This window comes from Drosophila subobscura, chromosome A, assembly GCF_008121235.1.
Source record: "Drosophila subobscura isolate 14011-0131.10 chromosome A, UCBerk_Dsub_1.0, whole genome shotgun sequence".
NCBI lineage: Eukaryota > Metazoa > Arthropoda > Insecta > Diptera > Drosophilidae > Drosophila > Drosophila subobscura.
Window position 1 is genome coordinate 6,191,544 of NC_048530.1, and position 136,867 is coordinate 6,328,410.

Sequence of the window (136,867 nt, forward strand, 5' to 3'; positions counted from 1 at the left end):
CACGGGCAAAAGAAAGTTGTCTAAAAGCCAAGCGACCGACCAGCAACAAGGACAATGAAATGCCAGCGCCAATAAATAGTGAAAAGCAACAACAACAACAACAAGCAGCAAGCAGAGCAAGTGCAGAGGCAACAACAAGTAGGAGTTGTGCTCGGGATATGCGACTGCAAGATACCCGCTGGAGAGAGCTTCATGGCAGGCTGTATCCTTGGTCCTGCTATAAGCTGTGGCCAGCAAAAAGGATCCCCGACTGGACATTGTGTTGCCTGTTTGCCCCTCAGCCCAATATACCCGGAAACATCAATGCATGTGGCATTCCATGGGTGTGTGGAGAGCATCGACATTTCTTTTGACTCTGTTTGGCTTGCTTTATCGCAACAATTCGCAATTGGATTTGCTTTTGTCGGCAATGGGGCCATGGGGCGTATGCGTAATGTATTTTGTATCTCCTGTCCCCCTGTTCACTCTTCCCCTGCCCCACGGCACACTCACTGATTCATTCTAATGCCCCTCCCAGCCACCAGACCCGCGCCAGTCGCGACAATCGCAATTTAGTGGAGCTTTTATTGGAGGCACAATTGCCACACACACACCATGGCGCCCTCTGTTTAGGTGTGTTGGTCCTTGCTGGTCCGTGTGCTGGGCATAATGGAAATTACTTGATTATCGTTTACACGTCGCCAATCGCTCAGCGCATCTGAAATGAATGAGCAAGCGGCGGCGGCAGCGGCAGCTAATAGACCACCACTCGCCGCACAAAGGACAATAAGGAAACAAACAACCGGCTGGGACAGTCGTGAATCTTATTCAGTTGCTAACCCAAAGCAAAGTCCATTGAATAGAGTCTTTGATATCCTACAGAATGCACACAAAAAGTGTGCAGTTGTTGGAGAATTTCTAAAACGAAGCAGAAATTAGTTCCCTTTTCGCTGACACACAGAGATGAGCCGTGTCCCGCCTTTCCAGGGTATCATTATCGCATTCGATTTGGTCTTTATGCGCCATTTAGTGGTTCCCCCTTTTGCTCCATTGGATCCGGCGTGTGTGCGTGTGGCGGAATGAGGTGAGGAATGGGATTTTGGAATGGGCAGCGACATTCAACTTTATTTCGAAAGACAGGGACAGGGATCATTAACTGCTGCTCGTTAATTTCAACGTGTGTGTGTGTCCAGAGTGTCCCACACCCCTCGCCCACACCCGTTTACGCTTAAGCAATTTAGGACCTTTTGGCCAGGCCGTAATTAAATTTCTCAGCCAGGCTAAACCAAATGAAAAGGCACTCAAATGTGGATGGCGGAAAGGGAAAGGGAGAGCTGTTACACATTTTCCTAAGGACTCGATCGAGGCTCGAAGTGCCGAAATTGCCGAAAGTGAAGCTCTAAATGAAAGCAACCAGATTAAATCATGCCACAGCACTCGTATAAATATGAATGAAATTGTCTCGACTCTCCGGGCAATTGTTGCTCGTCCACGTCCACGTCCTCGTCTTGGTCAGTGGCCCAGTGGCCCAGTGTCCAGTGGCGCACAGCTTGTTCAACTCATTTGGAAAATTCATGAAGGAAATTGAGGGAAATGGGTAAACGAGGCAACTGGGACTTGGGTTCGAGCTGCCAAAATGCATTCCCGCCGCTGCCACAGTGTGGAGTCGAAGAGGAAGACGGCAGTCGGGGGGATTCCATGTGTGTGCGACAGGTCGAAAGTAGGTGAAAATGTCAATGGGTTGGCATTGTCGTCATCGTCATCGTCCTACGCATACAACTCCTGCTCGTTGCTGTCGTCGTTGTCGTCGTGAATGCCGCCGCCGCCGCCGCCGCCGCCGCTTCGTAGCCGGACAGCAGGCAGCTGAGGTGAGTTTGCGTTCTGCTGACTCTCTTAGCGTGGTGAATACTCACAGGGAAAACGCTTTAAGAGAGCGCTTCAGCCGTAAGAGCGGAGTCCACGGCCGTGCTTGGCGGCATTCATCGGTTATTATGCTTAGACACGGAAGGGATATGCTTCGACAGAATGTCCAGAATGGCCACAAACACTCCGCCCAGACAACGATCATGCGGCGACCCCAGCCTTGCTTTTGCTATCTTTTGTTCTTCCTTTTTTTAGCTGCTGTTGGCAGCGACTCGTTCGCCAGTCGTCCAGCGACCGACTGACTGACTGGCACACAGACACACTCAGCAGAAGAGCTTGAATGGGGGCTGGGACTGGGACTGGGGCTGGGGCTGTAACTCGGGCTGGCATGGAGGCCAACACACGCACTTGGGCGCGACTCGAAGTATGCTCTGACAACTTTGAAGTGCTCTTTGCGGCCGTCGCAGTAGTCGCGATGTCGCGATGTCGCGTCGCTTTGACTTGTCAAACAAAAATAATGCCATTTGCCAGTTGCAAGAGTACTCAGTCGCTGCCACCAGCCGCTTCAGGAGCAACAGCAGCAACATCACTACCAGCATCAAGAGCAAGAGCAGCTGTTCCCACACAGCAACAACTGCAACACGAATCTGTTTTGATGAAGGCCTCGTCCTCGTCGTCGTCGTCGGTGCCAGCCAGCATCCTGCTGGCAAAAAGTTGCCACAGCAAAGTTGGCAGACAGTTTAAGTGGAAGGCCAACACTTAATATCGGCTAAAGCCAAATTACAGACCTAATTGCAAATCAAATTTTGAGCAAGTAAAGCACAGAAAAATACGGACACTCAAGATAATGCTTTCCACGTAGGCTGGAGAACAACTTCTACGATCCGTTGCCAAGGGGATCATAGAGTACATGCATTTGAGTCCTGGGACCACGCCTCTGCCTGACTTGAAAATCGATTTTAAAGAAAATAATAATAAACTTTTGAATGTCATTGAAATGTCATCTATTGGATTGACAGTCGCTGTTGCTGTTGCTGTTGCTGTAGCTTTTGTTTCGATGTGTTTTGTGCTAGTTTTGGTAGCTGCTTAAATCCAAAAGTACCCGCCACACGACGCCCAACCTTTTGACACGCGTCACCAGCCGCTGGCACTCTTGCAACAGCAACAGCGACAGCAGCAGCAAGCAGCAAGAACATCACAGGACTTTCAATTGGGGCAATGAGGGAGATTAGATGCCCTAACGGGAAGTCCGAGTGGGAGAACTTCGAAGGGAATTTCTAGCTGTGGAGGTTCAAAAAAATCTTCCATGGATCGAACTCTCTATGCTGGGGAAATCCAACAATATATTTACCCCTCTATGTTGTGTGTGGTTGCCCCTAATAATGTTACAGGGTAACCACCCATTGGATGGAAGTCGATTTTCATTTTCATTCAGTGTTTTCCATTGATATTGTTGTTGTTGCTGTTGTTGCTGCTGTTGCTGCTGTTGTTGTTGCTGTTGCTGTTGCTGTTGTTGTGGTGACTCTGGGGGTGGCGGCGGCTGCATTCAGCTCGCTTCATTTGCTCGCTCTCATATTTCTTGATTTTATTTGTGTAAGCAGAGGTATTTTTGCATGACGGCGCGGGGGAGGAGGAGGCCAGATCATGCCTCATTGGATTCCAGGCAACGAGCCAAACAGCCAACCAGCCGACTCTGCAACCGACTCTGCCTCTGTCTCTGTCTCTGTCCTCTGTTGCTGTCAAAGGCAAAAATAGCGCACAAGTTTGGACTTCATTTTGCACAATCCACAAGAACTTCATTTGCGAGTGCCAGGCATCAGCTTCAGTGCATTAATGTCAGAGCAGAGCGCACACACACACACACAGCTCAGCCATTCCCACCCATGTACATACATATGTATACATATATGTACTTATGTATGTACCTATGTATGGCATAACTACATGCATACATAGATGGGCTGACAGCTCGTTTGGCCAAAAGGATGGCAGGATGCACGGTGCCTGCCAGAGCGAAATGCTCTCCGCAGATGCTGGCTTTAATCATAAAATTAATAAAATTAAAAGGTAAATATCAAATGCGAATGCGAATGCGAACGCAACTGCAACTGGCACTGGGTCTATGGGCCATTCCTTTGCCTAACATGTCAAAGGCTCACGCAAATGGCAAAGAGTCAGTTATGCAGTTTTATTTGCCGTTTCCCCGGTAAGAGGCACAGGCCCAGACCCTGGCCATCAGGCAACGTGCATCCAATAATCTGCCACTGCCGTGGACAGTCAGTCACATTTTATATTTACATTTTATTGGGCCAGTGTTCTTCTTTACAAGTTGTGACGATTTTTAATATGTTTCAAATGTAAATACTAAAAGTTTAACCGTTTCGCCAGTGCTCGTACTTATTGCTCGCAAACTGCTCCAGCCTGCCTGCCTGCCTGCATGATTTTTGGACATCAATCAAACAGCAGAATTAAACAAAATGAAACATTCAATTAACTGATTTGCTGGCTGCATGCCGAGAGTAGAGCCTTTGATGGAATGCTGCTCAGGCATTGTGTAGCTTTGGGGCTATGCAGCGCCACAAACAGACAGACAGAGGCCCAAGTTTGGGGGCCCTAATTCGAGACAGTTGGCTTAATTGAATTCGTGAAATACTTTGCGCATCGCAGGCGGAGACTACGCACTCGAAATTGAGTAATTCAAACGTGTCATTAAGCACTTAAAGGCACTTCAAGTGGCACAACTGAGAGGCAGAGAGGCAGCGAGGCAGGGAGGCAGCGAGGCAGCGAGACAGAGGCCTGCCGTGGTGTGGGATTGCGGAAAGTGTGGGCTTAGCGGTTGGCGGTCTACTGCCACAGCCACAGCACAAACTTTCAATCATGAGCATCGAACATGGGGAATGCCCCAGCGAAAACAATTAAGCATGATTACAGCAAAAGCAACATCGAATGCCAGCAGCAGCCGAGGAGCAGCAGCAATGGCAACCAGCAATTAGATGTTTATGTAAATTATATACAAGAGCCGACTCAGAGCCTCAGAGTGGCACAGGAAGTGGGGTAAAGGAAGTGCCAGGAGACAGAGAGACAGAGAGAGAGGAGCTGACAAATTTGCATAAGTCGAGCACAATGCTGTGGGAAGAGATGGTGGGGGATGGGCATCCATCGGCAATCGCTATGCCAGTAATTAGTAGCAATTACAACAACAGGCGGGCATGGGCCAGATGTGGGCATGGAAAATGCTATCAACCAGTTGATACTCCTTAAGTGAGGAGGAGAAAGGAGAAGGGAAGTGCAAGGAGTGGGAGAAGCATTCAACAATTAAGCCTAAAGCAAAGCTTGTGCAAACCACAAGGATGTGTGGTCCCTCCTCTTCGCTCTCACTCACACGAAATTCTTTCAAAATACAAACACTTTGAGCAAACGTTGCCTTTCTTTTATTTCTATTGTGCTAGCACCAAGGCGAATCAATGGATTTTGTTGGGAATAATCAAAGCTTTGCCACGAACATCTCATTTAAATTTGCTGCTTGAGACTCTGTCACAAATGATCCCCCCCAAAGGGCATGCCCTGTAATTTGGTGTGGCTGCGGCCAATGCTCATCAAATAGAAGAGCGCAAATGGCAATAAATTTAACACCACAGCATTGGGACATTAACTAATTAATTGTGTTAAGCAAGCCGCAAAAATAACAGAAACTGAAACAGAAACAGAAAACAATGAAACGAGCGAGGCGGGTGAGGAGAGTGGAGAAACGAATGCGAAATAATTGGGAGAGCAGCAGCACTGGCCTGGAGTGACGGCCGATGGACAGTTGGACAGCACTGGAACGGCTGGGATGTGGACGCAACCACACAATATCCATCCGCCAATAGATTTTGGAAATTAGAATTTGTCACAGTCCAAAACTGACATAACCAAAAGCCAAACTCCAACTCGTCGCCGCCCCTATTTTGGTCAATCAACAATTGCTGATTTGTGCCAAGTAGAGGCTGATGGCAGAATGATGGCATTTCGCATCAAAGGGATAATTAATTTCATAGTTGATTAATTTGCACTTCATTTTAGACCTCGATCCAGCCCCTACACAACACTCAAAGTTGTGCCCTCCTTCGGCCAAAGATGATGGGCCAAAAGGCATTTGGCATTCATTCTATCATTCATTCAGTCAGTCAGTCGGTTAGTCAGTCAGTTGTTGGACTTTCTACTGCCTCCCCCAACATTCTGCTATCTCAGATGCAATATTTCTGCTTAAAACTTTGAACTTTCAGCTGCTTCGAAGTTCCAAGCAAGTTTTTAGGCCACCAAAAAAAAAGGAAAACAAAATACAAAAATAGTTTGTGTATGGCTGAGGCAAGTAAACAAAATGAACGATAAATTGTTGTTGAAGGTTAATGATAAAACTCATTGAATTAGCAAACAACTCAGGAAAGGAATCCGACATAATCGAAGCAACAAAAGCCACAAAAGATTCAAACACAACTCCCACAATTCGCATGAAATAAAAGCCAAAGAAATGCTGGAAAATATATTGAAACGAAGTATAATCGATTGGCACATTGACATTCATTGACAATCAATAAGTTAGTCTGCAAATATCCTTATTGATTTGCGTATTTAAATGCATCTCGCACGCATTTAACTTTTGCCCAAAATTGATTTCTTTGTGCCTCAAGCAATAACTTGGACAGGTCATTGAACAGGTAATAAAAATGTCAAAAAAATGCATTTCATATAGCTTGTTGTTGCCGAAGAGCAAGCAAGCAGGCCAGAAGCAATTAGGATGTGAGACAGAGATGTGGTGTCCATGGCTCTGGGGGGAATGGCTGAAGGAGGAGCTGCCACCAGTCTGCCTGTCGATTGTATATGGCTATGGGCCTGGGGTTTGTTCACTGCCTTACGTGCTCTGCTTTGTGTTTGCTGCTGCTTTTTGCATGCTTTTTGTCTGCTTTTTGCTGCTGCTGCAAGGCACAGACCAGACAATAAGTGCAGCAAGAGGATTTTTCCAATTTTAATTTGTTCAAAGTGCACACACACACACAACAAGATTCATAAACAAGAGAGAACATGCTGGACATGCTTCAACAGAGACAAACACATAGGAGACACACACAACTCCACTCTGGCTGTGGCACTGCCTCTTGCCGTGAGCAAACAATTTTTTAGCCTAATTGTTGGCATTATGCTGCTCCAGCCATCATTTTCATTCTCCATTTGTATGTTTAAGTGCCACATGGATAGATAGCAAGAGAGAGGGAGGGAGAGAGTCGGAGAGTGAGTGCCTGGGGTGTAGATATAAACTTTAATGACGAATGCCTAATGTGCGAGAGCCATAAAAAGTGTCGCGTCTGCAGCGCCCATCAAAATGTCGAAATGCGAAGCAAGAAAGCGACTCCTCGTTTCGTTTCAAAAGGGTTTCTACATGTACGGGCATAGAAGAGTGGCACAAAGTGGTGCCACTCCGCTGCCGCAAGAGTAAGAGTTTTGAGTGGCAAAACTTTTGGCAATTAAGTGGCAAACCTCCTGCCACAGGGACTTCTCCTCTGCTAATATGATTGATGAGTGTGGGAGCGTCAAATCGATTTTTAGCCTCGATTTGGCAGCAGGAATAGTCAACGCAAATTAGCTGATTTCTCTCAACTCTTAATGCGTCTGACGAAGAACAACGAGGGACAGATGCATTTGTGGAAGGCGCGCCTGGACGAGCGGATTGCCAACCAGCAACGACTTCAGATTCTGCTCCAGGAAGTTGAGTTGGAGCGTGGGATGTCCATTGAAATACGAACTAAAATGGAAGCAGATTTAGGATGAGAGCGTCAGCAAAAGCGACGCAAGCGCAAGAAGAAGTCCAAGCGAGTGCAGCCATGCCATCATTCTGCGAGGATTACCAGGCAACCTTTGATGGCCTGTTGGACAGCGAGCTCTGCCGTGCCCTCAAGGCAGCCATTGCCATAGAGGGCCATTCGCCGGTGACCTTTGCCCCAGACGATCCCATCTACAAGGCGGCCCAATACATACTCAACTATGTACATACTGAAGGGCTTCACAGAAGATCTCAGCGAGGATGAATCTTCTGCGACTCCAAGAAATACGTCAACTATGTAAATTGTTACGGGCTTTCCACGCAGACTTTCCGTGTAATGAAATCTCCTTTTTTCTTGCAGAAAGCATCTCTGATCATTAACTTTGGCAGGGATCATATGGGCATGGACCTGGGCCCCAAGGTGGCCAAGCCCTGCATTCCGCAAAATAACTCCCTTCAGCGGTGTGGCCAGCACCATTGGCGTCTGCTGCAAGGGCGGCCAGGACAAGACGGTCTTTGCGGCCGTTCAGTGTCACTTTGAGAATCGCTTGATGGACGTGAGGGAGGAGCTGCTCGAGCTGACCGCGAGTATCCGTTCCAACAAATGTTTCAGCTATGCGGCCAGTCCGCTCAACTATCAGTCGATAATCAAACTGGCTGCTGGCGTGATGTCCCGTGAGGTCCGACGGATGGATCTGCAACAGACCATGCTCAAGCCAGGCGCCAATCCCCGCGGCCTCAACCATCCTTGCAGCTGCGGCACAGAGCGGGAGCGTGAGCAAATTGCCCTTTGCCGCAATGTCCAACGTTCTATGTTTTTGGTAAAACTTTTCTGTATAAATTGTCCGTGTATAGTTAATAGGGACAGACTCACATGAAACCGCGTGAAACGACCCACGACGAACCCAGGGTACAATTGCACAAATAGCATGTGATATATTACAGGAAACACTGCCCTCAACTTAACCAATAAGTATGACAGTTGGAATCTAATAAAAATATTGTGCACTACACAAAAAATAAAAACTATCAACACATGCAACAGCTGGTCAGTAGGTCTCCCCTCCCAGACATCGATAGCGCCATCGATACCATCGATGGTTGGAAAAAGCCGACCATCGACTGTTTCGGTTCACTATCGATGGTATGGACTTTCAATATTGTTTAAAAGACAAAATTTCCTCTGTTTTTATTAATGAATATTCAAATTATGTTTTCCAAATAATGACTTTATCTTAGACTGACATGTTTTTAGCTTTTCGATCTATTGATCTATCTATAATCTGCAAAATTACGTTGAGATCTCCAACAGAGATTGACATTGCTTTTGCTTTGACTGGAGCCTGAGATTTTCAACAGATTTCTTATCGCTATGGTGGAGCATTTTGGAACAGGTATATGTAGATGAATTTCAGATATAGTTGGATCAGTGCTTTTATTTTTGAAGATTTTTACAGCACGGCGGCGGGAATATCCCCCAAAATCATATATACAACAGATCAAAAAACTAATTCCAACTATTCTAACTTTTCTTATTGTTTAGGAAAGCTAAAGGGAAAGCCACATGGATACATCATGGAGCTGTAAGGTGCGCTCGCAGTCATCATGGGAAATGGTAACGCTTGTGGTGGTAAATTTGTGGCAGCCTGCGGATTTGTCTGCTTTGTATTCCGCTTTCGCTTTTGCTTTTGCTTCGAGACGGGTGCTGCTTCATCACTGGATGGTTCAGAATCTTCGCCATCGCCGTCGCCTGCCTTCTCATCGTCGTCGCCTGCCTCCTCATCGTCGTGCTTCATTTTCTTCTGTGGCGTTTTCTTGGTCTTCTTGGGAGTCTTTTTCTCCTTCTTCGACTTGCCAGGAGCGGACGAGAGTGTGGCGGTTGACAGTGCTGGCACGGCAAAACGTTGCTGCTCCACATTGAACATGGCCATCTGCTGCATGGCCATTTGCTGCATGGCCATCTGCTGCATGGCCATCTGCTCGAAATATGACTGCGGAGCAACGTTCATGTTCGGTGGCTTTGGACAGTCCTTGAGGCTATGATACTGGGCCGAGCAGTTAATGCAGATCATCTGCCACTCGAAGGATGTGTGGGAAATAAAAACGCAAGCAAAATGAGATTAGTTTATGTAACTAAAGCAGGAGGAAGTTCTTACCTTCTTGTCGCAAATTCCACAGCGATTGTCGGGTTTTTTCTTGGTTTTACTTTTGCTGGATTTCTGCTGCTCATCCTCGTCCTCGCCCGCCTCGCTGCTCTCCTCATCGGTATCGGTTATGGTGTAGTGTCGCTTCAGAGTGCCCAAGCAAATGACATCCTCCTGGGATAGGCTTTTCTTCAATTTCTTAGATGTCTTGCCACTCGCTTCCTTCTCTTTTGTTGCTGTTTTGTTTTTAGCTGGCGGTGGGCTATCATCACTGTCAGTGTCAGACCTCTCGGAAGATGAGGAAGACGAAGAGGAAGCTTGTGCCTTGGCCGCTGGTGGCTTAGCTGCTGGTGCCTTAGCTGCTGGTGCCTTAGCTGCTGGTGCCTTAGCTGCTGGTGGCTTGGCAGCTGGTGGCTTGGCAGCTGGTGGCTTGGCAGATGGTGGCTTGGCAGATAGTGGCTTGGCAGCTGGTGGCTCCACCTTCGTTTTCACGACTTGCGCTGTGACCACTTCACCAGGCTCTAAGCTCCAGTCTGAGCTACTGGAAGAGCTCTCATCGCTGCTCTCATCGCTGCTCTCCGCTGGCTTTTCGACAGGCTTCGGTCCAGGCTTCACAGCTGGAGCGTCTTTCTTCTCCTTATTGATGTTAACGCCAACAAATGGCACTGCCGGTTTCGGTTCAATGACAAGCGGCTCTGCTGCTAACGGAAGGGACTTCATGGTGATCTCAGGTAGCAGTGGTACCTCCAAGCCCCCGCCCATCACTGGTGGTTGTGGTACGATAGGATCGTAGTAGAAAACAGCATTAGGCATGGGCTCCTGTGGGGCGGGAGCCCAGCTCCTGTTACGACAGCTTTGGTCTGGCTGCTGATGTGGGTCACGCCCACGGCCGCGGCCACGGCCACGGCCACGTCCACGTCCACGTCCACGTCCACGTCCTTGATTCATATTGTAGTGGTGTCCATTTCCGCCGTTCTGCGTGTTGAAATGATCGCCACGGCCTCCACGGCTGCGCATGTCTGGGTCTTGTGGGGTACCGGAGAAGAAATTATACTTGTCCTGGACTTTGTGGTTCGAGTTGGAATGTCCTTGTCCGTTTTGCATCCTCTTAAAGTGCCAGAATGAAAATATTCGTCTACCATATGTCACCGGCGAACGTTTTGTGCTGCTTGGAGATGGTCGATGCCAACAAACTATCTATAGACTTTGCTATTGAAATATCGAGTGAAAAGTTTTTCTATCCCCAGCCCCTTTCCAATTGTCACTAACCATACAGCATACTAGATTCTTCTCATGAAGCAACTCATGAAGCAACTATAAAGGTATAAAGGTAAAGGAAACGTAACAATGCTGTCAATAAGTGCGAGTGAAAGGGCACTGCGCTGTAAGTGTGACTGAAACGACAATGGAGTGTGCTGATTAACCCCTTGAATGCTATGTGAAAAACACGAGTTTTTTTGTTTTATAATTTAATTTTTAATAATTTTCTACAAGAGAGTAGTCTTTGTTTTTGTTTTTGTATGTTAATTTTCTAACTAGATATAATTCTAAAATAAATTATAATTTTGAAAAAAGTTTGTGGCTTCATGGAAGCAACTATAAACTAGGACCCGTCGTCGGCAGCGTTCCTCGGGTTTTTTCCCCCTAAGCACAGTGCTTGTTTGCTTGTCGACGCGGAAGGTTTACACGAACCAATTTTTTTTCAAGTTTAACCCTATGTGCGCCAAAGAATAAAGTGGTGCGGGTTACGCCGCAAATTTTTTTGAAAATTAGAATTTATTTTAGAATTAAATCTTCTAATAAGAAACTTAACGTACAAAAACAAAAACAAAGACTACTCTCTTGTAGAAAATTATTAAAAATTAAATTATAAAACAAAAAAACTCGTGTTTTTCACATAGCATTCAAGGGGTTAATCAGCACACTCCATTGTCGTTTCAGTCACACTTACAGCGCAGTGCCCTTTCACTCGCACTTATTGACAGCATTGTTACGTTTCCTTTACCTTTATACCTTTATAGTTGCTTCATGAGTTGCTTCATGAGAAGAATCTAGTATGCTGTATGGTTAGTGACAATTGGAAAGGGGCTGGGGATAGAAAAACTTTTCACTCGATATTTCAATAGCAAAGTCTATAGATAGTTTGTTGGCATCGACCATCTCCAAGCAGCACAAAACGTTCGCCGGTGACATATGGTAGACGAATATTTTCATTCTGGCACTTTAAGAGGATGCAAAACGGACAAGGACATTCCAACTCGAACCACAAAGTCCAGGACAAGTATAATTTCTTCTCCGGTACCCCACAAGACCCAGACATGCGCAGCCGTGGAGGCCGTGGCGATCATTTCAACACGCAGAACGGCGGAAATGGACACCACTACAATATGAATCAAGGACGTGGACGTGGACGTGGACGTGGCCGTGGCCGCGGCCGTGGCCGCGGCCGTGGGCGTGACCCACATCAGCAGCCAGACCAAAGCTGTCGTAACAGGAGCTGGGCTCCCGCCCCACAGGAGCCCATGCCTAATGCTGTTTTCTACTACGATCCTATCGTACCACAACCACCAGTGATGGGCGGGGGCTTGGAGGTACCACTGCTACCTGAGATCACCATGAAGTCCCTTCCGTTAGCAGCAGAGCCGCTTGTCATTGAACCGAAACCGGCAGTGCCATTTGTTGGCGTTAACATCAATAAGGAGAAGAAAGACGCTCCAGCTGTGAAGCCTGGACCGAAGCCTGTCGAAAAGCCAGCGGAGAGCAGCGATGAGAGCTCTTCCAGTAGCTCAGACTGGAGCTTAGAGCCTGGTGAAGTGGTCACAGCGCAAGTCGTGAAAACGAAGGTGGAGCCACCAGCTGCCAAGCCACTATCTGCCAAGCCACCATCTGCCAAGCCACCAGCTGCCAAGCCACCAGCTGCCAGCCACCAGCAGCTAAGGCACCAGCAGCTAAGGCACCAGCAGCTAAGGCACCAGCAGCTAAGCCACCAGCGGCCAAGGAACAAGCTTCCTCTTCGTCTTCCTCATCTTCCGAGAGGTCTGACACTGACAGTGATGATAGCCCACCGCCAGCTAAAAACAAAACAGCAACAAAAGAGAAGGAAGCGAGTGGCAAGACATCTAAGAAATTGAAGAAAAGCCTATCCCAGGAGGATGTCATTTGCTTGGGCACTCTGAAGCGACACTACACCATAACCGATACCGATGAGGAGAGCAGCGAGGCGGGCGAGGACGAGGATGAGCAGCAGAAATCCAGCAAAAGTAAAACCAAGAAAAAACCCGACAATCGCTGTGGAATTTGCGACAAGAAGGTAAGAACTTCCTCCTGCTTTAGTTACATAAACTAATCTCATTTTGCTTGCGTTTTTATTTCCCACACATCCTTCGAGTGGCAGATGATCTGCATTAACTGCTCGGCCCAGTATCATAGCCTCAAGGACTGTCCAAAGCCACCGAACATGAACGTTGCTCCGCAGTCATATTTCGAGCAGATGGCCATGCAGCAGATGGCCATGCAGCAAATGGCCATGCAGCAGATGGCCATGTTCAATGTGGAGCAGCAACGTTTTGCCGTGCCAGCACTGTCAACCGCCACACTCTCGTCCGCTCCTGGCAAGTCGAAGAAGGAGAAAAGACTCCCAAGAAGACCAAGAAAACGCCACAGAAGAAAATGAAGCACGACGATGAGGAGGCAGGCGACGACGATGAGAAGGCAGGCGACGGCGATGGCGAAGATTCTGAACCATCCAGTGATGAAGCAGCACCCGTCTCGAAGCAAAAGCAAAAGCGAAAGCGGAATACAAAGCAGACAAATCCGCAGGCTGCCACAAATTTACCACCACAAGCGTTACCATTTCCCATGATGACTGCGAGCGCACCTTACAGCTCCATGATGTATCCATGTGGCTTTCCCTTTAGCTTTCCTAAACAATAAGAAAAGTTAGAATAGTTGGAATTAGTTTTTTGATCGGTTGTATATATGATTTTGGGGGATATTCCCGCCGCCGTGCTGTAAAAATCTTCAAAAATAAAAGCACTGATCCAACTATATCTGAAATTCATCTACATATACCTGTTCCAAAATGCTCCACCATAGCGATAAGAAATCTGTTGAAAATCTCAGGCTCCAGTCAAAGCAAAAGCAATGTCAATCTCTGTTGGAGATCTCAACGTAATTTTGCAGATTATAGATAGATCAATAGATCGAAAAGCTAAAAACATGTCAGTCTAAGATAAAGTCATTATTTGGAAAACATAATTTGAATATTCATTAATAAAAACAGAGGAAATTTTGTCTTTTAAACAATATTGAAAGTCCATACCATCGATAGTGAACCGAAACAGTCGATGGTCGGCTTTTTCCAACCATCGATGGTATCGATGGCGCTATCGATGTCTGGGAGGGGAGACCTACTGACCAGCTGTTGCATGTGTTGATAGTTTTTATTTTTTGTGTAGTGCACAATATTTTTATTAGATTCCAACTGTCATACTTATTGGTTAAGTTGAGGGCAGTGTTTCCTGTAATATATCACATGCTATTTGTGCAATTGTACCCTGGGTTCGTCGTGGGTCGTTGGTCGTTTCACGCGGTTTCATGTGAGTCTGTCCCTATTAACTATTAACTAGTTTTACCAAAAACATAGAACGTTGGACATTGCGGCAAAGGGCAAATTGCTCACGCTCCCGCTCTGTGCCGCAGCTACAAGGATGGTTGAGGCCGCGGGGATTGACGCCTGGCTTGAGCATGGTCTGTTGCAGATCCGTGATGGATGGACCTCACGGGACATCACGGGACACAAATTATAAAACAAACAAAACTCGTCTTTTATCACATAGCATTCAATTGGTTAATCAGCACACTCCATTGTCGTTTCAGTCACACTTACAGCGCAGTGCCCTTTCACTCGCACTTATTGACAGCATTGTTACGTTTCCCTCAAAAAAGCCGACGGGACTCCCAGGCCTCTGCTGAGGCCCCAGCTACAAGTGTATTAGTGCCTGTAGAACACGCAGACAATGAGGCACATGTATTGCTTGTTATTTTTTAGCGCTCGAAACCGGTTTTGTCTTTATTCACACGGACACTGCAAGTAATGCATGTGTTGGTGCGTTGACTTGCTGAACTGCGATGGAACGAAAATTCCTTTTGATGATTATTCTCGGTACTCGAAGAGTAAATAGGGTATATTGTATTCGTGGGACCCCACAAAGTATATACATATATTCTTAATCAGCATCAAAAGCCGAGTCGATTTAGCCATGTCTGTCTGTCCGTCCGTGTGTCCGTCCGTCTTGTTGAGCGCCTGGTTCTCAGATACAACAAAAGCTTGAGCCACCAAACTTTGCATCCAGACTTCTTATGCTCTCACTGCTACAAGTGTGTTTCAAAAATAAGCCCCGCCCCTTTCCGTCCCGCAAAAGGGCGAAAACCTTCCAAGGCTACAATTTTGAAGATAAAAAAAAACTAAAAACGCCATTCCATAGGGAATGACCATATCTATCAGATCGCCAAATTGGGATTAAGAAATTAGAAATTAATTTGCAGTGGCTAAACCCACCCCGTCCCGCAGCTTTTATTGGTTTTTTGCTCATTCTCTCATTCACACTCTGCTTCGCGCAGTGTGCGGCCTCTGCCTCTGCCTCGGCCTCTGCCGTTCATTTGCAGTGTGTGGCTCTAAGGAAGGGGGGCGAGCTAAAAGAGTGTGTTGGCGTGAGAAGTGTTGTAGATGTTGATGACAGATGAAGAAAAAATGTAAAATTTTACAACCGCTTAGGTACAGATTTAGTGCTGAGTACCGGGTATAAAAGTTGTGACGCGTAAGAAGCGTCTCACGCGTCCCTTCTCGGCCAGCTAGCTCTCGTCGTTGGATACGGTCGAGTCATTGGCATTCGATACAATCGCTCCGATCGGCTCAGTGGCGAGGGCGGAGGCAGATTTATCCGATTCGGCCAGCAGCATTAACAGAATCTTCTCCTTGGCAGCAAACAGCAGGACCTCATCCTCTCATATGTGGCATGGTCCGCTCAGGTGACGCTCAGACGGTTAGTCATTCAATCATCTGTGCTCGAACACTTTGTGCACTTATTCGCACAAGAAAGTCAGCAAAACACAGCCAGAGACACAGAGATACATAGATACAGCTGCACAAATACACATTTACGGTGTAGTGGAGGGGATAGAGTGTCGCTTTGTATCATTAGCAGGAGCCAAGGACTACAGACCAAGCACGAAGTGCGAGCTAAAAGGTCAATTTTCCTGCTGATTTCTCTTGGCCTGGCAAAAATTTATGACACACACAGATAGAGGACAAGGCACAGAGACACAGACAGAGAGAGGGAACACAGACAGACAGAAAGAGAGAGAGGGAGAGACAGCGGCACTCAGGACGTGGGCAGGACAACAAAGCGCCATTATTTTTGCGTTCGATCAAACAAAAGTCCCCAAGATTTATGCCAGCTACAGAGGGTAGAATAGGGCTGGGCTGGGCTGTGCTGGGTCCGTCCTCAGCAGAGACCAGAACGGGGCACATTCATTCATTCATTTGATGCTGCTGTCGTCGTCGTTGTCGTCGTCGTGACAATGAATTTATGCACATGTATGCAGCCCCCCAGCCACCCTCCTCTGTCTAAGTGTGTGTGTTGTAAATTTCCTTGTTTTTCACACACCAGAGAGAGCTAGAGTGAGAGAGAGGCGGCAGGACAAGACAGAGAGAAATCAAAAGAACGTTGGCCACAGGCCCATGGCCGTTGCCTTTTGCTCTCCCCCGTCCAGGACACATTTTGTGCGATAATTATCGATGTCCTGCCGTCACAGACAAGCACAAAATGAAACCAAAAATGATGACACCCCAATTTCCATTGCCCCATTCCTCAATCCGTGCACATCCTGGCCACAGGAGGAGTGTACAAAGCACCGCACCGAAAGCGAAACTCGACATCCAGAGACACAGTCAGAGACAGAGCCACAGCCAGAGCCCAGATTGCCAGTTGCATGGTCGCTGGAGGCGGGACGTACACCTGTTCATGTCCTTTTTTTGCGCCACGATGACTCCATTCTGAGGCTTCATTGTCGGACAGCGAGCAGATATTGAGTTAAGCTTCCCGATTGCCGATGCCACCAAGAGTATGATTTCACCCACAAAGAAGCAGCACACAACAAGAGAGTTCATTTTTCCTTGCCCCCAAGACGGCACTTAAGGCGCAAAAGTTGCCTCAAAGCGAAAAACAAAAAGACCAAACAGCTAGACTGAGAATTTTATTTATCAAAAGTGGTGCATGGATATTTCTGTCAAAGATCTCTGGAAAATTAGCTGCGAAAGGAAAGTGGAACGGTAAGAGCATCAATGTTCGGAGTGGATTCAGCGATAACTCACTGGATTATTGCCTTAATGACACAAAGAGCTGTGAGTCCCATTGCCGCTGGTATCAATTTATTGCGAAGGGTAGTCAATAGTGTAGCTTCTTGCTCCTCTTGCGGCTGCTCCTGTAGGTGCTCATTGTCTTCTCCCTCAGGCTGCTCCTGAGGCTCCTTCTGTGGCTCCTCCTCTGGCGTTTGCTGAGGCTGCTCTTCGTCTTTCTCCTGAGGCTTCTCCTGTGGCTTCTCCTGTGGCTTCTCCTGTGGCATCTCCTGAGACTTCTGCTGAGACTTGTCTTGAGGCTGCTCTTCGTCTTTCTCTTGAGGCTCCTCCTGCGGCTTCGCCTGTGGCTCCTGAGGCTGCTGCTCTTCGTCTTTTTCCTGCGGCTTCTCCTGTTTCTTCTCCTGAGGCACTATCCGCTTCAGCGGCTCGTGCAACTTCCATCGCTGTCGCTTGCCATCTTCTTTTTTCTGCTGCTCAGCAACGGCCATGAATCTCAACTTGATCAGATGATAGACCAGCCAGTACTTAAACACGATGGTGGAGTGATCTCCTCGCTCTTCTTCCAACATTTTGATTTTGTTTTGTGTTTTTTTTGCTCAGGAAAATGCAAAAGATGTTGAATAAAAACTGGAAGTGTTGTGGACGGTGTGACGACTAAAACATGAATGAAAATGAACTACAAATGGATGTAGAAGTAGACAGAAAATGTTACTAGACCCAAGTCAATGTTGGCAGAGACTTCTAGAGCTGCTCGTAGATATCGAAATATCGGGTGAGAAAGCAGGCTGCCACAAGGCTGAATATAGGCTCCTTGTAGGACTCTCTCTCTCTCTCTCTCGACTGCTTCGTTCTCCTTGCTTATTTAAATGTTGACTAAAATGTAAGTAATGCCAGTTCCAGTTGCAATACAATTAAATTATCATTTCACAGTCGCATATTGCGTATACGCACTGATGCATTGCCAGGGCATATGCCTCGAATCTGCTTGGCTCTGCTCTGCTCTCTGGTTACCCAACTGGCAGTCAGCCACGTTTTTGCCAATCGTAATTGCCTTGTGTAGATCAAATTACCAACAAATTTGGCAATGGCTGAAAATTACAGGCGCTGCACACCACCCACCCACCCGACAAGCAACACCAACAAAAAGAGCAAGAGAAAAGGCTGAAAGCTGGAAAATTGAGAACCAGCAAAAATTGAAAATGGTGCAAATAAAAGTTTGCCAAAAAATAGATAAATGTACAACGCGCTCTGCCTCTGAGTGAGTGTGTGTGTGTGTGTGTATCGTATATCCATCTGTTCAGTGTCTTATTGACAGTTGATTTGCACTCTGATTGCACAAAAGGAAACCCAAAATCCGTACATTAATTAAACACTGCACTCTTCCCGTCTCGCTCTCTGCCTCGCTCTCTCTTTTTCTGTCCATGTGTCTGCCACTGTAACTACCCACACTCTCACTCCTCGGTGCTGGTCAAACAAGGACTTGCAATTGCTGGTTGTGTAGGTGTTGGGGGATGGGGAGGGGGGCTTCAAGCCAAGCATTCTGCTACCGGAAGCCATTTTGAGGGTTGCTGCTGTATGCCAAGCTGCCGCTCGCTGCCGCTGCTTGCTCCTTGCTGCTACTATTGATTCAGATTTCACTCGTTGCAGTTTGCCTTTAAAGGCTTGAGCAGTGCTCTAGTCAATCATATCCCCCCGCTTCAACTCCCACTCTGTCTCTCCCTCTCTCTCCCTCTCTGCACTGCCTGCAACTCTTGCTGCCAGCTTGAGGTGTTTGCCACCTAAAACCTTTTTGCTGTTTTGCCCCACCCACACGCCCCCCATCCTGTTTTATGAATATCTGCCATAAATGTGAAATAAGCAAATAAGAACGTTTCTCATCGGGCTTTACATCGCCTGCAACTCGACTGCTCTGCTCTGCTCTGCTCTACTCACAAATTCAGAGCTCAGAGAACTTTAAATTTAACTGACAGACAGCAGATGCTGCCGTCTGCTCCTCCTTCTCCTCCCCTTCACTGCTGCCTCCTACCGTTTTTGGGCAACATTTTAGAGCCATTTATCAAACTGTTTTTGCCTGCAGAAGCGGCGCGAGTGGCAAGTGTCGTTAATTATCCATGTACGTAGCTGTTGCTCTGTGGCACACTCGCATGTACGTTGCATGCATTCCTCCTGCCTCTGCCCACTGCCTGTTTCCGCATATTAATGCATGTTTATTTGCCGCGCAGCGCCCTCGATTCATATTTATGATTATTAATGGCGCCAGGCCTTATTATAATTCATTTAGCTGCGGATAGTGGGCTCCCAGGCCACGTCAAGTTTTAGCACGCTGCTCCTGCCTCCCTTTTTTTTATTCATTAATTAAGTGGCGCTCTTTAATGGCTAATTAAAATTGAAAGTGCAGGAACAAGTGGGAGTTCATCGGCTTAGCCTATTTGTGTTTGCCTCTGGCTGGCCACTTCCTTGATTTAAAGAGAAGATAAAATATATGTAAGCCTGCACCCTCGAAGATCTGCTTCTGGCTATTGCTTGTCTGTTGGCATTGTGCAAGTGCAACCAATCAAAATTCCTGTAATAAAATCAAATTTTCATTGCTTTTGGCTGTGTAAGCGTTTTCCTTTAACATTTCATTCATTTTGGGCACTTTTTGGTTACTCCTCCAGCACTGTCCCTGTCCCTGCCCTTGTCCCTGACCCTCTCCCTGGCATCCGTTTTGTCCTATGTTTCCTGTGCTTTTTTTTCTTTTTTGGTTGTGTGTTTTGGCTGCGTGGCAGTTCCGTTTCCGTGTTCTGATTCTGGTTTTAGACTGTCTAAGCGGGGGAATATTTGGGGTGGAGGCTTCGATGGGTTAACTGTGTGACTGGGCCACAAAGGGCAGCAATTTTCAGAACAGAGCAGACCCGAACAGAGCAGAGTAGTTGTTCCATGTTGCGTTTGTTTTACCATTCACATTCACAACACACACTCAAATATACATACATACATATGTACATATGTATGTCCATATGTATGCACAAGCTGGGCTATTTTTTACGCCTCACCTCAAAGAGTTTTTGGCCTGGCCTTGTGCTAGAATTTGCCAATTTTTTTCACTCTTTGAGACTGTTTCTGGTTCTATTTGTTTCTCTTTTTTTTGGTAGTTGTTGAAAGGCAGATGGATGGCGTAAAAAATGCCAAAAAATTGCAACTAAAATGATTTGGTTTGTAGCGTTTGAAATGATCTATCAATGAAGCACAGAGTATAGGGAGAGAGGGGATGATTGCCCTGCACAAAAACTGCCATTAGGCGTGCCAAAATATTTAAGGCAGAACACTCGTCGCAGCAGACATAATTTCATGTCGCAAAAATCATAGAAAAGCCAAGCAAATTCGACAATTAAGAGCCAAAAAAGGTAGTCTTAAAAGAGATTTATCTACTTGAATTTCAGATAATCTGCAGGGTATTCCATGCATTCAAACCCCTACCAAAAATGCAACAAACTTCGTGCACTTTGCGTTTGAAAACCATTTTTAAAAAAAAAAAACTTTATTCTCCACCTTCCTCGTCCATGTGTTCCCCACGTAGTACCCTTGTTCCAAGTGTTCCTTGTTGCTGCAAATTGATGGCGCTATTTCCAGGCTGGTTAGGTTTTATTCGTTGCTGCTTTTCACATTTCCTCTGTCTTTTTTTTGTTGTATGGTGTTCTGGAAGATGATTTTTAGCCCGAACTCCAATAGAAAGTGCAAAAATTTGAAACAATAACTTTCACGCACGTCAGTGTAAGCTCCCATGGAAAATTTGCATTCCACCGACACACACAGAGACACAGAGAAGAGAGAATGCCGCAGCTTGGATAGTGAATCGTTTTGATACCCTTGCGACTTGTGTTTATTTTAGCTTAAGATCCAAAGGGGATATTGATCGTGGCTCCACATGACTCCACTCCCCATTGGGAGTCTCTGGAAGTGTCTGATTGATGCTCTTTTGACTGATCAGAAATACGTTTGCATTTGGCCAACACATCTGATCAGAACCCCGTCAAGTGTGCAACAACAAAGAGCAAGTGACTGTGGCAGCGGCAGCCGCAGTGTCAGCGGCTGGCAATGGGTGGCCCAGGCAGAACTCTCAAAGCAAAGTGAAAATGTGTTTGAGTTTGTTGTAACGAAAGAACAGAAACGCGATGCACGGACACCGACAAAAAAAGCAGTCGGAATATGTATGAAAGTTGTATTGTTGCCGTTTGTTTTGTTTTGTTTTTTTCACCCTTTCATTTTTTTTCCTTTTTTTGGCTTTGGCTTTTGTTGCTCTGCTTTTGCTGCCTTCATTTTTGTTTAGCATTTTTATTAAAGCAATTTGGCTTTGTGTAATTTGCACTTCATTAGAGAGAAAGACAGAGACAGACGCAGAGAGAGCGAGAGAATGGAAATTGGCCAAATGAAATTAAAGTTTTTGGCTCTATTAAAAAAAAAACGAAAAATAATAAAAGGAAACATAACAGAGCATAGAAGAAACAGCAGTCGAAGAATAGTTGTAAAAGAGCAAAACTGTTTGTCCAAAACGAATGCGGAAATGGGAAAGGGAGGAAAATGCGAAAAATGCTGATGCGCATAAAAGTAGGCAACACTTTCGATCTCCCCATTGATGTCGCTTATTTTGGCAAAGCAAAAGCTAAAGCTTGCTGCGTGCCCCACCCAAGTTGAGTGGAATTTATGTGGCATGCACTTAAAGTGACTTTGCGGTTTCATTTATGAGCTGCTGCGGTTTTAATGCGCCCAAAACTAAAGGGGCGATGGAGTTGGGGGTGGAGTGGGGTGGGGTGCGGTAGGGTGTTGTGGCATGCCACACGGTGGCCAGCTGCACACGCAGTGACCATACAAAAGTCAGTTGCTGTTGCCGTTGATAATTTATAAACGGAGGAGCTACGAGGAGACCCAAAGCGCAGGCCAAAGCGCAGACCAAAGCCCAGCGAAGCGAACTCAATGGAATGCAGTCTATTAGAAGCGCGTTAGTCGTCACACAGATGCACACACACACACACACACACCAGCCCACGCACACAGCTACAAATACAGGTGTGCTGGTGCAGTCAATAAAAGTCCAAAGTTCGAAAGGGAATGCGAATGGGTTGTGCGGTTGAAACAAGTTGATGATTAATGCAGACTTTGCTTTCAACTGCAAAACTAAAGACCAAAGACTAACCGAAATAAAGTTGAGTAAAGTTTTACTTTACCAAAGAGAGAGACAGAAAGAGCGTGTGTCCACAGTCAGACAGTCCTGAATATAATCTCTTGGATAAGGCGAAACTCATCAGCTGATGGGAAAAGCATTTGGGCAAAGTGCAGAACAGAAAACTCTCAGATACCCTTGCCAGTCCCCCAGCTATCATCTTCCAGCAAACGCAAAGCCAAAGCGAAAGCTTATGCTCCTCGCTCTTCGATAGTTTGCTGGCAGGACACTCCACATTCGTTGCTTTAATGCAGCTTTTTCCGCAGACGCATAATCAAATCCATTGCCGTCTCATTGCTCTCTGTGGGAAGCAGCAAAGTTGTCTCCAAGTATGGCTTCTCATCGTCCTCAGGCACCCGAGACCACCCGAGCTTCCCCTTCGAGTCAGGGAAGACAGGAGAGAGCCGGAGCCCTTTTGCGAAAAATGATTAATGCGATTTGAACTTTAAATTTACATTGTGTTCATGATATTTAGTTGAATTTATGAGCGCTGTTTGAGTTTGTAAATGAGTTGCTCATTTAATGTTTTAACAGGCGCCCCGCCGACCCTCGGCCAGCCGCATGAAAGGAAACCCAACTACACAAGTTGCAGCCTGGCCACAGAGGACAAGAGGACAGAGGCCCAAGGAGCGACACCGACACCGACACTGACACCGAGGCCGAGACCAAGAGTCCTGGAGTCCTGGAGTTCTCTGGTCTGCGATGCTGTGAAGGGTTGAAGGCTTAGCTGGACTTTTGCCACTGGCAGAACGGAATTAATGATTGTATTTCATTTCATGTTGAAGCAACAGGAGCATGGACATGAAACAGGACAGCCATACACAAGGCCTTAGGCACTTATCAGTTGCTTAAATGGCTTCCTCACTCGCTCAGTCTCTCCCCAATAATAATCTTACGCCATTCAAGATCTTTTACACCAGCCACTAATATGGAATAGCCAGCTGCAAGACAGAGTCTTTGGCGTAGAATCTGAGCCATAAATGCGATTTCCATTCAAACGAGAACTTGATTGATGACTGTCCCAGGATGTGCAGCAAATTACCAGCCATGTGTGAGAGTTATGCATTGTTCAATAATTCACTTCGCTATGCAGTTTAATATTTTCTATTATTATTGCTATTTACTCAACTGCTTCTGCTTTGGTCTATTTGTGGCTGAAGATTTGCACTTATTTGCCACACCAATTCAGAGCAGAGCAGCAGCAGGAAGAGTGTCCTGCAGCGGCTGTCGCGGCGCATTGTCTGACAAGGTTAAGTGTCTTTGGAGGCAGCTTTGGCGACAAGCACAGACAAAACGCCTGCCACAGTGTGTCTCTTTTGTTGTCAGCTCCGAGCACAGACAAGCTGCAGCCGCAAAGATGGCGACCACACACACAAACACACACACACAGACACAGCAGCAGCAGCAGCAGCAGCAGCTACAGTCACACTCATGGCGGACGCTAAACTGTCGGCGCTTTGAAGTTGTTTTCCTGCTGTCGCGGACGCTGTCGCTGTTGCCTGTCCCTCTAGCTAGTTTCTCCCTCTTTTGTATACCCTTGGCAGCAGGATATTATTATTATGTCCTTGAGCCAACAGTTGACAGCTCAAAGCAGACACAAAAAATAACTGGCAATCGTTAGATTTGGCATATGGAAATTCTGGATACCAAAAGAGTATCAATTGCAGCGGCTTGCTCATTGCTTTTTTATGTGTTTATTTTGTTTGTTTTTCTTTCTTTCATTTTTTCTTTATTTGTTGCCTGTTGCGCTTCTCGCCGCTGTCCCTGCCACTGCCCACATTACTGTTGTCTTTGTCCACTTGCCGCAATCCTCGATCCACCAAGAAAAAACAAAACAAAAAAGCACACACAAACCAGACAAATACGAATAACAAGAAATAATAACAAAAACAAAAACCATTTGCCAGAGCCTTAATTAAAAAGTTAAATTTTGTACCGTGTACTGTGCTCCCCCCAGCCACCACGGGAATGAGAGACTTGCCACAAGTTTGTCGTCCAACAGGAGGTGGCAGTGGCAGTGGCAGTGTTAGTGGCAGGGGCTGTGGTGCGGGGCCATCGTTGTTGGCCTGTTTAAACATGGCCAGAATGTCGCCCCAGCTTCGCTCGTTTGATGTCCCAAACAGCTGAGACTGGGACTGAGTCTGAGACTGAGTCTGAGACGGAGGCTGTTGGCTTCCAGCTGCGACGCGCATTTGGGGCTAAATGAAACCATTCGCTGAATCATTTTCTGCATTGACTCCCCCTGCATACACTCCCCCCACATTTGTGGCTTTCGCGGGTGGGGGGAGGACGCGCTACGACATGACAGGACATCATTAGCCTGCCATTTGGTAATGTCGAAAATGTGTAATTAATTTAAAGTTTAATTTAAAGTGTGCCTCATATGTATGTCCGTTACTGCAGCTGCCTTCTGTCAATCATTTGGTTGGGATTTTCCCATTGGACTTCCCCCCCAGCCATGGGGGCCAATAGGGAAATGTTTTGCGGCCATTTGTGCACATTTCCACAGATCACAGACTATGGGTTTTCCACACACACACAGACAGACAGGCAGACAGGAACACGCACAGAAAAACATGTCCATTTTGCCCACTAATTGGCATTAGTCGGAAGTTTTTTCCTTTTGCCACTCGACTTTCATCAGAGAGCCACAGCGACAGATTCTGTCCCTGTCTCTGTCTCTGTGTGTGTGATTTTTTTTAAATAAAATTAACACTGAAATTATTTTAGTGCGTCGAACTCGTAAGCGGCTTAGGCCGCCACTCCATCCCATGCCATCCCTCCGTCAGCTATCAACTTCTTTGCAACATTGCAGCACAGCACAGCACTGGCCAAAGCCATTAACCTGCCCTCCACCCCACTGCCCCTGCCCCAACCTGAACATGACTAAAACAATTTTCAACTTTTACCCTGAACTGGCATGGAAATGTTCCGACCTACGGATGGGGAATATTGCAGCGGCATTACTTGGGCTATTTCTCTGCTGCTGAGCATTTTATTTATATTCTCAGCGCATTGATGATCGCTTGTTGCGTTCGAAAGTTGTGCCTAAATTTAAAACAATATTTTATATTTTCATTTTAATGGATTAAAAAAGAGCAGCCCCAAATGGGACCGCTGCTCCGTGCTCCTTCCATTTGGGGGCTTACGAAGGAGTCCTCCGAGTGGAGTAGTTTATTGTTTGAGTGGGTCTGGGTCTGAGTGCTACATATGTCTGCTGGGTGGTGTCTGCTGGGCTGGTTCTTTGCGTGTGTGTGATGAAATTCAAGGCCTTGTGCAAATTAAACGCTTAACTAACCATTAAGCAAAGTTTTACTTGTAGCTCTGCGGTTGTTGTTCTCCACTCCACTCCACTCCAGTTGCGGGGGAGGGATGGTCGGTTGTCGGTTGTCGCTTTTTGGCCTATGTGTGTGTGTAGGTATTATTCCTGGAGGGTGTTTTGGGGGTAGACAGCAGTGTATTGTTTCTGCTGCCTGCCTTTTCTTGTTATTTTAATTAAGCAAATTTTGGGTGCAAAAAATAAACACCAAAAATAAAAGGCAAAAATATAAAAGGCTTAAAGTCGGTGCTTGTCAGTCTTTGTCTGTGTGTGTGGGTGTGCATATGTGTGTGTGCATTAGGGTAAAGGGTAACAAGGGATAAACAGACTAGGTTATGCCCTTTTGGCCCTCAACAGATGGTTAATGGAAAATACTTAATGCCATTTCTTCGCAGGCACAAATTACAATGGAAAAGGCGGTAGAGAAAATGCGGAAAATGTAGAAAAGAATGTTAAGAAAATTAGCCACACACACATGCGGCGGGGGGGAGAAAACCTCTGGCAAATAGCACTCTAACATGCAAAGCAAATATCGAGAGAAACTTCAATGATTAAATGGTTTGTTCAAGGCGTGAGGCTGCAGGGATTATCCAGCTCTATGTTGCTCTCTCTCTCTCTCCCTCTCTGTCTATTTGCCACTCTCTGGTTCTCTGTCTCTTGCTCCTTCTCTGTCTGATTGTGTGCACTTTGTTTTTCCAGTTGTACATTTATTTGGCTTACTTCCCAGAAGCCACAAAATGATTTCTACCGCTTAACCCTCGAATTTTGTTTTATTTAAATTCGTTTTTGTTTTTGCAACTACCGCTCCAGGCCCCCCACATGGTTCTCTTTTATTTGTTCTTTCTCCAGTTTCAACTCAGTTTGAGAGCTCCCAGTCGCATTTGCTCTCAGTCTCCGACTAGCCGAGAGGCAACCCCAGCATTTGCCCATATGAATCGATGTACTTGCAGCGCTGCAACTTTTATTTTCACTCCCTTTAAGGTATCAGTGGCAGTGGCAGTTGCAGCAGCAACAGCTTGGTTCCTGTTTAATGAGTTGAGGCCATGGCAGGGGCACACTTGATGACAAATTCTAAATGCTGTCGCTGCGGCGCCGTCAAATTATGCAGCGCGCTCTGCCGCGCCACTTGTTCATATTTCACACGGCTAAAGGGTAACGGGAACAGCAGAAACAAGAGGCAGCAACAACAGCAGCAGCAGCAGAAGGAGCAACAGCAACAGCAGGCGGCAGCTGCAACGGCGACGTTATAAAATTTAATTAATGCAGCAACAGGAGGCAGCAGTCAGTCGCAAGGAGTCGCAAAGGTGAGAACAAGACTTGGGCTAAGCACTGCCAAAGAGAGAGCGAAAGAGAGAGCGAGAGAGAGAGCGGTGAGAGAGAGAAGGTGCTAAAGGATATGTATGTATGCTCATTGCATTCGCTGTTCGCTGTCGCTGCTGCTCCTTCTGCTACTCCTGCCGCTGCGGGGCCTTCCCTCTGGGCTCCTCTGCGTTTTGCTGCGGACAGCTGTAAAGTGCTTTGTTAATTAGCAAACTGGCGAGCGACAGCAACTGCAACAGCAGCAGCAGCAGCTGCCTTCGGGCAATAATTTGCGCCCGCAAGTATGCAACACATTTTGCCACGGCATGCTTGGGGGCGGACATGTGTGCATGCGAGGGCGAATGGGTTGGGTCGGCTGCATTCCACTTCGCACACTATTTGTCATTGTCAGAAGGGATTCACAGGCCATCTAGCATTGATGAGAGAAGTACCAGAAGGCGTCCCAGCCCCGGAACAGGGGCTGCCTATTCCCGAGCAAGGCATTTGCCTTTGCCTTTGACTTCCTTTGCAGCTGCTGCTCTCTCAATCGTTGGTCAGGCATCGATGGCAGTTGAATGTGACCCTCCCCCTGAGTGCTGCGCCCCCAGTCCGTCATTGCTGCCGCAACGTGTTAATCGAGTGGAGCGCTCAAAGCGTCGTCTCGCGCCGCTCATTTGGGTTTTCATTGCCGTTGACTCCGCTGGCTCCGCTCCATCAATGTGGCTTGATTTTGTGGCAACACACTGCCAGCCAGCGAGCCAGCGAGCCAGCAAAGTGCCTTGCTTGTCCATCAATGATCCATCAGTCTCAGCAACAGCAACAGCCCCTAGCCAGCAGAGAGCAGACAGCAGCAGCCATCAGTCCCCAGCCCTCAGCCCCCTCACTCGCTCACTTTGCTGCCTGCATAATCAACTTTAAACAGTGAAAAGCGTGGAAATGCCGCCGCTTGGAAATTGTGTCCTTAAATTGTGTGAAAACTTTAGCCAGTGCACTGCAGTGCTGCAACCTGATTAAGTTTACCAACACTAAAATAAAACAAAATAAATGCCACAAAAAATGCAAAACAACAAAATATTCTTATAAGCGGAAAATCACGAGGGGGGAGAGCCTGCGCCGGGACTGTTCATATAAAGATTGCAACAGAAAATTGTTTTCTGTGGCAACTTTTTGACTGTCAACGTGGTTGGCGGCGCAGGGGTGGTGCAGAGTGCAGTTGCAGATGCATGGAAAAAAAAAGTTGTCATGATACTTTATAATGTTTTTCTGTGTCGCTGCTGTTGTTGTTGTTGCTGCTGCTGCTGCTGCTGTTATGGCATTATCCGACTTTCGCTTTGTCATGAGTGCTTAATTTTTTTCTGCTTATTTGTTTTTGGTTTTTGTTTGGAGTTTGCGCCTTTTTTTGTGTATGTCCTGCCGACTCCGTTTCGCTTTTGTGTCACTGAGAATGTTTTGCATACTGTCTGTCCGTCTGCCTGTCCGTCTGCCTGTCCGTCTGTCTGTCCGTGTGGCATGGCAGCAAATGTGGGGTATGTGCGGCTGTACACAACTGGCATGGGCTCTACATTGATGTGTTTGAAAGTGATTTCTGGCATGGACTGATTATGTTCCTGTTGCCATGTAAATGATTACTATTCTTATTATTTTGCGCTCTCCCCTTCGGTTTCTTTGTACGGCCCCCGTAGGCTGATGGATTCCTCGATGGTTCAGATATCACTTTTCGGCTTGCAAAGAAAAGAAAATTCCCCTCAAAACGTTGATGCATCCATGCTGTCGCCTCGCTCTTTTTTGCTTAATATTTTTTATCATTTTGGTCGATGTTTGGTTAGGCGGAATGGCAATGGGGTGGTGGGGTGTGGAGGCAAGCCATACATATTAATCTTTCCTGTTACGTGTACGTAAATATATACATATGTATGCATATGGATGCACACGTACAGTTATGTTATGCTTTCGCATTGTTCCCTTCCTCCCCATCGGCAATCGACAATCGGACCACGCACCACGGACCATGGACGACGCCCACTCGATTTTTATATGCCATTTTCAATAAACAGACGCCGCAGATCTCATTCTTTTTTCTCTCTCTCTCTCCCTGTGTGTGTCTACGTTCCAGCACTTCTTTCGTCCTGCGGCAGGCGTTCAAAAACAATCAAATATGGAAATTTTTCGGACCAGAAACGGGCATCCCAGAGACTGGGAAGAACTGGCGACTGGGCCCCCCACACATGATGCACATATGTGTCGCACATCGATGTCCCCGTTCGTTGCTGCCACATCCGAGCAGAGAGCAGCAACCCTGGGATACGTTCCACCCATCGATTGGGAGCATTTTTCTGTTACCAGGCAGGAGGCAGCAGCCAGGAGGCAGGCAGAAGTCGGACGTGTGGGTGGTTGGGTTGCTGGGCGAGAGATAACTATTTTCGATTGCGCATTTCAGTGCGTTGAGGCGGAAATATTTCAATTGTGGAGCTGACTTGTAATTTTTCATGCACTCCATAAGAAAGGGGACAGAAGGAGGAGATTTCGGTAGGGAGCGAGCGATTGGACAGGGGACGGAATCCGCTTCTCGATTTTTAAATATATTTCCTTTTTCTATTTTCTAACATTTTCTGATTGGGGTTCTCCCTTTTGGGTAACGAATAGAAGCCACCCAAGCCACATCCCAAATGGATATATTTCCTAGTGAAGAATATCCAAGAACGAAAACGATTAAAAATACTTTCAATTATGCCCTTAAATGGTGCTATAATTGTGCCAAATCTTTTGGGATTACAACCATGAAATCTTGCTCTCAATGCAGTTCATATTTGTCCTCGTGTCCAGTCCGTTTCTGTGCCTCGAATTGCGGCTTAAAATACTTTCCGAAGCTTCAAAAATCTGCTCTTCCATCTGCTCGTTTATTGACTCTCACTTTGACTTCTTTAAAAGTGCATCCTGCGAATGTAATCACACATTTAATTCCATCATTATTTATGGTAAGGCACTGCTCATTCGTGGAAATGCAGTAAGCCGCAAATGTTTCGTTGGCACTCCATTAGGTTGCCACCCCCAGTGGCAGTGGCACCATCCATGTGTACGAGCTGAGTTCCTATGGTTCTCCATATTTTTTAGTTACCACTAAGCCGCTGCCACTGCTACTGCCACTGCCGCTGCCACTGGGAACCCTCTTGGCCTCGTAACAATTCTTGGCCGTTCCACGTTTGGAATTCGATTCAAAGCGCATCCCCATGCGCCGCCCAAACCAATTATCACAGCGGCAAGGGCCTCAGTAGCAGCCCCAGCCACAGTCCTCCCTGCCTGCACCTTCAATTATCGGCTTAGCTGGAGCTGTTGTGGTCCGCCGCCCCTGTGCTCCTGCACCATGTGGAGTTGCAGCTGTTTCTGGACATCGTTTTTGTGGATTTTTCTGGCATTCAATTAGGTATTGGTCAAGCCACTGACTCTGTGCAATGCCACTGAAGATTGTTAAAGAGTTTTTCAGGTGGCAAAAACAAAAGCCATACCCATAGGCTCTACAGGCTGTCTTCAATCTGAAACTGAAAACAGACCGGATAAGGGATATGGCAACTGTTTTTTGTTTAATTCCAATCTCCATCTTCCTGCCTTTCTGTGGATTTATTCCCTTCACACTTTCAAAAATAAATGGACACGGAGACTGCAACTTTCTTGGTTGTTTTATACCCGGTACTCGAAGAGCAAATAAGGTATGTTGTATTTTTGCACAAAGTTGATGTATGTAATGCTCAGAAGGAACGTGTAATGCTCAGAAGGAACGTTTCCTACCCCATAGTGTGTGTATATTCTTGATCAGAATCTGTGGCCGAGTCTATATCTGTCTGTCAGTCTCGGGCAGAAGTGACCCATTGCATCTTACTCCGAAAACATGTGCCGGAGAGCGGCACTGTCCACGCCTTTCACCTGGCAGACCGAGCTGCCCTTCTAACCCTCAGACTTTTAGGAAGTTGGTAAAATAAATAACTTTTTTGTTTACAGTTAAAAACATAAGTTGTTTACTTGCACTTGCACACAAACTTTGATTACCGCAGACGCTTACCCATTGCAATGCATTTCAGCGACATTTCTTTATGTCACCTTCTGCGTCAGTGAAGTTTTGGGATATAAGCTCTATCCATCGTTCGCTCTATCCAGTCCCAGTTATATTCAAAATATGTATGTATATCCCTTGTGTGTATCCCTTTTGCTGTCAGTGCTCATGCACTAAGAAACCTAATAAAAACTTATAGAATTAGTAGTTCTAGTTTGCCTAGTACTGAAAAGAACGCATCGACTTTTCTTTGGCACGAATAATCGGCTGTTGTCTTCGCATATGTTTAATTTGTTTACTGAATAACTAATAAATTTAAAACACATACAATATGTAGAATAAATTTAGAATTTACAATATGAAAAACACCACTAAGGCACAGGTGTGCCACTGAGTACCGGGTATAACAGTTGCGACTCGTAAGAAGCGTCTCACACCTCCCTCCTCGTTTGTTGTGTGTGTTTTGTATTTGATTCTTGTTTAGTACTTAGGACAACAATTATGTTTAGGTTAACTAGCATACAACTACAATCATCACATTATGGCACAATGTACGTTATATAATTTTATCTTTATCTCTATCTAAAATGTATATCTATAGAGAGAGTGGGAGACAAAATGAAGACTCACAGGTCAGGCCAGACTTGGATTGGAATTTACACTCAATCAATCCAATCAATCAAGCATTTATGGTGGATAATCAATTGATGATCCATTGAAATACTCCGCACAGGCGTGTCAGTCCTCGCCTCATTCGTGACTCCTGAGTGACTCGCTCTACATCAAATCATTCTTAGCTCACGCTCAGTCACGCTTTTGCCAGCACTCGTGACTGCCGCAATCCGCAGGACCCTCACGCTATCAGGCGGCCCGTGGCCGCTGCCTTGTTGCGACTTCGACTGCAGCTGCGACGACTGCTGCCACCGCCGCCTGCTGAACCACTGTACGGCGATGCACCTCCATGGTGATGATCTCCATTGATGTGCGTCAGTGTTGTGGTGGTATGGTGGCCCGCGTAGAGACTCGTATTGTTGCGTGCATGGCGGCGACGATAGCGATACCCTGTGATCAGCTCGCGCACCGTCTTCCGGTACTTGTCCGACAGCACGCAGTAGAGGAAGAAGTTCGAGGCGGCATTGAGGGCGGCCAGCAGATTGCACACATTGCCGGCAACCACCTGGGCACCGTGCGCTATATTCAAATACTGATCGAGCAGCAGATAGATGGCCCACGGCAGTTGGCACACAATAAACAGCAGAACGACGGCAATCAAGGTGATGGTCACACGGTTCTCCTGGGAGACGCTGCCAGTGAGGCCAGTGTTGGATTTGCGCTGAAAGCAGGCAAAAGGAAGATTCAAGATCGTTTCTGATCTCATTCCGATGCTCACCTTGGTGCGTCTTATGCTGCTGGCATTCGTTAGATCCCCGCGTAGACTCTTTGAGCGATGCACCAGCAGGATGAGAAAGCTGTTGAACGTGGCCAGCAGGAACAGCGGACAAAGGACGAACACCACCAGAGTGAACACACTCCAAGCGTTCGAATACAGCTCGTTGTTGCCCAAGTCCGAGGAAATGTGCTTAAAGACAGTCATCTAAAGGATTAAACGGGGAGATAGATTCAGATTGTGCTGCTACACGTCTTTTGGGTTAAGGGACCTCCACTCAAAGATTTCTTGAAGTAATTAAAATATCAAACACAAGCCTGAAGCAGAGCCCTAAGTGAACGCTCCTCGCTGGGCCTTTCCTTCCCCCCACTTACATTTTGACAATATTCCGTAACATTAAATGCGAATGCATCTGAGTGATTGAAGTCCCCGCTGCGTCCGGCACGTGACAACTGCAGCAGACTCTCCGTGACCTGCTCCTTGGACTCTGAACTTTGCTGCTGCCACGGCCTGGTGGCATCCAGAGTTTCACTCAGACCCGTCGGCGGCGTCACAGATGATGGCCAGTGCCGGCGGCGTGGCTGTTGCTCTCGTGGAATGTGGCCTGTTGTTTGCGGAGAGTGCAGAGGGTGAGCAGTGCAGGGGGAGCGCGCGGAGGGTGCAGCAAAGAGAACAAATATTGTAGTTGCGCCATCACACATGTGTGTGTCTGTGTATGTTGGGGTAAACGGGGATTACTCACCTGGCTCCCCTTCGCTGTTGCCACTGCCATCGTAGAGGGGAAATGTTACAGCACTCGTGATGGTGGCCGCCTCGGGGTCATACTGCTGCTCCGGCTGCTCCGGTTGCTGCCACACTGTCGCTGGCGTTGGCAGCGAGGGCGTTGGCGAGACATTCGCCGGGGTTTGATTGCATGGCTTGTAGGCGTCATCAATCAACTTCCACTGGGTGTCCATTGTGTGCTCGAAAGCGGTGGAGAGCGTGGACAGCAAACAGAACAGTGCGACGGCTGTCAAAACGATGCACAGTCAAAGGATGCGTTACCCAGGGGGGTGCCATCTCTGGCTTCACCCATTTTTCACACCGCTCACCTGATAGCACCTTCTTGGCGAGGGATTCCGTGCAGAACGTTTGCCTCTTCAGCGGATAGCGTATCGCAATAAATCGCTCTATGGTAAAGCATACGGCTATGTAAATGGAGATGTATGCTGTCACAGCAGAGAGAGGAGAAAGGGGAGACTTTGGTTAGACAATCACTTGGCCATCACTTGCATCTATCCCCCCAGCCCAACGCATCTCCCACGTTGCCTGCCAATTTTTATTCAAAATGTTGCGCACTCTAAACGATTGACATGCCATCCCCGTTCCCCGTTCCTCGTTCCACGTTCCACGTTAACCGTTCCCCATTCATACACCCACTCCACATTTCGCGTTCCACGCTCTCCGCTTCTCGCGTTTGCGTTCCACTGATGAGCCACGCACTCCGTGGTGGGGTGGGTTGGGGCTTGGTTGAGTCCCTTGTTGGGGTATCGCATAGCTTTTCGGATTGCTGTGAGCCACAGCTGACCAACAGACCGCTGCAGAAAGGCGCTGCGCTAACTTTGCATCGTAAATTGACAGAGAGCTCAATGAAATTGATGCACCAACAGCAACAGCAACAGCAGCAGCAGCAGCACCAATCCATGGCCGCAGCCGCAGGTGCAATTCCAATTGATGTGCCCCCCAAACATTGATGCATGGCTAATGGTTGGCATGGGAGCAGGCAGAACATGAAGGGTGACAGTTGGAGTGCCTGGAAGTCCATTGTGCCGTTGAAACTTTGATCGGCTCAACCCAAGAAACCTTCTCACCATATCTAAACTTGATGCTCGTTACAAAAGTTGATGGCCAAGAACATACATACATGTGAATGTATATTTGCTCTCGTTTTTTACTCACCAGAGACATCGCATAGCCAGACAAAGTATCCGTAGAGCTGCCAATAGATCTCGCAGTGGTACTTGATGTACTCGTAGTGCTGGAGTGTTAGGATTAATTGAAAGGTCAGGTAGGCAATGTCCGTAATTGCCAGGGCCGTTAGATAAATGTTTGTGGTGCATCTCATGCGCTTCCTAAATGGTGACAAGAATCAAATCAAATCGAAATAAAACAAAAAAGAGAATAGCAATTTGTTTCTCTCTCTCTCTCTCTCTCTGTATTCATTTTGCATCTGTAGCTGCATCTGTGGACATCTCTGAATGTGTGTGCTGTTGAAATCAGGTCAAACAATTTGGCGGACAATGCAAACGTTGCCAAAATGCAACACCAATTGAAATACCAAATTGCCCGAAAGCGTTGGCGGAGTCAGCACGGGGAGGACTATGGGATTTTTTTTTTAAATTCACACAAATGTCGGCACACTCATAAAAGCCAAAAGATGGACAATAATTAAAACTAACTGTTCAACATTTGCATTCCGCTCTGTTTGCCAACCGGCCACATCGATGCCACGAATGAGCTTCTGTCAGGCATTCAGTCCTGGGATTTGGCATTCATTTCGAAGAGTTCTCATCTCATTGTTGAGGAGCCTTCTAATCGTATAATCGAATTTGATCTGCCGTTCCCTGGTGGGTTTCTTGCCAGCCGGGGCACACCTGCTGCCACAGTGCAGGTGTTGCAGGGCACACACAACTGTCGCATATTCCACATCCTGCAACCGTTTCGAATGTGCTCTCGCCACAACAACAGCAGCAGCAGCAGCAGCAGCAGCAGCAGCAGCAGTGCCACTGAATCGGACTCATCTGCAACCTTGCAGCCATGCCCCGAGCGCCAGGCCCCCAGGGTCTCCTATCTGTTAAACAACAGCAACAACAACAGAAGACAACATGATAAAGAGACTGTCAACAGGGGCGTAACGAAGAATTTGATGCCCTATGACAGTCACAGGATATGGTCCAGCCAATTGGCCATCGAAGATTATTAATTGTGGAGTGATTAATCAAAGCAAATTACCCAGAAGTGCACTTTAAATATAGAAATATTTCCACGAATGTGTGAAAAGTCACAGCCACGAAATGCGAGGGTATCAATAGTCTGCAGACACGCCGATCCCCCGCTGGTTTTTGCATTTGGAGCACATCGCATAAAATGACTGGCTGGGACCATTGTTGTCGGGGTGTTGGAAATGATTTTAAAGTGCAACGGTGGCTACAATTAAATGCCGTGTTTAACGTGCTGCAATGTACCTGTACTCGCTGCAGCACACACCACAGCAAACAACACAACACACACACAAGGAGAGTGTGGAAGAGTGAAAGCAGCGATGCGGCGTACATAGAATGCATAAAATAAAATAACACTGCTGAATGGTCACGCCCATGCCATTTCCATTTCCAAATCTAAATCGGCTGGGGCCATAATCCCACAGCCGCAAAGGATACGAAGAGAGAGAGAGAGAGTGGGAGTGGGAGAGAGTGGGCTGGTGGGCGTGTTAAGAGGGTAGACAAGTGCACTTACCGCGTCAAAACATAAATGCTCACTGAATTTCCCAATAGTCCAATAACAAAAACGCACGGCACCAAAATGCGTTGAACAACATGCCGCACTTCCGCCATATCCGCATCCGAGAACATATCAACGCCCGCCTCGGGCGTTGCTGCTGCCGCTGCTGCGTCCTCGGAGGATTCCAATGCCGCCGACGTCCCCATGGCCTCTGCTTCGGCAAGCGTTAGTGTTAGCGTCGATGACATTGTCATTGCTGCAGGCGCCGTTCAACGAAAAGGCAGCCCCGCACAAATTGGAATTGTGGCCTATAACCCACGAACCAAGAGAACAGCACAGAGCACTTGAGAGCTTGTTGATTCCGAAATGGGTTTCCAATTCCGAAGCCGACTCCAATTCCGATTGCACTTTTGACAGATCCGTTTGGTTGCCCCCAAAAAACCCCCCAGGAGTGCGCAAAGCTGCAAGAGAGACAGAGAGAGAGAGTGAAATAGTAATTAAAAAATCAAAAATCAAAAAGAGTTTATGCAGCTTACAGCTTTGGGGCAGGGACTAACTTACAAGTTTCCAAAACTTGTATTGAATTTGTGTTTAGTTCTCCAAGGACTGGGCGCTATTTGAGGCATTTCAGTTGCCAGTTTTCAGGAACCAACAGTTAGCGGAAATTAATTACAGAAAACTATTTATAAAAAGTAATTGGAATGAAAGATTGCTCAGGAAAAGACAAGTTTAGTGAAGCATTTACATACATATGTACATATGTATGCACATATTACTAAATTGCAATTATTCTTTAAGTGCATTGATATAATATTTCAATTGGTCTATGTGTGTGTGGTTAAAAGACATCCATAAGGAGAAGTTCCGTAAATGGATACCTTAAAGCAGCCCTCTAAGACGTTGTTGTCCAAGTTTTGTCTTGAGTTTCGTTTGTTGTGGCTGAATTTTTCACACAGCCACTCGGATGTTTTGTCTCAAATTACATTTCCACTTGAACCGCACACAAACACACAGCACACACACATACCCTGCTCACCCACAGCGTGAGTGAGTGAGAGAAAGAGAGAGAAAGCTGACTTATTTATTTGGTTTTCAATTTCGGATTTTGTTCGCTGCTTTTTCGCTTATTTCTTTTCATTCACTTTGTGGAGTGTGTTGTGTGGCGGTGGGGGTAGCCGAAAATGTTATTGGACCACCATCACCATTGACCTCAGCGGCCACCCACCAACCCCCAACCCACAACCCCCACCCCTTACCCATCCTTTCTTCTGCCTTTCTCTCGCCTAGAGCAGACAAATTGCGCGTTAAATAAAACTGCAATTGCAATTGCAAGTTAAACAACAACAAACTAAATAGAAACGAACGAAAGAAACCCTCTTTCGAGGCAATTGATGCGCCGTCTTGATGGATCTATCCGATGTGTGATCAATAGTTACACGATTTAGATGGCACTTTGACTACAGATAGGCGGAAGATCATTCGATCTTGGTCCCCATGGGTTCTACTATGATTCCTTCTCTTGCGTCACAATCCGCTCAGCTTCCGAATATACCCCGTGCAGAGGGTAACAACATACCCAGAGAGCAGCGGCAGCAGCAAAATAGAAATAAGCGAAGAGCAGCTAAAAATTGGAAAGCGTTTTAAAAACAATAAAAGTGGGAAAATTCCCGCCATTCTGCTAACGCCTCTGCCAACCCCATCCTCACTGTCATGCAGCAAGTGGAAAATTCGCAAATATTGCACGTATGTACGTGCAACAGCAACAACAACAACAACAATCGCCACCCGAAAACCTCCGTAAAACGATATTCGTTGCATTAAGCGCACAACCCAATAAAAAAAGTACAAAACGAAACAAGAAAAAACGAAAAGAAAAACAAAGGAAAACCAAAAAGTGTGTATGTGCTGCTGGCCGCCACACAGCTGATGACATTTTGAAGGGTGTGGGAGGAGTGCGGCAGATCGCTGGGAGCAGCGCGGAAGTTGTTACACTTTGTGTATGTACACACACATCGAACGATTGGAGAATTTGTTAATAATCTACACAACCGAGGCAAATACTTATTATAAATAACTAATGATTATTCTGTTCAGAAAAGGAGAGCTCCTCCACAACTAGTACTCGCGTGTGTAATTGTGCCTCGTTCACTGTCGATCGCTGCTGAAGACGCTGGCGCCAGTCTAGATCTGAGACAAGACACAAAAACGGACGAATGTCTTTTGCACACATACATACATATATGTACATATGTATGTATGTACATATGTATGTACCAGTTCCTGGAAATTTTGGTACGCTGCTGCTTTTATGTATATAAACCAGCCGCAATTGGCAAGATTTCATCGTTGCCATTGTGCACGAAAACTGAGCAAAATAATTTCCCTTTTTAGTTGACAGAACATTTTGTGTTACACATGAACTTATTATCGACACACAATAACCGAAGGCTATTTTAATTGTGTGTTCAATTGCCACTTGGCGTGAAACTTGAAATCCGATTATGAATTCCAAGAAATTTAGACTCAAAAGCAAAAATCTTACACACATTCGCTTACATATGTATGCATGTATACATGTGTGTACATCATAACTGTAATTGTATGTGTACATATAAATATATATGTATACATACATACATACATATGTAGCAACACGTTGCCCAACATGTTTTGTCTCGTGCTTTACACACATACATATGTACATACATATGTATGTACATACATAATAATTGCGCTTTTGTTAGTTTGCATGTATTTTAATAGACATAAATACATACATATGCAGGAACACATTTCCAGTTTAGGGATATGTAACTTAAAAGCTTATGTGTGCATTTTTCGAAATGGCCTTCGCGTTTCTATAATTCCTGCGAACTTGTTTGTCTAGCTTGTCCATGGCATCATCCACATCAACCACGTGGCGCCGTTGAGTGTATATTGCCATCTTTTTGAATAGATTTTTACAAGCCATTCGTTGAGCCTTCAGTGGGTAATTATCTGTAGATGGAGTATTTATGCAAGAAAATCCGCAAAAAACAGTTCAATTGTTCAGTTGAATTACTCTTACCCTCCCCATATCCACATAACTCGCCGTATTTCGCCTTGCACACAAAATCATGGTTGACGTCCACCACATAAGTGAAAATCACACCAGTGTTCGGCTTCTTGCTCATTGTTGTAATGGCTTGCAAGGAATTTTAATTATGATCCCGTAAATGCGACACAGCCACTCGTCTCTCGATTTTTCTAGCAAATAACGAATGACTCTGACCCAGTTCGTTTCTTTGATCAAATGCGAAGAAGGAGAATGGTAGAAAGGTTGCGCGTTCGTAAGAAGAAGATCGCAACTTGCAAGCAGAGGCATAAAACATCCCTGCGTCAGAAGGAGAGGGAGATAGTGCAGAGCTCGATTGAAGCGTTAGAAGAGGCACGCTGCATGGAGAGCTCGCCGAACGCGTGTGTTAGAGCAGAATGGCAACGCTTCAAGGCAATCGGAGCAGCAGCAGAGGACACTGCTCTGTTTTTTTATCGCAATAATCTGCTATAGCTCTACTTCTACCACTCTACAGGCAAGGCTCTAATGGCTCTTAACGGCTGCTTCGTAAGCCCTAACAAATCCCAACCAGAGACTCACCTACGCCGCCACAACAGTTATCAGGGTACATGCATATGTACATGTGGATGTATGTACATATGTACTTATGTACATACATGTATGTGAATATTGCAGTGAATGAGAGTACGAATGAATAAGGGAGAGGGAATAGCTGTTGGTAAACGTGTGCGGTGCCGTTGCCAGGCAACACATCAGCATAGAATAAAATACGAAAAAAAAATAGAACGGGCTCATTGCATTCTCTCACACTCTTACTTTATTTCTCTCCTTCTTCACTAAATTTCCCATTTGCAGTTCCCTCGCAAATCTGTTTGCACTCAGACAATGCTTCGTATTTTTGAATATTAAAAATTAGCATACATATGTACATATGTATGTACATACAATTATAAAGCTCAAATGTTGTTGTTGTTTAAATTTGATAACAAATAAAAATCAATTTTTCTTATAGAAAACGTTTTAAAAGGCTTTAATATGTTCACAAACTGATTGACATCTTGTTTCAGTTCCCAAATGCATCCCATATCATATATACAAATAATGGCATTAATGGGTATGCAGAAAACCTTAACGAGTCTCATTCAACTCTTTCTCTTCATTCTCATTCTCTCATTATATTTCTCAGCCTCTTCTTGCTGCTATCTATCTCCCTCTCCCACTCACACTCCACACACGCCTCTGCACTCTTCACGCGAGTATGTGTGTCATTTCAGGCGCAAAAAACAAAAGCTGCCTAAATTAGCACACACACCAAAAGGGACGTGCGAAAAAAGGCAACGGTCCGACCGCCTACCGCCCACAAGTGTAAGCGAGATGTATGTACATAAGTACTCGAGATCTCGCTCCCACACACTCACATACGCCACTCGAGTGGAATAGTTTTTGGAGGGAGAGGTGGCGCATTTTCAGTTGCGTTCGATTCGACATCAAACATGGATCAAACTGTTCCATTGTGTTTGTGGAGGCGCAACAATCCACGCATGTTTTTGTATGTGCTTACGCATGAGACAAGTTTGACCTCACCCTATGCAATTTTTAGCTTGAATTGCTCTCCACACACACTTCGTTGCTGCTGTGGTGCGTGCTTATACTCTTTGCGACGAGAGAGCATAGCTATTTTTCAGTATAGTTTGCGAAGCATATTCCAATCAGATGTATTTTTGTAGCTAATGCATGGCAATGCTTCAAAAAGTATGTACGTACATATTTATGTACATCCTACTTTATTTACGTATGATTATGTATGTACTTATTGTATTCTCTCATGGTGAATATGATCACTGCAAGGGCATCCAAATAACTTCGACACCCTTAAGCTATTCTTCGTTTCTTTTTTCTGCTGCGTTCCACTTTAGTATGACCAGACTCAACAGAAATACCTTCGCCAGCTACCCCCCCCCCGCTGCTGCTGCTGCTGCTGCTGATGCTGCTCCTACTCCCTGCACTACACTGCACCTGCACCTGTGCCGGCACGGGCACTGGTACTGCTGCTTCTATGTATTTTTTCCTTTGCATAATTAGTGAGTGGCTTAGTGGGTAGCAGCGGTAACAACAATAGCGTGGGAAAGTCAAGTGGCTGTGTGCCATTTTCTCAAGCCACCAACAGCAGCGGCAACAAAAATGTGCCTTGCCCCTAATTGGCAACAAACTACAAAGAAAATGTAGAAAGAACTTTAAGGAAGGCGGAAAGGAAGAGAGACAGCGGTCGCCTAGAATAGGAGTAGAGCAGAGAATAAGAGGGGGAGAGAGCGAACGAGAGACCTGAGGCCATGGTTTTTACGCCTGATTATGACAAGTTGCATTTAAGCCGCCCGCCCACATTTAAAATGAACTTTAAATGGGAAAACTGACAGGCAGGAAAATCCACACTTTTCCTTCAGAGACCTCTTAGACCTCTTCCTGGCAACTGGCACCTAGCGCCTGACGCCTGGCACCTGGCGCCTGGCCCCTGTCACCCGGGCATATAAATCTGGGAGTGGAGGCCAACGAGTAGTCAACGGTTTTGTAGACTTTGTTTATCGTTTTTGCCTTCTTTACGTTTTTAGAACCGTTCCCGCTGCCGCTCCCCTTCACCGTGACCACATTCCTCGAACCTTTTCCTCGTGCCATAACTTTACCCTTCCATGCTTCACCATGTTTACCATGGATCTGCAGCGGCAAGAAGATAAAGTCAAATAGTTACAACAGCATCATGAAGAGGAAGCTTGCCCAGAAGCCAGCTCCAACCCCAGCACAGCTCCAGCTCCAGCCCCAGTCCCAGTCACTGTCTCAGTCAGGGGTCCCTCAGTCCACTCACTTTCTGTCAGTGTGTCAGTCAGTCCACTCGCTCTGTCAGTCAGAGAGTTCGTCTTTCAGTCATTCAGTCAGTCAGCTTCAAGCTCAGTCCGAGCACCACACTGCCAGCAGCAGTAGCGGCATCATCAGGCTTTGTGGCAAAGCAAACAGTCAACGATGCAAGTGCGGGAGATGGAGATGATGGTGCACGGAACTTGGCGAGAGTTGTCCCTGGGAATGCGTACAACAACTACATACTGGCTAGACTTGGGGCAAAGGTTATGCGACTGCGAAGGTACCTATTTATGTGTGTATGTACATACCTACCCATGAATTTGCCTCCTCCACTTTCTTGTGAAAAAATGTCGCCCCCTTATCAAACATTCTTTGACGGATTCCTTGCCATGGCAGAGGATGGGACTGGGCAGGACAGGACAGCATTTGCATTTGCTTTGCGACTTTGACACTTTAAGAGAAAATAAAAACAACTCTGCTTATTAGAAACAAAATTGCTTTTCATCTTTCTCTGAGCTGTGGCAGCCAGCGCTTCGACCGAAAACCGAGGGAATTTACTTAACAGAAACTGAATCAAAGGATGTGCCACATGCAGCAACGTATGAGTAACATTCTTTCCCTTGAATTACATTAACACTGCTCCATTTCAGGCTTCCAATGTTATACCATGAGCAGATCATCATCATCAATTTGATGATTTTTATATAATAAGAGTCAGAAATGGAATCACTTGAAATAGTGCGGTGAAGAGGCAAGTTGCTGGCCAAGGGACAGCACTGCTCTGACAGCCCATCCAACTGGCAGATTTGGCCACTGCCCCAGTCCCAGCCCTTGCAAAGAGTTGGGCAGCAGCGGTGGGAAGTGTCTTTGAAGCTTCCAGCTGGCACTGCTGGCATTTCTTTCTTTCTTTCTTTCGTTTTCTTCTTTTTTTGACAGACAAAATTGCATTTCGCTCAAGGTGTGACCAGGGTCCAGGAGTGCAATGAGCAAAAGTCTCTGGCCCCAAGCATTTATACATAAATCGTGTGACATTCACGTAACGTGTGAGTGGAAGGAAGACAGGTAGGGGGGCGCACACACACACACACACAGACCAAACCCAGACCCAACGTCCATTGCCATAAAACTTAAACAAAATATTTATGCGCACGACGCTGCATGCTGCATTCTGCCTGCTGCCTGCTGCAAGCTTCTGCCTCAAGCTACTTTTCAATTGCAGCTGGTGAATGGTTTAAGAGGTACACTGGGATGCCGGAATGCTGGTTTGCTGGTTGCTGGTTGCTGGTTGCCCGTGTGTTGCACGGCCGTGTGGGGGACACAACTCTGGAGGGGCCTTAACTTATCAACATGGAATGCAATTTTCCAAACTGTCTATTTTCTATGCAAATTCGCTAGCATTTCATCACGCCGCATCCCGCATCCCGCTCTCTCCCTCTCAATCTTCAATCGTTCACGGCATTCCCACCCACAGGACACAGGACAAGAGCCAAAGGAGAAGAAAATCAGTAGCATAAAAAACGAGCAACGCACAAACATGCAAATGATATGTGTTGCATCATAGTGTGGAACGAACCACCCAGCAGCCATTCCACTTGGGCCACCACCCCTCTCCATCTCTTGCACTCTCTCTCTCTCTCTCTCTTTTTCTCTCTCTATGGGTCTCTTTAGCAATCAAATGATAATGCTTACGACAAAGATTCTTCTTTTTTTCCAAATGTTACTAGAAACCACGAATTAAAATACAGCCATAGCCGATGGGTATATATTTTACTTAGAATGTGAAAGGCTCACTTTTTAGGCAGAATTTATTTTCATAAGCCATAGGCACAGGCGACACGGCCCTAACTATCATCTTGCAGCTTTGCAGCTTGAATTTAAACAGCCGAAAGTAAATCCTTTACTTTGAGATACGAAAGTTCTACCAAAAGGTTATTCATCTTCCTGAAAATAATTTAGGCAAAAGCTCGTCTGATCGGTCGGCCGGTCGTGCACACTCCACTCCACACTCCTTGAACACTCCATTAGCACTCCAGCCACTCGATGATGTATGCCTAATTAGTGCATTTGCAGTTGAATTAATTCGATTAGTGCCATTATTCACAATTTTCTACGGCTGTTGTCGGATGGTTAACCAAGCATTTATTTATTTAGCATTATCATTTTCATTCATTTTCATTTCCATTTCCATTTCCATTTCCATTTCCATTTTCATTGCCATTTCTTTGGAGCGAATCTCTCTCTGTCTGTCTCTCGCTTTCGTTCCGTCAATTAGTTGGACAGCCTAAGGGGCGGAAGGGCGTTTTTGTCAGGGCCATTCGCTCAACGAGCCGCAAACTTTCCCCGCTCCCCGTTCCCCGTTCCCTACTTTCCACAAAAGAAATTAAAACCAAAAACGCGGGCAACAAACAACAACAAGAGCAACACGGAGGAGCAGGAAGAGGAAGACACGCAGAAGCAGAACAATTGGAATGAAAATTTAACAATTCTGCAACTCTAATCTGCGTGGCAATAAAATGAAACGAGAAGGGACGTGTGAGACGCTTCTTACGCGTCACAACTTTTATACCCGGCACTCAGTACTACATCTGCACTTTAGGGTTATTTGTCAAATTTTACATTTTTTCTTCATCTGTCATCTACATCAACAACACTGCTCACGCCAACACACACTGCAGAGTCGCGGCAGAGGCAGAGCTGTGTCAGGGGCAGAGGCCATAAACAGCGCGAAGCAGAGTGTGAATGCTGCGGGACGGGGTGGGTTTGGCCACTGCAAATTAATTTCTTCATTGTGGCTATAATAATGATCCAATCGGATCCCAATTTGTTGATCTGATAGATATGGTCATTCCCTACGGAATGGCGTTTTTAGTTTTCTGCTATCTTCAAAATTGTAGATTTGGGAAGTTTTCGCCCTTTTGCGGGGGCGGAAGGGGGCGGGGCTCATTTTTGAAATACACTGGTTTCAGTGTGAGCATACAGCAGTCTGGTGCCAAAATTTGGTGGCTGTAGCTCTTATAGTCTCTGAGAACTAGCCGACAAACAAGACGGACGGACGGACGGACGGACGGACGGACGGACGGACAGACAGACATGGCTCAATCGACTCGGCTATTGATGCTGATCAAGAATATATATACTTTATGGGGTCGGAAACGTTTCCTTCTGTGCGTTACATACAACCGTTATCCGCACAAATACAATATACCCTATTTACTCTTCGAGTACCGGGTATAAAAATGCTGCAAGGAGCAAAACTTTGCCACGCGACGAGCACAACAAAAAACACACACAGACACATACACAATACTCGTAGAAACAAGTGGGGAGGGCAGAGAACACCGACGTGCCGATACCCTTTAGCTTGTTTTGGTACAAAAGCAAATGCACTTTTTGTACATTCTATATTCGAGTATATGTACATACAATGCCTTTTTGATGTGCAATTTTCAGAGAGTTATGTAAATGATTTTCCTGATTTGGAAGTTGCCTGAAAATGTGTATATGCCGCGCCTGGTTTGGGGGCAGCGGAAAAAGAAAAGCGTCACGAAAATGCGCAGACAGCAAAAGCGGAAAGTGTTTATACGTACAACTATGTACAGATGTATGTACAGAGTACATATGTATGTACATATTCATGTATGAGTGCTACGCGCTATTTGCTGTTGTTGGCTTTGCTAAGGATGTTTGCAGTATACCCTGGCTTTAAAAGTGTGTGGATTGGATGGCAATGGAAAACCAAGAAAATGATGAGACAAACCTTATTGGACGAGATCTTAACTGCATCTTTTCGCACTCCAAATGCCATGCCAGCTAGGAGCGAGTCCAACCGATGGCACATCAATGGGCATCAAATGTTTCGCTACCTCCGCAAAATGTCCTCGCCTTCCTGCCTGCTGTTGTTTTTGGAAGGGGAACGGTAGAACGGGGGGGATGAGTGTTGCCTCCATTGTTGCTAAATGTGCTGCGTTTATTTAGAAAGTTATTTCTCTTTCGCTCAGCGTCGGCAGCCTTAGCAAAAAAGTAACTAAAAATAAGCTCAGCCAAAATAAAAACATTGTTGCACATGTACCACTCCTCGCAGACCTTGCCACACCACGCACCAGCAGTAGCAGCAGCAGCAGCAGCAGCACCAGAACCAGCAGCATTACAGCGCCCTCGTTGCCCCAAACCCAAGCAAAAAAAAGAAAAAGAAGAAAGATGGAAACAAAAACTAAAACAAGCTTGCAACATTGTTGTCTGTTATTCTGGCTGAAAGCACTGCCTGCCGCTGGAGCGGGGGGAGGGAGAGGGAGGGATTCCCCGAGTCGGAGTCGACATCGTCGTGCGACCCCACCCAATGCCGCACGCCCGCTTGCCTCATTAGCTTGCTGGATTGCCATGGATATGCTAAAAGGTTTTTATTATTATTTTATTCACTTTATTTGCCTGTTCGCTCGTCTTTCCTCTGTTGTTCTTGTTCTTGCTCTTGCTCTTGCTTTTTTTTTAGTTTTCGTTTTCTTTGCTGATGATTATTAATGGATTTATCTCGTTGGGGTGTTGCTGGGGGGCAGCATCCGTTTTGTTTTTGCAAATTCTTTCGGTTATCGTTACCCCAAGACATGGCTTTGGTCTAAGACATATTTTAGGCTGGCTTTCCAGCCGGATTTGTACTCGATCCGGATGTATTTACATGGCAGTCGAGAGTGGCTGCTGCCAAGTCTTTCCTGTTACAAATATTATAATAATAATTACTGTTGTGTCCAGAGATAATCCGACTCTACTTTTACGTTTAGCCAAAACAGATATACATCACTTAGTGTACAATAGGCAGCAGATGTTGGCCAACCAGACATTGGCTTGGGGCCTAATTACCTTCACTAGCCAGCACATACTTTATGTCCTGAACTTTGCACTTGACGTTGAGTCAGTGTCTGCGTCCAATGACCACAGCACTGACAAAGCCTTTCCCACGTTCGTTTTCAGTTCTCAGTAAAATCGTTTTAACACCTGTAAGACCTACTGTAGATGATCGATTTCTCGGAGATCAATTACTAACTTGTTTTTCCGTTAATGCAACAACCTATAGATAATGTTAATAAAGTGATACCCAAGCATCATAAAGTTTATTCAACATTCATAAATCGCTGATGGGAAATTGATTTTAAATGCCTTTCGATACTCTACGCTGCTTTGGATCATTTCCAAAAATGACCTTAAATTTCCGACTCCAGACGGCTCTTTTCTGTTTAATGAAAAGCAGCCTGAAGACCCAAAGATGTATGCGGGTGGAGCGGAGGGGTTGTCTGCCGTAAATAGACTGCAAAACAATAAACATTGTAGATTCAATTACAGTTGCACAAATATACATTTGCGCACCAGTGACAATCAGTTTGCCCACTGAATTTGTATATTTAAAAATAATATTTGTGGATTTGGCCACATGTACATGTGCCACACCCCCTGTACACCCCCACACTCGATGGTTACCATAGAGATTGCTGCTGCTGCTGCTGCTGCGGCTGCTATTATTATTATTTAGCCATCATTTGGCTGGCAGTCAATTGGGCGTTTTGTTTATAAACAAAAGAAAACACGAAGAAAAGTGAACGAAAGAAGCAAAACAATTTTTGATGTAGCTCATAAAAATGCCAAGAAGAAAAAGTAAAGAAAAGCCAGCAAGACACGATGAACAACACCCAAAAAGAAAAGAAAAAAAGAAAACAAGGAAAATAATAAACACGAATCGCAAATATTTGTAAGCTTTCATCGGCTAAGGTGGCAACAGGAGATGCTGACTGCCAGGGGTAGCTGTTGGAGGGCGACTGCTGTTGACGGAGGTAAACAGTGCGAGCAGCCAAGAAGGAGTACAGAGAACAGCCGAGGCAACGGATACCCTTTGATGGATGTAACATGGATCGTTACACGTCTCCAAATGGATTATCCTTCACATCTTTTTATGCTTCCCAAAGTCACAAACTCCACGGGCTACTCTCTCTCTCTCTCTCTCTCTCTGTGCCAAAGGGTGCACACATTTTGTTGTGTTGCTTTTTCGCGTTTATATTTTTAGAGTCAGTTAAGCAGGCAAATTCGCTTTTCATACGCATATTATTCGCCTTTTTATACTCGCATGCGACATCAACAAATTACGCATACGCCGTGTGCGACTGGGGGCGAATCAACAACCAGTAAAACACAAAAAAAAAAGCCAAACAACAAATTTATGAAATTTAATCCAATGGAAATGGAAATGAGAACGAGAACGAAAGCCGAGCACAGAGTGTGGAGGCGACAAAATGAATTCAGTGTCAATTAATTGCAGAAGCCGCTGGCTGGCTGGCTGGTCTCTGGCGTTTGCGATGCGGGCATTCGCAATGGCATTGGTTTTGCGCCGTTAATGCTGGAGGATGCGCGAACCCGAAGAGCCAAGCATTCAGCCAGCCGCAAGGAGAATGTTTTATGATTGCTGATGTCGCACCGCTGCCATCCCCCCTCCCCCACCATCACAGCAAACAATCCCCACTCGAGCCGCTCCTCTGTTTGTTTTATTATGCGTAAGAGATTATAATGGAATTAATTACGTATACGCACACAGGTGGACGCAGGACATGGCACACACTGCTGGCCACTTAATTAGTACGTGGGGGTGCATGTATGCCGTTGATGCCACCGTTGATGCTGCTCCGGATGCTGATGCCAGGTGCCTGCTGCCTCTTCTGCTCTTCTGCTCTTGTGCTCTTGTGTGTTTGCTTATATTTAATTGTCTGACGGCTTTTGGCAAACATTTTCGTTTGCGCTGCGGCGCTCATTTTTATACGTTTCTTTGTTTGTTTATGCTCTATAGAGTTTTTTATGCGCTTACGCCATAAATCCGGCAAATACCCTAACACACATTTGCCACCAGCCAGACACACACCCAAAGCGTAAACATTTTTTAGAATTTTGAACGAGAAAGCGAAAAGCACTCAAAGAGATCGAAGAGATCGTCTGCTGTTCATTCATAAATCAATATGGGAATAAGCTGAATAAAGGCGACTTCATTGGGAAATGCATGTCAGCTTGTGGACAGCGGAAATATATTTTAAGCTGGAACAAAAAGAACTCTAACTTTGACCTTTGATGTAAGGAGAACGATTTATCCAACAATGATAACTTTTTGGCATATTTTTGAAAGCATTTTTCAATACCTTCCCCATCCATAAAGAGGGTATTTCCAGCAAACTGATAACCAAGTGGACAGAGCCGACAGAGCTGACATTTACATTTGCATAATTAATCAATTAATGCTGCGTTTCTATGGTCATCCCAATCCCAATTAGATTTGTGTATAGAGGCACTCAAACGATGCTTTGTGGGGGCATAAATTGTGACTTATTTTAATTTTGATTTTGATTTTGATATTGATATTCAGATCCAGCGATTGCACATTTTTAAGCCGCGCACGTGCCCCCAAACGTGTCTATGCACAAATATCAACTAAATGTACTGTGGATACCCCCAATATTTATTTTGCCTAAATGGTGGGCTAGGGTAGAGTGGGGGCCATGGGCAGCATATCATTTGATATGCAACTTGTTTGCTTCATCGCCAATGGACATGTCAATTATTTAATGTTTAGTGCCTTATTGCATTTCAATTTTTGCAATTTTTATCGCCAGTAATTTGATATTCACAGAGATTACGTGACGTGCATCGGGGAATTTCTTTTACATTCCAAACGTCCATGGCGCTTATTTTTTTCTTACTTGTTTTGAAGGGGTGGTGGAAAGGTTGGTTGGTGGTTAGAAAGGTTGAGGTTGGTTGTGCAAAATGAGATTTTTATGGACTGTACCATTTGGATATCGAAGCCGTTTTTCATTCATTATAATCCCTTCATTAGCTTAGCGGAAAATGGAGATTTGTTTGCCTTTGCTGGGGGATGGAGTCTTTCAACCAAATCTTGAATGTCCAAAATATCATTATCATTATGTTGAACAACATAATGGATGTTTAAGTAGCAATAATCAGTCGATTTAAATGTATTGAAAGAAAGATTTGTCTGGCTCCAATTGCAGTTTGTTCAAAAATTGTTAAATATGTATGTAAATAATTTAATAATCATAATTATCTTAAGAAATACCAAAGATTTGAATACTATATCCATATCCCTGGGTTTTGTTCCTTTTCTTTAGCCGCTTTTGCCCTTTGATCTCTCAAATTTCCCATCAAAATTCTTGGGAAATGTGTTCCTTCCACTTTCGATACGTTTGACTCATTGTGTGGTATGGTAATCCCCTAAGATGCCCAAGCACCCAGGTTCCACTTAAGCAAAAATCTCACACGACATTGAGGTGTCAAAAGTGTGCGCTTCCCCGCCCTGCACCGTCCTGCTCCACTGTGGTCTATTTTGGTTTTGCGGGAAGGCGGGCTCGTCAGTAGACGAGCTGCTGATTCAGTCCACAATGCTAATGGATCTTTTGGGCAGCAGCAACTTCCGCCACTGGCACTGAGCCCCTTCCCCCATCCCTTCCTGCTGTCACTCTCCCAGCGGCGGCATCTCCTCACCTGACATTTGAATGCATTTGATTTGATATTTTCTGTCATTTGCGTGTCGTTGTTTTCCTTAGTTTTTCTTTTCTGCTTTTTGATTTTTGCTTTTGTGCCTTTCTGTTTTTCTTAGAATTATTAGTTTATATCTGCGACTTGTCCCGCTCTGTTTATCTCTGTGCCTCTCTGTGTCCGTCTCTGTATCTTTTCTTTCTGTCACGTTCGCCTCTCGATATTCCTCTTGCTGTGGACGTCTTTTGGCTTTGCGTTTGCTGTTGTTTTCTATGCGCTCTCTGTGACATTCTATTTTTAAACAATAATAACAAAGTACCACATAAATAATATGACCCACTCTTAATTGCATTTTCGAGTTCTCTCTTTTTTTTGTTGCTGCTCTCTAACCATCTTATTTGTGCCATCTTTGTCGTTGAACATTTGTTCGCTCTTCCTCCGGAAATCCCAGAGGCAGCCACCAATTTGTGGGGCAAGCTGTTGTCAAAAGAATTTAAGAATTTAATGCGATTCAATTCTGTTCTTGGGTTTGCCTAACATTCATTCACTCTGCTGCTAAGCAACGCTGCGATAGAGAACTAAAGTGAGAGTGTGCGGAAAGGGTAGCGGTACGACTCTGAAACTGCTTTCCAATATTTAGCCAAACGCCAGAGTCAATCTTGAATATGCGATGGATTTATTTTGGACTTTGATGGGTTTTTTTTAGATGGATTTCATGGGGGACATGGGGGAATGGCCAACGCTAACTTTCAATTAAAAATCTATATAAAATTCATGACTGAAGCGTCGCCATCGATGTTGGGCCTTGCAGTTTTACAAGCGTTGCCAATGGCCCGGCGCGGGCACTCACCCGCCTCCCCACGATACTTTCCGACACACAACAGAAGCGCGTGTATAAAAATTTGATTTGGTGTTTGGGGCTGGGGGGCGCCAAAAGTTTAGCCATTCAGCAAATCGTTGAGCATTTCATCTCAATGTAGATACATCTGGCATATTACAGGCCCCCTGCGAGGCGAGGCGAGGCACTCTTTCAATTTCAATTTCGATTCAATTACAAACTGGTGTGCAAAATGCGAAATGCAAAATTGAAAATGCATTTCCACTTGAATGCAAAGACGATCTTATCTCCGTCTGCATTCTTGGTCAAGCGATTTTCCTTTGAGATAAATGAGAGACAAATTCAGAGGAGAAATATTCAAATATTTTCGCTTGGCATTTGGTGACGTGCGGCGATCGTGGGGTGCGATGGGGAAAATAAATGAAATAAATATAAATGTTGCGCATAAAAATCTATTTGTGATTCAAGGTCGCGTCATCAGTTTCTCTTAGTGGATAGTGGCCATATAGGTGGGATATATATTGTCTGTGAGGAAAGAGATCTGCGCTGATCATGGCAAAGACAAATCACTTAGAACTGCGCTGCGCTGTGCTCTCATCGATCTAACACTTTGCCAGTTTGATCATTGCACTCAATTATAATCACTATAATCATGATTGAGTATTCATGATTGAATGCTTAACACCTTGAAGATGGTTTAAGGATAGCTTGACGTATTTTTATTTGTTTAAAGAATCTTTATAGCTATAAAAATAATAAAGAAAGGCTACAACCCATTTCGGAACATTCCTGTGCCAACATTTCATCGTTATGGCCAACTTTTCTTTGGCTTTATGCTGCTCGTTTCTTGGTACTTAATTAATCGGATCATCGCTTCTCAATGCTCGGGGGATCTCGTCTCGCGTACAGCATGTGGGGCACACATCGCGCCGCACACTCTCTCCTGTCTCTCTCAATGGAATAGACCTTCTTTATGCGGCAGATTGTTCAATTATTCAATTGTGAACCTGAGACGAGTCCGGTGGAGAACGATGATTAGATTTATTAGATGCGGGATTAGCTTGCCCCTGAGTGGAGCGCAGGGTGTGGGCCTCTCCCTGTCACCGCCTCGCATGGTAATTGAGTTCGAGCATCGAGCTCGTGGCTTGAGAATGTGACTCCCAGAGCCTCATGTTGGTTTCTATTTCTTGATCACATTACTCGTTTTGTTGTGAAAATTCATTCCCCATTCCCCATTCCCTTTACTCCAGTCTCTGTCTATCTCTCTCTCTCTCTCTCGTTTTTTTGGGTAAACGATTTGATTTGTCGTCGCGGCTTTTGAATTGAAATGGAAATGTGAAATGGTAATGGTACTTCGTTCAATATTTTAATCATCTCTGATTGCCCCCGTGTGGAGCCCGCTTTGCTGTCACTCTGTTCTATATTGAGACGTCTCTCTCAAATTGTTCGTGGACTATGCAAATGTAGCGGAAATACTGAAAAAATGCCACTTTTTTTTTTTTTTTTTGGCCCTGGATCATGTACGAGTGACCAGTTGGCAGTGGCAGTTGCCAGTGCGAGTGCGAGTGCGAGTATACCTGTATATATGATATAAGTTAAACCATACAAGCGAGAGTATATGTACATATGTATATGTAAATATGTATCTTTAGGGGTTCCTGAATGATCTCTTCAGAATTTTGCTCAAGTGTGTCACTTGAACGCTGACCAACCGCGGGCCAAACAATTGCTTTTGAATATGAATATCGAGTATATTTGATCTGCTCTCTGTCGGAAATCATTCAAATACGTGTATATTAAGCTGGAACATAGTAGTTTGCATACCTGGTACCTGGTTCTTTGTTGGTGTTGATTTTTGTGGTATGTTTTGTGTGGATTTTTTTGCCCGATTGTTTATAGCACTAATTGTATTTTTGGTCCAGCCATTCGCCTGTCATTGAGGGTTAATTTAATTATTCAAATATTTAGACGCTCTCAGTATAATTTCATTTTGAAATTTTCCATATTTTATATCTCGTTTTGCCACTGGTGCGAGCTATTTGTCAACACGCGATTTTCCACTATTTTTCGTGACATAAACGCAAATATTTCTGAGCGACACAAAACAAAGAAAAAAAAAATCACAATCATAATGAGCCGAAGTGGTGGAAGAAATGTGCTCCACATGGGACACACAAGTATGTGGCAGCAAAAACGAAAACACACAAAAAAACCAAATGAAAATTGTTTGAAATTTGTTTGGCAGCCGCGCCATGGGGCATTCTTTGTCACTAGCCAACGAGCAAAACTTCATCTGCATGCATATAGTTTTTTCTATAAAAAAGAAGGCAAAAAAACTGATTGCAATATTCAGTGAAATGAAAAGGTATTACTCCGAATGATATGCAAATTAGTTGCCATCTAAATGAGTGGACATTAAATTGATGTTAATGCTGCCAGATGTTCATCGATCGGGATCCGATACAAAACCATAATTATAACTATAATTTAAATCGTTTTATTAGTTTAGTAGATTAATTTTATTTCATTTTTTGCTTTTCATTTTATACGATTTAATTAGAGCACATTAAATGTGTTTCAGTATGTGGGTTTTTTTTTTTTTAGTGTGATAATTGTAGTCTCACAATTATTAATTGAGATTTTTAATCTAATCCTTTTGAGTTGTTAAACATTTTAATTATTTTTCAAAACAAATTTCTAATTTTCTTTAATATTTTGTTATTTTAAATGTATTTTATATCAGTTTTTGCACCAGCAACGTATTGTTTGGGCTTACATTTCTTTCAACTACAAATTTACGATTTTTTGTTTAATTATTGCATTTTACAACTTTACATCCAAGCTCAATTTCCATAAAGAAAACAAAAACCAAAAAAAAAACACACACAAACACACCCTTAAAGAGCGCAGAAAGAGGTAGTAGTATTGGCGAAACGAAACGAGAGGAAGGGAAACGACGTCGCCAGCGCACGTAAAGATCAACGGAAGAGCATCGCGAGGAGACTGAAAAGCCCCGTTAGACACAGATCTCATGCCGCCAGACGGCAACGACGATGCCAATGCCGATGACGGCGGGCAGGTGGAATGGAAAAGGAAGAATGCCTGCCCAGAGGGGTGGGGAAGCACACTACGCAGCGCGTGGGCAACCGGCATCAGTAGTGGCAGCGGCAGCGATCATTTAGTCAAATGATAAATGATACGAGCAGCGTTGCCTCGCCTCTCATCTGCTCTGCTCTAATAAAGCTCGCAGCATACAGGTGTCTGTGGGAGCTAGCAAGAGCTTCGCTTCTGTTTGTCATAAAGCTCCTGACACCCAAAGCTCTACGCTCTCAAATGTTTGCATTCAATAAAAAGCTTTACTTAATTTGTATGGTTCCTGTCTTGGCTACTTATAAAATCGTCGAACTTTTCGTTTACTTTTTCGCCGGCGGTGCCGCTGCTGGTGGTGGAGCCGCCTTTGGTGCGTCTCCTTTTGCAGGCGGTACAGCCGCTGGTGGTGCTGTAGCTGCTGCTGGCGGTGGTGGAGCACCTGCTGCTGGCGGTGGTGGAGCACCTGCCGCTGGTGCTGGGGGCGGAGCACCCGCAGCTGGTGGCGCTTTTGGTGGCTCCTTGCCCTCAGCCTTGGCCCTCTCCGCTTTGGCCTTATCGGCCGCCTTCTTGGCCGCGGCAGCAGCAGCCACCATGACCGCATCCCCCACGGGAACATTCTTTATCTGGTTGAGGGGCGTCGCCTTCGGCTTGCCCAGACACAGCTCCGAAATGCGAATATGCTCCAGATGGTGACCATGGACGCCCCGTATCTTGGGCTCCAAATTCTTGGCATAGACATCGGCCTGCAGCTCGCTCAGATCCACCTCCTTGTCCTTGGCCGCCTTCTTGCAGTCTACGTCCACACGTTTACGGACCTCAGTTTCGAGCTTCTTCAGCTCCTCTTCGGTGGCCAGGCTCAGGGCGATGATCTGGCCGCGGAAGCTCGTAATGGGATCCCGCTTCTCGCGCACCTTCTGCACCTCCTCCGCGCGCGAGCGATACGAGGTGCCCGGATCGGACATTGAGTGGCCCACGTACCGGTAGGTGTTCATCTCGAGCACAATCGGCCCATGGGCCAGGGCATACTCGATGGCAAACTGTGTGGCACTGCGCACGGCCAGCACCTGGTTACCGTCCACCCACAGGCCGGGTATGTACTGTCCCCGCATGTAAAAGTCCGTGCTGGCAGAGGCACGATCCGCCCGCGTGCCCATGCCATAGTCGTTGTTCTCGCACACAAAAATGCACGGCAGGCACCACAGCTTGGCAATGTTGAAGGCCTCGAAGACCTGCCCCTGATTGGCCGCCCCATCGCCATAGCAGGCGATGCAAACGCCGCCATCGCCTCGGTATTGATGGGCCAGCGCCACGCCGGTGCCCACCGGCACCTGAGCGCCCACAATGCCATTGCCGCCGTAGTACCGATCGCCATACATGTGCATGGAGCCGCCCTTGCCGCGGCTGCAGCCAGTGCGAACGCCGAGCAGCTCGGCCATCAACTCGTAAATAGAGACGCCCATGAGGTAGGTCCATGCATGGCAGCGGTAAGCCGTTATCATCGAGTCCTGTTTGCGCATGCGGGCATGCATGCCCACGGCCACCGCCTCCTGCCCGATATACAGATGGCAGAAGCCCCTGATCTTCTTCTCCTGGTAGTAGTTGGAGGACACGGTCTCCACGCGCCTCACCTCCAGCATCTGGGTGTACATCATCAGGGCATCCTCGCGCGACAGCTCCACATCCGTAGGTGGTCCCGACTCCAGGTCATAGCACTTGAAGGTCTAACCAGCAAAAGGAAATAAATTCGAATTCAAAAGATGATTGGATTACGCGGTACTTACATGCTCCAGGGTCACGCTATTGCAGTTATCCGAACTGTGCCGCCTGCTGTTTGCCGCGACTGCCAAGGCGCTGGCTCTGCTCCAGCTACGCGTCTCACCCGTCCACACATGTAGAAGCTGGCGTCGCAGCGGTGACTGAACGCTGACCAAGCGCAGCAGCCAGCTGCTTCCACTTTTCTTGTGCATGCTTCCCGGTTCACCGTATATGCTACAGTCAAAAGCCGACCGTTGAGAACTTAATTGAACCCCCGCCTGAATGGGAATTTAGAAATATTTTGCAAAATTTTTATATAAAATCATCGAAGTATTGGCATCCAAAAATAAACTACAATGAAACGAATGTACGTTCCCAACCAACGACGACAGTAAAGGCAAATCGAAAAGACAGAAACGAAACTACAAAGTAGATGCAGGAGCAGAAAGTGTTTCCCGCTTGGAGTAAGAGAGAACGAGTCGCCGAAAAGGAAAGAGATGGAAAGAGTGCTACAAATGCGATTACAAGGCAGATAGATACAGATACAGAGATACAGATACATCTACAAATAAGAGATTTAAATGGATGTTTGTAAGGAGACGGCCTTTCGATTGCTTCCTTTGCTTCTTGTAATTTCGGATGAGTTCGAAGTACACGTCTCGATATCAAGTCTCTTTGGTAGATAGATTCACTTGAGAATCAAACTTTAAAGAACACGCAGACGGACACATTTCACATACATTATTGGACATACAATCTACAGACAGACGGACAGACCGACGGACAGACAAACGGACAGACAGATCATCTCCTTTTCGTGTAAATCTATCATTTGGTTAATCAACATGTCAATTAATATTTATGTATATTTTCAACAATTTACACCTCGCTTTATCCATATTGAACACGTTCACAATTTATCCAATAATATCCAATGCAGTAATTCCCCAAAACCATCATCCAGGGTGAGTGGGTGGCGGTGCGTGTGGGGTTGTTTGCTTTCTGTGTTTGTGTGTGCTTCGATTCGCTAAGTTGTGGGATGACTCCTCGAACAGGAGCCTCCACTTATGGGCAGGGGATATTCCAACTTTCGGCTTAAGAGCTAGAGATTGCGTGTGAGTGTGTGTGTGGGTTATTATGTGTCTTGTGTGTTTGCTTTTGCGTTTGAGGAGGGGGGGGTTGGTTTCGGCAGATCTCTAGTGATTGACACCCTTGCGTTCCTGGATGTGATCCAGATTGTAGCTGTTGGTGCCACGCAGCTTGGGCTCCAAATTATTGGAGGACACATCCGTCCAGAGATGGCTGACAGCCAGCTCGGCATCGCTCTTGGCAAAGGCAGTGGCCTCGTCGATCTCCTTGCGCACCTTCAGATCGATTGCCTAGAAAAGAGAAGAGAATTATTAGCCAGGAGACGAGAGGGAGTCTCTCCTTGAGCCTTACCTTGACTTCGTCGGTGGTGATGAGACCCAGCTCAATGCACATTTCCTTGAAGGATGTGATGGGATCACGCTTTTGGCGCACCTCCTGGATCTCCTCGCGGGTGCGGTACGAGGTGCCCGGATCGGACATGGAATGGCCCGAGTACCGATACGTGTTCGTCTCCATTACCAGGGGACCGACGGTGTTCACATAGTTGATGGCAAACTCTGTGGCACTGCGCACGGCCAGCACATCCATGCCGTCCACCCAGATGCCGGGCAGGGCATCGCCGCGTGTGTAGTAGTCCGTGTTGCAGGAAGCACGCTCCGAGCTGGTGCCCATGCCATAGTTGTTGTTCTCGCAGACAAAGATCACGGGCAACTTCCACAGATAGGCCATGTTGTAGGCCTCGAACACCTGCCCCTGATTGGCCGCACCATCGCCGTAGAGGGCCAGGCACATGCCGCCGTTACCCTTGTACTTGCAGGCCAGACCCACGCCAGTGCCCAGTGGCACCTGGGCGCCAACAATGCCATTGCCGCCGAAGAAATTCGGAGCATACATGTGCATGGAGCCGCCCTTGCCGCGCGCACAGCCACTCTGGTTGCCGGTCAGCTCGGAAAGGACACCAATGGGCGAGACGCCCATCAGATATGTCCAGCCATGGACACGGTATGCCGAAATGATGTTGTCCACATCCCGCATGGCCGCCTTCATGCCCACGGCGCAGGCCTCCTGTCCGGAATACAGATGACAGAAGCCCCGAATGATCTTCTCCTTGTAGAGATTGCCGGCCGCCGTCTCAATGCGTCGGATCGTCTGCATTTGTGTGTAGTACTTGAGCGCCTCATCCTTGGTCAGTTTCACCTCGGTGGCCGGTCCTTCGTCCAAGCGGTGCAACTTGAAGGGCTGCAAGCGGCGAATGTGAAACGATTAGGAAAAGTTTCCACTCGCGGAAAATAGGAAAACGAAATGGCTTGAGGTGATGGCCTGATCCCCTGATAAGGGGAGGTGTAAACAAAACAAGATCCAATCAAAGACAGACAGAGACGGAGTGATGCTGATACGGTGAGTGGCGGTGCGGTGCGTGTCTACCCGTCTCGGTCACGCGGCGGCCACGCAAAAAGCAGCGGCAGCGTGTCAAGTGTGCGCTCCGTGACCTTGATCATTTTGAAAATTGACGGAATGCCGCGCTGCCGGTTAACGGTGCGAGAACACCACACTCTGCGTGTGTGTGTCAATGCAACCCTGTGCACTCACACACACCACAAACACGCACGCACACTCTTGCTATCTGATGGTAAAGCGCATTATGTAATCTGTTGGTGATTTTGATTTAATTTTCCACCTTATGCCCCTTCCTCCCCCCAGCCAATTAACTTACGCGATTCACTTGCACCGTCGCCTCCGTGGCATAGTTGTTGGTTTTGGCCACGCCAGCCTGTGCTGCATTCTGGAATAGACCGAAAAATGATGATGAATAACCTCGACAGATGTTTAGGCTTAGCTGTTGATGATGCTGCTGCTGCTGGAGCTGCTGCTGCCTATGATGATGATGTTGCAGCCGCACTGTCCAGTGATTGCTGTTGTTGCCGCCACTTGTAGTGTTATTGCATTTATTTATTGTTGTGGTGTGTTTTTGGTATTGTTGTTGTTGTAGTTGCTGTTGTCGTTGTGTTTGCTGTCGCTCGAGATTAGTGATAACAACGTTGGGGTTAGTGACAGGATTACGTACTTTTTGCAATTGCTTAACAATAAGTGGCAATTCGCTAACGCGTGACAGAGTACGCAACATTTTTCGGCAAGACTTTCCGCTAAAACTGGATCAAAAAATTAGTTGAGGGGGCTTTAAGCGATCGATCTAGAACTATATGTGGATCAAGCTGGCTGTCTCTCTCTATCACGCACTGAGCACACCGCACTGCCGCGCCGTCGTTGTAAGTGTTAAACAAAAAAAGTTAGATTAGTTTATCAATTTTTCTATTGCTATTTCTTGTTCGCGTAACAGCTAGTGGTGGGTGGACCACAGAGGACCGCGGAATCATCGATAGGCCTCAGAAATATACCAAAAATTTGTAAATATACCGTAACAACAAACCAATTCCTCGATTTTGATATTCTGTTTAATATTACTAGCAAGCTAAAACTCTCAGACATGAAACTATAATTTTATCCGATTGATGAGTTGATTGTATACAAGATTGGCTAGAATTCGTCGATGGCCCGCAACGATTAGCTCTACGACAACTATCGATGTGAGATATGCTGACACTGTCGATGTATCGACTGCTGCTCATTGCGTGGGTGGGGCTATCATTGGCGGGAGGTTTGAATTGAATGCAGCCTTGATAGCAGGCAATTTTTGTTTTAAAAACAAATCCCTAGTTATAGATTATCTCATCCCTGTTCCAAAATAAAAACACATTCTCATGCCCGGTCTCAAAGAAGTACTTTTATTTCACATTGAAGAAATCTCAATTTGGTTTTTGTTTCTTGCTTCCTTTGTTTGTCTTACTCGTATGCTTACTTGAAGTTCCCATCATTTTCGCCATCATTTCCGCTATCATTTCATTTCATTTTGCTTGAATATCGCTTCACGCTTCTCACATAATTCACTAAACTCTTACAAAAACTTAAGTAATGTTTATCTCTTGCACAAAAACCAGCAGAACTAGAAGTAGAATAAATAACATGGAGAGAGCACGTTTCTCGATACGAAATAATTATGGTTACAAACTAAGTTTAAACTAGTTTTAATATTTGTTGGAATTTGTTCTATTTTATTTTCGGTTTTTGTGTTTGCTTAAGAAATGGCAGCTACAAGATTTGAGTTCCGAGAGAGTTTTTCACCCCATGGGTCGAGTGCAATTTTCTGGCAAAAACTAAACAACAAAGATTTATAAGGCTTTTGGTTGAACGAAAGAGGTAAGGGTTAGGTCTGCCAGTGGATTGGTATTGGATTGAAAGAGTTATAAAAAAAATCAAAAACAATAGATCAAAATTCTAGTCTTTAAACATGCTCTGCTCTGCTCGCTCACTCCCTCTCTCTCTCTTTTTTCTTAATCAGCGCATACATAGCGCCACCTACACTGATGCTGTCCTGTCGTCTCGATTACTCTCACCGCCCCGTCGCGTCCGTTTGTCTATCTAACTGTCTGTCCCGCTCTGGTTCTGGCAATTTAATGCCCGTTTTCCTATGATTCATTTTTCTTTCATTTGCTATCCTGCTTTCGGGTTTCTTTTCTTTTACTCTCTGCCTTTTTTTTCAAAATTTATTTTTTTGTTTTTAGTTTGTTTTACATCAAAAATTGGTTTCTCATGCACGTGGCATGCAAATATTCTGCATTATGACAAAAAATTATGCTCTTTCATCTGTAATATGTATGTATGTATACATATACATGTACGTATGTATGTATATATATTTTTGTTGTTCTTGTTGTTGTATATATAAACACTTAGTAGAAGTCCTCATGTGTGTTTTGTTGTGTTTTTGTTTTTTCTCCTCCGTTCTTCCATATATTTTTTTGGTTTTTCTTAGAAATTCTTATTAAAGACAAAAAATTATGCTTTTTCGTCATGTGTGTCGGTGTGTCATAGAAGTGTGTGTGTGGGTTTTACCTTTTTTTGTTTTGTTTTTATTTTTTTTACTTTGGTTATTCTGCACTGAAGCATTCGTGAGGGCACGGGAATGGGGTTATGTGTGTGTGAATGTGTGTGGTGGTGTGGTAGAGGGAAATCTTACCGTTAGCATAAATAGTCCGTGTTCCAAGAAAAATCGTGCTGAGCAATAATCTAAAAAAAATCGCAATAGCAAAGAGCGAGGTGCGGTGGTGTGTGCTAAAGTAACGGTAAAGTTGTGTGTGTGTTGCATAATGGTTTTTTGTTCGCGTCTCGATTAGTGTTGTGTAGTGGTTGCATAGTACCAGTGCAGCGAAATGCCGCCTGCTTTTCGGATGTTCGGTGTTTCCGTGTTTTTCTTGGTTTCTTTTTCGTTTAGGAAATTACGTATTAAACTTTTGAGTAGGTTTCTTTTACTTAAGGTTTTGTTTTTTTTCTGCTTAATTTACACAAATTTTTTAATTTACTTATGTTCCATTCCATTCCTTTTTCCATCCACTGATTTTTTTTCTCTCTCTCTCTCTGTGTCTTTTTGTGTGAATTCCTGTTTTGCTTGATCTTGTTTGTTTTCTCTTTGTTACGCCTCTGCTCCTATCTTCTCATCTCAAAAAATTGTCTATTCCCTTTGGTTTTGGCTAAAAATTTCATTTGTTATTTTTTAAATATTTTTGTTTGTATTTTACTTTGCTTCTGATTTGCTGTTCGTCCGACAACGTAAATCCAATTGGAAGTATATTTAACATATATAGCACACATTTATGTAAACGACAAGAGAATAATTACAATATATATTTTGCTTGGGCTGTGTATCCCGTTTTTTTTTCGTTTGCTTATACTTTTGCTAAATTTCTCATCTGTTTTTTCCGATCCTTTCCCCTTTTTTGTTTCTGACCAAAATTCTGTTTCCTTTCTGTTTCTGTGAATGGAGCATATCATCATATCCTTGGTTGCTGTTGCTGTTGCTGGTGTTGTACCAATGTCACATGACTCGCCTCTCCAATGCTCTTTTCAGCGTGGGACCACAATTTCGGGTGCTCAAAAGCAATGAAACATACAAATACTATACATCTATATGGAATATATGTACGTATAAATATCTAGTTGTTTCGTTTCTGTTGGTTTTGGTTGCTGATGCACAAAATATGTGTGTATTTGGTTGGTTATGCCATTTGTGTTTTGACAATGTGTTTGCCCTCTTACTGTTTTTTCTTCTTCTGTTTTGTTTTTTATCCACATTACAATACATTTAGTAAATAAATGGGAACATGATAAATGATGATAAATATTCTGCGGCTTCAATTCAATTTCGTTTACAATTATTTGCCATTACAATGATTTGTTTTGCTCAAGTTTTTGTCCATCTTGTTTTTGTTGGTAGAATTCTCGTTTGGTTTGGTTTCCTCTTTGGTTTATCCTTTGCTTAGCGCGGCTTTTGCTGCTGTAAAATCGGGTGTAGTGGTGGTTTGTGTTGACTGTACTTGAATGTTTTGTATGTGTGTCATTGTGTTTTGTTCTGTTCTGTCCTGTTCAGTGTCCTCTTGTTTTATTTTTCTTTTATAATTTTTGTATGGTTCTTTCCATTTGCTGCTGCATGCTGCTGCCTGCCTGCCAACGATTCACTTTCTCTGCTGGATTTCAGGGGGAAAATTATAGCTAAAGGGAAGGTATACAACGGGGGAGCGCTGTGTGTGGGAGGGAGGACTGTGTGCAAAAAATAAAAAGAATGCCAATTTTTTCATTTAAGTTCAACATTATTTTTAATCGTGATTGGAGGTTGTTGCACATAATTTTCGTGTCTTTAAAAACAAAAAAGAAACAAAAAACAAATAAAAATATTTGTGTTTGTGTTTTGTTTGTTGCGTGTATACATCACATCATATCAATCAATAAGTGTGTGTGTGAGTGTGGTTCATACATCATATCATATCGATCAATTAAACAATTGTCAAATACATATAAATAGGGGAAAATGCACGTGTAAATATATATCGATTTGGTGGTTGTTATAGCCAGATGGGGAAATGATCTAATTAGTTGATGATTTTAGCGGCGTTGGTCCTACTACGATCTGCGATCCGCGATCTATATCTATATCTATATGTATATATATAATCGGATCTATCTAGCGTTGTATTTTGGGTGTGTGTAAACACATTTTGTTTTGTCCAAAATTTTTGATGCGTGAGTCTCTGTGTCTGTGATTAGTGTCTGATCAATCAATGATTGAAATACCAAAAGCAACAAAATTTGGGTATTTCGTTCATTAGCACCATGCCACACGGACGAACATTCTGTTGTTGTTGCTGTTGTTTTTCTGCTGCTGCGGTTGCGGTTGCTGCTGCTGCGACTGCGCATGTGTGTGTGTGGGTGTGCGTTTTGGAGATTGATTTGCGTATATGGAACTATAATCGCTCGGCGAGGATCTAGGCACCATCTACCGATGGAAGTTCTATATCGATATCGACATCCACATCCAGATCCTCGTCATCATCGTTGTTGTCGCCATCCTGAACAGGTGCAACAGGAGCTGGAACCACAGCAGCAGGTACCTCCACCACGTGCCCCGGCTGCTGTTGTAGTGTTTGCTGTTGTAGTGTCTGTTGCTGTAGTGTTTGTTGTTGGTGCTGTTGTAGTGTTTGTTGTTGTTGTTGGAGTAGCTCCTCCTCCTGCTGCTGTTGAAGCTGTTGCAGCTCATCCAGTTCGGCGCGACGACAACTGCTGCAACTGGTGGCATCACTGTCCTCGACAATGGTACCATCGTCAGTGTCTTCCTCCTCCTCCTCCTCCTCCTCTTCCTCAACCTCCTCCTCGTTGTCGTTGCCCACCGCTTCGTTCACATCGACATCAACATCGACATCGCCGTCCAAATCCACATCAACTTCGACATCTTCCTCATCCTCGTATTCCATACCCTCAATGTATTCCTGATCAAAGTCCAGGTCCAGATCTAGTTCCATATCCGTCTCCAGTTGTTGATCCGTGTGATGGTGCGGCTGTTGTTGTTGTTGTTGTTGTTGTTGCTGTTGTGTGTCTTCATCATCCGCCTGCTGTTGATGCATCATTTCCACATCCTTTGGCTGTTCTTGCTGCCCTTGTTCCACCTTTTGCTGTTGTGGATCCACATCTGGTTGGGGATGCTGCTCTTGTTGTTGTTGCTGTTTCTGTGGGTTGTTGTGTTGTTGTTGTTCATCTTCCACTGATGGATGCTGCTGTTGCTGGTGTTGATGTTGTGTATGCTGTGTATTGGTATGTTGTTGGTGTTGCAACAGCTGCTGCTCGGCCATCAGCCTCCCGACCACCACCGCATCCGACTCGACAATACTTTAACCGCTCTTAAACAGTAGTATGGCCACCTGGCCCAAGTAGAAGTAGATGAAATGGCGCGTCTCGTGTGTCACATACGATCCAAAGTTGCGGCCCACGATGCAATGCCATGTTGGATTGTATTTCTTGTCGAACTCCTTCTTGATATAGGCGGCAATGTCCTGCAAAACAAAATAAAAACAGAGAAACAAAGAGATTCAGTTAGGAGCCGATTATGGTGTAGCTATTATATTTCCCCCCTTTACCAATCCCTGCGTTTATTGAGCAATGTTTATTCCATTTAAAATTCAACAAATCTTGTAAAGGTAATTTGTCACGCTTTTTGATTGAAAAATCATTTACCCACGAAAACTGTCAACAAAATATATCCCCAAACAAGAACCGAAATCAAAACGAAAATGAAAAACCGACAGTAACAAGCGACGCACAAGTGACTGCTAAATGTTTTAGAATTAGTAGCAGCGGGGAAAAAGCGGTGGCTGGCAGCAATCTAGCGGCAAACTCAATAAAATTCTCTGCGCCGCACACACACACACACATTCCTTTTCCCCTTCAAACCACATTTGTGCTACACACACACACGCATACAAACTCCCCACAACATGCCACAATTCTGACACTGCCAACTACCATTCCAAGCGACAGTCGTCATCGTGGTCGTCGTCTGTCACTAGGACAACCCTCGACCCCCGAAAATGTGACCCAAAACAGCCGAACATGCTTGGTCTTGGCCCCACAGCAGAATTTAAGAAGGAGGTAACAAATTGAAAACGTGGGATGGGCAAAAGTTCTTGTTTACTAATGAGTTACGTTATGGATTGTTGCGTTTTTGTTTGTGGGTCAAAGAATTAAGCAATTAGAGCAACAGTTTCAGCGAGAGAAGGAGATATAGAGAGGCTGCAACACCGAGCGGAGGCGTAGGAGCGAAATAAGGAAACCAGAGAGAAAGGCAAGGGTAAGGGGAAAGCAGGAGAGACGGCAGGAAGACTGTGGCTCTGCAGGATGCAGCCATGCGGCGGCATGCTGCGCAGCAGGATGGAAATTACTGCAGGCTGCAGCAGAACGGAAAGGCTGAACATCGCATGGATGGCCTGCCTGCGTCTGCAGCTTTTAGCGTTGCAGTTTTATTTTCATGTGTATATCCCATTTTTTTGTCTTTGGAAAATGTCAAAGGTCATTGCCAGAGTTGCAATTGCGGGCGGCGTAAAAAATCCAGGGTTACCCAAAACACACACACGACACATTCATCCTCCCACACACACACAACTCACATATGTACATACATATGTACATATGTGGGAGGCAGGATGGAGAGGGAGCCTCTGCAGCACACTGGCGTCCACATAAATATAGCCACCTGTGGAGGGGGTAGGTAGTGCATGGAATACAACGAGGCGTAGATGAGGGAAATTAAACGATAAAAGATTGAGAAATAGCATAGAAAATGAAAATGAAAAGGAAAGGTAAGGTACGATGTGTTTCTAACTCTACTAACTCCCTCGTCGCTCCCAAACACAACTCGCCTTAAACCTGACGAAGAAAATCCAAAGCAAAAACTTTCCTCTCTTTCAGAGTTTTTGGGTGGCACTGCCTAGGATTGTTGATTGTGTGGCAGAAGTAGGGGATTTGATTGGGTCACCATTCAGGGCGGTGAAGGGTGTGTGCGTGCAGTCATAAACTTAACCCCGTAACCTACAAAAGCAAACAAAATCCAGCAAAAACAAAAAATAACTTTACAAAAATGTCTACAAATTTTGATTCTGTTGAGTACTGTGGAGGGTACAGTGATAACTCTACATTAGCTCCATTCCCTTTCTTTTAATCTTCCAATCTATTCTCCTCTATTCTTATATAGTTTCTTCTCTGTTCTGCGATCGCGTATTAAGTCATTCCATTCATTTCGGTGTCCTTTTGTTTGTTTTCGTTTGCCGTGCGTGTGCCCCCGCCGCATGTCGTGTCAGACGACAATATAAAGTTGATTGTTTTATATTCAATTTTGGTTTGAGGCACACATCGCCCCCACCCACTCACCAGCGGCAGCTCCAGACCATCCCCACCCATCCCATATTCCTATCATCCCCTAGCAATGCCATGGAATTTTTTGTTTTGGCAACTCAACATTGTGACACACAAGCCAACAAACAGCAAATGGACGCCGGAAGGTGCAGTGGGGGCCAAGGCACCACACATTCGCGAAGAAGTTTCACTTCGTGAATAATAATGAACCTTTTGCCATTTTGGACATGTGTTTTCTGGCAGGGGGACATATTGATATTCCCACTTAGACATTTTCTATGGCCATTTTTCTTTGACATATTTCAATCAGGGGAAAGAAAGCGAGAGACGAGACCTACGATTGTTCCCCGTTTGTGAACGATTTATCTGCGTGTGTACTGTGTTCTTTTGAGGAAACAATCATCATTGAAGGAAACAACATTTCTCATAAGCGTAACTGCAGACACGAACAATTAGTCTCCAAGTTCGTTTTGGGATTTATTTACGCTTTAATTCTATCGATTCGCATCATAAAGCTTCCCTAAGCGAGTGGCCATATTTGTGATTGGAATCTCCTTTCCTTCCAAAATTTAACTTGGCAATGGAAAGAAATGTTGAATGAGAAAAGTTCCGTCAGCAAAACAACTAAATTCGGAGTTATTCTAAATCTGAGGAAAGCATGAGAATTTTTGCTTATGGAGAGCAAATAAAAGTGAGTAAATCCATCAAAATATGATCCTTTAAGCTCTCTCCCTCTCTCTGTCTCTAAGCGAAAGAAAATATTCATTATAAACAAAAGAATTTCTTTAGTGTGGAATCGTTGAACGGAGCATTAACCCCCAGCTCCCCTCAATACCGACCAATCAAAACGTGAAATGTGTGTCAATCAATGTGCACATGTATCTGTTGTTTTGCCTGTGTATCTGATGGATACTTCTCCAATATTTACATGCGAATATCCCATTTTCTGTCCGCATATTGATTAAACATTTTTGGCCACGTAAAAAACAATCGGGGGCAAAACTACGTTTTGGGGGGGAGGGAGGGGGGAATATACTGTACTAAAATGTTTGGCCATTTGTTTGCATTCGCAGCAACGGCTACGGCCGTGACTGCGGCAGCTCCTGCGGCTTTTTGTGCGGCACATAAATACTAATGAAAGGATAACATCATACAAAAAGCAGGAAGATATAGATGGATGGATGGTTAGAAGAAGAGATGGAGAGCGGGAGGGTGTTTAAATTGAGGGTAAGCAAAAAGGGGAGAGCGGAGGCGGACACACAAAAAACCTAATTAAATTTATTTTTAAAACTTGACGCAGAATAATGGAAATTCAAGATTTTTTTGCTGCTGCTGCTGCTGTTGCTATTGGCCCTCCTGTTGGCTTATTTTAGGGCTTTGCCTTTAAATCGCTGCCGCAGTCAAGGCGCTCGCACACACACACACACACACACACTCAAATAGAGACAGAGACACACACAGATACACACTAGCACAATGCCAATGGATACGATATTTAAGCTGCTCGAAAGGTTGCCGCCGCAGCCACAGCCGCTTTTGGCCCTAAAAATATAAAATACACCAAGCAGCAAGGCAACAAAAAAAAAAACCATCGGCTAGAAGAAGCTTAACCCTTGTGTGCCGTCGCCCCACTGTGAGGCGGGTTGTATTAGTTGCGTATCTAATGGATACCAAAAAATGTGTGTATTATGGGTGCGGAGGGGCCCCTCGATTTGGCAGGAAGTTTTTAAAGTTGCAATCAGCTTCGAAGGAGGATTGCCTGCCGCTCTATGAATTAGTGATTGCGGGGGAGGCAGAGAGGATGGAGGACCTGCCCCCGTTACCAAGTCGTACATATGTATGTACGGGATGTTGTTTTTAGGCGCATAACAAATTTAATTTATATAATTTCAAGCAGAGAATAGTTTTCACGAATGTTCCCAATTAGCTAATGCAGGAAATTCCGTCTTAATTTATTGGATTCTACAAAATTCGATGCCATTCTACAAACGAAAGAGTTTCGGGTCATGTGGGGATCTCATTTGTTTCAATGAAGATTTTTCCCCCTCTTTCTGTTCATAGTTCCAAAGTTTTATGTAAAAATTTTAGATCTACTGAGCCATGTCCTTGTATTCTGCCACAGGGTAGCAAAAATACCTCAAGATTTCTGCTCAAAATATGCACATATAAAAAAAAATGGGAGTTTCCCCCCACCATATTGCACGAGTTGAGTTTTTTCGGTGGTCCAAAAGGTTAAAAGGTGTTACCATCTTTCACTCTTTTTCCTTTGTTTGCCTTTCCGAATTTCCTCTCCATTTATTGTTGTTGGTTTTTGTTTTGTAAATTTTTCAACTTTCATCGAATCAATTAAATTTGTGTTCCGCCACCAACACAAAAATCCATATTTAATTACCGTAAAAACACAAACATAGATACACACGCACAGGCAAAGTACAGACACACTCTGGGAAACAGAGAGACGGAAACACAGAGACAGAATATGGCAAACTTATTATGCAATAAGCAATGAAAGAGCAGCAGGACGAAAAGCAGGAGAAGAAGTTGGGAACAAGCCGAAGAGGTAGAAAGTGGTGGAAGAGTACAAGGAGAAGGCAGCGCAAAAGGAGTAGGAGCTGGAGAAAGAGTGGTGGAAGGGGCGTAGCAGGATGGAGGCAGCGGAAAGAGTTGAGAATGAACGAAAGTTAAAGAAACAAAAATAAGTATAGAATGAATCAAAGAGTAGCAGAAGCTACAGGAAGCACATACATAGGTGTAGAGAGACACAGAGAGAGCGAGAGAGAGAGAGAGAGAGAGAGTGGCAGGACAGAGCAGGAAGAGAGGGAGCTGCTAAAGGAGTGCCAAACCCCCCACAGAGCCAGGAGCCAGAACCACCGAGAAGACCAAAGCTAGTAAGCTAGTGCGATAGAAAAGGACGGCAATAAAAGGCAATCAATCGTGTGATTGTGTGTGTGTGTATGTATGGCATATATTTTATTTATAGCAACAAGAGGTAGGCGCAAAATAAGGGGGAGGGAGCTCTGTGCAAAACACCTGCGTGGGTGCACCCAATATCAGCCGCTCACAAGTGTGAAGGGTGTGGTGGTGGTGGGAGCGGAGAGAGTACGCACGTATTACTATGATTTTACTGCTCAATTAGCTGTTCTATCTACTGCTCTCCCTCTCCCTGCATTTTACTTCTTTTATACTGCCTACCCTGCCTCCCTTTTAACCATCATTACCAATCATTTCCACCATGCCCCTCCCCACACAATTGGCTACTACGACCACTAGCCCCCCATCCACAATCTTTCCACTTCCGCTGTGATTTCAAGTTTACTTTTGCGTTTTGCCTTTCCAAGGACTTTTCCTCCACCTCCTGCTCCAGCACTGTCGCTCTCCTGCTGTGTTTACCGTTGGTCGGTTGTCTCTGTCTTCTGTCATTGGCATTGACAAAGGCAACGTTAGTTGATGGCCATTCCCCCCCTGGTCGTGCTCCAGCTGCTGATGCTCTTGCGCCTTCTGCTTCTCCTCTCCTCTTGCACGCTCTCACTGACCCCCACACGCAAACACACAAACACTTTGACCAGAGCACGTCTTGATTTGTATGTGTGTGTGCCTGTGTTTGTCCCCCTCGCACTCACGTGGTACCTCTATTGATTATTCAATTTCTTCGACTCCTCTCGTCTGCTGTTGTTGACATTGTTTGCAGATTTTGTTGCTTTTGCTGGCTGTTGTTGTTTCTTTATTTTTATTCAAAGACTAAATCAAGAGCTTATTAGTCTTGTACTTCCCGCCCTCGTCCCCTTCCTCACCTTCTTCTTCCTTGTTTGTCATTCCTTCCTTTCTTTCAGTCTTCGTCCGTCCGGCAATTGGGCAACCATTAACGATGGTCAGTACTTCCCACCATCTACACCTACCCCACGACAAACATCCGTGTCTCATACACACAATCTCCCCACTATTTAAAAACTAATTTTCTTCTCGTTCAATGATTCATGGAAATTTTATATTTTCTGAACAGAATTCAACGGAATTACTCTATTCTTTAAGGGGTGGTCTTGCGAATTTACCACAATTTTAGCGTATAATTGTTCATTTAGACAATTGTCGGAATTTTTTGACATTTTTAAGATTTTTCAAATGGGGTATTGGAATATAGTCCTTCTGAAGGGAGACTGATTCTACACCTATCGCTTTTTCCGATCGAAGCGAGTTTCTTTTACTAGAAAATAAGAATTCCCCTTAACTTCCCATTTCTGAACATCGAAAATCCCTACCCTTGTGAACAAATCTCTTCCTTTTCATCTTCATTTAAAATCCCTTCATTTGTATCTTCATTAAAATTGAATTTTAATGAATGGATGACCATCTGGAGATTTAAGGGGATTTTTATTTTGATATTCATACTTTTCCACAAAGCCCCCGCTCGCACAGCGAGACAATCCTTAATGTTGCCATCACTCGTTAGAGCTTTTGTAGAACAAGTCGCCGCACAAAAGTAAATCCGAGATAATTGGCGCCTGCCCTGCACTTGCAACCAAAGCTTGCCACAGGGCAAGCAGCAGCCGCAGCCGCAGCGACACAACAAATCCTCGCTAATACCCCCGCTATGCTACGATTGCAACAGAGCCCACCTGTTGTTCTTCTTCTTAATGCCCCAAACCACTCACCTTCTCAATGTTGTACTTCTCCAGGGCCTGTGTCGCACAGTCGACAGCATCCTGCTGCATCTCCTCGCTCATGTCGGCATTTTTGATGACAGCCTTTCGGTCAGACATTTTGTGGCTTTTGTTGTTTGTTTCTCTTAGGCTGTAACTGTGATTGCTATTTAGTTACTGTTTATCTGCTGCTGATGTATCCGTCGGTAACTGAAACGATAGAGAGAATTGATAAGCACCACTGTGGGAGAGAGGAAAGAAAGGAGAGAAAAATAATTAACATCTTGTTTTACATTGCATACTTTTACATACATTTAAGAAGGGGAATATAATGAAAAATGTGGCTTATAATCGTGTTAGGAGCTGCACAAACACCCACACAGAGACACACTCCACACACAAACGCAGGCGCATTGCACTATGGGGAATTTTACCACTTTTTCTGGCCAAAACCCTTTTTTGAAAAGTACCTGAAATAACCCCGATGTATCAGAAAAACATTGATCTTCAAATCTATGTATGTAGTCTAAAATTAAACAGTTACCACTGTTAAGTTAGCAGCTTTTCAACAGAGCTGTTAGCTAGCGAAATGTAAGCTCTGTTAATAAGAAAATTATTTCTAACAACTTTGAAGTAGTATAAAATTAAATATTCAACAATTTAACGCAGCCTTATCCGAGAAGGTTTCAATTATGTTTTTTTAATTTGAACTGATTAAATGATTCTTGAATTTTGCGTAGTCTCTAGTCGCATTTTAAACGAATACCTTCCTCTCACTAATATGAACTAATGTCAAAGAACGAAATACAAAATATTGTTTCGTTTAGAAGTTATTCATTTCTGCCGCAAAAAGTGTTCAAATTTCCCATAGTGGATTGGAGGAAGGCTGCTGCTACATACTTTTATAGTGTGACAGTGGGAGCGTCAGCCTTCCATCAACCCAGGCCTCAAAACTTAATTATAGAACAAGCAACAGGGCCAGGCGTACATACGTACAAGGAGTATTACAAATCAAATATCATAGCTAGATGAACGTCACACACACACCCACAGCGCACCCACACGCACACCGTACCCACACATGCAGCCAATTAGCTTGCAAGACTGCAACGAAAGAGAGGAAATGAGAGACAGGAGAGAGTCGCCAAAGCGCAAGAGCGAGTATGGCACCCGTCAGTACCCAGCCGTGGCAGTGGAAGCATTCAGCATCCCAGCATTAGCAGCAGCAGGAGCAACATTGCATGGCCTTGAAGTCAGCTCGCTGGCCATCTTCCTCTAACGCACGCAGCAAGTTGAGTGTGGCCATAACCGTTAACCAAGGACGCGCAAGCAAGCAGCCAAGGGAGGAGAAGCGCACAACTAATTCAAATTCAAGGCTCAGTCCACGGACTCGCATTCCCCACCCCCATCCCACTGGACCGTGATGCTCTTTTTTGTCGTAGCATACTTTTGCGCGCGCCTATAGCATTGCTTATTAGCCAAAGAGGAGTCGAAAATTTAACAGAAATAGCAATAAATGCTCTTTAGATATATTGAAAAGCGAGATTTACTCTTTAGCGGTGAGCCCCTCTCTTTCACAGTGGGAAGGGGTAAGCGAAACGGTTACAAATGCAGAATGCCAATCGGTAAACATTTACGAAGAGAAATCACAAGACCAAGCAACAATTGTATCAATCAATTGGGTGTGGGCACACTGAATGCATGCCACACTGAGACACACGAACACGCATACCTATGTACAACATTCTCATTCAAACGGAGACGCACTCACACATATTGTATTCACGTTTGCATGAGTGACTGACAGGTGCCGGTATAGCGGGAGAGAGAGAGACATCAATGGCTCTTCTTCAGTTCTCCTGAAAAGTCAATTAGATATTGTACTGACAGTTAGACAAACGGAGACGGTCTGATGCATCTTGCTCTTGCTCCCTATTCGTCTCACACACACACAGGATAACCGGACAAAAGGGTCGGAAAATATCATAATTATGTTTCCAGAAAAAAATCGAAGCGCGAAAGGAGCGCGCTCATACAATGTACATACATATGTATGTATGTATGTGCTTTTGAGTGTGAGGGTAATGAAATTACAAATGACAGGTGGACCGTGCTCTCCCCCTTCTGAGTGGACACACACAGAATTATAGAGAGGCTGCTCCGTCCGGTAATAGAATTTACCGCTATTGCCTGCGTCTCGGTTCTTGTGTGAGTGTGTGTCTGCTGCTGCCTTTCATTATGGGCCACAGAGCCATCTGCAATTCGATGCCAATTCTGGTGGCAAGCGGGAAAACTCGCATATATCTAATGTCCTTTGTCAGTCTGTCATTCACTACACGCCCCCTACCAATGCCCCGCCAATATGTCGGGTCTGTCGGAAATTACCATCATAGACTCCCCCCGTGTAACCCTTTTCCGTTACCTGATGAACAGCATCCACAGCGGTCCTGTCCCTATTGGCTAATTAGAGGCACAGTTCAAATTTCTTTTACCGCAAAAAAAACGGTCCTTTAAGGTTGATATTTTATCCAGTAGAAACACACACAAAATGAAAAAATCGGAAAAACAAGTCGTAGCACTATTGGAAACGATATACTGAATATTAAGTAAGACGGAATGATATCTTGATCAACTTGTGTTTAGAAAATCACACAAATCAGAGATCCTTCACATTTCTAAATCAAATGTCGCTAGTGTTGAATGTATCTATTCAAATCTCTGCTCTTTATAATGACTAATGGCATTCCCCAAACCCATACCTCCCATTTTCTCTCAGCAATTATCCAAATATCAATCTTGTGGCAAAAATTTTGTGTGGACAGGGGACTGGAAAGTTCCAAACAAGAAAACACAAAACGGAAATCACAGACGACCATAATTGCTGCGCTGCGCCGACTTATATGAATAAATTAGCCAGACAAAAGATCGGATTAGGCGAAATATTCAAAAGAATTGTACAAGTCGCTGGAGAGCTCGAGAGAGCTGGAGGCGATATGGTATACCTTTTTCCGAAATGCCCGCGCTGACGTCACTGACGCGAAACTGGATTTTGTACGCCTCTTCTCCAAATATTATATCATTTATGCATATTTCATGTTTTAATTTCGATTTAAAAAAAAAAACCAAAATAAACCAACCCAAAACCAAAAATTCGCACTGTGCGTGGGCAGCGACGCTGACTGCGACAGTGACGCTGACTGCAGTGTGCCCAAATGTCTTTTATATCTTTCCCACAGCGGCTGCTGCTGCTGCTACGCCAGGAGCTCTTGTGTCTTTGTGTGTGTGTCCGTGCAAAAGCCGCACCGCATCGTACTATGGGAATTTGGCGTGCGTTTTTGGTCGAACGACGGCCAAAACGGGGTACACAATGCAGTGCCCGATGCAGTGTTCCCAATAATTATACACGTACATATGTACATTGCACAATCCCCCCACCTTCTGCACCAACAACACCCGAGAACATTCTCACACTCTTCCACATACACTTTTCGGCAGAGTATTGCACTTACCTGAATTAATATTTGCAATTTATTGCAATTGCGCGCGCGATCTTTTGGGCTAACAATGATTACAGCGGAACTAGAACTGGCTTCCCTTCCAGCCGTGTTGTATTATTTTATCACATATATCGAACAGCTGTCACCGAAAAACCTACTTTGTAAAATGCTATTGAACAAAACGTACAAACTTTGACAGAAAAAACTCAAAATTATTGGTTTCCCTAATGCATATTCGTGCATGTGTGTGTGCGTGTGTTTGTGTGCCGAGATGGTTCTGTACATGAGTAAGGCTCCTTTTTCCAGCAATTTTGCACGCAATAAGAATTTAGCACGCCGCATTTTGACACTTCAGAACGAACAAGAAAAAAATACATACAGATGTAAATTCAACACGAAAAAAAAATAGCACCGACCGATATACAGAACAACTGATTTACTTCCTGGATTGTGATTTGCCGAAAAAAAAAAAATGCTATATATGTATGTATGGGGGGTTTGTGTGAGGTGTTGTGTTTACCGCTTAGCGCACTCGTTGTGTTCGCCTTATTTTTTTTTTTAACACACTGCCCCAACTGAGCTCGTTGAGTGTTCGAATATTATTATTGTTGAATTGACGTGCGCCGAGGTTGTGAAGCCGCACGCATGACGCAATTGTATAGGGAGGTCTCGTCGGCAAAATTTGTTTCCTAACAATGCTGTCAATAAGTGCGAGTGAGAGGGCTCAGCGCTGCAAGTGTGAGTGAAACGACAATGGATTGTGCTGATTAACCCTTTGAGGGCATGGGCTTAAAATTGCCCATTGCAAGAAAAGGAGTTGAAGTCTTCTTATATTCTTTGAACGCTAGGGGTGCGAAAACAAAGCGATTAGACAGCCGACGAGACCACCTTATATAATTTCTTCATGGCCGCACGAACCCGAAAATTCCGATAACGTTGTCGGGCTGGCCTGCTATTGGTCAGAACTGGGCTGCGTCTGGCAAACGACATCTGGCAGGCCGCGTCTGGCAACAGTGATGGCAGTGTTTTAGTAGTCGATTCTGGTAAATATTAATTTGGTTTGTGCCAGGAGAACATGAAAAATTAAGATCATTGATAGGACACCAAATGGCAGCTTAAATAATTTAATTACTATGCAAATTTAGCAAATGTATACACGGTATCGGCAATCGATTTCGGTTTTCAGAGAGGTGCGCATCACTGGTTTGCCGGCGCAAGTGCAGGGTTGCATGCCGGCAGACTGTAATGTCCGTTATGCAAACATTTTATTTGAATCGTAGAAATAAATAGTTTAGAAAATTATTTAACGTTACTGTGAGGACTAAGAAGTATGCCAGAAGCATGTTCATTTTAATTTTTATGAAATATGGATGAGTTTGCAGATATAGATTTTTGTGCACAATTATTTTAGAAGCGGAATAGAATTCAATGAGTTGAAATGGAATGTCGCGATGTTATCGAATGCGAAAATAACTATTGGCGCTTGCCAATCTTATCTGTCCGAAGTAGGGTCACATAATATGGCGCTAAACTTGAATTTGACAAAAGTTCGAATATACGGTTGTACTGCACCTGTTGGTAATTAAAAAATAAATGTAATCAATAAATAGTGGAAAAGAGGAACCAATGTGTCTTTATTCCACCCGCTCTTACGTTGAATTCCATCCCACCTTATATTATATATGTACATATATGTGAATATATATTATATATGTGTACCCTATTTTTTAATATTAAAATTTCAGTGTACCAGCTTCATTCTTTAACCATTAACAAAGACTTTTTCTTAGACTGACCTGATTTTAACCATTTCATATGTTTTCTATGTACATATATACATAGAAAACTTTGTTAATGGTTAAAGAATGCATCTGGTACAATGAAATTTTAATATTAACTATTGAAAATAGGGTACACATAGGTTGCCCATAAAAAACGTATCAAGTGACGGAACATTCCACTCCCACACACGTTCTTTCAATGTTTTTTTTTTTTTTTTTTTGTTGACCCTTTTAGTTTGAACCTTATTTTGCAATTAATCCAATAAAAATAAGTCTTGAAATTCAGCCAATCTTCTTGAAATTGTAATGACGATTCGAGTAAAACTACAGTTTTAGCATTGAGATGCCTAACTAGCTAGTAATATTGAACAGAAGATCCAAGTCGAGGAAATGATTTAACATTAACGGGATATTTACAGTATATATAAAAAATGAAAGGGTATATTTCCGAGGGTCTGTCGGTATATTTTATCGATAAATCGGCGGTCACACTGGTTCGTTCGGTTGCTCGTTCGCTTGCTTTCTATTTGGTTTCTCGTCTTTGTTTTTGTTGTTGACACTTCCACTGTGTATTTTTTTATTGTGAATGGTCTGTGTGTGTGTACGTGCCTATTACTTGAAAAATTGTGTAAAGCCAAAACCTTTAAGACGAACTAAAGTGATTGAAAACAACAAGAACGACAGCGATAGAAAACGACGCTGCAACAACACCACCCATGCAATTTAAAAAGAGGAAGAGCTACGGTGTAAACGAGTTTCGGATCTTCGGCGCGCGCTCTTTATCCTATCCAACACAGACATCGAATCTAAACCCCGTATATCATCCCATCTAGCGCCAAGGTGAAACTGTTTGCCTCAGCTCTGGCATTGACATCTATCCTAGAGAATATGGTATATGGTGTATATCCATCCCCCATTCCCAGCTGTATTGTTACATTTTTAAATTGAACAAAAAGTATATTTTCGATTCGATTTGAGGAAAAAGAAGAAGCAGAAAAGCAATTTGGCGGCGATGGGCAGGCAGTACAAATTAAAAGCTACATAGATGGAACACACGCATACACACGCGGACAAGGCAAACAAACCGACAAACACACACGCCCAGAGCAAAAGGAAAGGCAAATAGTATAGCCGAATCACACAGCAGGCGTCTCGCTTTAACGTTCGCCAGCAGCCACAGCACAGAACACATTGTATTGGCTGGCAGAGCCAATGTTAGAAAGAGACAACAGTCGCTTCGATAAGCGAGGAGTTGCCAGTTTTATTTTACGGTTGTCTAGTGGCAAATGTCATCAGAAATTACAACACTGCGGATGGAAGACGTCTACTAGCAAAGCAGCAACAACTCCAACAACATCTGGACACAACAACAACAACGAAGCAGCACCAGCAGGAGGAGGAAGAAGAAGAAGCACGCATTGGCCTCAAAAATATAAACAAAAATGTGGCCCACCGTGCAAGCGTCGACGACGACAGTGCGAACAACTAGAGCAACTTCCATATGCACGTCCCCATCTGTGTCCGCATCTGCATCTGGAACGACATCATTGCAAAGCAACAGCAACAGAAGCAGCAGCATCAATAGCGCCATCGCCGCAGCCAACAGATGCTTCATCAAATCCGCCATCGAACGGTCAGTGGTGCGGCCCATAGCTGCCATACAGCATACAGTCCAGGCCACAGTGGCCAATGTAGTTACTATGGCCACTGCAGCCACTGAGGATGTGCCAGTTGTGAATACAACCGAGCTGGAGTACGACATCATCAACTACTATACGGATTCACCCTCATCCACCACTCCCTGCCTCGCTGCCAGTTCCCGGCAGCTGCAGCAGCAGCCAGAAATATGCCCCCCGCTGACACAGGTCTCTGGGTCTGCGTCTGCCCGTCGCTGTTCTCGCCTCATCGGCAACCATCAGCCAGCAGTGGATACGAATGCTGTTGAGGCGGGATTAGCCACCAATGCCGCTGACACCGCATGTGGAAGTCTGACGACGGACCAGGAGACCATACAGGAGGAGGAGGAGGAGGAGTTCGATTTATTTGCTGAGGATTCAGAAACATCGAAGCCGCCGCTCTTGTTAGACACCAAAAAATTGCGCTGTCGCAGCATCGCTGCCGCCCGTTCCCGCGGTGGCGCGCTCCCGACACTGACTCGCCATCAGCCAGCAGTAGATACGAATGCTGTTGAGGCGGGATTAGCCACCAATGCCGCTGACACCGCATGTGGCAGTCTCACCACGAACCAAGCGACCATACAGGAGGAGGAGGAGTTCGATTTATTAGCTGAGGATTCCTTGTTTACCACCAAAACATTGCGCTGTCGCCGCACCGCTGCCGCCCGTTCCCGCGGCGGCGGTGGGACACTGAGCTGCCAACGGAAGCCGAAAGCCATTGTGCCGCCCCGCACTGAAGTCCTCAGCAGCAGCAGCAACGCCAGCACAGGCGACAGCCGGAGCCCCAACAGCACACCCAGCATCGAACCGTCGCCCACACCCAGCTCCACCCTGGGCGTCAATATGCGGGTGACAGGGCAATGCAGCCAGGGAGGACGTAAATACATGGAGGATCAGTTCTCTGTCGCCTACCAGGAATCGCCGCTGACTCACGAGCTGGAGTACGCGTTCTTTGGCATCTATGATGGACATGGCGGGCCCGAGGCGGCCTTCTTCGCCAAGGAGCACCTGATGCTGGAGATTGTGAGGCAGAAGCAGTTCTGGTCAGACAATGATGAGGATGTGCTGAAAGCCATACGAGAGGGCTACATAGCCACGCATTTTGCAATGTGGCGGGAGCAAGGTAAGAGCAGAAGCAGCGGCAACACACACAAATAATTACACAGAAAAGACAGGCAAAGGCCGTCGAAAGAGAGACAGAGAGAGAGCGAGAGCTGAAAAACAACGATAATTATAAACCAAAGCAGAGCGGCAATAGAGATGGGCAGTATTGAGTCACGGCATATTCATTGTGTCGTGTCAGGTCACGCACATCAGTAATCGATGAGGATTCATCCCTGCACGGCCCCAACCCACCAATTGGGGATATGAAATCCGCAAAATATATTCATTAAATTCACATTGGCTCACCTCTAGTAATTATGCAACTGTGCTGTGCAACGATGACTCAACAATCGCATTTACGCTCATCTCTATTGTCTGCCCACACACACACAGAAAACCCCATCCGCCTAAAATGGGTGTACGTGTGTGTGTCTGCTTGTGTTTTTCTGGCGCGCTCTCTGACATACACACAGCAACATAGCGGGAATGGAATATTCCACAGGCCTTGCCATATTGCTGTACTCTCAGCAAGCATGGCAACCCCGCTGCGATACGAGTATTGGTATGCGTTGGCCACCAATGGGTTAGAGCAGCACCACTCTATAGCACCACAAAACAAACACATGAAGGCGTTTAAAAAAAAATGCAACGGCCATTAAAGAAAAGAAACACAAAAAACTAGCAACAACAACACAGAGAGAAGGCAAAAGAGAAAACCAAGAGGGAAAAATAAATGTCCCCATTTCCAACGTATGCCCTCTGACCGGAATAACAAAAAAAATACATTCATACCATCCATACACACCCTCATCCAATTATTTTCTTGTTTCTGATTTCCTGCAGAGAAATGGCCGCGCACCGCCAACGGACACCTGAGCACGGCGGGCACAACGGCAACGGTGGCCTTTATGCGCCGTGAGAAGATCTACATCGGTCATGTGGGCGATTCAGGCATTGTGCTGGGCTACCAGCAGCCAAACGAACGCCAGTGGCGGGCCAAACAGCTGACGACCGACCACAAGCCGGAGTCACACGAGGAGAAGGCACGCATCCAGCGCTCCGGTGGCATGGTTGCCATCAAAAGCGGTGTGCCGCGTGTGGTCTGGAATCGGCCAAGGGATCCCCAGCATCGTGGTCCCATCCGTCGGCGTACGGTTGTCGATGATATACCCTTTCTGGCAGTAGCCCGCTCCCTCGGCGATCTCTGGAGCTACAATTCACGCTGCAAGGAGTTTGTTGTGAGTCCCGATCCGGATGTTAAGGTTGTTAAAATTGACCCAAACATGTTCAGGTGAGTTGCACAGCCGCAAATTGGAAGCGGGGATTATCGAATTTTAATGTTTATCCTCCTCCCGCGTAGATGCCTAATCTTTGGCACCGATGGCCTCTGGAATGTGGTGACGGCCCAGGAGGCAGTCGATGCTGTGCGCAAGCAACATCTCATTGGCGAGATCCTCAACGAGCAGGACGTGATGAACCCGAGCAAGGCCCTGGTCGATCGGGCACTCAAAACGTGGGCATCCAAGAAAATGCGTGCGGACAACACGTCCGTGGTAACTGTGATACTAACACCATCGTCGACGACATCTGGCTCCTCCCAGGAGCCCTCGCCCGTACCATCGCCCAGCCCCTGCCCAGTGCAGTCGCTGGCGTCACGCCGAGAAAGGAATTCACGCCGTGAATTGGATTCACGCCGTGAATTGGACTCGAGCGATATGGAAGTGGAAGTCGATGTCGATGTGGATGTGGATGCCCTGCTGGATGCCGAAGACGAGGACAGTGCAATGGATAGCGAGAATAGTTGTCCAGACTCTCATTGCATCGAGGAGGAGGACTACATTCTGGATGCCCCATACAGTGCCTTGGCCAAGCGGCATTTGCCGCCCGAGCCGTTTCGCAATTTTGATTACTATGCTGTCGAGGAGGATCAGGAGGAGGAGGATGCCGACGAGTATATCGATGGGGAAACCATCGATGCTGGCGAAGAGGAGCACGCAGGCGATGTGGAGGCATCCGCGTCTGTGTCTGTGCCGCAACAGCGACTGTCGCGTTCCTCCTACGATGCCTATCGTCTCAAGCGCAGTCTGCACAATCATCGCAAGATGTGGCGTAAGTCCAACACCGCCGGGGCCTATCCCTGGCGTGGATTGGTCGAACAACAACACCAACAGCAGCTGCAGCTGCAGCACGAGGCGGAGTCAAGCGAGGAAGTGATCCTGCTGGAGGAGGAGGAGGAGGAGCATCACTTGCATCACTACGCCAATGGAGACCACATTTATGGGCAGTCTGTTCCACCCGCAGGCGGTGCGGGCAGGGAGCTGACAGAACTGGAGCATCATCTGGAGCAGCATTTGGAGAGCAGCTTCGGCAGCTATGGCTCCAGTGCGTGCTCTTTGGGCTCCGATTATAGTTTCGCCGAGTCCTACAATACGCTCCTCAATGAGCAGGAGCAGGAGGCGCGCACCCGTTCGGCGGCAGCAGCTGCCGAGGCGGAGGCGGCCGCTGCTGCTGCCATGGATGATCGCAGCATGCAGGAAATCATACAGGAACAGCAGCACTACCAGCAGCAGGAAGGCTACTCCCTTACACAGCTGGAGACGCGTCGGGAGCAGCTGCATCAGCTGCATCCCCACCAGCCGCAGGATCAGGAGCAGGAACACGAACAGGAGACTTGGACGCCGTCCGACTACGTCGAGCAACAGTCGCATCAAGAAGAGGAGTCGGCAAAGGAGCCAGAGCCCTCGGAGCTCTTGGAATTGAATGCTTTGCTGCAGCAGGAGCGGGCCGAGGAGGAGCAGGTGGCTCTGGAGCGGGAGCAACAACTGCAGCGAGAGCAGGTGCACGAGCATATGGAGGCCACCTCCAGCAGCTCCTCCAGTTCCAGTTTGAGTTGCAGCGAAACGGAGTTCAAATTGTCCAGGTATTGGATCGCATTGAAGGCGCCAAGAACGGACACAGTGCCCCAAGAGCTGGAAGAGGAGGAGGAGAAGGAGGAGGCGTTGCCAGTGTCACCGCCCACTCTGCAGGACAATCAAGTGAGCTCCACCCTACCCGCGACACCAAGATCCACGGCCTCGGAGGCAGGCCTTACCCCAGCGATGCTGCAACTCCGCGAAACCGTGGCTGAGATCCGCAAGGAGGATGCCCATGCCGTACATTACATCATCGAACAGATCCAGAAACTCCAGGACGTCGAATGCATACCAGTCGCAGCAGCGCCGGGCATTGGCGAGGCACTCGATCGCGCCAGTGCTTTGGCCAGCGACTTGGGCGCAGCCCCATCAGCCTCCACGCCTGTGGCGGCTCAGCGTATCCGTCAGATGCGTCGCTATCGGAATGTGCCAAATGAGAATCATCAGCACATGCAGACGCGCCTGCGACAGGTGTTTAAGCACTGCAAGAACAAGTCCCTCAGTGCGGCGGCCATCAAAGACTCTGTGGGTGGCGTCGGAGCAAGTGTCAGTGCAGTTGGTGGAGGAGGAGCAGCAGCAGCAGCAGTTGCCGCAGGCGCAGGCGCAGGAGGAGCAGGCGCTACAGTTGTGATTGCTGCACGCAGGAGCCTCAATGCTGCGCCCAGCAGCATCAAGAGCGGCAACAGCAACAGCAACGGTCGCAGCAGCAACAACGGCAGCAGCAGCAGCAGTTCCATTATGATGACTCGACGCAGCCAGACGCTGGCCATCAGCAGTGGAGGGGGCGGGGGATCAGTGAGTAAGCGCCAGCTGCGTAGCTGCAGCGTCAGCGGCATGGACATGACCAAGCGGACGCTCAGGACACGGAATGTTCCAACAGTGGGTGTGGGCGCCACAGCCGTGAATGTGCCGCCAGTTGCTGCATCTCCCACTGCAAGGGCCAATAGTGCTGCAGGAGGAGGAGGAGCAGCCAGCGGCACAGCAAGCGTCGTCGCTAGTGCCAGTGGCAGCAATACCGCCAGTAGGCGCCTCAAGTGCACCCAACAGGAGCGCGAACAGCGGCGCAGCCTTCGCCGGAGCACACTGAATGCCACCATGCCCAGTGGCAGCAGCGGCGGCGGCGCCAATATACCCTCCTCACCGTTCAGCAAATCGACGCGTCGGCAATCGTCGTGCAATGGTGCGGGTGCCATCTCTGCACGGCCACCGCCATCGCCGAAAAAGCTCAACATAGTCGTACCCACATTGGCCATTGGGACACGGGCCTACACGGCGGCCATGGCCGCAACCGATGTGCAGCTGAACAAACGCTGGTCCCTGCGCAGCAGTCGCCAGCAGCAGGTGGCCAAAGGAGCGTCAACTGGGACGGAGAGCAGCAACGGCAACAGCAACAGTAGCAGCAGTGCCATCACCAATCATAGGATGATGATGAGAGCCATCAGCTGCTACAGTGTGCGCAATCGTGGAGGACATCAGGAGCAAGCAACAGGAGCCGCCACAACGCAACAGCAGCAGCAGCAACATCAGCAGCAGGCGACAACACGCAGGCGCTGATCGGTTGAGATTTAATCGGATCGGGGCACACAGCGGGAGCAATTCCAAGTACAAATCCCAAGCAACGGACAAACTTTGATAAGGAGTAGGAGACGGAGAAGGAGCAGGCGCAGGAGGGACATGCAACACACACACACAGACAGACAGTTTATATATATATATTCTTTATCATTGTTATATTTTGGTAAATGCCAAATAGCTGCCCAAATTCGTATCATAAAACCACAAGGCATCCCACCACCACCAGCACCCAAAGTCCTCTCTCTCTCCCCCAAACCACAGCATGTATCAGTGTCATTTTTGTTGTAAATACACTCACACACACACACGAGAGATATATATATAAACATATATTATATTATATTCATTATACAGAGTGCAAATATAATATTTTAGGTATAAAATAAATTCATCATTTAATCCAATCCCCGATATATTAATGATATACACACATACATATGTATATCGTAACTATATACATTTTTTTACGCATCACATCCGTACACCTTTTGTTTTTTTTTTTTTTGCACTATTGTATTTATTTCATAATTTAATCTTAAGCCTAAAACCAATTGTAGTAATTAAGTTCTCTCGTCATTGGGCGTAAAATTAACAGTGAACAGATGCTAATAATTTTAATTGTAATTCTTAAACATATTTTTTTCTTTTTTTTACTCTCTGATTTGTGAGATGCCATCTCTTGACGATGGTCCTCGGTTTAATTAGTATATATATTTATTTCATGTCTCGTCGTGGTCGCTCATCTAGGACTATCTTATGAAATACATTGATATTTTTACATAATTAAATGGGACTAGTTTATTTTACCATGCAACAAAATGTGCGGATATGAGACCTTTACGAAGAGGATACAAGATCGATGGGGGCGTCCGCGTAACGCATAGTACTTGTGTGAGGCGCTTTTCGTATTTGAATGCATTGAATCTGGCGCCGTAACACAAAATGTGTCGTGGTCACACCTGTAACACAAAAAGCGTAGTGGTCACACCTAGAATGGCAGCTGTGTTGACATTGAAAGGGCTGGACAAACAGTGTTTCAACAATAATTTTATAATCTTCATGGTATGGTAGGCATTTTATCTTGCATGGGCTGCATTATCTGAGCCGATTTTGTTTGGTTTTCACCTGTTATAACAGAGCGGGGTTAAGTTTTTTGCTCTGTATATTTACGTATTTTTGGGCTCATACTTGCAGCGAAAAAATGAGTTAGCAGAGGGCCGTTTTTCCCACTGTCAGTACTCCCTTTTTTCATAACCATTTCTTAACGGGAACTTTTAAAACCCAGATTTAAAAACTAAAAGAATCTCTAATAATGTAAAGGAAAAAGAAAATTAATTTAATTCCTTCATAGCATCTGGTACCAAGTAAGGGAACTAACGAGATTATTAAATTTTGTTGTATATTTAGTAGGTTGTAGACTATTGTCTCTACTTTTAAACATATCTCGACCAATGTTGAATGGTTAAAAATCAGTAAAAATAAGTTTTGGAATAATAAAAGATAATAGGGTATTAATAAGGTTCATGCTCCTTAAATATATAAGTGGCAACCGTGTAGTTACCGTGTAGTTACTATGTAAAGAAAGGACATTTGCCTAAAGAAGGCCTTAACAAAGAGTTTAAACCATTTTTTATATACAAGAAAATAAAAAGAACCATTAAAATGAGCAAATTGCCTAGAAAATTGATTTATAAATCCGATAAAATGATACGGTCAGTGTCAAAAGTCCTTCCCATCCTGTAATATGAAACAGAAAATAAAAATTTAGGAATATGATTTTCATCCGTATATTTACGGTATATTTTGACCATAAGGAGGTATATTTTGCCATATTTTTGAGGGTCTCACGGTATATTGTATCGATAAATCCGCGGTCACACTAAACTTCAAGTCCAGTTGCTTTCAATTTCTTTTAATACTTTTTTTCTCTCTCTAAAAATGCGATTCGCAAAATGCCGCAGAAATTCTAGCAACAACAGCACAGGAAAACCGAAAGCGGTGTGAATTTTTTTTGCGAGTCCATTTCCAAAGTTGCGCTTGCCGTGTGCGCCGTGCGTGTGTGTGTGGAACGGATAGTGGATAGTTGTTGGCGGAGTGTGGATTGACGAAGGGTTGTGGAGTGGAGCGGAGTGGAAAGTAAAAGTGGCTGCGGTGGCGGTGTCTGTGCCTGTGCCTGTGCCTGTGGCTAGCTAACTGTGTATGTGCGCGCGCGAATGTTTGTGTGCTGTGCCAAAAAGAAGTTGCAGAAATATCAGAGTTACGCAAAAACAACTACAACATCACTGCCGCAAAAGATATTGTGTAAAATAATCAAATAGCAAATACATTGCCAAGTGAGTGCGATTGATTGAGTGAGAGTGCAGCGAATGCCCCAGTCTCAGTCCCAGTCCCAGTCCCATTACAGTGAGTGACAGGCAGAGTGTGTGGTGTGTGGCAGAAGAGTGAGCGACGGCAAGGCTAGTGGAGAGGCGAGGCGAGGCGGAAGAGGCGACCCGGCGCAATGAGCATTATTGGCGAGAATAACGGCAGCAGCAGCATCCCCCCCAACACCGCTACAGGCACCGTCATAGCCACGGCCAATGGGCCGCGCGTCGTTACCATTTACAAGACGGAAACTGGCTTCGGTTTCAATGTACGCGGTCAGGTGTCCGAGGGCGGACAATTGCGCTCCATCAATGGTGAGCTGTACGCTCCCCTGCAGCATGTCAGCGCTGTCCTCGAGAATGGAGCGGCCGAGAAGGCAGGCATCAAGAAGGGCGATCGCATACTGGAGGTGTAAGTATTACAACTGTTTGTGTGTGTGTGTGTAAGCGTGTAAGTTCCCATTCCCGTGCCCACTATGCGGTTGGAATGGCCTGTTCTTGGCCTGCCATTCCACTCTAGCTTGGAGCACTGCTTGAATGGGGAGTTGCTGAGTAGGAGAGCGATTGAGAGAGCGAGAGAGTCAGCACACGCTGCCTGGGAATATCAATAAACGTTTGTGTGTGTATGTGTGTTGTTTTTGGGTGGGTTGTCCGTCCACCCATATAATATAAGAGGGTTGTTACTGAACTTTCCCATGTGCCCGTTGTCTGCAGGCCTTAGCTTTATGTCATTCTTATTCATCTGCAGATTCATATTTGTTTGAAGGGGTACCGGTATCCCCCTTTCGTGCTCAGCCCCTGCTAAGGCGCTGCCGGAATTTAAGCTGATTGAGCAGTGGCCCTGGCTTTTGAATTACGTTACAACATCTTCACTCCCCCAGGCACCTCCCTATCCATATTACTTCTTCTCTGCATCGCTTTCTTTTATGTGTGTGTGTGTGGGTGGGTGTATGTGGCTTTCTTCAATGGCATAACATTATGCCATACAAAAACACACACACAAAAGCACACATACAAAAGCTAATTAAAATGTTCGCTCATAGCATTTGGAATGTTCTCTCTCTCACTTGCTCTCTCTCCCTCGCCCCCTTTTTGTCTTGCATCTTTGACATTTTATTTTTTTCGCTCTGATATTCGTTATCAGCTGATGACGTTCCATTCTACTCTCATTCTATCAATCATTTAATTATATTGTATGTTTCGTGGTGCGGGTGGGTTTTCGTTTTCGTTGTCGTTGTCATTGTCATTGTCCTCTGTCCACTGTCCATAGCTCTTCTTCTCCTCTTTGCCCCCGTTTCGACACGAAATTCAATTAATAAATTTACAAAAGTCTCGTTACACGTTCGCGCAAGCAACAACTTAATTATCGTCAGCACCTCCAGCACACTGTCCACCGCCTTGCCATGCCCCAGCGCTCCTTCCACTCCCACTCCCAATCCCACTCCCCCAACTACGCCCCCTCAATCCACACGCGCTGAAAACTTGCAAATTTTCCACATTTTTCACACATATTCCCCATTGCAAAAAAAAAGAGAATGTGTGTAGTGGGGGGGGAGACGACACATAGAGAGAGACAGCATGGTGTGTGGGTGGGTAAAGGGAGGGGCGAGGAGGCAGGGACAACTGAATGCGAGAGAGCCGGCGTCCTCCTCGACGGCATCGTCGTTGTCTATTGTGTGCTGTTGTTGTGGGGTGGTGGCTTGTTGTTGCTATTTGCAGTGGTTCATCATTTCATTATCAGCAACAACAACAGCAACAATAACAATAACAACAGCAGCGCAGCAGCGGGGAATGAGCAAGAGGAGGAGAAATAGCTGCCGTTATAATTTGGCTGCGCGTGAGCTAACAAAGCGAACGGTAGAGGGCGCACAACGCAAACAATAACAGCAACAGCAACAGCAACAAAAAAGCAAACAAGAATGAAAGGACAGAAGCGAAGCTTTTGATACCCTCGCTGATTGATCGCTCCAATGACAGGTCTAAATTTGGAAACATATGAATTGATATAATCAATGGCAATGTTTTGTTGATTTAATAATCCGCAGAGTCGAAATGAACATATGTACAGACATACATATATACCCTTTGCTACCTTTCTGCGTGCAAAATCAGAACATTCTATCACTCACTCTCTGTCTCCTTGAAAGGGTATATAAAGTAAACGATAACAAATTTTGAGATTCTTCGCGTTGGATGCCTGGAATGGCGATGCTTGAAATATTTGTTCACGCCTTGGGTACGCCACGGTACTCCTGCTCCTGCTTAAAGTTGATCAACAATTCGCTCTAAACGTGGGCCAAGGCAAAACCTTATCCTTATTCATATAAAATACTTTCACTGGAATTAAATTAATATAAGTTATTTCGGTTTCATGCATGGCAGACATGCGGCTCGTTTGTTAATCTTTGTGTGGGGCGTTCTCTCCACTCTCTCTCTCTCTCTCTCTTTCTCTTTCTCTGTTTCTCTTCACAAACATCCGCCCCCGTTCTGTCAGGCTACAGTAGTTTGTGGCCCGTGAGTTAGTAATCAGCACAAACAACCGCCTTCCGTCTCTTCATACAAAATGTACAAGCACTCTGTCTGATTGTACATATTCTTCATAATTTATTGTATAAAATCATTTTAATTCAAGTGCAATCAATGTGCCATATGTCAGAGCTTCCTGGACCACAAATATTTGACCAAAGACCACCAATTCCGTTGATCATCCATCAGGGCCGTACGCTCTGCGGTCCACAGGGTCGGAGAGGCGTTGCACAGGCTGCCGTTGCAGCGGACACAGTACGGATCGTTGGCACTGCACTCGGGCACCTCGCCGGCACATCCGCGCACTGTGTAGACCAGATCCAGACGGCTGATGACCGTGCTCACGCACAGCTCCACCGGATCCGTGCAATTGCTGACCGTCATTGCCTCCGGATTGGTCATGGCCGCACAATCCTCGTCCTGCTCCTGAGAGTTGCAGCGGTAGCAGCTGCGGACGGACCAGCGATTGCATCCATCGCTGTTACGGCACAATTGGCACCTCTCGCCGCCGCTGTCCGAGGTGGAGAAGTTGGCATCGGCGCATCCACGTCGAAGGACAGTATCTGCCGTTGAAGGAGGGGCAGCAGAGACAAAAAGAGAGAGAGATGCAGATACAGTTGTGATGCAACCAATTTTTAGTCGTATATTTCGGAATACATGAATACCAGACCGATGCCCCACTCACCCTAACCTTGCTCGCAGGAATAGCAGGCCACGGTGCCATCGGCGCACTTCTGCGTGGGTAGATTTCGGCCGGAGCGACAGCCCGGATTACTGGTGGAGTTGCAAACGGCGCAGACAATGTCCTGACACTGGCCGTTGCAGAAGTCGCCGGAGCACTGGCTCAGCTCTCCGGTGGGAAAGAAGCCCATCGTGGTGGAGCAGCCGCGTTGCAGCACCTCCGTCTGGGTGTTGAGGTGCGTGTAGCAGCCCTCACGGTGGCCGTACATCACCTTGTTGGTGCACTGCGTCACCGTTTCATTGCTGACGGAGCACTGCTGTGGCTGTTGTCCCTCCGCGGGCGCCAGCTGCTGGCGCAGACAGTCAGGATTGGGCGACATACGCTGGTGGGTGCACTGGAGGCAGCGGCTCTCGGTGACGGTGCGCTCCGCGTTGCAGCCATTGTAGTTGCACTTGAGGCAGACGTGCGGACAGGTGGCGGGCAGATTGGTGTGCTCGCAGCCGCGTTGCGTGTTGGACAGGTGGATGACGTTGGTATAGCAGCGATCACCCTCCCAGTAGAAAGGACAGGGAAGCAGCAGATGCGGCTTGGCCGTCACATCGATGCAGTCCGATCCGGTGCACTGGTAGCAGCGCAGCCGGTCCGTGGGAAACACGTGGCGGTTGCAGAGGCTCGTGTTGCAGCGGTCGCAGGGCTCCGCACAGTAGCCGTTCGGATGTAGGCGCGCCAGGCAGCCACGGCGCGTCAGACCCGCCGTGATCGAGGTAACGCACTCGTCGCCTGCTGCCGCGCACTCTTCCACCTCCAACTGCTGGCCCGGCCTTGTGGCGCACTCCGAGTCCTCGGCCGAGTCGCAGGTGTAGCACTCCAGGGCCTGGGTTGCGCCCAGCACCAGAGTCAGTGTAGCGAATGCGACCAGCAGCAGCCGGAGGAGCACTTGCCTCTTCTCAATCCACTTGTTTGCCATCGTCTGATGGCGCTCGTTCAGCGACAGCAACTCCGTGACTAGATTGGCGGACAAAGAACCGCTGCGATTTCAACTGCACCTCGATAAGATTAGGGCACTCAAGTGGTGCCAGGTTCCAGGGCTGAAAGTGGCGGAGGCATCGCAAAGCGATTTTCACGGATAAGACACTGAACAGGGGGATACGTTTGAGGTTTTGATAAGCAAACTGCAAAGTGCTGCACTCTTGCCAGTGCTTTAGTGCGTAGACAAAGACATGTCCAAAGGAGACGTACATAAATGTAAATCTCTTGCCTGATTTATGGTTAAAACTTAACATAATTGAACACACGGAACATAGAGGCCACCTTACGGCATTACCTATGATTATACGTCACGATAAAACATGCCCGAAAATGATTTCAAATGAATATTTATATTCGCTCATTTAACGAGCCAAATTGGAAAACTTAAAATACTGGAGAGAGATGAGACGAGACGAGACGAGACGAGGAGAAGAGAAGAGATGCCACGCAGAAAGCTCTTGAACGAATAGTTCTTCCATTTGTTTTCCCCAACGACGTCCTTTCAAGACGTTGGCTTCCCCATTCATGGCTCTGAATGGCAGCTACAGCATAATGGAGGACCTGAAGAGAACCCAAGAATGATTTCAATTTTTCCATCTGCATCTTTTGTACTCGGTGCCATCGTGCACTTGCCTACCATCCATCCATCCACCCAAGTTCCACCTTCTTCTCGACCAGCAGGCGCCTCCCTTACCTTGACTGCTGGCTGCCCGTGCTGCGCTGTGCCATACCCCTGCCTGCCTCCCTGGGGCCACTTAACGTTATACTTGGGGAGGTTGGAGGAGGTTGCTGTTGGGGTTTGGGCTGTGGGTTGGGTTGCTACGATTCAATCAATGGGGATTATGAACTATTTTCAGTTTGCGTTTCGTTCCGTTTCCACTTTCTTTGCCGTGGGTTTCTGCTGCGTTCCGGACGACACAGAACATCCATCTCAGCATGGATCTGCATACCTTTGTACCATCGAATATGTCTGTATTTACATCGGAGCATCACAGCATGCATAAACTTCTGTCGTCCTGCTGCTATGGCATTCTGTAAGCTGAAATTTGATTGAATGCGGCAGAAATTCCTTTGTCCTTTCCATTGCTCAGGTGCGTGGGTATTGGGCTTGCAAGTTCCTTCGGTTATGATTTATGATCTTAGAACAATGCAATCCTTGCAATCCGGAAGTTAATTGAATTACACCTGTGGGTGCGTGTGTGTGTGAGAGTTTGTGGCACCAACAACAGAACGCAACACAAACACTCCTAAGAGATGAGTGTAGTCGCCTCGACTTGGCTCGTAGCAATCCATTTGTGGGTTCCATTCGTTCCAGCTTTGCTTTGCTTTGTTTTCCCTTCAATGCTGCCCACGAATTTGTGTGTTGTGGTTGAGTTCTGTGTCAATGTTGCTGGCTGCTGTTGCTGGTGGTTTTGTGGCATATGCCCCAACAATAATCAATAGGTTTGCGTCACTGGATGGCTGGCTGGATGGTTGGGCCGCGCGTTTGTTGTTGCTGCTGTTTTCCTGGCCCACATTTCGACATTTCACAGCCCCGGAACACACACACATACATACACACCTCCCTCCCTGTGGCTCGGTGGGTTCGGTGACGGTTTCAAGTTCTGGTTTCGCTTTTGGGTTTCGTTTTGTTTCGTTCCGGCTAAGCCAGAAATAGACAGAATTGTAGCATGGGAATGGGAATGGTAATGGCATAAGGTCTAGGGTATATGGCACAGGAAAGCCAACATCAAACAGAAACTGGAAACGAAGCACAGGGACAGAGGATTAAAATGTTGGGCTCTGTCGCCTAGGGGAGAAGTGCGGGGGGTTGTTTGAACACAAACTTTCACCTGCCATCCACAATTTTATTCCTATTTTTCCTGCAATTGAGAAATTGCTTACATTTTCTTGGGCACTAGAAATAAATCATTGTGTAAACATTGAAACGGGGAGTACGTACTATTAGTTATTTATTCCGAGTGCTGGTGGGTTGCAAATATATTGCAAATATTTATTCGATTTGCTCAACTTAAACAATTAAATTACCTCTGCCATGGGCCCCATCCCATCTAACCCACCACAACAATAACTACATATGTATGTACTAGCGGCAAAATAAACATACATATGTATAGCGGGGGTAAACATGTGTGCAAATTGAATATATTGTAGAAAATCCAATTTGCATTTTCCTCGTGCTACTTACGGACTTTCCCAACGCGGGGGTGTACCGTAAGATGTGATACGAGTATCTGTAAGGGTAGAGGTCTTCAGGGTTAAGTCGAAATTGAAATTATAATTCAAATCTGCACAGGATCAGCACGGATATCGACATACTTAATCAATATTTGTGCTTTGATTTCGCCCCTGATTCAATCCTGTTGCTTCCCTTGGCTGTTTGTGTGTGTTTGTGCTTACCCATGGAAATCCAATAGCACTAATTACACTGGCGGTTGTCCAGATGTTCCTTCGCATGACATTCCAGGGTCTTCTTCAGTGTGCAGAAATCACGCAGTGAACCCTTCTGTGGAGTGTTCTAGAACCAAAGTTTGCCATGACAGAGAGTAAATGGGTGAAGGCGCTTACCTTGAGGGAGCTACTTTAGGGTGCAGCTTTGTTCCTGTTTCAGTGTGCTTTCCAATCCTCTCACTCCCTCCCCATACACACAAACACACGCACGCATTGAATGCCAACATAAAGTCCACTAACAAATGTAGCAAAAAAATACCATAAATTAATTATAATTAAATAAATGGAAAACATTTCTTTGTGCCGGCATTTTGCACAAACACAATTAAGTGGAGGAGGAAAAAAGCATTTTGCATTTAACAGTAACTATAAATATTCCAACACATAGTAAAAGTACATGTGTACACACACACACACATAAACACACCTTTGTACAGGGTATGCGAGTGGTAAGGTAACACAGTCTGCAAAAGCTGTCTCTGATTTTTAAAATAAATAATGTCTAGAAAGAGAGTATGAAGGAGAGAGGGAGAGAGAGAGAGAGAGGTACTGACGAAGACACATTATGCCATCCGTAATGCGGGGTTGCCTTGCCTAATATTAGCATACCTTGCCTTTGTCTAGCTTTTTGAAGGGGGGATAGCAGGAGGTAAACTGGTTTCCCCTACCTTCCACCGTGCGTGTGTGTGTGTGTGTTTGTGCTGGCCTCCGACTTCGTCTCAATTTCAGTCTTTGCTTGTGACTGTCTCTTGCGCTCCTTGCCGCCTCCCTCTGCTTCGCTCTGCTCTTTTGTTTCCTGCATATTATGCTATGGTATGTCTTGTTTCTTGTGTCTCTTGTCTCCATGTCTCCCTCTGTCGCTATGTGAGTCATGCTGAGTGCGTCAGACAACGTCGACGTCTACGGCGACAGAGATAACTGTGCTGCGATTTTTATACCCTTCAAGAGAGAGAGTGAGAAAGAAAGTGGATATTATGAGTTTGAGCACATGTTGGCCACACACTGACACGGGAGGAAGCTTGTAAAAGAAAACGTCCTACTTAAATCGGATTTTATGTGCTTGAAAGCTGTTGTAGGAAACACAATCAAATATGTAAACAATGCAGATATGTAAGTGTTCTTGTCCGTTTACTTTAATTACCTTCAGGGTATCAAAAGCTTCGACTAGGCCACACACACACTCAGCAAAAGGCAGCAGCTTTCCTCTCTCTTGTTTACTTATTTATTTATCTGTGCTGCTGCTCGACGGCAAATTGCAAACCGGAAAGACGCGGCGGCAGAAGTCCCCTCTCAGGATGAGCAGAGCTCCTCTCGCTCAGGAATTGAGTGAGCGAGATGGAGAGAGGAAGAGAGAGTGAGTGAGCAAGTGCTGCCTTAGCGGGTGCCGGGTGCTGGGTGCCTTGTTCGGCGTGTTGCGACGACGACTGTTGACATTTTCTCTCTGATTAAGAGCCATCTCCAGCCTGCCACGCCATTCGGCCTCAATCATGGCAGGCATTTCATTTGATGGAATCAAGTGGTGTTCGGCGGGGCGGAGGGGGCAGGTTCATCTCTTGTTGATTGATTGCAGTTGCATTCCCATTGTCCCGCCCATTACCCAACATTTTCCATTCATTCCATTTGATAACATGCCAGGGAATGACTGTACTTTCCTTTTTGAGCTTAATCCCTGGTCTATCCCGGGGAGGGGAAACACCTGCTCGTGTTTCACTACCAACCTTCAAGTTCAATGGGAGCTCTCGCTCCTAGATACGGCCTGCCACTCGACGCAACAGCAACTTGACCCGAATCGACTATCTCCAGTCGCCTTATCAGGGCTCCACTGATGTCAATGCATCCATTAGGTATCACCACCACGCCCCACACTTCTCCTTTTCGATCACGCAGTTCTCTGGGTTTTCTTTAAATTGATCTGCTGGCGATTACTTTGCAGGCACTTTGCTTGTGGCAATTGATCAGCGCTTACGCTCCAGACCATCGCTCCATTGCTCCATCACTCCTCCTAGTATTCAAATGCTACCCTTCCACTGCGTTCAGTTTGCCCAATTGAGTGCCCTAGAGAGGCGCTGCCAGCGGTGTGTGGCAGGGATCCCAATCCCCAGATACCTCTTCGATTTCCAATGGAAACTAATATCCAACTATTTGGCTTTTGTTTTGTTTACAGCAACGGCGTCAGCGTGGAGGGAGCCACACACAAACAGGTCGTGGACCTGATTAAGTCCGGCGGCGACTGCCTGACCCTCACAGTGATATCAGTGACCCAGCAGGTGAGTCCACTCGTCTGCTCCTGCACAGAGAGGGCACCACTAATACCCATTTTGAATTATGCGCAGGAGGCCGATCGACTGGAGCCGCAGGAGGACCAGAGTGGCTACTCCTACATTGATTACTCGGACAAACGCTCGCTGCCGATCAGGTGAGTAATCAGCAATGCGATCCTAACGCTGAGATACCTAAGACTGATTGATTTTCCCGTTTGCAGCATACCCGACTATGGGATTGTCAACCGGAACGGGGAGCGCTACATTGTCTTCAACATACACATGGCCGGGCGGCAGTTGTGCTCGCGGCGGTATCGGGAGTTTGCCAATCTGCACTCGCTGCTGCGCAAGGAGTTCTCCGGCTTCAGCTTTCCCAAGCTGCCCGGCAAGTGGCCTTTCCAGCTGAGCGAGCAGCAGCTGGACACGCGGCGACGCGGCCTGGAGCAGTACCTGGAGAAGGTGTGCGCGGTGCGGGTGATAGCGGAGAGCGATGCTGTGCAGGACTTTCTCACCGACACCGAGGACGATATCTCGGCCTCGCCGGTGGATATTAAGGTGATGCTGCCCGACCACGAGGTGACTACCGTCTCTGTGAAGAAGTCCTCAAGCGCTCAGGTCGTGTGGGAGATCCTGGTGCAGCGCGCCAGTCTCACCGCCTACACGCAGCAGTATTTCTATCTATTCGAGATCGTCGAGTACAACTTCGAGCGGAAGCTGCAGCCGCACGAGATCCCCCATCAGCTGTACGTGCAGAACTACAGCACTGCCTCCTCAACGTGTCTGTGTGTGCGCCGGTGGCTCTTTACAGTCAGCAAGGAGCTAACGTTGCCAGACGGCGAGCAGGCCGGACGCTTCATCTTCTATCAGGCTGTGGATGAGGTGAATCGCGGCAACATACGCGCCGACGGACGCCTGTACGAGCTGAAGGCCCTGCAGGATGCCAAGAAGGCTGGCGACTATCTGGCCCTGGCCCGCAGCCTACCCGGCTACGGGGATGTTGTGTTCCCCCACTGCTCATGTGATAGTCGCAAGGAGGGGCATGTGGTGCCCGCCGTGGGTGAGTGTGCCATCCATTCCACTCTCCTCTCCGCCCTTCATGTAATATTTATTTGTTTCTTTGGCAGGCATGAAGAGTTTCCGCCTGCACGCCTGTCGCGAGGATGGCTCGCTGGAGGCGCAAATGGTCGAGCTGACCTGGGACAGCATCACGCGCTCCGAGAGCGACGAGGAGTCCATGACATTTTGCTTTCAGTACAATCGTCCAGATAAGCCTGCCCGCTGGGTCAAAGTCTACACGCCATATGTATGTCTAATCTGCCAGCCCCCAAGCAGGGCGCTTCAAAGCTCTCTCGTGCACCTCCAGCACAGCGCAAGTCCAAGCACAAAAGAATCATGGTACAACTTCTTGATCAATCCATTGTAATTGCACGAAGTGTGCGAGTGTGTCTGAGGGAGTTCTGAACGCGCATTGAATGGGATACACCACATCACCGAAAAGTGTTTCTCACGAGAGTCTTTTTGATTCATTGCAGCATGCATTCCTTGCGGATTGCTTTGATCGGATCATGGAGGAACGCAAATGGGACGACAGCGGTGACTAGAAGTGGCCATTGGGGCGGCTGGAGAAGCTGGAGCAGCGGCAGGAACCACAGATTAAGCAACCCAATCCCCTCCAGAGTATCATCAACAGTCGAGCCGAGGCATTGCATATTGTTCGTTAGTTAAGCGACACCCCCATATTCTCTCACTCTCTCTTTCTCTCTCATTGTAATTTGGACTCACTTGCGATAGAGATTCAAGCTATGTTTCGATTCAGATTCAGCCACATTCAGATGCCATTTATCACACCCAACCCCAATTCACATAGATCACAATTAAAGATTTAGCGATTTCTAAAATGATTTGTATGAAGTGCATGTTGGAATCGCTTTGGCTTAATGATGATGATTATGATGATGGATATAGGCAAATATATATAGATAGAAGGAGAGAGGATAGATGTATGGGTGGATGCATGGATAGATGGATGGATGGATGGATAGCAGATGGAAAATGTTAACAGCAGCAACAAAAAATGTTTCAAATGTTTTCGGCACCTAGCACATAGAGCAAAAGGCACCAATTTAGATCAAGCAGAAGAACCGACGATTCTCATATACAATATATACACGCAAACACATACAACTACATACATAATGATATATACATATATATAAATCTATTATATATAGTAAGCCGACCTCAGCGTAAAGTTAATGCATCATTTTTTGTTCCATACATTTTGTTTCGTTTTTTGTTGAATCTTTGGCCAGAGGATAGCAGGAGCTCCTGGCAAATATGAATAAATTGTAAAAAGTCAATTTTAATTGTACACAGATATATGTACATCGTATATAAATAGAGTATATACCGACATCTATATACAATGCATACACATTTACATAATATATCTATACATAAATACATATACATACATACATATATATATATAAACGATTAGCAAAACAAATTGACAAAAGCATTGATTGATAGTTTATTTATTTGTACGGTAGAACCAACTCAACATAAGAAGAGCGAGAATGAAATTTGGAAAATTTAGACAATGTGAAGAAGAAACCCAAGGCAAAGTAAACGCAAATTCAAACTAAAATTCAAATTCAAATAAAAATTTAAATCTAAATATTAATGAGTTAAGTAAATCGAAACGGAAGCGAAAACAAAACAAAATGCAAAGAAGAGTAATGTTGAAATTAATGTACTCAAGCAAGAACTTTCTATAGAAATTGTTAGTTAACTTTAAGGTAAAGTTAATAGTTATTGATCAAAGGCATAACAACACAAAACGAAACTCAAAAATTGGACTCACAAATGGCATATGTGTGTGAACCACAAACGAAAACGAAAGAAATGGAAAGCGAAAGCTAAAGCGAAAGAGAGGGAGCTTTTTCGCACGCAGATACCGCAACTCCCCTTCAGTGCCGCGGATAGCGAATGCTCCACCTACAACGCCACTTACCTGAAGATAGACGTAGTTGCATGGGCATCCGCATGCTACGAGAGGACACTATTGCAATTAGTAATCAGTGATTTATTGGCGAATAACCTTGCTATCTGGTGCTGGGGGATACCACACCCATACCCACACACACACAGCCACCCACGTACATACACACACGCATAGTTGTAGGAATGCATATAAAAACATATACACATACACACATTTATCAACGATGCAAGTGACGTCTGCTTGTGATATTTACAATTTACACGATTATTATGGTTAATTTTCAACCTTATTTAATTGAGTATTATTCCACTCTAATTATTATTTTTTTTTTTGCTCTGTTAATCGTTAATCTCTCAATGTGCAGTCCGCGTATAACTGTCGTGTCTTGTACAATGTATTTATTATGTTTAGTTTATAGTTCTATCATAATATGAATTTCCAATTACGATTATTCTTACTTGCATATATTTTTTTTTTTGTCTTTTTGGCCATTTACGAGTACTGTAGCAAACTTTCGGCTTAGTTTTGTGTGTATTCCATATAATATAATTAATAATACTTTAATCATCGATTTGGCGCTGTCCTGGTTTTTGTTCAATAGAGCGGAGATCATCGGGAGCATCTCTCGGGGAAGGGGAGAAAAACAGCATATTATTATACATTATAAAAAATATGCTATAAAGTACATACATTCCAATTCTCAAATCAAACATCCAAATTATTATTACTGTTTTCTTACACATTTAATACAAGAAAGAAAAAAAAACAAACACAAGATACAAACAACAAAAAATAAGCTGGTAGAAACCATCAAACGTTTAACTGTAAGGCTAGAACAAACAAATAATTAACAAATTTATCGAACGAATAATAAAAAAAAATTGCATTTTTCCCTTTTCAAAATGTTTCCATTGATCAATTCTGTGGGCAGTGTTACACCAACATTACAATAAGAGTGAGAGCCTCCTGCAGGGCAACACAGAACCTTGGTATATCGTGGCCCATGGATATTATAGTTAATTAATTTTAATTCCGGTACTCATTTTGCTAATAAATCTTTTATTGCATGTAAAAATATGTACAACATCACAACCACTGCATTGGCAGCAGTCTCAAATGTTGCAATCAGTCTGGGCGCATGTTGCTATACGTTCAGCAACACTGCAAAACTCAATACAAAGATTTCATGTGTTCAAGTGTTGCCTGTTAAACACTGTTCATGATGTTTAGGATTATCTTTTGCGGATTCAGCACACCTCTCACCCAACCGAAACTACCAGTCCTTAGCTAGAGGTTTCACAATGTCCTGTGCCACTTTTCTGGGCACGAGCTCCTAGCGCAATTTTGTTCTCGCAAAGTTACAGTCCCGGTAAGACAGATAAGACCATGCTGTCGAGCTCTCTCTGGAAAGAGAGAGTCTCTTCCTTGATCTTCTGCTTAGATTTTCATTTAGATTCCTTAGTTAAGCATTTAACATGCTGAATACCCTACAGAATACCAGAATTAAGCGAAACTTATCAGCTTATAGCCCTAAATAGTGCTGTGTATATGAGCTTATTGTGCATATGTATGTACATATGTATGTCTCGTTCTGTATCGTTGATTGGCTTTATCGTTTTATTGCCAAATCGTGATTCTGTCTAATTGCAGCAGTAAGCTTTAGTTATTTGCTTATTTCTCTTTTGCTCCTAGTACAGCTCCACCTGGTTATGATGCAATATCGTTTCGGGCTTTGTTGAAGACAAAAACCAATCCACAAGTTGTCTGCTTTGACTGAAAATGGTGCAAAATATGAGTGGGTTGTTGTCTGTAAATGAGGGATCCCTGTACCTGCCCGGTGCATTCAACCTGATTTTCCTGTACATTTTTGTTCTTGCCAGAATCACCCCATCCTAAAATGTTTCTCCTTGCCGTACCCCTGTGTGCTCTTCCGCTTGGAGTGTGTGCTGTGTTCTGGTGATTGTGTTATAAATAAAACTCAATCGTCAAATATTTACCCACTTTGAGAGAATTTATGAGTGCCATTTGTTAAACAATATTGCGAATTAGTTTTATTGTTCTGTCCGCGTCGCTTCGTCGGTCCCCGCTGGCCGTGGAGGGTGGTCGCTGTTTGCCTGATGCCTTATCATCCGACACATGTAATTATTAAAAAAGGCAACTAAGTGAATCGATTGGATCGGCAGACGAACGGGTTTAGCTCTTGACTTTTGTCAGTTGATTAAATGTTTTCCATGCGGCTATTATCACCGCTAAAACGAGGTCGAAAATTCCCAAGTGAGTGGCACCAGGGAGAGCGGCAGAGAGCAGCAGACAGAGAGAGAGAGAGAGAGAGAGAGTGTGAGACTATGGCTAATTAGCTAAGCACACAGCACACAAATGCGATCAGTAAATTTGTTTATGGCTAAAAAACGAATTTAATTAACTGAATCAATACGGCATAAAGCCATCGCGTCGTCGCCGGTCGGCCGGTCGGTCGGTCGGTCGGCGGGGAGTTGAAAGCGGATTATCGCCGGGCCGATGATAAGCGACGATTAAAAGCAAATAGCGATTGTAATCGAAGACGACCCTGCTCCCGTTACCATCCGTTCTTCCCGGAGCCCAGCTCAAAAGCGCCGCTCTCTCAGTCTCCCACAAACCCCACACCCCAAAACCCTACACCCTACACTCTTGACTCTGTCTGATTCGTTTCGGTGCTTCGCTGTTTTCCGAGCCGCTTTCATTCGCCTTTGACCGCGTTCGCGTAATGGCGCAATCGACAACGACGACAGCGGCAACGACAGCTTCGGGGGCCGCGCAGGCGCTGAAAGGCGAGTTCCTGGACCTGGCCCTGGCCTATGCGGACGAGGATGAGGCAGAGTGCGAGCCCAGGCCGGAGCAGAAGTCACTGCTGCCATGCGCGGCTGGAAGGAAGCCCTCGCTGGGCGAGCGGCGTAATGTGGATCTACCATATCTGCGGGTCGTCCATGAGCGGGAACGCGAACGCGAACAGGACGCGGAAGCGACAGCTGACTCGTCGCCCGACCAGTCCTCGCCCTTTGCTCCCGGTCTGCGGCGCAACTCCATATCCATGCCGTCGGGCATTAATGTCCTGGATCTGGAGGCCCTGCGCCTGCGTCATCAAATGCAGGCCCAAGATGCCCTGCACGAGGAAAGTGTGAGTATTTGTTGTGCACATTTTAGTCTCTCAAATTGCTTTGATCATCGTTGCCGTAATTCACATTCGAAGCGAAATCGTTAGGGGCCCCTCTGCGTCCGCTGCCGCTCTTCTCGGCTCTGCGCATGAGTTACACTGAAAAATTCCCCCCCAAAAATAATACCCAAAACGTTAATTGACTCTTAATTATAGTAACTTGGCAAACAAACCACATGTGACAAAACTCGAAATTCAGTTAATGGCAAACACGTTCCAGTGCCATCACATGATGCCAGATGGTCTAGGGTGTTGTACCCCATGCATACCCGAACCCAAAATGCTCGCAAAGAAAGTGCATGCCCTTTCACATGGGTCACTTTTGCCACACTGCCACACTTTTTGGTGCACTTGTTACACTCAAGCGAAGAACAAGATAATTCCCATACCCACAACTTGTCTTTACACAGCTGATTACAAGTTTAGTATGCAAATTATTGCTGGAATGCGGCCAGCGTGATGCACTCCGCACAAATTGAATGATCATACCCGATACTCGTTGAGCACAAAGGTACATATATACCCGGCAAAAGGTATTGAGTGCGCGTGGGTACACATGTTTGTATGTTAATTCTTGATTAGCATCAACTGTGGCTGATTGTGAATACACTGGTACTCATTTGGCTACCACAAATGTAGTGCACACTGCGGTTAATTGAATATCGAATGGCAATCAGTCACTCACTTAAGTGTACGACCAATTGTCTACCGATCTATGGAAGTTCTGCTTTTGGCAGCAGATGCATTCAATGGATCTCCATCTCCTTCTTGCCATTGATGGCACATTCCACTTACTGCAGCGAGCAGCAGGTATTCGAGAGTCTCCATTGTAGCGCGGCTCTGCTTGTTATTTGCATTCAGCGACGCGTTCAGTTTTTGTCCGTGAGAGATTAGGTTTATTTTCGATTTATTTGCACTACAACTGATTGTTAATGTCGGCGGAAGATGAGCAGATTGAAGCGATATATAAGTTACGCTAATTACGGAGGTGTGAATCAGTGGGCCCCCGGACAGGGAGCGGGGGGCACAGCGGACAGCGGACAGGGCGAATAGGCAGGCAGACGGCGGTGCTGCCGTGCCGTTCGTCTCTCTGGCTATCTGGCGTATGAGTGATTTACCAAAACAATCATCAGCAATCCACACACACACACAAACGCATACACACTGCCAGCCAAGACATCAGCTGTTTGCTGTTTACAACTCACCGCCAAAAAATATGCAAGGGTTTTCAAATAGGAAGAGAGCGAGTGAGCGAGAGAGGAGAGTTCTTACGATGGAATTTCCATCTATTTTCGGTGTACTCTCTCCCCTGCAAATTGTCTGAATTGTTCTCCATGCCATTTCCCAGAAAATTGGATTAAAAGTGAAACACAGATAAGTAGAATTTTTTAGCATCTATTTTCGATCAAGAACAAAGACTTAAAATCCGTAAAGATTGCTTACATTCTCCATAATTATATTCCGCCACTCGATCGGTTATCCATGGTGATGCAACATTTGGAACAGCTGAAAACCAGGTCGGAATCCATGTGAAACGGGTATAATCTGGCTACGAAGCGGTTCAGATCGTGTCTCTGGTCTCTGGCCAACCGGTTGCCGAACGATAACGAGAGCGCGCGAGCTCGCGAGCCTCGTCCGGCCGCGTCCGGTCTCCCGTTTGTGGCGAATCTCTGAGCCGCCGACGCCGACACCGCCGCAACACTGCGGGACAGTTATTTATGGCCAGCAGTCACGATTAAAGGCTAAATCCGGCCGACACGGCGCTACACGCTGGAAACACCGCCTGTACGTAACCAATCAGAAAGTGCTGGCCACAATTAATTTACGACTGCCGGGTTAATTCTATCAAAATCAAAATAATTCCCACACGGGCTCCGTATACCCGAGCGATCACGACCGATTCACTCAAGGTGTATTAACTGCAAGGTGGGGCATACAAATTCATGTAAAATAACCAATTCCATAGCTTTTCCTACCAAAATGTTGTCCAAGCAATTACACAAAGAAAGTAGAAAGAATTTGCAAACTGTTATCGTTAGAATTTCACCTTACACGCCACCCAATCAATCCGCTCAACCCGCTCTCTTGCGTTAACAATTCACTCAACGCCCGTATAAAGCGTTGGAGCGTCGGAACGTTGGAGTGCCGGAGAGGGCTGAGCCGGAGTGTGGGTGTCAATAATATTCGCACTCAAACAAAGCGGCGGCTGCTCTCCCAGAAACGCCAGAAAGCAGCGTTGGCAGCACTGGCGAGCGATTAAAACGCATAAATTGAGGCGAGCCCGGGGCCGCAGCACACAATATTCTGGCAAAAGCAATCCGGCAATTATCAGACGGACGGACAACTCCAGAGCATTGACAGCGCGACATCAGTGGGAGGTGCACGGGCACCTCGGCCGTTTACAGTGATAGTGATTGAAAGTGTAATAGAGTTTGAGGCACTAATTGGCCATCGATAAACTGTAGAGCGGGTAGAGAGTGTAGAGGGAGAGTGTGTCGAGTGAGTGGAAGATGTACCCCATTCTGCCCTGAATGCTGCTTAGAAGATCAGAGCCAGAATGAGCTCACCCAATGGCAGTCGCTTCACGCTGTCGAGTGTGCCGACCGAGGAGAGACCACCCGACAAGGATACACATATTGACAAGGATAAGGATATGGAGAAGGCAGGTACTAAGTGTGCTCCGAATAGATTCCTATAGGAATAGAATGTACGAAAACTAGTGCATGAAATGTTCGCAATAGGAACTTGTTGTTTAGTTTTCTTGAGTGCCTTAAGTCGGTGGTAATATAAGAACGGGCTTGATCCGCATGGATCCGCATCGATTTGATTCGAATTCTGCGGGAATCTGCGGTCTTTCCGCCGAATGCACATTGATATCGGGATAACTGGATATCTGTCATCGGTAGACCTTGGCTGTGGGCTCTGTTCTGCGGTGAGCCGCGCAATCATGCTAATTGCATTCACCTCGCCAAACCTCTCGGAACTCGGAATAGTAGGTGCCAAAAGGTACCGCAGTCCCACAGTCTCACACCCCAGGCATGCGTCCCGTACCCCGGTTCACTTCTCCGTTACAATTGTTTGCACTATCAATTCTTATGCGCTTGAATATTAATAAAGTATTATGTAAAAACACCATTAACGGGCTACTTTCAGATAGCGGATGATGCGAATTCCAGCCAGGGAACACCGGCCACTACGCCGTGCGACACCACATTGAATACGCCGGATAAGGGCATGGGCGCTACGACAATTAATTTCGCTGCAACCCCCAACGATGAGGACAGTGACGATGAGTTTGGGAATGCCAAGAAACGGGTTTATCGGTAAGTTGATTATAGCAAGGGAAGGTCTGTAACCCTTAAAAGGGTTAAGAAAGAGAGATGTATTCCCAGAGGAAATGCTCGAGAGAAATGTGCTTTGATCTTAACCGAATTTCATTCATATTCAACTTTGTGGCACGCTCCACGCTCAACATTTTGTGCCACATTCAACCATCGTGATTCATCGGGCAATTAGATTAATTAATTTGAAGGTTCATTGTCTTGTGTCTCTCTCTCTCTCTGGACGAGACAGTAATTCGAATAATTGGTCGAACGACTGGAACGTGCCTTTCCCAGCATTCCGGCAAATAGGGGATTACACAGTGGATTGAAGTGGAGTGGAGTGTCGCTTACAGTTGCGGGCCATTTCCCCGCTAATGCTAATTTGAATGCAATTTGTATTCGATTCTTGATTTAACTCACACCCGCCCACACTCACTGCACCCCAAACAGCGACGAATGCAACGAATGCATTTGGAGGCACTGAAAATGTCTGTCATTATTCCGCATTTGATTGCTGGCTGAAATAACAGTAATTTTCTACATGCGGTTAGAGGGGCGTCACAGTATCTTAACAGAGCAGAAAGCACTGCACTTGAAAGCTACTGTCAGCAACTGTAAGCCGAGCTGGAGCTTTGATCCAGGCAAAAGTTTCGCTCTCTCTCGGACAAAAAAGCACACAAATGAGAGCGGAGAGTGGAGCAATTTAACTGTTTAAGCGCATTACACGGCCAGATACAAGGTGCGACAAGGACAGCGACAGCGAAATCTCCAATCTGACGACAGTCTCCGATCCGATGATAAGTTAATTTGGAGGAAGCTTAAGCCAGACAGGCAGCAGAGCAAAGCAGAGCAGAGCAGAGCAGAGCAACAACCAGAGCAACGGCATTTACACACATTTCCGAGATTTCATTTATGTATGTGTTACGGGGGAACAGTAGAGGTCAACACAATAGAAGTTGCTTAAGTTAATTGAAGCTAAATATATTTAAGGGTTTAGTTTGTCTCTTTATATTTCAAAACTTAAACATAAAGATCCAGTCGCAAAGATTTCAAAACAAATATGGGAACAACAGGAAGCTCTAGCCATCATATAGCACCACTCCAGGAAACGCAGAAAAAATATGTTTGATACTCCACTGTGGCTGATATCCTGTCGGCATCTACTCCATTGAGCGTCACTGTAGCGGCACAAGTTGCGACAAGTGGCACAAGTGCCACAGCTGTGTCGTCGTGCCTACTATAACTGTAGCTGTACGAGTATCTGTATGTTAATGGCTCGCAATGATAGATATGAACGGACCTTCCTCCGCTCAGTTGATGATCGTGATTAGCCGTGATAACAACGCGCGAGGAATATCCGTATCCACATAGTGAGATCCCAACCGATCTATATCTGAAAAGTACAAAATATCTGTCTGTTCGAGCCGCGTTTTAATAGCAGTGTTTATGAGCCCCGCCAGGGTCTCGTCCCGCTTATCGCCGACAGTATTTTGAATTGTAAATAAATCAAACAAATACATACTCTAGTCGCACTTCAAGTATATACATATAATTATTATTATTATATGTATGTACATACATACATATGTAGACTCGTTTGGGGTATCAGCAGCGTAGCTTCGTGTGCCAGTTTCGGTCGGGGGTTTCCAGATTTATTTGCCACAGAGATTTGCATACCCACTTCCCCACCGATCCACAAAAGTTGTGCTACACATACTAAATACATAAATATATGTGAGGCCCTTGGCCCATTGAGAGAGTGCGAGTGGGAGTGCGAGTGCGAGTGTGATGTGCTCCTCGTTGTCAGGAATGTTTTTCTGTTGTCTTCCGGCTCAAGTGCGCCTCAAGATGTTGACTGGCGTGGAGCACCGATAAGGGCGATAAGCTCTTGATCATCGCTATCGAGTGAATGGGCGTGGTTGGTGGGCTTTGGTTGTGGGACATCCATCCTCGAATCATCATCGAGCGTCATGTTGGGTTGGGTGTGTTGGCATATCTGATCGGGCGTTGTGTGACATGCGGCCATCTGTGGCGCTCATCAGCTGACATCGGATGTATATATGGCGGCTATATGGGGCTTTCCTTATCGGGATCGTAAATGATTTTTGGGCATTATCTACTCCCCGTCATATATCACACAGACAACAACCTCTCTCTCTCTGTCCGACTGACTGACTGTGTTCTGGTTACCCTTGCAGCGATCGCTTTCGCAACCGGAGACGTGCCTCGATCGCCCCGCTGCCGGCCCTGCGACTCAACAGCAAAGAGATGTTGGCCAGCGATTTCGATACCCACAGCCTGGCCAGCAACCAGGCCTCGATAACGAGCGTCAACTCTCTGGCCAGCTTGTTGCGCGAAAAGATGCAGGTGAGTGAGGGCGGAGATTCCCAATTGCAGATTGATCTCAACTCGAATCATCTCTCTTCGCGTTTAGGCCTTTCCCCAGCTAATACGCAAGAAGAAGCGGGAGACTAAGGACTACAAAATCAAGATATTCGTCATCATTATGTTCTTCATCATTATATTTCTGGTAAGCTATATTCAGACATATAATAAATTGCTCCCCATAGACACAAACATAACGAGAGGGGACGTGTGAGACGTATAAATATAACGCGTATAAATATATTTATATGCGTTGATTGATAATAATTCGATATTCACACAAATATTTATCAATAAGTTGTTGATATTGACATGAGATATTGACGAGTTGCAAGGAGGGAAGGCGGATGTGATTCGAAACACCCAATTACTCGGACTTATTTTAAATGAAATAAAGAAGAAAATCGTGTCTTATTGTGTTGCTTTTCAAATGCTCCGCAGATCTCGTCTGCCCTTAATTGTCGAATATTTTGTCTGCTTTTGGGCTGTAAATCAAATATTTAACCAAGCGGTTCCACTGTCAGTTGCGGCTTTCTTTAGTTAATCACGAATGACTCTTCGTGCCACATTTAATTACTATATTTTATATGTATGTACATTTAGTCACTCGAAACAATCAGCCTCGTTGATCTTATGCTTCAAAGCATAAACAGGGCGCATGACTAAAGATCGCTGACTGAAGATGATTAATCAATGCTGCTGTCTAAAGTCTAGACTTTGGAATCGAAAGACAAAGTTCCATTATGCCATTTATGGTAAATAAGTACTACACATACATAGTACTTAAGATAATCACTTGAGAGAATCATCCTCATCATCATCATCATCAAGATCCCTTCAACCAAGTAATGCCAAATAAGTCGAAGCCGATTGCATCTTAATGGGATCCAAAGATCGCTCATTGATTTGTTTGTTGTCAACTTATCAACCGTTTAGCATTACAAATCTGCCATCAACAATTCAAACAAAATTAGTTCACTGATTAAATAGTTGTCGAGACACATTCTCCTCCCTCTGATCTCTCTCTAACTGCCTCTTTCTCTTAAAGATTGGCTATGCGTACATTGCGTACCACCAGCAGGTGCTGACGAAGAGCTACTTCCAGAAGATCAAGTTCAATTCGGTGGATCGCATCTTTCGCATACTGAACCAGGATGACAAGGAGGTGATATCGGGGCAGCTGGGTGTGACCCTGGGCAGCGATTCGGCGCCGTTTCACTGCCTGGAGGAGCAGCGGCGCTCGGACGGCAGCGTCTGCATCGAGTGGAACGGCGTGGCGCGTCTCCACATGAACTTCGAGGACAAGGGCGTCTTTCGGTGCTACACGTTGCAGTGGCAGGCGCTGACGCCCGGCCTCCTGCCCACCGACTGCTACGAGCTGAAGCGGGACAACGGGCTGTGGTTCGGCGGTGGCATCACCAAGGGCCAGGAGTGGTCCCTCAGCTACGCCAACTTTGACTTCATGCCGTATGCCAGCGGGGACAGCAAGGTGCACCAGTTCGGGAATGGGGTGAAGCGCTACTTCATCAACTCCATCGGGGTGGCCATGCAGGTGAGCGAGCGAACGCCGCTGCAGTTGGGCATCAATCGGACGGAGAACCAGTTCTGCCTGCGGGCGGCCAACGATGACTTCACGTTCGTCAATCGGCTGACGGCGCTGCCGCAGCTGGACTACAAGATCTGCACCACGGAGGACATGCGCAGCCTGCACATGCTGATGACGCAGCAGAGCCTGTGGGACGGCCTGAAGGAGCAGGACATTCAGGTGCTGCACTCGCTGCTGGAGGAGCCCGTGTGGCGCATACCCAATCAGGATCTGCCCGACTCCCTCAACGAGACGGTCATCTGCGACTACTCGGAGAGCGCCATTGCCATGGGCCTCGGCCACATCGTGATCAACGAGTTCTGGCAGGAGAATATCGGGGACTTCACCGTGGACCGAGCGCGCTTTCCCACGCTCAAGGACACCATCGATGTGCTGCATCGGCGCGGCTTCAAGGTGGTCTTCACCATCCAGCCCTTCATCAGCACGGACAGCGTGAACTTCAAGGACGCGGTGCGCCGCAAGCTGCTGATCTACGAGCGCCACTCGGAGCGCAGCATCCCGGCGCTCACCCGCTACAAGAGCTGCTCCAGCGCCGGCGTTCTGGACATCACCAACAACGCCTCGGTGCCGTGGCTGCTCGAGAAGCTGCAACGCCTCAAGGACGAGTATGGCGTGAAGAGCTTCTACCTGGATCTGGGCACCGGCTACAATTTGCCGCACTACTACCAATGCCGCCAGCCGCTCGACAATCCGGACATGTACGCCCGCATGCTGACCGCCAGCCTGGAGGGTGAGGGCCTGATGGCCGTCTCCACGGCCAGCGTGGTGCCCAAGCCGCCAATTTTCCTCAGCACTCCGCCGGCGAATGCCACCTGGGAGGGACTGCGCGAGACTCTGGCTGCCGTCCTCAACTACGGCGTCATTGGCTATCCGTTCGTTCTGCCGGGGGCCATTGGCGGGGACTATCTGCTGGAGCGGTCGCTCACCAAAATGGTCACGTTCTACTCGCTCGGCCAGCCGCCGCTGCCCGATCCGGAGCTCTTCATACGCTGGCTGCAGCTGGCCACCTTCCTGCCGGCAATGCAGTTCAGCCATTTGCCCAGCGAGTATCGCAGCGATCTGATCACACGCGTCGCCCAGGAGATGAAGGAGGTGCGCCAGACGGTGGTGATTGCCCTGCTCAAGAAGTACCTCAGTCCGTCGATGAACGAGGGCCTGCCCCTGGTGCGGCCGCTCTGGATGATGGACCCCCATGATCCCGCCTGCCTCATTGTCAGCGATGAGTTCTCCGTCGGTGAGGAGCTGATTGTGGCGCCCATTCTAGACGCGGGTCGTGAAGAGCGCGAGGGTGAGTTGGTCAGCCCATTATCCTAGAAGTCTGCCTCTATATTTGTCCGACTCTCTTTCCTTAGTGTACCTGCCGCAGGGTGTGTGGAAGGATGGCATCGATGGATCCCTGCGCAAGGGCAGCCGCTGGATGCACGGCTATCGGGTGCCCAAGGACAAGATCGCCTACTTCCGCAAGATGCCCGACAATACGCGCTTCTAGTGGTCCTTAATCGTCATCGTCATCGTAATCGTAGTCCCTTTTCCATGTGATATGAACCGAGAGAACTCTGGCAACTTCCCGCATATGACTATCGTCTATCGTCTGCGTATATCGATAGCTTATATAGGTCTATAGATCATTAAGAACTACTCCTAAATTATATTTTATTTCCTTTTTTTTTTTGTTTTGCTTGTGTGTGTATCATAAGTTAAGTACATCCGTAATATATTGCCCGATGCCCGAGAGCGCAAAAGTATTTGCCATTCTATCGATATTTGTATCGTTGATCGAAAGATTCCCTCGATAGACGGACTGGCTGGCACGGACAGACGCGATAATGGTCGATTTCTACCGACCTTCAAAATGCTTACTCGCTAAATAAATATGTTGTAATGTTTCCCGTTTCGGTCTATTAGATAGCAATAAATATCCTTCGTGTTCACGATCACTCCCTGGCACTGGGGCGGCACTCGGGCAGTGATGCCTCGCAGGGCTCCGCTTCCGGGGGCCGTGTCAGGAGGCCGCACTGATTGTCGGCCACGACAACATCGTGCTGATCGAGGCACACAATCGAGCGACGACGCTGCGGCATTGGGCTGCCCGGCTGGCGGCAGGTGAGCGGACAGAACTGCCACGGACCCGGCCACCAGTGGGCCGGACACTGCTGCTCCGAACAGGAGCGCGTCTGGCGCAGCGGCCGCTTGTTCTTGGCATGCGTCCAGCACGGCAACTTGTCGACAAGCACTGCAACAAATGGAGAATGGAGAATCATGAAACAAATAGTGATGGAATTAGTAGGCCTCCCTACCCTTTCCATTCTCCTGGCAAATGGGCTCACGATGCTGGACACCGCCACCGCAGCTGGCCGAGCACAGGGTCCAGTTGCTCAGGCGCCACAGATACTGTCGTCCAGCGCTGACATTGAACGGTGGCAGCGTGAACTCGAAGTAGATGCCAGCATTGCTCTCGTTACCCCGAACGATCGCCTGTGGATTACGAACAGAAAATGATTAAAATTAGCCCTGCTCCCCCACTCTCTCTCCGTCACTTACATAAACCGATATGGAATGCTGGATGGGCTGAGGTATTTTGATGGTCTCCTGCTCGTCAATGCGATCGTAGAGGCTCTCGGCGCCGGCGATCTCGAATTCACCGGGCATGGAGATCAGGCTGTCGCCGTTCAGGTAGAACTTGTCCGGACTCTGGGACCGTCCGATGGCGAGGAAGTGGGGCGAATTGGCCTGCTCCCTGATGAGAATGTGTCGTGCGCGTGACGGTATGCTGACAATCTCCACGTAGGCACCATCCTTGGCGCTGAAGGGCTCCTCGTAGGTGTCCCTCACCGGTTTGCACTGATCGCCAGCACCGCCGCAGACACCGCAACGATCGTCCTGCATGTCCGAGTCAACGATCCAATCGCAACCAACTTTCTGGATGAAATGCTCGTTTAATTGATCGGGGTTTGAAGCAGGGTTTGGATATGGTAAGTAGCGCTACGCGACGGACGAAGCGGGATCGATCGTCGCTTACCTTACCTTGCAGATGCCATCGATGCACATGTTGTTCGTTCCCAGTGTGCAGGGCGTCCCATCCAGCACCGTCTCGCCCCAGTTGGCGATGATTGTGTCGTCCACATCGCTGCAAAACAGTCGACAGGGATTGTCTGCGGAAACAGATGAAAGCGATTAACGATCGAGATCGTTCTAAATCCCCTTTCCAGCTCCCATCTTACTCTTGTCGAAGAAGGGCAGCCACTTGTAGGTCGCTCCCTGGTAGCTCACATTGTCGTAGCGGGCGCACTGCTGGGCACGGAAGCTCGGCTCCTGCTCGGGACAGAGCCGCTTGCGGCAGATCTTGTACCGCTTGCGCTCCCCAATGCAGAAGACGCCGCCGTTGGCCGGCACCGGGGAGTCACATTCGCGCTGTTGCGTGGAAACGCCACCGCCGCAGCTGCGCGAGCATTCGCTCCACTCGCTCCAGTTACCCCAGCCACCGTTGACGGCCGCCAGCTCCTCGCGGCGCACACACTTGCCGTTCTGGCACCACTTGTTCCGCCCGCAGCTGGTGCCCGGCGCCGTGGGCCGCATATTGGTCACGCACTCGCCGTTCACGCGACACCACAGCGTCGAGCAGAACTCGTGCGGGGCGGAGCAGGCGCCCACCTCGCTATCGGTGGTCAGGTTGAACTGCATCCGGCATTGGCCGCGTGCATTGTACCTCGCTCCAGGCAGCTCGCCCGTATAGTTGTACTCGTCCAGCGGCGTTGGCGGATCGTCTAGGCACTCGCCCAGGCCCTGGCTGCAAAAGCAAAGAAACCAACTCAAAGTACACGGAGGATGGGGAACGTGAGCGACTCTACTTACTCGAGGAAATGCGTTATGTACTTGCGGCTGCAGTTCGACCAGCAAACCTGCAGCGTGTCCGCTCCAAAGGTGGGCGTCATGATGTGCACAATGGGCCCCACCCGGGGATGGCAGCCAATCTTGGCCGTGTCATGGAACATGCCAAAGCTGGAAGGAAGATTTGGTTTTGATCGCGTGAAGCCAATGTCTAATACAATGTTGTAAGCAACTCTTCCTCCTCCCCCTACTACCCAGTCTCCCCAGTGCCAGTCCCACTACAAAACCTGATTATTAGAATAATAGTGGAATCAGAGCAAAACGTTTGCATAAATTGAACCAATCAAGGGAGACATGTAGTGTCTCTCTCCACAGATACAACAGTGGGAAGTGGCGGCAACAATGAAAACCAAAACAAACCGTGCCACCGGCCAGTAGCCGACAGTACCGCCTGTTGTTGTTTCCAGCCCATTGACGGGGGATTCCAGGCGGGATTCCAACACTTATACAATCATCGAACCGCTTCCATCGATTCATCTATTCATTCGAGACGTGAAGCAAATAGATAGCTGAATACTCTTTTATCTCTAATCTGAATATTCTCCGTATTTTCTGGGGTATTTTATGGGGCAACACAACAATTCTTTGATCAGTTTTTCTTGCATGGAAACCCATGTATCCATCTGCTATAAGGGTATGCAGCAATCAGATCATTTCAAGGCAGAGGAAACAAAAGGGTAGCAGACAACTGGGAACTGGATGACGATTGAGCTGCGGGCGGGCTGGGCTGGGCTTAGCTTAGCTTTTGCGACTGTTCCGACTTGTGTTCGGGTTGAGTCAATCGCGGACGGTGATCACGCTAGACTGACTGACGGGCACTTGGCTGCGCTTATAAGGTGTTTTACAACAAATCCACTTGGCACGAACACCGAATCTGTATCTGACTGTGAATGTGAATATGTGTGCTTAAACCAGATAAGCACCAAACGAAACCGGACAGCGACACTGCCCCACCACCAACACGAGACAAGACGAGAGACGCGACAGCGGCACAACAGCGTTGCCCCCACGAGTGTGTGTGGAATCACAGTGAATCACTTTAGGTACAACTTATTCCACACTCAAAGTTCAATTGGAAATCACGGAAAATGTGAATCAACGTAATAGCTAATGACCGACCGGAAACTCAAAGGTTTCAAAGTCCTTAAAGTTCTCTGGTTGTACATACATATCTCTGAATGTGTTTCCTTTAACCGAGGGGTGCTGCTGTACGTAAGAAGTGACTGAGGCTGAACAAACAGTGATTGGGTGCCACTCATCCCTGGCACTCTACGCTACTCCGATGATTGCCGCCTGATTTGTGTCTCTGTCGCTGACGTTGCGCCTCGAGACTAATTGAGTTTGAATTGAGAAGGAAGCAAGGGGGGTGGGGTAGCAGCAGTAGCAACAGCAACAGCAACAGCAACAGTGACTGCAACTGCGACTGCGACTGTTACTGGCACCGGCAACACTGTGGGCGTGAGCAACGCAGGCGATCATTGTCACAACACACACGCAGGTGTCAAAGCATCCGTCGTGTTCACTTAGCTGCTGCTGCTTCTGGCATTCTATACCCTTTCAGTGGGTATATTTAATTTGAATAATGGCTTAGGAGCACCAGAGAACTACATCTATGCGGGAAGTACACTTTTTCTGGCAATGTTTGTGTGCAAACCAAACAGAACGCTGTTGAGAGCTTTAAAGGGTATCTGCAGCTTTGACTTGCACACATTGGCCATTGCTTCTGGTTGCATTTCCGTTTCGGCCTGCGGCGGCCTGGCTGCGATTCATTCATTAAACGAATTGGGCTGCCCATAAATCTGCGGGTCTGGGGATCGATGCGTTGGCCGCTGGATCCGTTGCGCCATTGACCAAATGTCTGGCACGGCAGGTGGCACGACCATGCCGACGACTACCGGTCTGGCTTGGACTGGTCTGTGGTCGTGTGGTCTGGACTTACTTGTGCCCCAGTTCGTGGGTGATCGTGTGGGCCAGCATGATGCCATTGTCCTCGTTGACGCTGCACGACTGCTTTGGCTTGCACATCCCTCCAACGTTGGCCAGGCCCAGGGTCCTGCATGGAGAATGGAACACATGAAGAGCTTCGGCTCCAGCTGGATGTGCATCTGTGTGCCACACTTACATGCAATTGTTGGCGCAAATATTCTTACGCGTGATCAGAATGGCCACATCGTGATGGTGCGGATCCTTTTCGCTTCCTTTGTTCAGCTTATGCTGCCAGCTGTGGGTGGAAACAAACAGAATCAATTGCAGCTTGCCCCTCTCTGAGGATCGATCAAGTTTACCTGCAAAATCGATCGAGATTCTTTTGGGCATTCTGTGTGAGATTTAGCTGCTGCTGCGACTCCTCCTCGTCCAGCCGTATGATGCGCACCACCACAATCTCAATGGAGTTGCCGATGCTGGGATCCTTGTACAGCGCCGAAACCATATTCATGATTGTCAGCAGATAGCCGTTGAGGTCCTTGTGGAAGGCCGTCATTGTGGCATCGGCCACAATCAGCGTCTCCACATGCCTGGGGCTGCTTATGGAGCGCTTCTGCTTGTGTCCCTGTCCCTGACTCTGACTCTGACCCTCTTCCTGTCCCTGGGGGTGCGTCTCGTACTTGAATTTCGTGTGCGGTTGCTGGTGGTGGCGATGGCGACGATGCTGACGGCGATGCAGCTGCTGCCCCCGATGCCTGTTCCCCTGCCCCTGATCGTGCCCGTGATGATGGTGACGACGACGTATCTGTCGTCCGCCTTGGATCTTCACCTTGCCCCTCGCCTGCCATTCCAAGCGGGTCTCCATGCGGCGTCTGGGCTCTCGCGTGCCACAATTGCTAATCCCTGAGCCTGCAACAGCTCCTCCTCCTCCTCCTCCGCCTCCTCCTCCTGTCCTTTTGCGATTGTTTCGCTTTCTGCCAGCCTGTTGTTTCGGCTTCACGGACGATCGCTGGAACAGCACATGCGGATGTCCGTGCTCCGGATGCGGCTCATGCTGCTTGGAGGGCTCAATGAAGTACTCATTGCTGGCCGTCCGGATGTGCCCGACCTAACGGAACAGAACAGAAACCCAATAGAGGGGAGGCCAGACAAAAGAAATTGATTCGATCTACTCACCAGCCCCGAGCAGGTGGAGATGGCTACATTGGTCGATGGCTGGCCACGCACCTTCCCGTGAAAGTGGCAGTTCAGGTGCTTCTCGGATAGGGACGAGCGGGTGCGCAGGTCCCGACGGTGTCGCTCCACCACCAGCTGTGGGGCCAGGAAATAGCTGTGGGGTCTGCAATCAAAGGGATTAAATCAAACTATGGATAATTCGATGCTGCCGAGAATGCTTACATGAGCTCCAGGTGCAGCGTCTCATTGCGCAGTGGCAGCTGCAAATGCAGCACAGCTTCCTCCTGTTCCTCCTGATCCACCAGGCTCCGTCGCTGTCGATGCCGACGATGATCCCGATCGTGAGCGTATGCCAGGGAGTGCGTCATGAAGGCGCCGTCGGGGTATACGCGTCGTGGCACCACCAGCTCCCCCTCACCCGCCATCAGCTCGTCCGTGTGGAGGCCAAAGAGTGTGGGACGGGGACTGGGACTGGGACTGATCCTTGTGATTGATTCTTCAATTAGGGATCCGTGATGATGATCTGCCTCTGCCTCCAGGACCAGCCACAGAAAGAGCAGCGTGGTCAGGCCAAGGCTCGGCATCCTTGTGCGTCGTGCGTTGTGCGTCGCCTGTTGGTAGGCGGCTCCTTTCGCTCTCTGAAGTCTCCTCCTTAAAGCCCTTAGCCGTTGTCCAGGCGGTGTCTCAGCAGCATGGCAGCGATCGCATTATACGCCCGCGTAGCCTCAGGCGAGTCTGGTGTCCAGGGCGATCCACAGGATTCAAGGCGAACTCTCTGCAATGGAAATGTATGCATACAGACACTGATTAGGGTAAGAAGCGCGTGGTCAATGTGTAGATACTTCTAATGTGATCGGAGCTCCCTCTCTACCGAGTCCCGAGACATGCGGCAGCGCCCCTCGTTCATGCTCTGGAAATTGCCTCACCTTCTACACCAATACGGCATGGGGAATGGGACGGATAGATGCCATAAGAAAGAGACTTCCAGATCATAAATAAAGGGTGATTTGCTCTTTGGCTTTTAGCAAACACTTTCGAGACAATGGGTGGGGGGAGCGCTCCCCCCCGCCTCAAATGGTCAGAAAGACAAGACACGGGCAATAAAATTAAGCAAATATTCGAGAGGGGCGGCGCCTTCAAAGGCCACTTCAAGCATCAGCAAAAATAGAAATAGAAACAGCAAAAGAAAGACAGAAATAGAGAGAGCGAGAGGGCAACAACAGTAACAGTAACACAAAAGAGAGACTCTAAGAGTGACAGCAAGACAAAGAAGTGCCCAAAGGCCGAAGCTTTAAATATCCTTCCATCGAATCTCAATTAATTATTCATCTTTGTTTGCGTTTTCCACGAAATTAAAGCGTGGGGCAACTACTACAGTATTCAGTGGTCTGCTGCGGCAGGTCCCGTTTCCGAAATATTAATGGAAAAAAAAGATGAATGAAAAGAATGAAAAAGAGAAAGATTTCACTTATTCGAGCAAATATTGCCTAAGTTAGTTAGAGATTCCCATAATGTTGATCATAGATACTGATGGGACACGAACTGACTTTTGTAACCATCGGTGCTGTCATTCTATTTGTTAGATTTTCGTTTAAATTGCATTCTCTACCATTCTGTGTTCTATAATCTTAGCTCAAAGGATGGATAAATCGAAATACCCACCACTGCAAAAGGGTATTTCCCCGAAAAGAGACACAGCAGCAGCAGCAGCAGCACTCCACATGTCTCAGTCTGTCTGTTCCATAATTATCGAAGCAGCAACAAAACGACAACTTAATTATTCAAGCGATTGAAGCAGTCAATGGCGGATCGGCTCTTATCACGATCACGATTTGTAATTTATGATAAATGTTGGCAATTCCATTAATAAAATTAAACAAAAGCTCATTAGCTTCGAACGCGGACTTTTTGCGAACTGGGAAAAGTTGAAGCAGAGAGAATTAATCCCAAAAAAGGGGAAAGAAGGTTGCATTACAGATGATTCTCTTTGAGGGAAGATGTGGGCAACCAGGAGCCACAGTACCACAGGAAAGGAGAAGCCAAAGAACCGACTTGGGGACTTAGAGAATTAAGCAAAATGCGATGGAACTCCATTCTGTAGTGGCTTCTTTCTGTAAGTGGACCAAAACTATGCGAAAGTCAAAAATCTCTCCAAACGCAGGCGGGAGGAAAGAGTATACGCTGACAACGCCAATGACCTTGGCGATGGCGCCTGCGGCACAGGTGCCGTTTCCCCAAAAACCCCCCTCCCAAATGGCCATAATAACGATGATCGTAAAATATCTTGGACATTCAAAAATTCCCATTCGCACCCGAAACCCGATTCAGTCCGGTGACCGTTCCTCTATTCCCATTGCCCATTTCCATTTCCATTCTCATTCCTGTTTCTGTTTCAGTATTTATTCTGCGAACAGAATTGAATTTCAATTCGCGGCAAGACTTGAAAGAGTTACCCAGCAGAGGTAGAAATTAGCAAGCGCCACATGATCATCAGACCGATCTATGTCTGTATGTCTGTGTGTCTTTCTGTCGGTCTGTCTGCCTCATTATGCTGCAGTGCCTCCTCCTGGGATGGCGGGGCCAGGCGCCACTTTTAATTATCAATCAATCAATCAATCAATCACAGCCGCCGCCGAAGCCGTCGCCTGACGGCTCCCTCCATCAAATGAATGTCAGCCAATGATTGCAGCGCCGCCTGCAGACTGTCTCCCTCTGCATCTTTCCGTTCCGTTCCGTTCCGTTCCACTTCTCTGCATCTCTCTATTAACTGCTCTCCTCCTTCGACTTGCATTGCCATTCCCTTTGTCTTTGTCCGCATTCGTTGATCGATGATCAATTCGATTCATTCGTTTTGCATCACTGGCACTGCCAGGAAGAGGAACGGGAGAGAGCTTTGGCCCCATGGGGATACCATTAACGCACTTTTCTTACTCTTTACTCCATCAATTGCTTATTTCTTTTAGTTCAGTTTAGTCCTAATTGTCCTGTTCGGCTGTGGCTTAAGTGTGAGTCCGATAGTAATCGACTCCGTTTGATGACTCATTTAATATCGATGGTGCACACAAAATGCCTGTTTGCCAGTAAATACCTTATCCAGCTTTGCCGCTTCGCTGATTGGATTCATCTTCACACATGACAGACGATTTCCGAATTAAGTTCGTGAATGTGTCAACTTTTTGGTGGGGATTAAAGATCGCTGCAGCCGTACCTCGTCTCAATCGATCATTGGAATTCGTCGGAATTCAGTCTCGTCTCCCCACACACGCTCTGGAATGATCTCATTTATGCGATTCCTGACTTTGTTTTTGGGGGGATGGTCTCACGCGTGTTTCCTTCATTTGGGGAACCAATTGGGGAACCTCCCCGTCCGCCTATACCACAAAACGTGTCCACATTTTCGCGTTGGCGTATTTTTTGTTTCGTTTCTTTTGGTCGATTTGTCACCTTTGGATTTTTGGTCATCCATGGGATCCATCGATCATCGGATTGCTTTTCGGTGATGAATATTTTATGCCAATCAAAGGCTAAATTAAGATCCGATCCGAGCAGACAGACGAACGACTTCTCCTCCTCCTCTTTCCTTCCACATCCAAATCCACATATCCATATCCGTAGAAAATCATCAAAAAACAACCAAAACCCTCTTCTGGCTGCAAACGGGCAAATTTCCGATTTCACTTTGTCTCTCTAGCCAAAAGGCAAAAGCAATTTGTACGCCCACCAGACCTTATGCCCCAATGTTCCATGCTCCATTCCCATGCCCAGACTGGGCACAGACCCGACTTGTTCAGACCAGGCCAAAGCAGAGCAGAGCAGAGCAGGGGCAGGCCTCTTGGCTGGTGGCTCTAGCTCCCTCCATTCATACTTCATACGAGTATGAGTATGTTGCCCCATTCATGCGACGCGTTGCCTGTAGTTTCATTCAGAAACACACACTCGCTAGCAGTCGCAGTCGCAGTCGCAGTAGCGGTAGCAGCAGTCGGACTGGCACTCGCTGTCACCCATACGAATGAATATACCCATGGGCACATGGAGCTGGATCCACGAGCGTTCGATTGAGTTTTGTATACCCTTCCGTTCAGATATATCAGGCTAGTCTTTTGACCACTTTTGATCCCTGTGCTGAAGGGAATGTGCATTGAGATCGCTAAAACATTCAGCTCCAAGGTAATGTCGTTTGATATCTGAGTCCCAAGAGTCTTAGTTCACTTTACTTCACTATTTTATATATCTAAAGATCAGTGTTCGCTCTTTATTATATATATTTGTTTAACGATAAATCTTTAAGGGAATGGAAGTCTTCGGTCCTGAGATGTTTTTCATTTTCTGTCTTGTTTTTTTTATCACGGTTTTTTTCATGAATGAAATGAAACTTTTCACGTAAATCGACGACGCTTCGCTTGGCTCTGTCTTTGGCCACGATTTAGAGTTGGGTTGGGTTTGGTCCCTGTCTATGTCTCTGTCTCTGTTTCTGGCTCTGGCTCCGTCTCCATTTCCATCTCCATTTCCAATTCCGGCCCCCGCAACCCATTCAATATACCAGGCGTAGTATCTCTGTATCTGTATCTGTGTATCTCTGTATCTGGTGTTTGGGGGCTGCCTGCTGCCGCTGTCTCGCGGGGCACATATTTTAATTTCTTTAGCTTCGGTCGCTGCGTCGTCTCAAGAGACATGTGGGCCGAAAATGTATTTTTATGGCAGGCAGCGTCGTCGTTCGATTTATTATTTCATTTGTGTTATTACCGAGTAATATTCACATACACTAAGAGCTACATGTATACAAAATATACAGCCAGATACAGATACAGATACAGATGTGTGCCCATAGAGAAGGGGGGGATCGGATCTCTTTGGCTCCCACGTATGGAGGAAGTGCTTCGCTTCCCCATTTCCCATTGACGAAGGCTCGGGATTTATCGGGAATGTTCTCCAATGGATCGGACCATCATTTAATGTGACTTTGTTTATTCTGACACATGCACGCAACATTGTTGTTGTTTTTTATTGTTTTAATGTGCGGTTTGTTTTTTTTTACCGTTTTTGGGAGTTGCTTGTGGCGTGTGTTTTAGGTTTTTTTGCGGAGATAAATTTGGTTTTTTGTAGCTCTTGTCTCGAGAGCTGAGATGGCACAGGAAATTAGCCATATCCATATGAGCATATATCCATAGGTACATGCATACATATATGTATACATATGTACATAAATATATGCATATACAGAAGCAGTAAAAAAGAATAGCAAAAACTCATTTGAAAGCAGAGAAGCGTCAAGTCAAAGGGAAGGCAGACCGATGTGATAAGATATGGGGAGATCTGTTGGGGACTGCGTGAAACTGTGGCATGATATGATATGGTTGGGCGTAAATAACAAATAACAAAACTTTGCAAATGCTGCATGCTAAAGGAGTGTATCTGAATATCGTGTCAATAAGAATTAGCTTCGGAGCATCTGAGGATACAGATTTGTATTTCCTTTGAACACTTTTGAAAAATCTTAGTCTGTTTTATACTGACAACTCTGGAATATTAAAAACTTTTCTTAAGTGATGATTACTATGGTCCGTCTGTGGATCTATAGATTTCCTGAGTAGCTGCATATTCCTTATCAAATCTATCCTTTAAAGCAGTTGTATGTAAGTATAACTCCTGGGTTCCAAACAGATATCGGGTGGAATGTGCCAAAATCCATGATCTTATCGATACCCGCCTGCCACAAGGTAAATCAGTGATGCTGCTGCTGCCACTCACCGAATCCACAAAATCCAAATCCGAATTCGAGCCCCGAGATTCCGAATCCAATTCCGAATGCGGCGTTGCTGTAGATGAAGCCCAGCCCGCAAATATTTTAACCGCAAACAAAGCCGACAACGGACGACGACCAGTCGGCGACAAAGCAGAGAGAAAGAGAGACACACAGCCACGACGATGGAGACGACGACGGCGACGACGATGATAATGATGTCAGGTAGGAGTACAGAATGCTCTCTGTTGACGGCTTTTGGGGTTTCAGTTTCAGTTTCGGTCTCGAGCTTCTGTTACTCTTTCACAACACAACAACGAAATACAGACGGGGGGCTGGCCTGACGGGGGCGTTACGTCGTAGGCTATTTCACAATTCAAATAAAAGCAGAAATTAGATTTCGGCGCCACTCATCTTCGCATTTTCTTCGCTCAAACACACACACAGGCACACACAAAAAAAAACACCAAAACCATGAAAAAAAGGAAACGCTTTACGTAGTTTAAAAAATTACAATCGCCGCGGATTACGGATCACACAAATCACAGATCACGGATTAGGCATATGACAATAGATCTCGGATCGGATCTCGTTCACGTACCGAGCACAGAGTCGGCGCAACGGATGGGCAACGATGGGTTTTTGTTTTGTTTTGTTTTTGGGAGAGCCTCAGCCGCCGATCGGACTCAGACTAAGTGAAAATTGCAAAGCGCCGCTGGTTTTATTTGAAGGAAAGCATACTACCAGGGTACACCTACACAAGGTACGGCCGCCCGGCGCTTCAGTGGCCTAAGTTCTCTGCCAGCCCTTCTCCTCGAAACAAAAAAAGACACAGCCCTGGCATTTGGAGCACCGGCATAAGCTTATAGAAAACATTTTGTTACCACGCCCGTAATATAATAATGAATTGTGCACATGCTCAGGTGCAAACTTACAAAAAATCTAGGAACTGGTAACTTTTGGCACCGTTAAAAGAGGACTCGTCTGAGCTGTCCCTACCTGTATGATAATTTTACCATGCATACTACCACACGAAACTGGGGGGAGCAGCCCGGTGTCGCTGGAGAGCAGACCAAGCCCCAGCCAGAGCCGAGCAATCGCAAACGAGAGCCGAACACCAGTTTTTTGTCTCTAGCGCGGTGCTGCCGGCAGCTCAGTCGGCGCACAGATCGACGGAGCTGCTGTCTGTGTGACCCCCAACGCCGGCCAAAGGAAATGCTGCGCTGCCACTGCCACTGCTGCTGCTGCAGCGCTGCTGACAGTGACCCTGTGGTGTAGTTGACCACTACAGTAGGCTCCCTGACATATGGATGCAAACGGAAAAGAAAGTGCTCGGGACAGTCGGTATCTTTGCTGTGTTTGCATTCGTCTCCTTGCAAAAAACAAAACAAAAACATCGACTGCGGCCACCTCCTCCTTCCATGCACTGGATGAGCAAGGGTGTCTTTGGAGAGGTGAAGATTTCTGCTCTTCCGAGTAACCAATTTGTTTTGGGACACCCGAAAAATGTGCGACGATCGTGACAGAGCTCTGCGCTCTCTGCAAATGTGTCACCCTATGCAAATACACTTTGGGCAATCATCACCTTTCGGCACTCTCTCACCGAGTCCCTCTCACCCATCTTTCTTTCACACTCGTTCGCTGTTCGTTGATTTAAACGGAGTGCTTTTCCAATTGTCCGCCAATTGACAGCGTTCACTGTACCATGCGTTCTCCAGTTATGGGGTTAGGGGGACTCTGTGGATGTGCGCCATATAATTATAATCATATCATGCATATCTGCTTTATGACGACGATCCGCAGAAATGGTTGCCAGCCGCCAGTCACCTCCTGCCTCTTCATCCTCCTCCGCTGTCGACGCTGAGGGCGAGCGCTCCCATCAAGGACACCGTTAAATGCTGGTCACTGCCTACTGCCACAAAAAGGGGAGTAAATTGCTTAAAATTATCACATACTAAAGATGCCGGGGGAGCAGGTCTGCGCCTGGTGCCCCATCACGGAGGAGACAAATCACATTATTAGCCGCCGCCAGGGCCAGCGCCGGCGTCGTGCTGTCCATCGTGCGTCGTGTTGTTGCACGTTATTTTTAAAATTTTCGTTCGGCCCCCGTTTGATTTTAGGCGCCAAGCCGCTGTTGCCGGCGTTTGGCTGCAAATTGTGGCGACACGTCTGGAGCGTGGCAGCAACAGAAGCAGCAAACACACACACATACACAGACACAATACGATAGTGCTAAAGAGAAAAAACTCTATCGCACACAAACACACCTGAGCGGCGGGGGCAGCGAGGCCAGAGAGAGGAGGGAGAGACAAAAGCCGAGATACAAGATAAGAGACAGCCAACAGGCGCCCAGACGGCCGACGCCGGTGACGACGACGACGACGACGACGCCAACGATGAAGACGCAGCATCACATCGCCTCGCATCGCCAATGCCCCGATGCCAAGAGATATCAGGCACGTCTCAATCATTCAGGGCCGGGCCGGGTCGGGTCGGATGGGATAGGATCGCATCAGATTAGAACGGGACAGAAGGGTCTGAGGTCTGGCGCTCTGTTGCTCAATTAACAATGAAAAGTCGGTCTGCTACGTCATAATATATTTTTATCTGATTACCTGGCAGCGATACTCTGGCGGTAGAGGTGGGCGCGTGTGTGTGAACACACCAGATGGATACGCGCTCTCCAGATTACCGGATTTATCTAGAAAGAGCCACAATGATCCTTTGACGAGGGCAGCTCGTGTCACGCACTCGCCTCTAGTGGAGTGGCCCAAGCCGAGACAGTGGCGCCGTTTGCCAGGGACGGCTCCCCACAGAATCGTGCGTTAGTCTGTCCAGACATGGTAGATGGCGGCTCCAAACGACTTCCAGCCATTGTGGTTATTGCTGTTGTAATTTTTCGCGTGACTCTCATGTCAAGATTTGATCTTACTTGTGGCATCGGCGTTGGCGGCAGGCCGCCGGCCGCCGGCGGTTGGGCCGCAGTTACCGTCGCATCAATGTGACGCCGCCAAATGTGTCCCTGGCGCCGGTAGGTTTGCCAAATTAGCCATCTAATCTTTGAATCTGCCCATTTTGTTTACTCATGAAGTATTTACACTAATTAAGCCTTTATTTAAATTTGTTTTTTGCTGCAGAACTCGTGTTTTCACTTTCTATTTTTGTGTGTTCGAAACAGGTGGCGCCATCATCGATTCTTATTTGAATTTCGACACAAAAACGTTTACATGGGAATGGTCATTCGAAGTAAACAAAACTCGAACAGCTGTTAACTGCCGCGTTGCCAATTACTTGAAAAAAGAAGGGTCGCCAGAAAAACATAATACATTAAATGAAGTTATAGGATGTGGAGCCAATAATTATTGTTTAGCCAACTCAAACACAATCCATTGAAAATATATATTGAAAGTGTGCATTTACAGAGAATTTGCCATCCGCAGCGGTCAGCTGTCAAACGTGCAGTTGGCAACGCGGCAGTCACAGTGCGACTGTCAAAAGCGATAAAAAAGTTGTCTCCGCATCGAGAATTCAAATAAATAATTTCCAGCATTTCGGTAGGTTTTGCTCCATACGTCTCACAGCCACGCAACTCCTTGAACCCCCGCGAAGTTCTCCAGCAGCTGCAGCAAACAATTGTCGGGCACTTGGGCCCACGGACGGTCACAAATCGATAGTTGGCCAATGTTGCCAGCCAGCTGACTTATGTAATTGTTAGGAAAGAGGATTGCAGTTTTTGTGGTTGCTTCTCATTGCAGAAAATATGATACGAGCACCGCTTGTCAAGGCGCTGAGCGCACTGGGCTCACCCACACATCAGATCGCCAGCCGAGCGGTGCGCACCAGCGCCATCGTGGCACAGACACCGGCCAAGGCGCCCGAGAAGATTGAGGTCTTCGTGGATGACATTCCCGTGCAGGTGCTCCCTGGTACCACAGTGCTGCAGGTGAGTCTTTTGGCATAAAAATCCACTGATCCACTGATCATCAACTCGCTCCATCTCCATCTCCATCCATCTGTGCAGGCCGCAGCCCTGGTTGGCGTTGAGATTCCGCGCTTCTGCTATCATGAGCGTCTGGCCGTGGCCGGCAACTGCCGCATGTGCCTGGTGGAGGTGGAGAAGAGCCCCAAGCCGGTGGCCGCCTGCGCCATGCCCGTAATGAAGGGCTGGCGCATCAAGACCAACTCGGATCTGACCCGTAAGGCACGCGAGGGCGTCATGGAGTTCCTGCTGATGAACCATCCGCTGGACTGTCCCATCTGCGACCAGGGCGGCGAGTGTGATCTGCAGGATCAGGCCATGGCCTTCGGCTCCGATCGGTCCCGCTTCACAGACATCCACTACACCGGCAAGCGGTAAGAGTCCGGCGATCCTTTCGCGTCCTCCTTCTGATTGAATCTTAACTTTTTGTCACGCGCAGCGCTGTGGAGGACAAGGACATTGGGCCGCTGGTGAAGACCATCATGACCCGCTGCATCCACTGCACCAGATGCGTGCGCTTCGCCTCAGAGATCGCCGGCGTGGACGATCTGGGCACCACCGGACGTGGCAACGACATGCAGATTGGCACCTACGTGGAGAAGCTCTTCCTCACGGAGCTCTCGGGCAACGTGATCGACCTGTGCCCCGTGGGCGCACTCACCAACAAGCCATACAGCTTCGTGGCCCGTCCCTGGGAGATCCGCAAGGTGAGCAGCATCGATGTCCTGGACGCCGTCGGCAGCAACATTGTCGTGAGCACCCGCACCAACGAGGTGCTGCGCATCCTGCCCCGCGAGAACGAGGACGTCAACGAGGAGTGGCTGGCGGACAAGTCCCGCTTCGCCTGCGACGGCCTCAAGCGCCAGCGCCTGATCGCCCCCATGGTGCGTATGCCCAACGGTGAGCTGCAGGCCGTGGAGTGGGAGGGCGCCCTCATTGCGGTGGCCAAGGCCCTGAAGAAGGCCAATGGACAGGTGGCCGGCGTTGCCGGACAGCTCGCCGACGTTGAGGCCATGGTGGCGCTCAAGGATCTGATCAATCGCCTCGAGGGCGAGACCGTCGTCACAGAGCAGGGCTTCATCAAGGGCTCCGGCACCGATGTGCGAGCCAATTATCTGCTCAACAGCACCATTGCCGGTCTGGAGGAGGCCGATGCTGTCCTCCTAGTCGGCACAAATCCCCGCTACGAGGCTCCGCTCGTCAACACGCGTCTGCGCAAGGCCTATGTCCACAATGAGCTACAGATCGCCTCCATTGGACCCAAGGTCGATCTGTCGTACGAGCACGACAACCTCGGCTCCGACCCTGCCCTCATCAAGGACGTCTGCTCTGGCTCGCACGCCTTCTCCAAGGTGCTCGAGGGAGCCAAGAAGCCGGCCATCATCATTGGTGCCGATCTGCTGGAGCGCGAAGATGGTGCCGCCATCCATGCCACCATCGTGGAGTATTGCCAGAAGCTGAAGAAGCCAGTGAGTCGCCGCTCTGCTCACATATCTCTTATTGGTGATCCTTGATTATTGCTTTGCTGTGATTTGCAGGAGTGGAACCCCTTCAACGTGTTGCAGAACAATGCCGCCCAGGTGGGCGCCTACGATGTGGGCTACCAGGCGGGCGCAGACCGCGCCATCAAGGCTCAGCCCAAGGTGCTGTTCCTGCTGAATGCCGATGCCGGCAAGGTGACCCGCGAGCAGCTGCCCAAGGATTGCTTTGTGGTGTACATTGGATCGCATGGCGACAATGGAGCCTCCATTGCCGACGCTGTGCTGCCCGGTGCCGCCTACACGGAGAAGCAGGCCATCTACGTGAACACGGAGGGCAGGCCCCAGCAGACATTGCCGGGCGTCTCACCACCGGGCATGGCCCGCGAGGACTGGAAGATATTGCGTGCCATCTCCGAGGTGGTGGGCACACCGCTGCCCTACGACACACTCGACGAGCTCCGCTCTCGCCTCGAAGACATTTCGCCACATCTGACGCGCCTCGGAGAGCTGGAGCCAGCCGGCTTCAATGAGACCGGTGCCCAGGCTGCAATCGTGAGTAGTCCTCCGTACGCTTCGATTCTTATATTTTATTTATACCTTCTCTTTTCAGAGCAAATCCATCAGCGGCGTGGCCATCGATGTGAAGCAAAAGGAGCTGAAGGATTACTTTATGACCGACGCCATTTCACGCGCCTCCCCGACCATGGCCAAGTGCATATCGGCGGTCAACAAGCAGCAGCGGCAGGACGAGCAGTCCAAGCAGAGCGTCGCCATCTAGACCTCCTCCTTCCCCTGATATAACTACTAATTAATTAATGCTCTATATATTTTTTTTTTAACTTTGCTTCCCCTTGAGAACAGAACAGTCAGCAGGAGGAGGAGCAGCAGCAGCAGCAGGAACAGGAGGAGGAGGAGCAGCAGCAGGAGTATGCGACGGCATAAAATGTCTTTCAAGTTGTTCAAAAAGAAAAACAAAAAAGAATTATACAATACGTGAAAATAGGAAAAAAAAACAACCAAAATAAACATCAAATAGAAAAATACAAACAACCTTCGGACGAGATTCCCGAATGCATCCAGATTGTGATGATTCTATTGGCCATCCCGCTCTTAGTCATGTGAAGGCAAAGGAATCCTCTAGTTCTAAAATATTGCCAAAATATTGTACGTATTTTCAGAGGGATATTGTTAAGAGTTTATTGGAACATTAAGATTGAATTTTATGATGGCCACATCCCCGTCTATAAGTAGGATTATAATTTATGCTTGGATAATCCTCAGATTGTACGGTGCATCAAAATTGTGTGTAATTTTCGTTGTGAGAATATTGAGGACACTGAAAATCATTCTCAAGCGTTTGCAGCAAACATGGAGGCGTACGCAGGATAAAATGTAGGCAAAGCAAAAGGTCCTTTTGGCACTTAATTAGTCCATAATTTCCCTTTGAAGCCTTAACGAACTTGGATTTCACATGTTTGACAGTAAAACCAATTTAATTATCCGCTTTTATTGAGGTAGATGGATTTTGGCCACCCCATTTGATTGCCATAAGTAATTTCACCTTTAATCCCCGAATGTCATTCCATTTGCGGTCTGGCCTCATAAATTCCAGAAGGTCTGAAAGGTATGCCAATAATCAATGCACTCCCATAAAATGACTGCCAATCACGTACTCTCATATTACAGTGGTTGGTAGCAGTCCCAATGCATTGCACTGGTCTACCCAGAACCAGACCAAGGTCTACCCAGACTAGACACGGAGTCCTGTCTTCGCACACAAACGCACTGCAAGCTTGTGAATCCTCTGACCACGGACCACTGACCTAGAGGTGCCCATTCATTGATTGGTTTTCAGATGCGCTGTGGTACTGTTGATATCATATGTTAAATTTGATATTCCATTGGGGGCGAGCATATTTATCTCATTCATATCAAGGGATACTCGTTGAGGGGATAGTTTGAGTCGCAGCCCTAAATCTAATTGGTTATTAAGTCCAGAGGCAGAGCCCTTTGCCTGTTGGGAACTTACTGGATTAGCATTCAATCGATATTCATGACGAGTCCAAAGTCCCAAATAGCCCATCAATAAAAAGTTGATTTATTTGTAAAACAGTACCCAATGATCGTCTATATAGCTCCACTCGATAGTGGATCCATATCTTGGCGATGGTGCAAATGCCAGCATATTCTATAACAGAAACAGGTCTACGATCGGAATGCTTAATGTGAATAAATCAATTCGTAATGCAAGGCAATAGCGATAGCAAAAAGTGGTCGTGGGTTTATGACCCATACCGATCTGAGTGGTTTCTGCGAGTGAATCAATAGTTAAATGCCTCAAGAAATAGCAGTTTAATTAGAGCCCCAATATCTTCAAAATTATAGAATTGGCAGCGTTTTCCATATTGGAGTTGTAGCTGACAGTCAGCCTCGCGGCGGCAGTTAACCCAAGTGCAAAAATGTGCTCGGATGTGATTGTAATGCAGCTGCACACACATACCAAATACCAACAATTAGACAGACTTTAATTGTGGGTGAAAAATTATATTTTCCTACCATACAGATAAAGGGTTTCTCTTATTTCATGGGATACTATAATTTGTTAACATAAATTCAAATTTTTGAGTGCAGCTGTGGGGCATGTGGGGTGAACCGTTGGACAGTTGGACGGGCAACAGGTGGGAGAATGCGGTGCGGTCCCTTGCGGCAGCCTCCACTCTTCCGCCGGTCACCATATCCCGTTCTCAGTTCCCCGTTCCACGCTCTCCTTCGCTCTCTCTTCTGTGTGTTTCTTTGCGTCTGCATCTGCATCATGGAGTGGGCTCTGCAGAAGCATCGGTTGAGGCTATTGTTTGTGTGTTTTTGGGGGTTAATTTGGTAGAAACTTAAACGAAAAGTAAACTTTGTATCGCTGGGCCGCGGCAACAACAATTCCATTCAATTCAATTCAGTTTGCAGGTTGCGGGCAGCGACGGCTAAGGCGATGTCTCCCTCCGGCTGCAGGGGTCTGTTCCGGGGGCGAGTGCAGATTTAGCTGCAGCAGCTGGCCGGTGTGGGGTCCAGTCCGGAGCGCTTGGTGATGCTGAGCCGGGTGAACTCCTCGGCGGTGGTCGGGTGGATGCCCACCGTGTTGATCAGAGTGTTGATGGTCAGACCGGACTTGAGGGCAGCGGCAAAGCCCTGGATGACCTCACCGGCAACGGGTCCCAGATAGTGGAGACCATACACACGCTGGTCTCCGCTGCGTTCGGCGACTGCCTTCAAGTAGCAGTAGCGAACGCTCTTCTGGGGAATGAAGAACTCTGTGGGCTTATAGTAGCCGTGGAAGACCTCCACGTTATCGGCACCGTACTGCTTGACGGCATCCTCCTCGCTGAGGCCCACGCAGGCGTACTCGAGGGGCGTGAACACGGTGGTGGCCACGTCCGAGTAGTCCATGCGCTGGTTGGAGCCGCCATAGAGGCGACGGGCCAGCAGGCGGCCGGCCAGAACAGCCACGGGTGTCAGTTCGGGCTTGCCGTAGATGATGTCGCCAACGGCATAGATGTTGGGCACATTGGTGGTCTCCTTCGTGTCAACCTGGATCTTGTCCTTGACTGTGGTAACGCCAGCGTTGGGCAGATTCAGATCCTCGACCAGGCCCTTGCGGCCAACGGCCCAGAGGACGGTGTCATAAGTATCTTCGCCCTCCTCGCCGGTCTCCGTGTTCTTGTACTTGACGAGCAGCTTGCCGTCGTCCTGCTTCTCCACGGAAAGTGGCACCGTCTTGCGCAGGAAGGGAATGCCACGCTCATCCATCGAAGAGGCCACCAGCTCGGCCATCTGCTGGTCAAAGCCGCGCAGCACAATCGAGCGCACCATCACAGTGGGCTCGTAGCCGAGTCCCTTCAAGAAGCCAGCGCACTCCAGGCCAATATCTATAGGAAAACAGGGATGGATAAGCGCATGGATGGAGTGCATCAAATATGCTTTACTTACAGCCAGCGCCAACAACCAAAGTCTTGCCGGGCTCGTGGTCCAGACTGAACAGATCATCGCTGGTGATGCCGTACTCAACGGCGCCGGGAATGTCCGGATAGCGGGGACGTCCGCCCACCGCAATGACGAAATTCTCGGCGGTTATTGTGCGCTCGGTGGTCTTCAGCTTGGCCACCATGGTGTGCGGGTCCACGAAAGAGCCCAGACCGTTGATGTACTCCACTTTTCTGAGGGAACAAAGATCAGGGATCGGGCGTTAGATGGATTTCGGGGCCACAGACAGGAGGGGCTTCCACTTACTTGTCGCGCAGATCCACGCGAGTCACCCAGTTGACAGACTTGATGTGGTTCTGCACGGAGGTGACCAGCTTGCTCCAGTCCGGCTTGATCTTGTCATCAACATTCCAGCCATAGGCGGCCGCCTCGTGGACAGCCTCTCCCAGCAGCGAGGCCTGGTGCATCAGCTTCTTGGGAATACAGCCGACATTGACGCAAGTGCCGCCAACGCCCCACTTGGTGCCGATGGGAGTGGGCTTCACATAGTCCAGGCAGGCCACACGGGCACCATTCTGGACGGCCTCCTTGGCGCAGGCCAGACCAGCTGACCCACCGCCAATCACAACCAGGTCGTAATCATAATTACCTGCAATGGAAAGGAATGCCAAGAGAAGTCGTAAGGATATCATGAGATAGCACCTTCTTGTGTCATCGGCAGATGCCGACGCAGGCGTATGTCGATGTAGGCCGAGCGGTAGATGCTCCGTTCATGCGGTGGCTCTTCGTCGGCCACGGAGGCGGGCACAAAATCGAACAGATGCATGTCCAGACACGGTCCGCGGCCCGGTCCTTACTGAACGAGAACGTCTTTACCCAGTGTTTGCTTAGATGCAAGTCAGCGATAGCCAAGCCACGCCTTAGCCCTGTTCTTGCCCGCCCCCCAATGCCAGGCAAATCAAACTGGAGCAATCATATGTGACACGCCCGCTACATGCACAAATGCCACCCACTGCGGTTTGCTTTGGCGCTTTGTGGGCTGCCATGGTTACAGGCGGCCCGGACCCGTAATCGTAATCGCAATCGCAATCGCAGCCGCAGAATCGAAACCCCAGACTACACCACAGAAAACAGTTGGCAGTCCCAGGTGTCTCCTCCAAGCCGATATCAGTTTTCCCCCTGTGTTCACCGTTTATCTGTCTCCCGATCTGTAAAGCCACATTTGTCGTCACGCTGCAATCAATTGTTGATGTTTGCGATGCTGACGAAGTCCAATGATGATGCAATTATCCATTTGTTATGCCGATAAGCAATAGAATGCACAAAGTGATGGTGAAATCGTGCACAGAGATAGACAGAGGGAGATGGAGAGAGAAGAGATTCTCGAAAGTTCCGTTGGCTCAGCTAGAGGGTCACACTAAAGAGAGTCTTGTGAAATTAATTTATGGGTACATGGGTACACCTGTACCCGTATCCACACATTGGAAACAAGTTCAATGGATTTTTGGAAAGTTACTGTTACTGCCGCCTACAATGACTTTGCAGATTGCCGGCATAAACCTTTTGCCGCTCTACGTGCCAGAGTACGAAATACGATAAGCTTACATATTTATGCGGTGGAGGGTAGCGGGGGTAACGAGGTATAGGACCAACTGTTATTGCATAAGCGATATACAATGGAAAGGGACGGGTCTATCGCGTTGCCAACTGCCCTCTGGCTTACCTGTAGAGGACTGCTGACGGACTAGCGGATGATCGTACAGCGTCTGCTTGTTGCAGTGTGGATGCTGCGAGGCAGAGGGAGGAGCTGCTCCGATACCGCCAATGTTGGCGGTATCTGTGGTGGCACCGCTGGTCGTTGGTGCTTTGCCCTGACGATTGTTCTGCATGGTAAATAGAGTTCGCTGCCGTTGCTTGTCGTTGTTGTGAAAACTGAGGATACTTGAATTTGTGAACTTATTTTGTAGACTGCTAGTGGCAACAGAGCCAGACGTGAATATCGTCGCATACTGCCGCACGAACGTCACCGAGAATCTCGAGTTCCAAAGGGTGAGCGACATGTCGTCTTATGGATGGATCTATTATCTCTATCCAGAACAATTAGCGAACTTTGCAAAAAGCTGTAGAACGCCTTCTTCTGGTCGAGCGGCGGCGGTGGTGGAATAAAACAGAAAACACGTCGCTATTGGAATGCCACGAATGTGGTGGGCAGACGGAGGCACCGATAGCGGGCTACGTAACAGCGAGAGACTGAGGAGAGCGGCGAGAGTGCGCACCGCCGATGCGAATGCGCCGAACAAAGCGGAATGGCGATAGAGCGTTCATGATGATGGAAGCGGCGGCGGCAGCAGCTGGGTGACCAGCGCAATAATTTGCACAAATTTCCATAAATTCCAATTGGAAGCGCAACAGTTGTCCGCTCTAGGGTTGCTGGCTCCTTTTCAGAAGAACTGCGTCCATATCAAAACATTGGAAAAATAGGCCTGCAAGTGGGGTATCGATAACATCGGCAGGATGGCTGGCAACGCTGTCAGCTGCATGCCCTGGCCGCCGGCGGCTGTCAAATGATTTTTTGTTACGACTATAAACTCAAGTGCGGAGAGCAGATAAGCAACCGGGAACGTTGTTCTGGCAAAATCCATCGAGCCAGCCCTCCAAGCCGCCTAGAGCCCCAGTAGTCAGCCAGTGCTTGCCGCCAGTGTCACACATTTTATTGTGGCCCATAGCCCTAATCTCGAGTGTGGACGATTAGATTTACGCTGATCATTAAAGCCGGAGACCGACATCGGCGGACAGAAGAAGGACAAGATGAACTCCATTTTGATAACCGGCTGCAACCGTGGCTTGGGTCTGGGCCTGGTCAAGGCCCTCAATAGCCTGCCGCAGCCGCCGCAGCATCTCTTCACCACATGTCGCAGCCGGGCCCAGGCAGTGGTAAGTGCTCGCCAGATTTGTTGTTTTTTTTTTCGTCAAGTCATAGTTGCCCCCTCCATGACTCATAACCCAAGAAACTACGCGAATGACCATATAACTAGACAGACAGACAAACATACAACAACTACAAACCCGACGGGCACTAATTCGTGGTCATATATTCTCTGTTCTCCAGTCCACTCCACTCCACACTTTCGCACTCACCTTGCACGGGCGCCATTTTTTGTATCGTCGTTAGGTTGTCCAAGTAATTCAGGCCAAGGGACAGGATCAGTAGAAGACGTGAACACAAAATAATATCTTGAGATTGGGGAAGAAACAGCAGCAGTAGTAGCAGCGGGTTACGGAGATAGCACTCTCGACAGCGAAACGCAAAATGGAAATAGCGGCGCAAACCTTTTTGCAATAGCTTTTGTACTAGTGTTGGGTAGTTCGTGAACGAACGATAGAAAGAACTATTCACGGTGTGAACTAACTAAATGAGTTCATTTTCATCGTTATGTTAACTTTACCGATAGCAGTCTCGGAAAGTCACATGGTGTGTGACCTAGAGAAAGGAAGGGAGGTCATAAAAAAAACGCATCCAACAATAACAATTGCGAAAAATAAATCAAGCAAAATAAGGGAACGATCTAGTTCAGCGAATGAACGAGCTTTTGTATGCTATTTCGTTGGTGTGCCCAAACGCCGATTCTTATCGATAGTAGTGCCACTAAAGAGTGGCAGCCCCAAACAAAATAATAATATTTTTCTAATGTTTTCGTTCAAAAGGAACTGGAAGATCTGGCCAAGAAGCACTCGAACATACATATCTTGGAGATCGGTGAGTGGACAGTCGCCCCGGTCTGTGACATTCCCAATCCTATACAAAACAAACCCCAATCGTTGCAGATTTGAAAAATTTCGATGCCTACGATAAACTGATCGCCGAGATCGAGGTCGTGACCAAGGGTGCCGGACTCAATGTGCTCTTTAACAACGCTGGTGTGGCGCCCAAGTCGGTGCGCATTGGCGCCACCAGGCCCCAGGACATCCTGGATACCCTGCAAACCAACACCGTGGTGCCCATCATGCTGGCCAAGGCCTGTCTGCCTCTCCTTAAGAAGGCGTCCGAGGCCAACGGCAGCGAGCCCATGGGCGTGAGTCGCGCGGCAATCATCAACATGAGCTCCGTGCTGGGATCAATTGGATCCAACACGAACGGGGGCATGTATGGCTACCGAACATCCAAGTCCGCCCTCAACGCGGCCACCAAGTCGCTGAGCATCGATTTGTATCCGGAGAAGATCCTCTGCATCAGCCTGCATCCCGGCTGGGTGCGCACCGACATGGGCGGCAGCAGTGCCCCCTTGGACGTGCCCACGAGCACCAACCAAATAATCCAGACCCTCAGTCAGCTGAGCGAGCAGCACAACGGTGGCTTTATCAACTATGATGGCTCCGAGCTGCCCTGGTGATGATCGCTTGGAGGCGTCATGTTATGTATATCCCTTGTTGACCCTTTTTGTTGTTATTACTCGCTGTTAAATAAAGTTAAGGGGAAGACAGAGGCAGAGACAGCGTCACGTGTACGATTAGAGTAGTATATTTTTAAGTGCATTCTACTGGATTACAGAAGGAAGTATTGATGTGTCATCCTGACGTAGGTCCTGGGGAGTTTGTCGGGGCGAAAAACGGGAGTTCAAGGACGCATGTGTAATCCCTAAATGCATTCCAACGCAGTTTGCGAATGCTTGCACACGAATTTTGAATTTCTATGATACATCAAGTGATTACGATCTAAAAGTGGGGCAAATTGGCATGATTGGGTTTCTTCATGCGCGGTGGCACCACGGCAGTGGGCACTCTGGACGCAGCATTGCCTGATGCGGGCCGTCCACGGGTTGTCACTGTGCCCTCATCGGGCTCGTGGGTTGCAGCGCCATTGAGTGCGTCAGGTGGTAGTGGCAGCTGTCGCGGCATTACCATGGCTGTTGGGCGCGATGAGGGCTCAGAACCGCCTGACTCCGGGTTGGGGTAAAATAGCAATGAATTGCTTTCGATGGGGTAGGGCGCGCGACGACGTGGATCAATGCGTGGCCGTCGACTGTTGGCATTGCCCAGAACCGAGTCGGGGTTCAGTGGCGGTGGGTCGTTCCAGCCAGGTGTAAGGGAACCTGTCGGAGTTAAGGATTAGTTGGCTGACCAAGTTGAATCCGGCCTTCGCTCGGAAATTGCTTTATTACCAGGAAAGGCGCCATTGGGTATCACGCTCGGTCCCATAGGCGGCGGTGGCTGCTGGGCAAGTGCGCGTCGTCGTAATTGCTCCTCAATCTCGGCATCATACTCCGACAACGACTGGGTCACGCGGGGCGACACAGCTGCTGCTGGTGGTCCCTGTCGTCGTGGCTCTGACCCGTTCGAGTTATTCATTGTACGTGAATGTGTATTTTTCTGGATTTGTTGATAGAGTTTTGTCTGCAATGTTGTGGAAAGTGTGTAGGCAGCCTATCGATAGCAATGCGCTGGTAGGGTTTGACAGTCTGAATGCAGGTACTTACTCGCATAACCAGAACACTTTTTCCATCCTTTCCCTCACTTAATAATATGCATCTTGATGCACACAAGCATCTTTATGCCTGTCTCGTTGCACAGTTTTTAACCTTTTTTTATTGTTTTAAGTTGTTTTTTATTTCTGCGTAGTTTTTAACAGTGGGACCGCGGAATTATCGATCAAATATACAGCAAAACCCTGAAAAAAATACCAGAACATACATTCTCATTATAAAAATATTCCGTAAGCATACCGTAATCTTAAATCATATTCCTCGATTTTGATGTTCTATTTGATATTACTAGCTAGTTAGAAGTTTAAGCGCTACAACTATAATTTTATCCATTTTATCAATCAATTCTCCACAAGATTGGTAGTTTTCACGACTTCTTTTTGTTGGAATTTTACCAAATTAAGTTTGAAACTAAAGTGATCAACCAACAATAATATCCTAAAACATTACGTGAGTGGGAATGGATTGCTACGTATTTGACAATTTGTTGCTTGCCAACCTGTAGGTATAGTTTAGTATGGGAATTTGTATACCCTATTTCCATACATTAATATTAAAATTTCTTTTTAAAAGCTGCTCTCAAACACTAATAATGACTTTATCTCAGACTGAAATGTTTTTAAACTTTTCATATGCTTTTTATGTATATATGTACATATGTATTAATCGATCTAGATACATTCTCCATATCTAAAGTCTGCAAAATATCGTTGAGATAAACCTCCAACACATATTGAATTTTTATTGCATTGATTGGCGCCTGAGACATTTAAAATGTCCTCAATTCCAGGATATCCTTCCCACTAGGGGTGCTAAATGTTGTTTATTCCGTGCCAAATGTTGGGGAACAGGGCTGCTCAATTTT

At 46.8% G+C, this 136,867-nt stretch overlaps 17 protein-coding genes across 26 annotated transcripts in view; 6 read left to right on the top strand and 11 right to left on the bottom strand.

Annotated features, from left to right (window-relative positions):
* Window positions 1–9,171: 9,171 nt before the first annotated feature.
* LOC117894421 (protein mushroom body miniature-like) lies at window positions 9,172–10,606 on the bottom strand. Its single transcript, XM_034801459.1, has 2 exons — window positions 9,796–10,606; window positions 9,172–9,711 (listed from the first exon to the last, which is right to left on the bottom strand). Exons 1-2 carry the CDS (start codon window positions 10,594–10,596, stop codon window positions 9,172–9,174), a joined length of 1,341 nt encoding a protein of 446 aa, XP_034657350.1. The 5' UTR covers window positions 10,597–10,606.
* A 1,699-nt stretch (window positions 10,607–12,305) lies between these two features.
* LOC117894426 (protein mushroom body miniature-like) lies at window positions 12,306–13,475 on the top strand. The gene is made up of 3 exons (XM_034801473.1): window positions 12,306–12,591; window positions 12,747–13,093; window positions 13,178–13,475. Exons 1-3 carry the CDS (start codon window positions 12,306–12,308, stop codon window positions 13,454–13,456), a joined length of 912 nt encoding a protein of 303 aa, XP_034657364.1. The 3' UTR covers window positions 13,457–13,475.
* Window positions 13,476–17,027: 3,552 nt separating this feature from the next.
* LOC117903709 (activating signal cointegrator 1 complex subunit 2 homolog) lies at window positions 17,028–17,825 on the bottom strand. The gene is made up of 2 exons (XM_034816055.1): window positions 17,159–17,825; window positions 17,028–17,095 (listed from the first exon to the last, which is right to left on the bottom strand). The coding sequence occupies exons 1-2, from the start codon at window positions 17,710–17,712 to the stop codon at window positions 17,092–17,094; spliced, it is 558 nt and encodes a 185-aa protein (XP_034671946.1). The 5' UTR covers window positions 17,713–17,825; the 3' UTR covers window positions 17,028–17,091.
* A 13,629-nt stretch (window positions 17,826–31,454) lies between these two features.
* On the bottom strand, window positions 31,455–54,302 carry LOC117903705. Of its 2 annotated transcripts, XM_034816049.1 has the most exons (9): window positions 54,026–54,302; window positions 52,955–53,220; window positions 35,889–36,334; window positions 34,332–34,504; window positions 33,485–33,601; window positions 33,136–33,402; window positions 32,768–32,997; window positions 32,397–32,600; window positions 31,455–32,339 (listed from the first exon to the last, which is right to left on the bottom strand). In XM_034816049.1, exons 3-9 carry the CDS (start codon window positions 36,125–36,127, stop codon window positions 31,860–31,862), a joined length of 1,710 nt encoding a protein of 569 aa, XP_034671940.1. In that variant the 5' UTR covers window positions 36,128–36,334; window positions 52,955–53,220; window positions 54,026–54,302; the 3' UTR covers window positions 31,455–31,859. The 2 variants fall into 2 exon arrangements, with proteins under 2 accessions (XP_034671940.1, XP_034671941.1); XM_034816050.1 differs by lacking the exon at window positions 54,026–54,302 and having other exon boundaries at window positions 52,962–53,215.
* A 188-nt stretch (window positions 54,303–54,490) lies between these two features.
* LOC117903706 (probable pyruvate dehydrogenase E1 component subunit alpha, mitochondrial) lies at window positions 54,491–56,285 on the bottom strand. The gene is made up of 3 exons (XM_034816052.1): window positions 56,002–56,285; window positions 54,727–55,941; window positions 54,491–54,579 (listed from the first exon to the last, which is right to left on the bottom strand). Exons 1-3 carry the CDS (start codon window positions 56,185–56,187, stop codon window positions 54,544–54,546), a joined length of 1,437 nt encoding a protein of 478 aa, XP_034671943.1. The 5' UTR covers window positions 56,188–56,285; the 3' UTR covers window positions 54,491–54,543.
* A 551-nt stretch (window positions 56,286–56,836) lies between these two features.
* Window positions 56,837–59,380, bottom strand: LOC117903707 (pyruvate dehydrogenase E1 component subunit alpha, mitochondrial). Its single transcript, XM_034816053.1, has 4 exons — window positions 59,130–59,380; window positions 58,779–58,847; window positions 57,416–58,303; window positions 56,837–57,354 (listed from the first exon to the last, which is right to left on the bottom strand). The coding sequence occupies exons 1-4, from the start codon at window positions 59,187–59,189 to the stop codon at window positions 57,172–57,174; spliced, it is 1,200 nt and encodes a 399-aa protein (XP_034671944.1). The 5' UTR covers window positions 59,190–59,380; the 3' UTR covers window positions 56,837–57,171.
* Window positions 59,381–62,753: 3,373 nt separating this feature from the next.
* Window positions 62,754–64,330, bottom strand: LOC117903708 (probable serine/threonine-protein kinase fhkB). The gene has a single exon (XM_034816054.1). It carries the CDS (start codon window positions 64,297–64,299, stop codon window positions 63,439–63,441), a length of 861 nt encoding a protein of 286 aa, XP_034671945.1. The 5' UTR covers window positions 64,300–64,330; the 3' UTR covers window positions 62,754–63,438.
* LOC117903710 (dynein light chain 1, cytoplasmic) lies at window positions 64,265–75,148 on the bottom strand. The gene is made up of 3 exons (XM_034816056.1): window positions 75,010–75,148; window positions 71,005–71,202; window positions 64,265–64,500 (listed from the first exon to the last, which is right to left on the bottom strand). The coding sequence occupies exons 2-3, from the start codon at window positions 71,110–71,112 to the stop codon at window positions 64,339–64,341; spliced, it is 270 nt and encodes an 89-aa protein (XP_034671947.1). The 5' UTR covers window positions 71,113–71,202; window positions 75,010–75,148; the 3' UTR covers window positions 64,265–64,338.
* Window positions 75,149–76,763: 1,615 nt separating this feature from the next.
* On the top strand, window positions 76,764–84,092 carry LOC117890995. 2 transcript variants are annotated; one of them, XM_034796156.1, is made up of 4 exons: window positions 76,764–77,484; window positions 77,516–79,069; window positions 79,894–80,341; window positions 80,411–84,092. In XM_034796156.1, exons 2-4 carry the CDS (start codon window positions 77,713–77,715, stop codon window positions 83,514–83,516), a joined length of 4,911 nt encoding a protein of 1,636 aa, XP_034652047.1. In that variant the 5' UTR covers window positions 76,764–77,484; window positions 77,516–77,712; the 3' UTR covers window positions 83,517–84,092. The 2 variants fall into 2 exon arrangements, with proteins under 2 accessions (XP_034652047.1, XP_034652038.1); XM_034796147.1 differs by having other exon boundaries at window positions 76,764–79,069.
* Window positions 84,093–85,925: 1,833 nt separating this feature from the next.
* Window positions 85,926–96,750, top strand: LOC117891069 (sorting nexin-27). Of its 2 annotated transcripts, none has more exons than XM_034796247.1 (6): window positions 85,926–86,312; window positions 94,753–94,855; window positions 94,922–95,004; window positions 95,071–95,906; window positions 95,974–96,152; window positions 96,382–96,750. In XM_034796247.1, exons 1-6 carry the CDS (start codon window positions 86,038–86,040, stop codon window positions 96,448–96,450), a joined length of 1,545 nt encoding a protein of 514 aa, XP_034652138.1. In that variant the 5' UTR covers window positions 85,926–86,037; the 3' UTR covers window positions 96,451–96,750. The 2 variants fall into 2 exon arrangements, with proteins under 2 accessions (XP_034652138.1, XP_034652146.1); XM_034796255.1 differs by lacking the exon at window positions 85,926–86,312 and adding an exon at window positions 94,550–94,663.
* Window positions 88,480–90,106, bottom strand: LOC117891084. 2 transcript variants are annotated; one of them, XM_034796267.1, is made up of 2 exons: window positions 89,118–90,105; window positions 88,480–88,989 (listed from the first exon to the last, which is right to left on the bottom strand). In XM_034796267.1, exons 1-2 carry the CDS (start codon window positions 90,073–90,075, stop codon window positions 88,553–88,555), a joined length of 1,395 nt encoding a protein of 464 aa, XP_034652158.1. In that variant the 5' UTR covers window positions 90,076–90,105; the 3' UTR covers window positions 88,480–88,552. The 2 variants fall into 2 exon arrangements, with proteins under 2 accessions (XP_034652158.1, XP_034652167.1); XM_034796276.1 differs by having other exon boundaries at window positions 88,853–88,989; window positions 89,112–90,106.
* A 3,556-nt stretch (window positions 96,751–100,306) lies between the features above and the next one.
* On the top strand, window positions 100,307–110,246 carry LOC117891022 (myogenesis-regulating glycosidase). 3 transcript variants are annotated; one of them, XM_034796188.1, is made up of 6 exons: window positions 100,307–101,010; window positions 104,200–104,369; window positions 106,568–106,736; window positions 106,804–106,899; window positions 107,803–109,648; window positions 109,713–110,246. In XM_034796188.1, the coding sequence occupies exons 1-6, from the start codon at window positions 100,600–100,602 to the stop codon at window positions 109,847–109,849; spliced, it is 2,829 nt and encodes a 942-aa protein (XP_034652079.1). In that variant the 5' UTR covers window positions 100,307–100,599; the 3' UTR covers window positions 109,850–110,246. The 3 variants fall into 3 exon arrangements, with proteins under 3 accessions (XP_034652079.1, XP_034652087.1, XP_034652095.1); XM_034796196.1 differs by lacking the exon at window positions 100,307–101,010 and adding an exon at window positions 103,352–103,708 and having other exon boundaries at window positions 109,713–109,849; XM_034796204.1 differs by lacking the exons at window positions 100,307–101,010; window positions 104,200–104,369 and adding an exon at window positions 105,719–105,866 and having other exon boundaries at window positions 109,713–109,849.
* A 27-nt stretch (window positions 110,247–110,273) lies between these two features.
* On the bottom strand, window positions 110,274–121,770 carry LOC117891007 (A disintegrin and metalloproteinase with thrombospondin motifs 7). Of its 2 annotated transcripts, XM_034796168.1 has the most exons (12): window positions 121,099–121,770; window positions 115,573–116,125; window positions 115,351–115,513; window positions 114,534–115,282; window positions 114,371–114,469; window positions 114,188–114,301; window positions 112,213–112,359; window positions 111,582–112,147; window positions 111,385–111,512; window positions 110,902–111,279; window positions 110,658–110,835; window positions 110,274–110,593 (listed from the first exon to the last, which is right to left on the bottom strand). In XM_034796168.1, the coding sequence occupies exons 2-12, from the start codon at window positions 115,932–115,934 to the stop codon at window positions 110,295–110,297; spliced, it is 3,183 nt and encodes a 1,060-aa protein (XP_034652059.1). In that variant the 5' UTR covers window positions 115,935–116,125; window positions 121,099–121,770; the 3' UTR covers window positions 110,274–110,294. The 2 variants fall into 2 exon arrangements, with proteins under 2 accessions (XP_034652059.1, XP_034652066.1); XM_034796175.1 differs by lacking the exons at window positions 110,274–110,593; window positions 110,658–110,835 and having other exon boundaries at window positions 111,058–111,275.
* A 2,737-nt stretch (window positions 121,771–124,507) lies between these two features.
* Window positions 124,508–127,567, top strand: LOC117891043 (NADH-ubiquinone oxidoreductase 75 kDa subunit, mitochondrial). The gene is made up of 6 exons (XM_034796216.1): window positions 124,508–124,644; window positions 124,846–125,033; window positions 125,112–125,443; window positions 125,509–126,538; window positions 126,608–127,102; window positions 127,161–127,567. Exons 2-6 carry the CDS (start codon window positions 124,851–124,853, stop codon window positions 127,326–127,328), a joined length of 2,208 nt encoding a protein of 735 aa, XP_034652107.1. The 5' UTR covers window positions 124,508–124,644; window positions 124,846–124,850; the 3' UTR covers window positions 127,329–127,567.
* Window positions 127,568–129,130: 1,563 nt separating this feature from the next.
* LOC117891052 (thioredoxin reductase 1, mitochondrial) lies at window positions 129,131–133,883 on the bottom strand. Of its 2 annotated transcripts, none has more exons than XM_034796235.1 (4): window positions 133,661–133,883; window positions 130,829–131,171; window positions 130,529–130,755; window positions 129,131–130,467 (listed from the first exon to the last, which is right to left on the bottom strand). In XM_034796235.1, exons 1-4 carry the CDS (start codon window positions 133,674–133,676, stop codon window positions 129,581–129,583), a joined length of 1,473 nt encoding a protein of 490 aa, XP_034652126.1. In that variant the 5' UTR covers window positions 133,677–133,883; the 3' UTR covers window positions 129,131–129,580. The 2 variants fall into 2 exon arrangements, with proteins under 2 accessions (XP_034652126.1, XP_034652119.1); XM_034796228.1 differs by lacking the exon at window positions 133,661–133,883 and adding an exon at window positions 132,246–132,703.
* Window positions 133,059–136,867, top strand: part of LOC117891099 (C-factor) — a 9,416-nt gene continuing 5,607 nt past the window's right edge. The window contains exons 1-3 of one of the 2 annotated variants that reach the window (XM_034796296.1): window positions 133,059–133,456; window positions 134,228–134,279; window positions 134,348–134,928. In XM_034796296.1, the coding sequence (XP_034652187.1) occupies window positions 133,331–133,456; window positions 134,228–134,279; window positions 134,348–134,913 (744 nt within the window). In that variant the 5' untranslated portion in view covers window positions 133,059–133,330 and the 3' untranslated portion in view covers window positions 134,914–134,928. Of the gene's footprint in view, window positions 133,457–134,227; window positions 134,280–134,347; window positions 135,004–136,867 lie in introns of those variants that run through there. The other variant, XM_034796288.1, reaches the window with a different exon arrangement.
* On the bottom strand, window positions 135,024–136,159 carry LOC117891111. The gene is made up of 3 exons (XM_034796310.1): window positions 135,997–136,159; window positions 135,682–135,913; window positions 135,024–135,612 (listed from the first exon to the last, which is right to left on the bottom strand). Exons 1-3 carry the CDS (start codon window positions 136,000–136,002, stop codon window positions 135,236–135,238), a joined length of 615 nt encoding a protein of 204 aa, XP_034652201.1. The 5' UTR covers window positions 136,003–136,159; the 3' UTR covers window positions 135,024–135,235.

Excerpts from the sequence above, each read along its gene's own strand:
- LOC117894426 (XM_034801473.1), top strand. The coding sequence starts at position 12,306 with ATGCCTAATGCTGTTTTCTACTACGATCCTATCGTACCACAACCACCA. Across the intron at positions 12,592-12,746 it reads AGACTGGAGCTTAGAGCCTG|CTAAGGCACCAGCAGCTAAG; the intron begins GTGAAGTGGTCA and ends AGGCACCAGCAG. Across the intron at positions 13,094-13,177 it reads GTGGAATTTGCGACAAGAAG|ATGATCTGCATTAACTGCTC; the intron begins GTAAGAACTTCC and ends TTCGAGTGGCAG.
- LOC117891069 (XM_034796247.1), top strand. The coding sequence starts at position 86,038 with ATGAGCATTATTGGCGAGAATAACGGCAGCAGCAGCATCCCCCCCAAC. Across the intron at positions 94,856-94,921 it reads TGATATCAGTGACCCAGCAG|GAGGCCGATCGACTGGAGCC; the intron begins GTGAGTCCACTC and ends AATTATGCGCAG. Across the intron at positions 95,907-95,973 it reads GCATGTGGTGCCCGCCGTGG|GCATGAAGAGTTTCCGCCTG; the intron begins GTGAGTGTGCCA and ends TTTCTTTGGCAG.
- LOC117891022 (XM_034796188.1), top strand. The coding sequence starts at position 100,600 with ATGGCGCAATCGACAACGACGACAGCGGCAACGACAGCTTCGGGGGCC. Across the intron at positions 104,370-106,567 it reads GCCAAGAAACGGGTTTATCG|CGATCGCTTTCGCAACCGGA; the intron begins GTAAGTTGATTA and ends TTACCCTTGCAG. Across the intron at positions 109,649-109,712 it reads GGGTCGTGAAGAGCGCGAGG|TGTACCTGCCGCAGGGTGTG; the intron begins GTGAGTTGGTCA and ends CTCTTTCCTTAG.
- LOC117903709 (XM_034816055.1), bottom strand. The coding sequence starts at position 17,712 with ATGTTGGAAGAAGAGCGAGGAGATCACTCCACCATCGTGTTTAAGTAC.
- LOC117903705 (XM_034816049.1), bottom strand. The coding sequence starts at position 36,127 with ATGACAATGTCATCGACGCTAACACTAACGCTTGCCGAAGCAGAGGCC. Across the intron at positions 33,602-34,331 it reads CTGGCTATGCGATGTCTCTG|CATACATCTCCATTTACATA; the intron begins GTGAGTAAAAAA and ends CTGCTGTGACAG. Across the intron at positions 32,998-33,135 it reads CAACAGCGAAGGGGAGCCAG|GCCACATTCCACGAGAGCAA; the intron begins GTGAGTAATCCC and ends CGCAAACAACAG.
- LOC117903710 (XM_034816056.1), bottom strand. The coding sequence starts at position 71,112 with ATGTCTGACCGAAAGGCTGTCATCAAAAATGCCGACATGAGCGAGGAG. Across the intron at positions 64,501-71,004 it reads AGAAGTACAACATTGAGAAG|GACATTGCCGCCTATATCAA; the intron begins GTGAGTGGTTTG and ends TTTGTTTTGCAG.
- LOC117903708 (XM_034816054.1), bottom strand. The coding sequence starts at position 64,299 with ATGGCCGAGCAGCAGCTGTTGCAACACCAACAACATACCAATACACAG.
- LOC117891043 (XM_034796216.1), top strand. The coding sequence starts at position 124,851 with ATGATACGAGCACCGCTTGTCAAGGCGCTGAGCGCACTGGGCTCACCC. Across the intron at positions 125,444-125,508 it reads ATCCACTACACCGGCAAGCG|CGCTGTGGAGGACAAGGACA; the intron begins GTAAGAGTCCGG and ends TGTCACGCGCAG. Across the intron at positions 127,103-127,160 it reads CCGGTGCCCAGGCTGCAATC|AGCAAATCCATCAGCGGCGT; the intron begins GTGAGTAGTCCT and ends TTCTCTTTTCAG.
- LOC117891111 (XM_034796310.1), bottom strand. Across the intron at positions 135,613-135,681 it reads ACCCAATGGCGCCTTTCCTG|GTTCCCTTACACCTGGCTGG; the intron begins GTAATAAAGCAA and ends TAACTCCGACAG.
- LOC117890995 (XM_034796147.1), top strand. The coding sequence starts at position 77,713 with ATGTGGCCCACCGTGCAAGCGTCGACGACGACAGTGCGAACAACTAGA. Across the intron at positions 79,070-79,893 it reads TGCAATGTGGCGGGAGCAAG|AGAAATGGCCGCGCACCGCC; the intron begins GTAAGAGCAGAA and ends GATTTCCTGCAG. Across the intron at positions 80,342-80,410 it reads ATTGACCCAAACATGTTCAG|ATGCCTAATCTTTGGCACCG; the intron begins GTGAGTTGCACA and ends CCTCCCGCGTAG.
- LOC117903706 (XM_034816052.1), bottom strand. The coding sequence starts at position 56,187 with ATGCACAAGAAAAGTGGAAGCAGCTGGCTGCTGCGCTTGGTCAGCGTT. Across the intron at positions 55,942-56,001 it reads ATAGCGTGACCCTGGAGCAT|ACCTTCAAGTGCTATGACCT; the intron begins GTAAGTACCGCG and ends TTTGCTGGTTAG. Across the intron at positions 54,580-54,726 it reads AGGGCAAGGAGCCACCAAAA|CCACCACCAGCAGCGGCACC; the intron begins GCGCCACCAGCT and ends CCAAAGGCGGCT.
- LOC117903707 (XM_034816053.1), bottom strand. The coding sequence starts at position 59,189 with ATGTTGCGTACTCTGTCACGCGTTAGCGAATTGCCACTTATTGTTAAG. Across the intron at positions 58,304-58,778 it reads CGACGGTGCAAGTGAATCGC|CCCTTCAAGTTGCACCGCTT; the intron begins GTAAGTTAATTG and ends CGCCGCTTGCAG. Across the intron at positions 57,355-57,415 it reads TCACCACCGACGAAGTCAAG|GCAATCGATCTGAAGGTGCG; the intron begins GTAAGGCTCAAG and ends TCTCTTTTCTAG.
- LOC117891052 (XM_034796228.1), bottom strand. The coding sequence starts at position 132,582 with ATGTCGCTCACCCTTTGGAACTCGAGATTCTCGGTGACGTTCGTGCGG. Across the intron at positions 130,756-130,828 it reads CGCGTGGATCTGCGCGACAA|AAAAGTGGAGTACATCAACG; the intron begins GTAAGTGGAAGC and ends TTGTTCCCTCAG. Across the intron at positions 130,468-130,528 it reads TTTGGTTGTTGGCGCTGGCT|ATATTGGCCTGGAGTGCGCT; the intron begins GTAAGTAAAGCA and ends GTTTTCCTATAG.
- LOC117891007 (XM_034796168.1), bottom strand. The coding sequence starts at position 115,934 with ATGCCGAGCCTTGGCCTGACCACGCTGCTCTTTCTGTGGCTGGTCCTG. Across the intron at positions 114,470-114,533 it reads AATCTCGATCGATTTTGCAG|CTGGCAGCATAAGCTGAACA; the intron begins GTAAACTTGATC and ends TTCCACCCACAG. Across the intron at positions 114,302-114,370 it reads ATTTGCGCCAACAATTGCAT|GACCCTGGGCCTGGCCAACG; the intron begins GTAAGTGTGGCA and ends TTCTCCATGCAG.
- LOC117894421 (XM_034801459.1), bottom strand. The coding sequence starts at position 10,596 with ATGCCTAATGCTGTTTTCTACTACGATCCTATCGTACCACAACCACCA. Across the intron at positions 9,712-9,795 it reads GTGGAATTTGCGACAAGAAG|ATGATCTGCATTAACTGCTC; the intron begins GTAAGAACTTCC and ends TTCGAGTGGCAG.
- LOC117891084 (XM_034796267.1), bottom strand. The coding sequence starts at position 90,075 with ATGGCAAACAAGTGGATTGAGAAGAGGCAAGTGCTCCTCCGGCTGCTG. Across the intron at positions 88,990-89,117 it reads CTGCTATTCCTGCGAGCAAG|ATACTGTCCTTCGACGTGGA; the intron begins GTTAGGGTGAGT and ends CTTCAACGGCAG.